Here is a 144,179-nt window from a genome sequence, read left to right on the forward strand (position 1 = left end):
CCAACTCTCAGGTCTCTGGAACAGAGGCTTCCATGTGATCAGTGGTCTTTTGCACTGGACCTCTGGGTCGCCAGTTGGTTTAGATCACTATGCAACATCAGAACTTGAGGGTGTGAGTGGAAGAGCAGTTGACTCCTTCTTCCCCAACCCCCCAGACAGGGTTTCTCTGTGTAACAGCTCTGGTTGTTCTGGAACTCAGCTTTGTGGACCAGGCTGTCCTTGAACAGATCTGCCTGTCTCTGCCTCCTGGAGTGCTAGGATTAAAGGTGTTCACCACCACCCAGCTTTCTTAATTTCCATTTGAGTAATTACAAAGTTTTTTTAAAAATTTATTTTTATTTTATATGCATTGGTGTTTTGCCTGCATGTGTGTCTGTGTGATGGTGTTAGAACCTGGAGTTACAGACAGCTGTGAGCTGTGAGATTAGAACCCGGGTCCTCTTAACCACAGAACCGTCTCTCCAGCCCCAAGTAATTATATAGTTTCAAGCTTATGCTGTTTTCAGGAAACTTTTGCAAGGATTAACTCTACAACAAGCACTCTTGATCATGCACACAAATGCCAGCACCTCAGTGCACTATAGCTCAGCTGGGTGACTCTACGTACCTGTGCCTACTTAGTGACAGCACACACCTGGTACATTTGATTTGGTGGGAGAACACTTATGTGATGAGCCCACAGACACCAAAGCAAAGTTCTCTGAGCATGTAACAGGCCACGGGAAACACCTATGATAACCAACCACCAGCCCCATGTTTAAGTCTCAGAAATATGTCACCCAAAGTAAGCAAAACAGGACCAAACTCAAAGGCACCTAGAACAATGAGGACATGCAAACCTTCCTTTAGGAAGCAATTTAATATAAGACCCACTAAGAACTGGGACCTGAGCTCCTCACTTCTAGTGGGTACTCCAGGGCTGATGCTGGCCCCAAATGGCTGAATGCAAGGGACCACAGGCTGTGTGGCTTTCCACAGTGGCACATGTGACCTGTCTACTACAGCAGAACACAACTGACCTGGGATAGCACTCCAACACAATCTTGGGGGAAAATATTTAATGTCAATATTCACCCATTAGGATGTACAAATAAATAAATAAGCTCAGAAGAGCAGACAGAAAAAAAAAAAACACAAATATGTAAACTGCCAATTTATCTCCAGTCTCAGATACTTCACTTCTAAAATACTAATACACAAATTAACTAATAAAAAGATATAGGACATTCAACATAAATATCCCCAAACAAAAAATAGAATCAAGGATAAATGCTATTTCTTCCTATGTATCAAGACTACAAATAGCATTTAAACACTTTATTATTCAAATTAAGAAATTATACATTTTGTCTGATAATGGTCATTGTCTTAAGAGTCATTCGGTTTGCCCACATTTAAAAGTATATTGCTAATTCTGGTCACCTAACCCAACAGCACAAAGAGCCTCCAGGCACAAAGACGCTGGACTTGGCAGAGATGCGGGGTCTGGAGTCCTCACCAGCTCCATGTTGGTCCTTGCATGCTGGCCTCCTAGATGCTTCCCGCTTCCTGTTTGCAGAGGCTGTGGTCACCTGGCAACAAGTAGGACCCTGATAAAGTGCCTAAGTGAGAATCACCTGGCCTGATGCTCTCCCCTGACACATGCCAGGGATGCTGTCTTTCATCAAAACAGCAGCAGGAAGCAGAGGTGCTAAGGCCTGGCAAGTCTCCCTAACATGATGGGCAGTACTGCCGGGCCAGGAGGGCGCGTGGATCACGGAGAGACGCAGCCCGCCACTTTGGTTCAAATGACTTTAATAAAAGCTGCAGTGCTCACATCCCCCAGTCGCCAACTCACTGCAGGAGACACAGTACCTCAGGAAGCACAGGGCCGACCCTCCTCCGCCTCCCGGAAAGCTCTCCAGGTACAAAGCAGAGACAGGAAAAGAGCAATGAGGGCGGCAGCCACCTCACACCCACACAGCCATGTCCAAACCTCATGATGCAGGTCAGTAGGAGTCTGAAGACAAGCATGCGAGTCCCACCTGGGGGACATGGCTTAAAAAGCACAAATAAAATAATACTAGCGTTATCCATTTTCCAAACCTAATCACTTTGGGAAAAGGCAGCAGGAAAAAATGCCTTCAGTTTTTACAATGAAGCTTGTAAACAATCAACCACGTGAGAAGCAGTGGCTCCGGGCTCTGTGTATCAGCCCAAGATTCGGGTCCTGACCCAGTGGGAATATGAACTGGGTCAGCAAGGCCAAAGCTTCATCTTTGGTTAATTTGACTGAGTTGCCACTAGTCTAAAATCTGTGCTCTTCTTGGCAAAATTACTAAACCAGCCACGTGGCACATAACAATGGTTAAGTTATGTGAAAAGCAATGTCCATCTATGTAAGTGACTGTTCACAATAAAATTATCTTAAAAAAAGAAAAATCAGAAAGGGAGGAATGCCAGAAAGAAGGCCTGAGGAGAGCCGCGGGTCCCGCCTGAGTGCTCTCGGGGGTCTGGCAGGTGCTGGCTGCCTCTGGGTCAGATCAAGTTCCCTGTGCTCAACTCAGCTAAGCTCAAAGCCAGCAGCACACTCGATGGCATAAAGCAGCTTGCTTCGAAGCAGGGCTTCATCATAAAACTCTGGGAGCTTCAGCAGGTTCATGCAGGTGCTGGCTGTAGGTAGCCGCTCAAGGTCCGAGCCTCCATTGTGAATGCAAAATGCAGGGTATAGCTCCTGGAAGACAGGACACAGGGCATGGTTAGAGGGATCTGGCATAGCCTGGAGCCCACTAAAGCTTGCACTGCCACAGAGGTACCATTGCTCGGGCAGTGGCCTTTCTTAAAAGTATTTTTTCTTTCTTTTAAAAAAGGTTTTATTTTAAATTATTTAATAAGTGCAAGTACCCAGAAGCCAGAAGTGTTGGGATACTCTTGAAGTTAGGGTTACAGGTGGTTATAAGCTGCTCCACGTTGAGTGCTGGGAACTTAACTTGGGTCTTCAATAAGAGCAGAATGAGCTCTTTCTTAACCATCAAGGCACCTCTTTAAACCCTTGCCTTTCTTTATGCTATTTTGTTTGGTTTTTGTCAAGACACGGTTTCTCTGTGCAGCCCTGATCATGTAGGAACTCTGTAGAGCAAGAGTTCCACCTGCCTCTGCCTCCCAAGTGCTGGGATTAAAGGTGTAAGCCACCATGTTATTTGTTTATTTTTAAAGATAGGGATTCTCTGTGTAGCCCTTGCTGTTTGTAGACCAGGGTGGTCTCAAACTCAGAGATATGCCTGCTCCTACCTCCTGAATGCTGAGTGCTGGAATTAAAGGCATATGCTACCATGCTGCCTGGCTACCCAACCCCCTTAAAAAAGATTATTTTTGTTTTTAGGTGTGTCAGCATTTTGCCTGCATGTATGTATGTGAACCTTATGTGTACCTGATACCTAAAGAGGTCAGAAGAGGGCATCAGATCATCAGAATACCATGTGGGTATTCTGTAAGAACAACCACTGTGCTTAACCAGGTATTAAGGAGCAATCTCTTCAGCCCCTGATAAACATCTCTTATCAAGTACTCAGGAAACTGAGGCAGGGCTAGTCCTGGCTTATTTTCCCACCTGGCTGGTATAGATTTCAGATGATAGCCTAGCACATCCCTTATTGTAAATGCCAACAAGACAATGGGAGTTTGGAGGTCTGCTCTTCAGGTGCTGTGACTAGAGTAAAGGCAAATTACTTAAGGCCACCTGATGGGACACTATGTTGTTCACTGGAAGTATTTCAAGCTGTGTCTGTGATCCCACCACTTGAAAAACACTAGCTAGCCTTCTGTGGTAAGTTTTATGTTAACTGACACAAAGCTAGAGTCAGAGAGGAGGGAGCCTCCGTTGAGGAAATGTGGGTTGTGACCCTTTCACAAAGTTTACCTAAGACCTTTGGAAAACATAGATATTTACATTATGATTCATAACAGTAGCAAAATTATAGTTATGATGTAGCAAGAAAAATAACTGTGGTTGGGAGTCATCTCAATATGAAGAACTATATTAAAGGGTCACAGCATTAGAAAGAGTGAGAACCACTGCTGTAGAACATTTTCTTTTCTTTTCTTTTTTTTTTTGAGACAGGGTTCCTCTGTGTGTAACCCTGGCTCTCTGGGAACTCTGTAGACCAGGCTGGCATAGAACTCACAGAGATCTACCTGCCTCTGTTTCTGGAGAGCTGGGATTAAAGGTGTGCACCTCCTGGCTTCAGAGCATTTTCTTAATTTGTGATTGATAGAGGAGGGCCCAACCAATTGCGGGTGGTGTTACCCTAGGCTGGTGGTTCTAGGTTCTATAAGAGAGCAGGCTGAGCAAGCAGTACTCCACCATAGCTTCTTCATCAGCTCCTGTTTTCAGGGTCCTGCCCAGATTGAGTACCTCTCCTGACTTCTTCATGTGAAATGTAAGCCAAAGAAACTCTTTTTCTCCCCAGTCTGCTTTTGGTCATAGCAATAGTAACCCTGACTAAGACATCTTCCTTCATTTTTTTTTTTTTTTTTTTTTTTAAAGATTTACTTATTTATTATGTATGCAGGGTTCTGTCTGTATGTATGCCTGCAGGCCAGAAGAGGGCACCAGATCTCACTACAGATGGTTGTGAGCCACCATGTGGTTGCTGGGAGTTGAACTCAGGATCTCTGGAAGACCAGCTAGTGTTCTTAACCACTGAGCCATTTCTCTAGCCCCTCCCCCCTCCACCTCCAAATTAAAAGAATCTTTAACTCATGAGAAAGAAATGGTCCTGATTTTTATTATTTTATTTTTTTTGGAGGTGGTACTTGGAATTTAAGTCAGTCAGGGCTTGGACATGCTAAGCAAGTACCTTACATGTAAACTGTATCACCAGCCTAAGATAATGCTGGGGTGGGGGGGGGAGCAGCTTTGTTGTTGTCTTTCTTTCCTTCTTTTTTTCTTTGTTCTGAGACAGGGTTTCTCGGTAGTTTTGGAGCCTGCTCTGGAACTTGCTCTGTAAACCATGCTAGACTCTAATTCACAGAGATCTGCCTGTCTCTGCCTCCCCAGTGTTGGGATTAAAGGTGTGTGCCACCATCATCTGCAAAAGGAGCAGCTTTTGACAGTGAACAAAAATAAGATTCAACAGTGGCCCAAATGGGAAGGAACAAATGTTTTTTCTTCTACCTAATCAGTGCTTCCCATTTGCTATGTTGGAAACAGGTTTTGTTAGAAGGGAAAGCAAATCCAACAATGTAAGAAATGTAGTTACCTCACAGCTATTGCAGCAGAATAGAGAACAAAATCTAAACAAGATCCCCAATGTAACAGTGTCCTCTGCAGGAACCTGACACAAGGCATGCCACACTAGCTGTCTGGAACTGCCACTTCAGCAGACTGCTGGATGTGCCTTTTGAACTCAGCAAGTGTTTCATGTTTTCCTCACTGAGTAAGAACACAACCTGGAAAGGGGTAGGCGTGGTGGTACATTCTTTACTCCAAATATTTGGGAGGCTGAGTTACATAATAGAGACTCTGTTTCAAACAAACAAGACCTAGATGAACTATGTTGGGCATATAATGTGCTAAAACTCTTACTGGGCTCTGAGTGTGGGGTTGCACACCTGCAAACTCCAGTACTTGGGAGGCTGAGGCAGAAGGTCTATTGTGAATCTCAGGCCAGTCTTGACAATTTGAAGTTCATTTTCAGTAAAACAGAAGCTGGCTGAAATACCGTGTCTCAAAACAAAACCGCAAACAAGAACAAAGCATTCTCTTTTTATCCCTAATTACAACATACTGTGTCACTACGAATCTCTCATAAAGAACCAAGCAGCATTCCATTCCATATGCAGTTCTGAGTACACAAGGGCAGGCGCCTCCTCACACACTCAAAGGAACAAAAATAAAAGCACCACAAACCCGTGGCTAGTGTACACCTTAAATCCCAGGACTCTGGAGGCAGAGGCAGGCAGATCTTTGTGAGTTTGAGGTCAGCCTGATCTACAGAGACGAGTTCCAGGACAGTGAGGGCTACACAAAGAACCTGTGTCTCGGAAGGACAAAAAAAAAAAAAAAAAAAGATCGAAAAACAAAAACCACAAAACTACCACAAACGAGTTAGAAATATTTGATGGCAGGGTCAACAGTTCCTTTGTAAATAAATAGAAAGCTCCAGATACGCTTCATGGTGAAACACCAGGACACCATATTTGTTCTCTCTCCCCCACTCATTTCTGGAGACAGGGTTTCTCTGTGTAGCCCTGGCTGACCTGGACATCACTAAGTAGCCAGGCTGGCCTCAAACTGATCTGTATACTTCTGTCTCCTTAGTGCTGGGATTAAAGGTGTATGCCACCACGGACTGGCAAATGCCACCATATTTTATTATTTCTTTCATAATGCTAATTGAGTTTCCTAATGGAGTCCTGAAAGTGAAAAGATGAAGTTCTTTATTGAAATCTGAGTCAAGGGCACCACTTTATACATAATTAAATACAATACAATGGAAATTTGCATTAATGCAGAGAGGAAAAAAAAGATCAATGTACTGTGTGGCCTGATGGTAACAATTTTTCTACAGCATTTAATGATTTTTTTTTTTTTTTTGGCCTGCAACAATCCCACTATAAACACACCAAGTTCTAATTAGCTTTAGCAGATGCTGTTCTTCCCTAATATCTGGACAGAGGTGCTCTGTGAGTTTCTTGCTATCTGTAGCACATTAGATCTATGACTGGCTGCCTGCCCTCTCTCCCTCCCTGCTTTGCAGCACTCACAGGCACCACCGAGAGCCACAAGGTCAACATGCTTTTTTATTTTTTAGCTCTGATGTCTGACATGACAACTGTAAGAACTAATATGGAACTCTTCTTTTTTGGAAGACTGGGTCTTGTTATGTATTATGGGATGGCTTGGAACTACTAGTCCTCCTGCCTCAGCCCCACACAAGTTCTGGATTACAGGAATGTGTTACCAAATAGTTTTTCCTTTTTTTTTTTTTTTTTTTTTTTTTTTTTTGGAGACAGGGTCTTTCTGTGTAGCTTTGGAGCCTTTTCTGACACATGCTCTGTAGGCCAGGTTGGTCTCAAACTCAGAGATCTACCTGCCTCTGTCTCTGCCTCCGAGTGCTGGGATTAAGACAAATAGTTCTTTCTTATAACTCACTGTTCCCAAACTCAGCAGTATGGACAGCTACTTCCTATAAAAAAATGAGCTCCTGGCAGATCCTTCTACAATTTTCATCTGAGTACTGAGATTCTTTATGTCAATTAAAAAGAAACAAAAAACAGCTTAAGTAAACTATAATTGGTCTATGTTAGGATTTGGTCATTAAATTTCTGATTTAGTAATCCATTGCATTGCTAGATTCGTGGCACTAGCTCCACTACCCAGGTTTGGAACATTTTTACACCCTCAATGAGTTTTTCCTTCTGCTTTTGCCCTACAACTATAGCTTTGCCTTTAGGTAGAAGTCACAGCAAGATGTCAATGCTCATACTTTCTGATTCATGCTACAGTAATTTACATCTTTTAAATTTCTGAGTATCTCCAGATCATGGTGTCCTACCAGATGACTTGGTCTTCTTCTAGGTTGAGCCATCATAACAAATGCTATCATCTGTCCAGAGCACACTTCTTAAGATGACATCCCAAAACACTCTCAATGAATCTGCTTATACCTACCTAAACTGTCCAGGACACATAGTTGGAAAAAACTAAAGGTATACTTAACCTGGTAAGGTAACATAGACCCCAAATCCCAGCACTCAAGAGACCAAAGTGGAAGAATTAAAGAGTTTGAGGCCAGTCTGGGCTGAATAGTGAGTTGAAGAGTAGCCTGAATTACAGAGCCACAGAGCAATGCTGTCTCAAAACAAAACAAAAAGCAAGCAGAGGAGTCAAGACCAGGCTGGGGAAACCCATAGAAACAGCTGACCTGAGCAAGTGGGAGTTCATAGACCCCAGTCTGACAGCAGAGGTAACAGCACAGGTTGAACGTGAGTCTCAGTTGGGAGGCCTGGGAGGTCTATGGGACCTCTGGCAAAGGAACCAATATTTATCCCTAGTGAACAAATGGGCTTTGGAAGCCCAACCATTCCATATGGAGGGATACTGTCTCAGCCTAGATACATGAAGGAGGGCCTAGGTCCTGCCCCTGGGGAGTGAATGGGGGGGGGGGATGGAGGGAGGCATGGGAAGATGGGAGGGAGAGAGAACTGGGATTGGTATGTAAAATAAGATTGTTTTCAATTTAAATAAAAATTTATTTTAAAAACAAAACAAAAAAACCCAAAAGGTAAAAACCATGCCCATGCATGCCCTGTATGGTAGCACACTGGATTCTTACCTAGAAGGCAAATTCCATAGGAGACTAAAGGTCAAGTGGCATCACTTCACCAAGCCTCAGATACTTGGAACAGGTTAAAATCATGGCTTCCTAGCTCCACACAGTAGTATGAGGCAGGTGGTCCCAAGGGCCTACAAATGTCTGTTTCTAAGAAGCTCTCCAATGTTGTTAGAGCTGTATAGACTGAACAGCCAGATTCTAAACCATGGTGCCAATACACAATGAGAAAATTCCTCTATTGTTGATTATTGAATTGTGGTGACTTACAGGAATATCTGTTTTATGGAAATATGAACTAAATTATACAAGAGGGAAAAAGAAATGTCCCTACCCTGACTCAGAACTATAGAGCAAACATGGCCAGGTCAGTGGTTAAAGTGGGTAAAGAGGGTCTCTTTTCCAGTTTTGCCACAACACATATATGAGGGCAGACGACAGCCTTGGGTGTTCTTGCCTTCTACCTTATTTGAAATCAAGGTCTGTCTTTTTTGCTTGTTTTTTTTTTTTTTTTTTTGAGGCAGGGTTTCTCTGTAGCTCTGGAGGCTGTCCTGGAACTCACAGAGACCCATCCACCTGTTTCTGCCTCCTGAGTGCTGGGATTAAAAGTGTGTGCTACCACCACCTGGCTTGGGGGGGGGGTCTCTCTTTTGTTCAGTAAGTATATTATTTTTTAAAATTAACTCACTCATTCACATTCAGGGTCTGAGAACCATCTGTGGGAGTTGGCTTTCCTTCCTCCACGTGGGTCGCAGGGACTGAACTCAGTCTGCCAGGCTTAGCAGTAGTTTAACTACGGAGTAATTATGCTGGTTCCACATGTCTATGTACATGTACACACACACACACTTGAGCCATTTTTGTTTGTTTTTGTTGACACAGGATCTCACGATATAACTGGCAGGAACTGGCTGGCAGGAAATCATAGATATCTACCTGTTTCTGCCTCCCAAGTGCTGTGATTAAAGGTATACACCACTATGTCTATCTTGAATTTGTATTATATTTATTTAGTGTGGTTTTTTTTTTTTTTTTTTTTGCATGATATATGTGTGAGAGAAAGTTGTAGAGGTCAGAGGTTAACTTTCGGGAGTTTGTTCTTTCCCTTCATCACATGGGCTTTGGGGATTGAACATAGGTTGTCAGTTTTGGCAGCAAGTGCTTTTCTCAGTGGGCTATCTCATCAACCCTGATAGGACATCTTGCTGGCTCCACTATGTATATTCTTTAAGTATGAATGCTGCTTCATTTTGTTTTATAATGAACATAGGAAATATCATTAAATGTCTCTCAAGCAACCTTTTTTGTGTGTGGATGCCTGTGTGGGTGGGCCTTAGCATCTATGTGGAAGCAAGAGGTTGGACAACTTCCTTAATAGCCCTCCCCCTGGTTTCTAAAAATATACTGTGTGTGGCACAGTGTATGTTGAGGACAGAGGACAACTTTAAGGAGTGTATTTTCTCCTTCCACTTGCCTGGGAGCTTCCAGTCTCCAATTCCCAACGTACTGTGGGAGTACTGGCATTACCAATGTACAGTATTGAACCAGGATTAGATTCAAGTAGTCAATCTTGCTGGCCCTTCACTCATGTTTTTAGGCAGGTCTTTCACTGAATTTCAAGCTTGCTAATTCAGCTTGACTGGCTGGCTAGCAGGTTCCAAGGATTCTCCATCTCCACTTTTCTAGTGCTGGGATTACAGGCCCAGCAATTTTCAATTGAGTACTGGGTATCTGTTTGTTTTGGAGACAGTGGGGTCTCACTAGCTCTGACTGGCTTGAAACTCACTATGTAGACAGTCTGGCCAACCCACAGTTATCAAGAGTCCTGGCCACCTGAGTGCTGGGATTAAAAGCATGCACCATCTTGCCTGGTATGTACTAAGAAATGAATTTAGGTCTTCCTTCTTGTATGGCAAGTATTTACTAATTAACTGAACTATTTCCCCAAAATCCCCAATAACTTTAATTACTAAAAGTGATAGGTAGGCCAAGATATAGGAGATTAACACTAATTTTCAGGAGTAACCAAACAAGGCTAGGATAATGTAAGGCAAGTGAATAATAACAACCATTACCAAAAATCTACTTCTGTTCATCTTCATTATACCAACATTTTTAGCCGTGTTTTCTTCAGTTTATAATGGAAAAGTAATACCATGGTGATTTCAACTCCAGGCAGCTTATCTGAACACAGGCTCTCTAGTTAACACAAGTCTAGATACAATTACCATAGCACTTAGTACTCAGAATGGGACAAGAAGAAACAAACATATAGTGGGCAGGCCTGTATGATTTAAAATAAATGGTATGAAAGATGCATACCTTGAACCCCAGGAGAGGGGGGCGAGAGCAACTTGTTACAAACTTGAGTAACTTGCGCTTTTCTTCATCAGTGAAACCTTCTACAACTCTCCAAAAGATTTTAATAACAGGATGATCGGCAGAATAGCCCCCTATGACAAAATGAACACACTATGCATTAAAAATAAAACCAATGCAGAGCAGGAGCAACAAACTTGGAAGTACAACACCCATGTTTTGAGGGGCCTGTCAGAGAAGAGAGTGGGTTTTCTAAAAGCCAAACTGGAAGATACTTGCTGTGGTAGTTTGAATGTAATTGACCCCCATAATTTCACAGGGAGTGGCACTATTAGGAAGTATGGCTTTGTTGGAGGAGGTGTGTCACTGTGGGGGGGGGGGTGGGCTTTGAGGTTTCCTATGCTAGGAATACCATCCACTGTGTCAGTTCCTTTCCTGTTTCCTGAAAGCCAAGATGTAGGCAGCAGCACATCTGCCTACACGCTGCCATGCTCCCTAACATGATGATAAAGGACTGAACCAATTAAATGTTTCCTTGATAAGAGGTGTCATGGTGTCTCTTCACAGCAATAGAAATCCAAACTAAGACACTTGCCTCTGGTCTTTGGCAGAGGGAAGATGTGAACATACATGACAGAGCTACTCTGAGCCAGAATAGGCATGATGAGGGCATTTAATGATGCCTAGCAAATGCTAGAAATCAACAACAGGTGGAGTAGACCCTTCTTGAGTAGGAACTGATACTTAGCTACACATCTAGAATGGCAGACACATCTTATTTTTCAGAGAGCTAGGCATTTGGCCAATGTGATCTCCATGTCTTGATAATTTTATTGTGTTTCCTTCTGATAATAAGGTTTAGCCTATGGCTGACGACCAGCCCTGCCTGTGATTAGACACAGTTCTAAAATGTACTATCTGCTACTTATAGCTTTTAATCTCATTAAGTGCTTCCTAAAACTAAAATAATTGCTATATATTGTTCTCTCATTGTTAATCCACTACAGAAATAACATCAATAAGATATCTTAAGTGCATTAATTGGCACCAAAATGACTATAGTAATATTTAAGTCTATTTACTGGAATAGCTGGGATCCTTAAAGGTATAAGCTCTCAGTGCAAGTCAAGGAAGGTCAAGCAACCCAGGGCATATTCGGTCGGAACAATGGCATTTTTTAAAACATATGACTTGAGAGTGCAGAAACCATGACTTTTGGCATTATTTGCTTTTATATAAGATTAGAATTCAGGTTTAAAGCAACAGCAAGTACAGAAGAAAAATGCACACACATAAACAAACATGCAAATTTAAGTGATTTTTAGTATATTTAGAATCACCAATACATCTAGATTTAGAACATTTCCATTTCCTCACAAAAATCCTACAGCCACCTCTGACCTCTGTCTCTCATTCCACAGATGCTGTATATAAAATGCCATTTAACACAGCACAGTTGAGTTTTTCTCCTTTCCTTTCTCTTCCCTTTGAGCCAGCCAATTTCTGTTTTTTGAGACAGAGTCTCACTTTGTAGCCCAGATTTGCTTTGAACACAGAAATCTTGTGCCTCAGTCTCCTGAGGACTACCCTACCTTGAATTTATTTTCTTAATTTAAGTTACATACTTATTTATAAAAAGATTTATTTACTATGTATAGTATTCTGCCTGGATGTATGCCTGTACACCAGAAGAGGGAATCAGATCTCATTGTAGATGGTTGTTAGTCACCATGTGGTTGCTGGGAATTGAACCTTTGGACCTCTGGAAAGAAGAGCTGTGCTGTTAACCTGTGAGCCATCTCTCTAGCCCCCCTGTATATTTATTAGTGTGTGTCTGTTGTTCTCTGTTTCTATTACCATGTGGGTCCCTGATGATGAGTTTGATTCCTGGGTCTCACATATTAGAAGAACAGAACTCACTTCCACAAGTTGTTCTCTGACTACCACAAAAAATGCTGTTGTACTGTGTATGTGTGTACAAATGAGTGTGTGTGTGCGCGCACACACACACACACACACACACACACACACACACGCACGCACGCACGCACGCAGACACATAAAAATTGTTGAAAAGGGGACTGGAGAGATGGTGCAGCAATTAAAAGGCATTAGCTACTCCTCCAGAGGACCTCGGTTGGATTCTTAGCATCCTTCTTGGCTTTTTATAACTGCCTATAACTCCAGAGTTCCAGAGGACATAATACTAAGAGGTGCACATAAAACAGGGTTTCTCTGTGTAGGCCAGGCTGACCTCAAACTCAGAGATCCTGCCTCTGGCTCCCAAGTGCTGGGATTAAAGGCATGCACCACTACTGCCTAGTTACTTTATTTTCTTAATGGCATCTTTTGTAATGCCAAAAATTGCAACTTAGTTCAATCTATCCAGTTTCTTTTGTGTGGTAACTGAAACTTTGACTAGCCTAAAGACATGAAAACCTTCGTCCTTGATCACTTTAAATTTCACACATTTTACTCATGCCAGTAGGACATTCCATTCTGTGTTACTGGGAAATGGTGTAAAATCAGTTTATTCACTCTCATGACAAGATAGCTCCCAAGCCTTGCAAATGACTAGAAGAGTTCTTAACAGTAAGGTGGACAGATAGAGATGGGGGCAGTGTCCTGTGTCTCACAGCACACAGTCCATATGAGAGGTTACAGTGACAACGGACCTATGGGGAAGGTACACACAGATGTGGGCCCACATACCTGAATAGTTTGTAAAGGATTTTAGGTCCTCCAGACTTACAGGAACTTGTGCACCAGAAATTAATACCTGGGAGGAAAAAAGGTTAAATTGTAAACCTGAAGGGAGATTTTTCAGAAAATATTTTATTTCCTGAGATAATCAATGCTCTTTCAAAGTAGCAGCCACGGTACCTGAATTTCCTGCTGGTCAAACATTCGGAGCCACTCTAGGCTCACAACGTTGGCCAAACCCTGACGGAAGGCTAGGCAGTGTGGTCGGATCTGCTTGTTTAGCCGGTAGTCAGCCACCAGGTGGATGTAGGCAATGCGGTTGGCCCCAGTTACTGGGATGTCTTTCCCACCAAATTTTAGTTCAACCACCTGTGAACATAGAGCACAGGGTTCTAGAGGTATGAAAACGAGAAACAAAAGATTCAGAAACAAGAATCCAATCCAACATACAACAGCAGCACAAGCTCACAGGACAGCCATGGCAAGAGGCAACACCTTCTGTCTTTCCCTTCATTAAGCATCCTGTCCTCTTCCCAGCACTAAGGAATCATGCAGTAATGGAATTATGACAACTTCATTTTTAAAAAGTAGAGTCATTAAGGGCAAACTTATGAATCAGAGGATCATTTTAGTTCCAGAGAGAACAAGGTACTCATTCTGGAGAATAAGCACTTATCATATTTCCCTTCACATTTTTAGAATGTTGTCTCTACTGTAAAATGTTTGATTTAAAAGACAGTGGTAAATGATTTTTGAGAGGGACAAGAGTAAGATACTGACACACCTATAATCCCATCACTTGGAAGGCTGAGGTAGGGAGATTTCTGGTCAATCCTGAGTTATAGAGTGAAAACTCTGTTAAAACTAAAATTCAAAACAAACTAAAAAAATAAAGAAAAAGAGAAGACAAAATAAAATACGCCCCACTCCTAATATAGTTACACCATGATTCTAAGTTTAGAATGAATCTAAGGAATAGCTCTGTAATTGTCATGGCAGGGCCAGTATGAAAGTAGTGCAGTAAAAACACAGCTCTCACCTTAAAGTGAGTTCTTGCCTCAGTAGTAGGTGCTGTGACCGTGTGAACTTTCACATATAGAGAAGACCACTACAGGTCACCAGAGATGCAGTACCATCAGCTACAAGAGCATGCTTTGAAATGCCTTGTTTATAACAATGTAAAAGAAATGCATTTCTGGGGTTAGTGGAGGTTACCTCTTCTGTGGATAAAGAACATACAATAATCAAGTGTAGGACTGCACACTTACAATCTCAGCACTTAGAAAGCAAAGGGAGAGTTAATTCAAGGCCATCCGGGACCACATACTGGCAGCACAAGTATGGAGGCACACAATAAGAAGGAAAAACATTTTTGTGTATTCACATAAACAAGGGCACTACTGTTAGCAAACTAAGAGCGATGGTCTGAAATGGGCTCAGTGTCTGGGGAAGCAGGAGGCAAGCTTTGGCTATAGGGTGCTTATAATGTAGATCACAAAACTTCTGGCACCACCACCATCCCAGCCCTTCTTTTTTTCACAGCTCCTTTAAATCTCCAGCATAACAAGAACATACTTTAAGCTGAGTAGTGGCTTTTATATTCCCAAGTTTACCACTTTATATAAAGGGTGTTTCAATGTGAGATGAATAACGTTACTTAAGTCAATCTGCATCTGGGTCTGGAGGGCAAGGCAGTCTGCTAATTCCCATTTCATGAAAGTTATGCAGCTTTAAACTTGAGCGTTTAACTCAGCTGATTCCTTCCTGTAGTATTTTACATTTTAGACATTCAATCTTTCTTACTAATTTGCTTTCTTAGTTTGGGACCCATCAAATATCACAATGGGCTTTCAACCCATTGTCTCTGGGCTGAGTGAGGACTGTTCATTACCTTAATTCCTCTGCTTGTATGTAGCTGACAGATCATCTGTTAAACAGGCCTCTTGAGGCTGGCTATTATATTTCCATATATAAAAACACTGCTTCCTCTAAATGGATTAAGGGAGGTAACAGATGATGTGATTGTATGATGTGAAGACAAAGAAACAATCAAGTTTTCAGTTAAAAGGACCACCAATTATCCTGACTAATAAAATGGTGGAATTTCTAGTAACTTAACAAAATGATATACTACCTTAAATTTAAAATCCCCTAGACTAAATCTAAACATCTATTTTTATTTAAAAGTCACCCAAGTGTGCCAAAATTGTAGGTCTGATAGGTGCACTAAGATTCCCTTTGAAGGCAGAAGAGAAGGTTGTGGGCATAGCTTAGCAATAGAGGAAATGAGCAGCACCATGAGGCCCTGAGTGTCACCCCTAGCAGTGCAATGAAAAGGCAGCACAAGGAAGCTCTCCTTGTAGATATTTTCCTCTGGCACTTCTGAAGGTCAGCTGTGCCAACACCATAGCTCCTCCTGCAAGAGGGAAGGCCCCGTGACTTGTCTAAGGCCAAATAGCCAAGAAGAAAATTGAGGATTTCAATCAAGGTCTTATGACTCCAGACAGTTCATAATTACTTATGGTCTGGTTACACCCTTGGCTTTTTCCTTCAGTAAACATGTATAAATTAGCATCTAAAATTTAAGTTTATTATTGAACTAACAAACAGGCATATTGCTCACAATAGGGAGATACTCTGGGAACAGAACTGCTACTTTACAGAGGAAGAGTAGTGAGTAGCTCACGGCACAGAGGACTGTTTGCTTCTATCTACTTCTGCAGAAGTCCCTTAAACCTGTACTTCTGTATTTTCCTAATCAAATCATTGGCATAGTAATTCCTACATTACCATTTACCACCCCCACCCTTGACAGGGTTTCTCTGTGTAGCTTTGGCTGTCCTGGAACTCACTTTGTAGACCAGGCTGGTCTTGAAGTCACAGAGATCCTCCTGCCTCTGCTTCCTGAGTGCTGGGATTAAAGGTATGCACCACCACCCGGCAATTACTTCTTAACTCAGTGGAAAATTCTATGCCACCAACAGCTGCCTCACAGGGAGCACCTCACAGTACTAATCAAGTGTGACAACTAGTTTTTATATCAGCTTGACATATGATAGAGTTACTTGGAGGGAACCTCAATAGGAAAACTGTTCCCACCAGAGGGCTCAGACCATTGTTGATGGGATCAATGGGATCATCCCTGGGCTAGTGGTCCTGGGTTCTATAAGAATGCAGGTTGAGCAAACCACAAGAAACAACTCAGTAAGCAGCTCTCCTCTATTGCCTCTACATCAGTTCCTGCCTCCAGGTTCTTTCCCTGAGTTCCTACTCTGATTTCCCTGGATGACAGACTACAAGCTGTAAGATGAATAAACCCTTTTCTCCCCAGGTTGCTTTTGGTCAGTGTTTCATAGCAACAGAAACTTTAGCTAAGAAATCATGCTACCAAAATACAGGGCAGCAGTAGTATACACACTGGCTATACAATGAAAATATCCCTATGGTGATGGTACAAACCTCACCTTCCAGCCAGTCCTGGTCCCTGCTCTCTTCATGTTGGGATAACAGCTTATTCCCTAGGAGTGACTGGTTGGTGAATTCTGGAACCCTGGCACAGAACAAACCCAGGATGTTTCCAGGTCAGGACACTTGGTCTTCTACCTGGGCAGTCCTCATGATTGAGCAGCAAATATTTTACAAATGTTTTAGGAAATTTCTCCCCAACCCCCTAAATTAATTTTTTATCTGATACATAAAAACAAAATACATTCATGGGTTATGTGATGTCCTGATGTATATACTGCATTATATTTAAATCCGGTTAAACACACATCCACAAACATTTATCATTTTTTCAATGATAAAAGTAACCAAATTCCTTTCTTCTAGATGTTTGAAATATACAGTGACTTACTCTCTATAGTTACTTTACTATGTGAATATACACCAGAACTTTACTTGTATCTCATGCACTGAGGACCTTTGAAAGATCTACATTAGAAACAAGAAACAATCTAACTTTAAAAAATTTTGTTGGATGTAGTAGCACAGGCCTTTGATCCCAGTACTTGGGAGGCAGAGGAAGGTGGATGGATCTCTGCAATTGAGGCCAGCCTGGTCTACATAGTGAGTTCCAGGACTACTAGTGAGATCTTGTCCAGAAAAATCAAAAAACAAACAAGCAAAAATCAAAATTTAAAGCGACTACTAACCCAATTATTGAACTCAGAAAAAGACTCTATACCAAGGACTAACAATGCTGCCTGGAGGCACAGTGTCCGCCTAGCACACGCCTGGGTTACAGCTCCAACTTTTCCACCTACAAATTTTAAGTCATGCTTGTTAATACTTTACATCTTATAGTCTGTGCTTTCTTAGCTCACAGTTGGTTTGGTAGGCTAGTAATGAGCTATTCATGAGGATGAAGTATGTTTTCTGCTCTTTGTTGGGACAAATTCTGTAGAGCTCAACTTGACTTAGAAGGTGTGATTCTGCTGCCTCAGCTTCTCAGGTGCTAGCATTCTGCATTCATCAACATGGACAGCTCTGTAAGCATTTTAAGGAGTTTTCTAAGTTTTGGGAACACAACACATCCTATAAAAGACAGAATAGTATGCTGTTGTGCCAAAGTAGGGCAGAAAACAACTGTGTTTCTTCCTCAGACAAACAATATTCTGTAATTGGCTAAAGAGATGCCTATCAATTCCGAATCTACTTCCTCTAAGAGGGTGAATTTCATGAAATGTGACTTCTATAATGATAAAGCTGATATCAAGAAAACTAGCTTGGATGCCAGCTGGTGGTGGCGGCTCATGTTTTTAATTCCAACATTTGGGAGGCAGAGGCAGGTAGACCTGAGTTTAATGCCAGCCTGGTCTACATAATGATCTCTAGGACACCCAGAGCTACACGGTGAGTTCCAGGATAGCCAGGGCTAGGGATACACAGATAAATCCTGTCTTGAAAAATTACCAAACCAAACCAAAAACTAGTTTAGAGCTAGGTGTGGTGTTTACAACTTCAATCCTAGCACCAGACAGACAGACAGAAACAGGTAGATCCTGCAGTTAGAGGCCACCTAGAGCTATAACAGTGAGACTCCATCTCACCACCACCCTCCCAAAAGAAGAAAGCAAAAAGAAAAAAAAAAAAAAAAAAAAAAAAAAAAAGTGAATTTGGGCCAGGCATGAGGTGGCACATGTCTTTAATCCCAGCACTTAGGAGACAAAAGTAGGCAAACCTGTGTGTTTGGGATCAACCCGTTTCATCTACACAGTGAAACCCTGTCTCACAAAAAATACATATACACAAATGTGCACACACACCCAACGACGAAGCCCAACAAACCAAAAACAACATCAAAACCTAGTCTGACCCTAATACAGGTCCCTGTCCCCAGCAAATACGGTGAAAGCAGCAGGAGAGAACGGGAAGATGTGAGGGAAGGAAGATTTGGCAGTCCCTGCCCAGGATGGACATGAAAGAAGCTCCAGCTTCAGTTAAGAGGTACAATCAGAGTGGCAGGGACTGTTGGGCAGGGCATGCTGTCCCTGCAAAGATGTTGACAACAGGAGTGACCCGGAAGGCTTGAGCCCTTTTCCAATTGCGCACTGCCATGGTGGAGTGGTAGGAGGAGCACCTCCCACTGACGACAGGGTGAAATGAGGGCCACTCACCTGTGCTTCCCCCAGGTCATTGTTCACAACAGTAAAGTTCAGACCCAGCTCTTCCACATCCTCCTCATAGCTCTTGAGGAAAAGCAGGTTCTTGTAGACTTCGGGGTCCAGTGAGGCCAGATGGTGTATATCCACATCTGCACTAGTTCCCAGTAGCTTGGACAGGAAAAAACCAGCAAAGGGTAGCTCCACCAGCATGTTTTCATACAGAGCCTTCAGACAGACCACAGGGCAGACGGGGATTAACATTCAGTGTTACCCTCATGCTTCTTATAACCAGAACACAGACAGAGTCTTGAGAAGTAGACTCCAGCTCCAAGATAATGAGATAATTTAAGTGAGACCAATGATTTACCATGTGCCAGGCCAGGGCTGAAACCACAGTGCTAATACCAAATGAGACTTGTAAGAGCAAAGTTCTTTATGCCACAATAGATCAGCAAATGTTTTTCATAAAGAGTCAGACACGAGTGTTTTTAGGGGTTGTAGTATGTTAGGCACTAAATGATCACAAACAGGAAACTCAAACACACCAGAGTATGGTCTCATAACTCTACAGATGGATCCTTCAAGTTCCTGGAAGCTCTGGACACCTCTACCATTCATGGTTTCAGCTGCATCCCTCTGTTTCCTGCCTCTGTACCTGCTGTCTTCACTATGTCACATCTTTATCTTTGAAAGACCCTGGTCATTGAATTTTTGAGACCTCTTCTAATTCAGTATGACTTCAAAGTTTAACTTGATGACATTTCCAAATGAGAGCATGTTCACAGGTGCACTAAAACTTTAACACAGCTCTCTGGAGGTTACAGACCTGGTCACATCAGCAAAAGTTGCTCACTCTATTTCTGTAGTTCAGAAGACTGCTGTTTTCCCAGAGGACCTGAGTTCAATTCCCAGCACCCACACCAGATGGCTCACAACTACCTGTAACTCTGGCTTCAGAAGATATAATGTACTCTTCTGGTCTCTGTGAGCTCTTGAATACAAAAGGCATATATACCCAGAGATACACACATATACAAACATATGCCTAAAAAAGAAAAAAGAAGAAATGTATTCACTACACGTCATTCCTACCTTTATCTCTAACATTTCTGTAATTATTTGCACTGCAGTATAATTGATAGACAAACCTTGTATGACTGTTTGATAAATTTCTTACTTGGTTATAACTTCAGGGAGCCCCCTCCATAGATACCCTTAGTCTGCTCTCTCCAACAGTAGGTTTCACCATTCCTAAGACGTCTTAGAAGATAGCACACATCAGGTTTTGGAGATTCTTTCATTTACTGAGGTGTGATACATTTACCTATCTACCTGGTGATGGACATGTGTGATGTTTTCACTTCTGAACTTTCATGAACATATACTAAGGAGCAGAAAGCAGAGCACAGAGGTAGCTAGCACAAGGAAGACGTTGCCCCAAAAGTTCTAAAATGCTAGCACTCTTCCCCTACCAGTGGCAAGTGTGAGGACCCTTGCTGGCCCTCACGCTCTCACCTACCATTTTTCTAATCTTGGCCCTGGTGGTTGGGGCAATGGAACATCTCACTGTACCTGGAAGCTGAACTTCCTGACACCTATTGGATTAATTATTGTTAGTGAGTTACTGTGTAGAGAGTCAGAGATTCCCTAGCAGAGATGGAAAGTAAAATTATGTAAAGATTTCCAACATCAGGTCAGAGATTCATGCCATGAGGTAAATATTCCAATGGCCCACAGTTGTAAAATGCAATACTGGCTCATCAGAAATTGGTGAGATTTAAAAAAAACATTTCTAGAGTCAGGGGCAAGGTAGCTCAGAGGGTGAAAGCTCTTGCTGCCAAGCCTGATTTTTGGGACTGCAAGGTAGAACGAGAAAACTTTACCTTTACCTCCACACGCGTACCATGGTAGATGAACACATACAAAAGCACATAAATAAAATTACAAACAAAACAAAACAAAACAAAAAACCAACCACCCCCATATTCTTAGTGTCTTATCCTGACAGGCAAACTTGGAAGCTGTAACCAATCATTGTCAAGTTTTCTAGTAAACAGCTTGGACGTTGATCTTGAACACTCTTTAAACATAAGCATCACACTGAGCAGGCCATGACCAACTCATTTCTCCAAGACCTAACTTGCTAAGAAACTGACTCTTATGGATTACAGAAACTTGAGTTCCTTCACTAGTGTTTTTCCTATTGAGATATGTCTAACCCAAAGAATGTTCATGGTGAGTCCATGTTCCTTCCCCCCTTCCCAGAGCAGTTGCATGTCCAGGCAATGTCCAAATAAAAAACAATTTCCTCCATGGGCAATTAACTCTCACCAGCAATCCCTTACCCAGCTCTCCTAGGCAAGGGGCCATCGCCAGTCACATCACATACTTCTATGAGACCCAATGGTAAGACATTAAGAGGTAACTCATTCTTCAAACACTCTCAGTTCCGAATATAGTCAAGTTCTCATTCACCTGCTTCATACTGGATCTATGATGTCATTAGTTCTCAAACATATATTGTGAAGCCTAGATACAGAGGGTGCTCAGATACCAGGAGAGGACCACAATTTGAAACTCACCCAGCTCAGAAGGGCACTAGAAAATAGTTGGGAACATCTCCCACAAAGTAAACACTTTATATGTCACTGGTGTTTTGCTTCAGAGGGCAACCACCACACACTCTAAAATGCACCTCTCCAGAGGTTACCTTCTAGGAAGACCTTGTCAAACTTAGCTAGGGAAAATAAGGTGCATGTTCTTGTGATTTATAGCTGATCTGAAGATGAATCATTTCCCAATCAATTTTTAAAAAGCTGACAGTACTGAACATGAGAGAATAGATAATAAAACTACAACTACCCACATAGTAGATAGTATAAACAAGTTGTTCCAAAAAGTCACAGTTCACTCAAGAATGGTTAATACACAGGCAGTGGTGGTACACGCCTTTAATCCCAGCACTTGGGAGGCAGAGGCAGCTGGATCTCTGACAGGCCAGCCTGGTCAGGGCTACACAGAGAAATCCCGTCTCAGAAAAAAGAAAACAACAAAAACAAAAAACCCCAACAAAATCTTTGTCAGTTTAAGGCCAATCTGACGTACCTAGTGAGTTCCAGGACATTCAGAGCTACATAGTGAAACCCTGTCTCAAACAAACAAACAAATAAACAAACACCCCCAACAAAATACAACAACAAAAGACCCCAACCAACAAACAAAAATGGTTAATACTATTAACATGGAGTACTTATAAACACCATTACTTCTAAATGAAAGATGAATTCAAAGCCAAGGAGAGCATTCTGCATAAAGCTGCATGATTGATCCCAGGTGTTGAAAAAAAGCCCTCATTTACACAGTGAACTTTGAAAGTAAGCTGGAGTGTAAATCATTGGATGTTCAATATGGAAGGTCATTGTTTGCCATTTCTGCATTAGTAACAATAAACCAGAGAAATTCGTTAAATATATCAGGGCTACCTGAATTTTAAGCAGAAATCCCACTGTGACTCATAAAATGTAAATGCATAGGTATAATTTTTTACATAAGGCAGGTTTAAACCTTTAGAGCATTTAATATACAAGCACTAATAAATGATAGCACTGAAAACTATGACTGCATCAGCTAAATGGATTATAAATTAAATTTCCATAATGTATGCAACTGAGATACAGATGCAAGCATAAATCAAGGTATTTTTTAAATACAGGTTAGTTATACAACTCTAAAACTGTCTATTTTTTTATGCAAAATAATCCACTTAGCATTTTCCAGCCCATTGCACCACACTTGTTCCTAGAAACATATCAATAACTACCTGTCACAGGAAAAAAAGATAGGTATAAAGAAACCCTGTGCTGTGTTTTCCAGCTATCTGTCCTTTATGAGTGTTTATAGCCAGAAATTGTGCCAAAATGGTTTGAAATGAAAAGGATTAATTATAGTAGAAGCCTTTTAATATAAGTGAGTGCAGTCTCAATGTAATTAATGCAAATTGTGGCTCTATCAGGAGAAAAAATGTGAGCCACAGCCCAGGCCACTTCTGTTTGCTGCCAAATAACTTTGGTAATTTACTACATTAAGAATCAATAAAAAAATAATGCTTTTCAAATGCATCTCTATCAATCTTCAGGTAGTTCTAAAGTGAACATTTATAACTTAATCTAAAAACTATAGGAGATGATGTCTTGTTTTAAAGACATCCTAAACGAGCAAGCAGATAATAATTTTAATTACTTCCAATCATGCTAACCACATAGCTTGAAAAACAAAACAGAGGTCTGAGATAAATATGTATATCCAGGGTAACACATTAGAACTGAGCTTCAGATGTAGGAACTGGACTGGCCCATGAGGATCTGGAGCCATAAGCTTCTACTCTACAGGACACATACCTCATCTTTGATATAGAGGCCCAAGTAGAACCAATAGTACCATCCACTTAAAACATTTAGTTGCCAACTATTGTCAGGCAACATTTTACAGACAGGGCTATTTTCATGAGTTTGTTTGTAAAACCACTTGTCCTTTCTTGACCCTTTTAGGTTACCATCAAGACTCATTTAAGCCAGCAGTGGTGGCATACGCCTTCGATCCCAGCTCTCAGGAGGCAGAGGCAGGTAAATCTCTGTTGTCCAAGGCATCTGGTCTACAGAGAGAAATATAGGACAGCCAAGGATACACAAAGAAACCTGATCTCAAACAACAACAACAAGACTCATTTAATTAAAATCTTTGGTTTTCAGTCACAGCCAACTCCAGTAGTATTTAGGCCCAAACAGTTACCTGACACTAAATTAGAGCTGGGGTCGGGCCTCCAACCATGCCTAATCCACCAGATGCAGAGTCCTGTTTTGTTGCCTGTAGGTGTGTTAGTGTCAGTGAGTGTGCAATTGCTCACTAGTGACTCAGTGGATGTATAACCAAAGAAGAAACTGAACACAACCTGGCTGTTCTGTTACTTAAAGAGGAACAGCCTGGGGGTGTCTGAGTGTGTGTCTCAAACTGTTACTGGTATTCTTATAGGTACAACTGCTTTAAGTTTTGATTAAATCAATTGATTTGCTTTTTTAAAAAATTTAACCCATTCAGTTTTGAGTCTGTGAGAGTGAGTTTTGTGTGAGTTCAGTGCCCTTGCAGGCCTGAAGAGGGCACAAACCCTCCTACCCCAATAGCTACAGGTGCTGGTCAGCTACCTGATATGTGTGCTGGTAACTCCTGTATGCTCTTAACCACTGCACTGCCTCTTCAGGCCTCTTTTTTTTTTTTTTTCTTTCTTTCTTTCGCGGACTGTTCTGGTTTCATATCTAAGATTTAGGGGTCACTGGGGACTTCTTAGCAGTGCTGGTCTTCTTAGCAGTGAACAGCTTGGGCTACACTGTGATGTGCCTGCCAAAAAGATACCTAGTGCCAGAGCTGAGACAGTAACTTTGGCACCAATACTTCCAGAGCACACATTCTCCTTGTAATGTCTATACTGGGCCAGGCCCATGACATCTTGTGCCCTGTTTAATTCAGTATTTTTCACTCCTGGGCTCAGCAGGAAGAGTGAATGCCATGCAAGCCTGAGAACCTGAGATCCATTTCTAAAACCCATAGTGGAAAGAACTGACTTTCACAGTTGACCTCTGACCTGCAAAAGTACATTGTGGCACATGCCCACTTTCATATCATGTACATAATAACAAGGATGATAAAATTAAAAAGCAAAAGCTTTTTATTCCAACAGTCTTATGACAACTTTTGGTGACTTCAGAGATCCAGATGGCCATGATCTAACATTCTAGCTATTCAGTTCTTGCCACCTTCACTAGCTCACCATGACACCTGGTCTTTAAGTCTATTCCACGGTGTACCAACTCTATCTACCCAGAGCCTCTTCACCCTCTGGGTTTGACAGCCTATGTAATCCCTGTCCAACTCCCTATGTTACCCTGACTCCAGTCCTTTTCTCCTTTTCACTTGTCTTTCCCTTTTGATCACAGACTGATCTCCCTCCCTCCCTCTCTGGTGCTCTTAGGGGTCAGAAGAAGGAGATCCAAAACAACTGGAGTTAGGATAGTTGTGAGCCACCATGTAGGTCCTCTGTAAGAACAGTATATGCTCTTAACTATTGAACCATCTCTCCAGCTTCCTGTTTCCTCTCTAAACAGATTTTAGGATGGGATCCTGTAATCACTGTCTGTGCTTTTAATTTGTTTGTACCCAGTTCATTTCTTTTTTCTTAAGTTTCTTAATATAAGGTCTCATATGGACCAGGCTGCCTTGAATTCCTGCTCAAGTGCTTGGGTTATAGGTGATGCCACATCTGGCCCAGCTCATCTTTTCTTGCCTCTCTCTAGTAAGTGGACACTTTGGCTAACTCTAATTCAGACATTGGTCAACTGACAACACATGTTTCTCTGGGGAGTTACTCTCATGATCATCCCAGAAAAGGTTGTGAGGACTGGCAGAATGCAGACTATAGCTGGCTAGTTAGCTAGCCCAAGGGACACATAGTTTTCTATCAATTCTCAGGCAAAGCTGCTATTCCTGAGTGATCCTTGGAGAACATCAACCTTCTTCCCACAGAGGCTCTATTCACCCATCTCAGTACCCTTTGAAGCATACCTCCCATGTCTTATTGAGGTCTTTCTGCTTGTGTATGTGAACACACTCTGGGAGAAACACTGAGAATCATTAGCAGCCTGACTGCCCTTCTGTCTTCTTCCCATCACAGACCTCCAGTCACGCTCTCAAATACCACTTAGCTCTACCTGAACTAAATACACTCCAATGGCATCCTGTGGAGAACACACTTTCCTCAAAGCATCAGGTCTGTGCTTCAGGTAAAGGGTGAGCGCAGCAGTTTGCTTGTCTATTGCTAATGAAAATGTCTTTCATCCTTCTTTTCCTTCAAGACAGTTCTTATGAGGTTTCTGAGACTGCACTCTCCTTGCTCTCTCTTTCCTTTGTGGAATTCTGCTGCTCCATGGAACTTGGCTCCCAAGCTCCATCCTCTATATACATCCCCTCCAGCCTGCAGCTCAGTTCACACCTTGTTCTTGAATACAGTGTTTGCCTAAAGTACGTAGGCATGTCTCAGGTATCTAAACTGAATAACTGGTCATCCTTACCCAACCTTCCCTAGCTTCCTTCTGTTCTCAGAGTAAACTAGGCAGTCCCCTCCTACCCTCTTCTTTTCACCCCTGACTCATCAACAATGCCCTTGCTCACAACTCCTTTTCAGCTCTTCACTACCAGGGCTGAGGTTCTACTGTTACCAATTTCTATCAAGGTTTCCTATTTGAGTGCTTTCTCTACCTACTTGTAACATCAAAGTTAAAGACTTTTCAGGTCATGCAATCAAGACCAGGAATTCCTTACTTGGTCTAATTCACATCAGAGATTGGGCTCATTTACTACTTATCACTGCCTTTCCAAACTGATCTTGTTTAAGAACAAAACACATGTGCATCTAGTCATATTCATGAAGTTGTTGTTCTTGTTTTTCAGACAGAATCTCACTATTTAGTCCTGGCTGTTCTGGAACTTGCTTATGTAGATTAGACTAGCCTTAATCTCACAGAGATTCTCCTGCCTCTGCCTCCCCAGTTAAAGCTGTGCATAACCATGTCTGGCACCATTACTAAATTAAAGTGAATTTGTGTAAAAGGCTCTGTCTCAGTTGTAGAAAGCCTGTGCTATTGCCAAGACCTAAGGAAAACAAGAACCTTGGTCTGATGGCAATGGGTGAGGCAGGGGAACCATATACTAAGCTTAGGGCTCAAAGATGACTGACTGCAGAGGAGAGGAGCTGTGTCATGTGAAGGATGAGGCAAACAAAGGTCCTAATGCTCACCTCAAGCTTTACAGATTTAAACCTTGGAACCCAGACAGCATTTTCTAAAGGGACACTAATGACAATATAAGAATAAATTCTTTCAGCTTCCAGAAAGGTCAAGATCAACTGCTAACTGTCAACATCACACTTTATGATACATTAACTGCATACTTACTCTACTGAAATACACAATTATAAAGCATGCTGAAGTTATACAATCTGCTAATTAAAATTTTCAAATATATGACCATGGTATTACCAAATAATCTGATTTACAGGCATTCTGTTCCAATTAAATCAATATTCTGAATCAAGGGGAAAAATTTTCAAGTAGAATTCAAATACGATAAAGGATTTGTTCCAATAAATATTCTGAACTTAATTGGCTTAAATGGACTAAGGTGCTTCTGTCTGTAAAAAAGTCCAACATGACATGACCACATCCCAGGCTGTTTACTTATCCCTGTCTAGAGCCTGATTTACAGGCAACAAAGTGCAGCCATGACCCACAGCCCTGGCAGGAACCATCTGCTAATGGAACTTTTAACTGAGAAGTGACCAGTGACGGGAGGTAATTCTTCCTGTGCAAAGCTGCTCTGAAGACCTTTGTGCACTTTATCACAGTAAACAATCACTAACATATGCATTAAGAAAATTTAAATATATTATGACCCAATAAATACCATAATCAATCAATAGATAGTTTTCTTCTCTTACAGATTTAATGTTCAGGTGCACACTATTAGTGCTGTATGGGTGCATTCATTTGGATGCAGACATGCTGATGCAAACTTAACCTCTTACAATCAGATGATAAACAAATATTTCAGAAACCCCTTAGGAATTCCCATGCAGAAAACTCTGTGGAACTAAATCAATCACTATTCTCAAGGAGCTAGTTTTAAAAATAATTAAATTAATTCACATCTATTTTTATTCTGTAGTATGGGGGTTAAAAAGTGTGTACAACTACTCTATCACGGAGCTACTTGCCCAGTCTTTGCTTTTTGAGTCAAGGTCTTGTTCAGGTTGGCCTTGAACTCACAATCTTCTTGCTTTAGCCTCCTAGGTGCTGAAATTAAAGCATGTGCCATCACACTTTAAGATGAATGGGGTTCACAGTGTGATCATTTCTACACATGCACGCAGTGCTCACTGATCAAACCCAGCCTTCCTTATCTACTCTTTTCTTCTCAATTCCTATTTATCATTATTCTACATTTAGGACAAACCAAATTTAGCTTTCACAAAAGTTTCACCAAAGTGTGGTACTTGCCTTTCTGTGTCTGAACTACTTCACTCAATACAATGTTGTTGAGTCCCATTTTTTTCCCCCTTCTGAGACAGAATTTCTTTTTGTAGCCCTGGCTGTCCTGGAACTTGCTCTGTAGATCTGGTGGGCCTTGAACTCACAAATGGGTGCCTCTGCCTCCCAAATGTTGGAATTAAAGGAGTTCCATTTATTTTGCTGCAAATGGCAAGACTTTATTCTTTATAGCTGAATATTATTCCATCATGTACATTTACTACTACAATTTCTTTATCTGTTCCACTGTTGAGCACCTAGGTAAATTTCACACCTTAGCTATTATGATTAGTGTAGCAATTGAATATGGGCAACGAGGAGCTGACATGCTGACTTCATTTTCAGGGAACATAGTAGGCATTATAAGAATGAGCTTCCAGACTGGAGATCTCTATTTGCTCTTTGAGGAATTACGCTAGAGTCTATATATACATACTCACTAACTGTGCATCAAAATTCTTTTCCTCCTTTTCTCATAAGCATTTCACCCACCCATAGCCCAGGCTAGTATAGAACTTAAAATAATCATCATGCAGTCTGAATATTAAGATTATAGGCATGAGCCACCATGCCTGCCTATGTCTTTCAATAGTAGCTATTCTAATTGGAAAGGATGGTATCTCAAAACAAAACAAAACAAAAAACCTTTTTTTTAAATTTGCATCTGACAGCTAAAGATACTAAGTTTTACACCCCCCATTACATTTATTTATTTAAGGAAGAGGCATACACCATGGCATGCATACAAAAGCTAGGGGACAATTTGTGGGAGTTGGTTTTTTTTTACCACTCTGAATACAGAGATCAAACTCAGGTCATCAGGCTTGGTAATAAGTGTCATTAGTGGGTATGTTGTGTGTACACTACAATGCTACTTTATATTACCAAATATGCTACATCTTTCTTCTATATTTTAAAACCATAACTCAGGCTGGGTACGGTAGCTCATGCATGTAATCCCAGCACTCAGGAGGTAAAAGCAGATGGATCTCTGTGACTTTGAGGCCAAGCCTGATCTACATAGTGAGCTCCAGGACACCAGGACTATACAGAGAGACCCTGTCTCCAAAAAAGGAAAATCCTTGGGGGCATAATTGAAATTGAAAGTAGGCCAGGAGAAGAAGGGAGGGCAGATGAGCCACCTTTTCCCTCTGCTATGTTGAAACTTCAGCTGCACTGCTACAACTGGCTGGGTACTCTTTATCTCAGCTACAAGGACTCAAAACGGGTTTCTGAGTCAGAGGGTGGTGTAAAAATCTTTCCTGTATCATACTAATAAGAACTGGGTAGTTAAGTGCTTGGAGGCAGGGCTGGAGAGATGGCTCAGTGGTAAAGAGCAGCATGCTGTTTTTCCAGAACACCTGAGTTCAGTTCACAGTCCTTACGTCAGTCAGCTCATAAATGCCCGTAACTCCAGCTTCAGAGTGATTCAATGCCTCTGGCCTCCAAGTGTACCTGCACTCACATACACATATCCACACACAAACACATAATTAAAAATAAAAATAAATCTTTAAAAAAGTATTGAGCCTGATAGCAGAAATCCACTGCTTCCCTTTGTCTCCCCAGGAAGGGAGATGGGATTGCAGGGCTGGTCAGGCCATGGGCCAAGAGGAGGTCACACCTCACTGTCCCTTTGGCCTGACATCTGAGGGGAGCAGGTGCATGGTTTTCCCACATCTCCTTGGCCCCCCCCACAATTCCCAAGCCAAAGTATGGCGGCCCCAGGAGGAGCTCCCAGAAGCCCAAGTGACCACCAGGAAATCTCTCTGAGGAGCGTTCCTTACGCCATCACCACCACCACTACCCTACTCCCTGCCCCTCCAGGTCAGACCCGGGGCTGTGTGCTTTATTCAAAGGTTGGCCTTTGCTCTGGAAAACCCCAAGTACCCAGGCTTATAATCTACCTTGCAAAGACCAGATCTGCTGAGTCACTCCTAGCTGGTACTTGAGGGTGATTTCAGGGAGCATGTCTGAGTGAGGACTTTCTGGGTTACAGAGAGCAGAGTTTCCTCCAAGGGCAGTTGGCTGACCCAAACCCTGAGACTCACAGTGAGCCCTTTGACACCAAAGCTACTCTCTAGTCTTTCTCCACACTTTAACTAATCCTCAATCCTTTCCCCTCTAGACCAGACTGAGAAACAAGCTGTATGCTGCTGCTTGATGAGAATTTTTAATCCTTTTCATTCAAAACTTCTATTGTCTACGTTATCAAGAGAACTTTTAATTTCATTCAATTGGTATTGAATAAGCTATTAAGAGCCAGGGTTTCAGAGTTCAAAAGGAAACGGAAGACACTTGCTAACAGTGAGAGGCACATGCCACAGTATGAGGGCTAAGCACTGATAGATGTGAAGAAGTAAGCAGCCCCCTTAGAGGCCTGGGACAGCAGAGACTGCTGAGCACAAGAACTGAATGAAGATGGTTGGAGTGTGTGGCTCAAGTGCCGGCAACAGGAGAAGGTGGGTCATCAGACCACATCGGCCTTAAAGGTCCCATTAACTGACTTTGCTGTCTTGGATATTGTGTGTGTGTGTGTGTGTGTGTGTGTGTGTGTGTGTGTGTGTGTGTGTGAGAGAGAGAGAGAGAGAGAGAGAGAGAGAGAGAGAGAGAGAGAGACTTCCTCTACAAAACTGCTTATGTCCCCTGGGATCAAATTAGAACACAAACACATATTCATTTAAGACACAATACAAATGAATTTTAGCTGATTTTTACTGGAACAGCCTGATAGACATATTCTTCCATAATTAGTAGTAACCAACATTTTTACTTAAAATGCAAATAAGCAAACAAAATAATCTAGAAACATATGCTTGGATGTAAAAGCACCACATTTAAAAACATTAGCATCCAGTAAATATAACAACCATATTTTGTTGGTTATTTTTGGGGAACAATTACAATGCTGATCCCTCAGGGCCAAGTGTACCCTTGTCTTGTTTCTGACTTGAATAAGAGGGAACACTGCATATTTCACCATTTATTTCTTTAAAATTTCATTTGCATTGGTGTTTTTCAGGCATGTATGTCTGTGTGAGGGTGTCAGACTTGTAGTTACAGCAGTTGTTAGCTGTCACATGGGTGCTGGAAACTGAACCTGGGTCTTCTGGAAGAACAGTCAGTGGTCTTACCACTGAGCCATCTCTCCAGCCCCTGCATATTTCATCATTAAACCTGAAGTTTGCATTCAATTCTATACTCCCTTTTCATGTGACATGTCTAAACCACATTGAACAAAGTTAAAATAGTACTTTTGGGGCTGGGTGATGGCTAAACAGGTAAAGTGCTTGCCAGGCAAACAGGAGGAGTTCCATTTCTATCACTCACACACATTAACAAACAAAAATCACAGCTAGGCAGGGCAGCATGCACCTGTATTTCCAGTGCTAGGGAGGTGGGGGAAAGCTGAGGCTTGGTCAGTTAACTGAATCAACTAGCTCCAGGTTCAGTGAGAGAGCCTATCTCAAAGAATAAGGAAGGTAGGGAGCAACAGTGGGAGGCACCCAATGTCAAACTATGGCTACGCACACACAGAAATCAAACAAAAATAAATATAGGTAGCTACTTCCTGTTTTGTAATATATCAGTTATTTTTTTAGTCTAATTACTGCCCATGCAATGCATTATGATGAACTGTAGTTGCTATATAAATAAGTACTAGCTAGGGATCACCAAAACGACTTTTAACAATTTTGAATAATAATAATGATGAAATTTAGACCACAACTCCATATAAATAAACAGTGAAGTGACATTTTGTTTCGAGCAATTTTTATACAAAGATTACCTTTCCAAGCATTCTGCCAAGGAAGTAGTAATGCCTTGCAAAAGAATCTCCCACAAGCATCTGAGCAGCTGGGTTGGGGTATAGAAGCCCTTCATTAGTAGTTTTAAAGAATCCCTGGTTGGGGTTAAATCCAGATTTCAGTAGTTCATTTAAAAACTCTCTGAAAATACCACCACCATCAATGCCAGCTTCATCCAGGCCATGGGCATTAAGCAAGTGCACACGAATCCGTTTTTTCAAATCAGGTTCTATTTAAAAAAAAAAAAAAAAAAAAAAAAAAGAGCAATAAATCAAACAGTATTACAGAAGCATTACGTAAAGGCATTGAGACTATTAATCAGGGACATTTAACATTTATGATTCAACAGAGCAGCAATATTAAAGAGACAATGACATCAAAGTTACTTAAAATGCAAATAAACAAAATAAACATAATCTAGAAATACCAACTTTTATATAGACGGTCCCATTAAAAATATTGGCAACCAATAAAACTGATGGGAATTTTCCCAGGACCTACATGGAAAGCCTTTTCCCATGGATATATCACATAGGAGATGGTTGGTTAGTTTGAGCAAGTGGGAGAAAGATTCTGTGGAAGAACAACCCATCATCTCTGAAGAGGAAAGTCAGGCAACTGAACTGGGTGCCTAAGAGACTTTTTCTAAAAAGATACAGGTTTGGGGACGACAAGAATAATAGGTAATAGTGAACAGTCCTAACAACCTTGTCATAGAGTTCATCATTGGAATGATTCACAAAGCAGTTCCAATCAAAGACAAGCTTGAATATAAGCTAAAGATACTGTCATCTTCCAATTTTCTAGAGTTCAAGATTTACTATGAATGAAGATTCACAGCAAGCTAGGAAAGTGTCTGAGAAGGAAACAAACTATTGACATCTTTTGTGCCACCTTTTTTCATTGCATGTGGTGGAAATACATACATAGCTGTTTATTTTCTACACCAATATCCTGACTTCTAGACATGTAAATGAAAAAATGAGGAAACTTTTTACTTCCACACTTTCAATCTGAGAATGAGTTGAGTGTAATGGGAGACTTTCTCAGTATAGTTGAGCCTTTCACTGCCCACGTTTAGCTGGGCTTTAGTCCCCATAAGGACATAATAGTGCACACCAGGTAGTTCTGTGAATCCAACTGTGTCTATGACTCTGGCAGCTGAAACATGCACTTTATGAAGGTTGCAGGAAATAGTAACCTGAGAGATTGTTTAAGGAGTAAACTGGTTTGTGACATATCACATTTTGTTTAAGGATTTAATACTCTGAGATGACAAGTGTCTCTTTTCAAAAGAACTAAATTTCATGTCACTGCTTCTGTGTTAAAAGGTTTTTTTAATTAAAAAAAAATTTACTTGTTGCTGAGTGTAGTGATACATGTCATTAATTCCAGAACTCAGGAGACAGAGGTAGGATGATCTCAGTGAGTTCAAGGCCAGCTTGTTCTACATTGAGTTCCAGGGCAGCCAGAGCTACATAAAGAGACCCTGTCTCAAAAAACAGGAAACAAACAAAAAATTATTTGTTAAGTTCAGGACACCTCATTGTTCCAGATCAAAATGTCTAAAAAACAAGTGGGACATGGTGGCACACAGCTTTAATCCCAGCTCGAGGAGGTAGAACAGATGGATCTCTGTGATTTGGAGGCCAGCCTGCTCTACACACTACTCAGTAAATTCTAGGACACCCAGGTAGGTAGGTAGGTAGGTAGGTGTGTATGTTCCCTTTGGGGGGGTAGGGAGGTGAGATGGAGGGGGTAAAGGGGTGAGAGGGAGAAAAAGAATAAGCAATTAATGGGTCATTTTAAAGGTATACTGGTCTTCTTAATGCCATTTATTAACTATATAACTATAAATCAAATTTGGAAAAAATACTACTGTTGACTAGAATCTGAAAAATTAATGGGGGTGGAGGGTGGCATGATGGACAACTGTTCCCTATCCCCAAAAAAGAATGGAGCTTAGGGAAGAGTGTTTAGAAAGAGTTAAATACTTCCCAGAAGAGGGGCATGGGAGACTAACATGTCTGAAAACTAGGAAAGGAATCAGTGATATCATATGATACAGAACTAATCACCAAGAAATGCCACTTCTGCCACCCACAGAGCAGGCAAAAAGGAGGGTATATCCTGGACCAACAGCAGGGACACACGCATATTTTCAGTGGGACACTGGTGAACAAACCCACCTTACCAGGACTACAGCTTGCTCTTCATTTTGTCTAGGAATAACAGTAGCTTCCATTTGTCATTTACCCAAAGCAGAAGGTATGCTGGGAAGTCTGTACATGGACAGTAGTGCACACCTTTAATCCCAGCACTTGGGAGGCAGAAACAGGTGGATCTCTGTGAGTTCAAGACCAGCCTGATCTACAGAGTAAGTTCCAGGACAAGTTCCAAAACTACAGAGAAACCCTGTCTTAAAAAGGGGGTGGGGGAGGGACAGAAGGGGCAATACACGAAGGAAAGAAGAATATTTATTTACTACTACACGTGAGATCTTGTACTCACTGCTAAGGGCTAGTAGTGCAAAAAACATTCTAACTGAGAAATTGTTGCCCTTAGTCATCTTTGAATCTCTCCCTAAACCTTGGGACCAAGGCATTGAAGGCTCTGACATTGAGGGTTCCCAGGGCTATTCTCAAAATGTAGCCTGTTAAGGACTGTAGACTTTCTGGAAGCTTACCTATGAGAATGTACAGTATAAATTTGAATGAATAAATTTTCAGCATAAAATCTAGCCTTTAGAGATCTTGAAACAATTTGTTTCTAAGAACAAATTAGAAATAATCTGATTTCATTTTAAGATTTCAGTGTGGGAGGGAACCTAAGAAAAACACCAATTTGATTTTATCCTTAATTAATGTAATGAATTCTGCCATTAAATGAAATAAAACCAACTTCCTGAAGAAGGTAGTCTCAGGAAATGACATAGCTGAGGCTGCTGGGAGCATGGGAGGAGCACAAGTACCAGGATTGTGGTAAGACAGTCCCACAGTTCTCAAAGCACTTCTGGGCGAAGACTACTCCACCTTCTCTCTGTGGTAGAGTCCTGTAACACTGCAACACAAAACTGCAAGGAGCACATGGTTTCCATGGGTCCAGGCCGGCAAATATGTTCCCAGTTTTCTCCATCTCCACATGACTGACTTCGTAAAGGGCTAACTCACACTGTTTAGAAAGCCTCTGAGATGAAATGAGATCATGCACACCAATAAAGGATTGGCTTTAATGACTAGATAATAAATGAAATAATTACATTAACTGGTTGTATGTAAATTAAGTTAATATAGCATTCCTATTATTTTCTTTTAAGGAAATTAAAAGTTCTGAGATAATCTGTCTAGCAAAATTTCAAACAACTTTTATCCATGGTTTAAAAATCCTTACTCCTAAAAACTAAACTCTACCTGAAATTCTTAAAGTTCAATTAAAATTGCCTACAGAACAAAGTCTGTCTTTGGCTGAAAAGTTCACATACACTCCAACATTACAGAGGCCTCAGAGAGGAGTATGGAGTTAGACACAGGCCCCGTATCCTATGTGTCAGCCTTTCCCAAAAATCCTGGTTTCAGTTCCACCTCTTCAGCGAAACCTCCAGCCTTCCTGCCAAGACAATCATCCACACTTCTCATGATAATTATACTTTTTCCAGGTTCAGCTACAACTTCAACAGGCACTGCCTGAACATCTGCTGAGTGCATTTAGCAAAGGGTACATTTAAATAAGGTAAAGGGGAGAGACAAGCACCGAACTGGATAATAAAGTAAGAATGAGGGTTGACTTATGAGCTGCAACAGGATTCCAAAGAGACACGTGGGTTTTGGAGAGCATGCTTCCCTAAACCCCAGGTACCTGTGTCCATCTCCCTAATCCACAATATGTGGAAACAAATCCTGAAGACAAGAGAAACCTGGCCTGGTTGGGATTCCACAGTCTTACCTCAGACCTGAACTGAAAGAGTTTACCACGCAGGGCTTGAGAAAGCATTGCACAGCTCAAATGACAAATAAATTATGTAAAACCTTATCTCCCAGAGAACAGAAAGGAACTGCTGGCACTAGTTTTCTTCTACTATCACCACACTGACAACATTTACTCTTTAATTGGGCAGTGAAAATAATTACAAGCTAAAGGCTTAGTTTTCCTTAAAAATAAAATGAAATGGTTCTCTCAAAGGGAAGCAAATATGATTTCCCATCTAACTTTTTACAATGGACCAAAGGTGACAGAGCTTTTATTCTGAGTACTTTGCACTGATCAAACACTGATTATATGCAGGACCACAGATAATGATATACTGGAGTTTAAATTGTTCCTATTACAGTACTTAGCACTGAATGTTAAGTATTAAAACAAGATAAATCATGTATCACTGTCTTTCAGATTTTTGAAGTGCAATTTTCTTTACAGTACTGTTACTGAAGTACTATTTTTTAAAATAATACAGATTGCAGCAGCGTTTACTTAATGACTTACAATTGGTCACACATTTATAACAAAATATAAAATGTAAAGCAATTGCTGCAGCACTCAGGAAGCTGAAGCAGGAGGATTATGGATTAACAATAGGACCGACTACATAGGGAGATCCTGTCTCAAGAACAAACATAATGAAATGAGTGCCGCCTACAGTTTTGGAATTATAGGCAGCAATAGGAACAAGACATACCATGGTAATGAGGGCAAAAGGTTGTCTTTAAAACAAAAAACTGGCAATCTAAAATGCTTGTGGGTACCTATCAATTTTAGTACTATGCTTTGGTAGTTCAAATTCACTAAATTTTATCTACTACATGTCAGTTTTAAAACTGTCATACAGAGGGCTGGGAGTTCAGTTCGTGGTTAAAACACTTACCCAGGATCCCTCCTTAGTATAAAATGAACAAAGTCTTAATAGAACAAATTATGTACAGGGGAAAAAAAAAAAAAAAAAAAAAAAACCAACCAAAACAAAACCTTTCCTCCCAGGGAACTGAAACTAGTCTCTCTCCCATGCTAGTCAGTCAAGTAGTCTACTACTGGTTATATCTGTGTATATATTCCTATGCAGAGTTAAAGGCATGTACCATCAAACCCAGCACCAGTGCAACAGAACTTTTTTTTTTTTTTTTATTTACTATTTTCTTTTATTTGTGGTGTTTTATTTTGTTTCGTTTCGTTTTGTTTTGTTTTGTTTTTTGAGACAGGGTTTCTCTGTATTGCTTTGGAAACTGTCCTGGAACTTGCTTTGTACAACAGGCTGGCCTCGAACTCACAGAGATCCGCCTGCCTCTACCTCCCAAGTGCTGGGATTAAAGGCACCGGGCACCAATGCCCAGCTCTTGTATGTATGTATTTATTTGAGAGGGTCTCACTTTATATCCCTGGCTGTCCTGAAACTCAGCATGTAGACCAGAGTGGCCTCAAATTAACTAAGTTCCACCTGCCTCTGCCATCTAAGTAATAGGACTAAAGGTGTGCACCACTATGCCCAACAACAACTACCATTTTCTATAGTAATTCTCACTTCCCCCTGATATATGTAGGCACACAAAGTACTATATGTATATACCATTTTCTGGAGAAAGTTTGTCATAAGCATCTTCATAAATATAATTTCTTCTTATTGTGACATTGATCCCATCCAGAAATGGACCATCTCCTTGAACTTCTTGTTTATCTGCATAAATCAACCTTTGAAAGATCTAGCGAAAAGGTAAAGTTGTTATTAGAAACAATACACTTGTGGTTATAAGGCACAGTCTTCTCTGTATCATTCTAATTTTAATATATGTGCTGCCAAAGTGAGCACAAGCACAATCTAAGCAAAACTGTTACATGTTTTAACTTTGTATCTCTATAAACTATAGCATCAATTTTTATATACAAGGCAGCAAATATTAACTTTTTCAAGAAATGAGTATTTTTAAAGTATTTCCCCTGTATTTATAGTGTTTTGAAAGGCCTATGCCACAGTACGTGTTCACTTATCAAGTACTTCTTAAAATTTAGACAGGTAGGGGGTACTGAGATGACCTGGAAGGTAAGATACTTTCTGTCAAGAGTTATGACCTGAGTTTGATCTGGGACATGATCAAAGGAGATAACAGATTCCTAAAGTTGTTCTCCAACCTCTGCATGAACTCTGTAGAACTCACAGATACAGATATACACAACCCACTGCTGAAAATATTATTTATGAAGGAAGTGAAGCTTTTAAAGCAATATGCTAATCTTAGAGTATTTCCCCCAAGAATAAAATTCAAATGTCTATGAGGCAGAAATACCATTAGAGGGAACACTGTGCTGGGTATTTATTTATTTATTTGTTTGTTTTTAGAGGCAGGGTTTTTTTTTTTTTTGTTGCTTTGAAGCCTGTCCTGGAACTCACTCTGTAGACAAGGCTGGCACTGAACTCAACAGAAATCTGCCTGACTCTGCTTCCTGAGTGCTGGGATTAAAGGCATGTGCCACCAAACCCCAGCATATATTGGCATTTTTATGAACATCTAGAACAGCAGCTCTCAACCTGTGGAGTTGTGACCCCTTTGGCAAACCTTTATCTCCAAAAATATTTACATTATGATTTGTAACAGTAGCAAAATTATAGTTATGAAGTAGTAATGAAATAATTTTATGTTTGAGGATCAACACAACATGAGGAACTGTATTAAAGGGTTGCAGCATTAGGAAGGTTGAGAACCACTGACCTAGAGCCTTTAGGATGGTCAGTCCATTCTTTTGTTTGCCCTGGACAAAGAATGTAAGTAGGCCTGAAAAAATAGAGGCCAGTACCTGAGAGGAAAACTTAGCAAATTAAACTGGAAACATATATAATCTTTTATACATCTGTCAAAATCATCTGGCAAGGAGCTAAGATATCTGTCCATTTTTCAAAGCAGAGATGGTCATAACTTTTTAATGAAGGTACACAAAGAAATTTTACAAAAAAAAAAAAAAAAGGCATTTTCAGTAAAACTTTGACAGTTTAAACAACATTCCATAGGCCTCACTATCAGAAATCTCTAGTCTAATTGGCTACTCAGCTAACTACAAGGGAAAGCATTGTTTTAACTTGTACAGAGAAGTATCTGGCTGGATTTTAAGTATGAAATTGGAGATATTTTACTCAGTGTGTTAAGTTAGCATCACAGGGTCTGAAAGGCATACCTTTACTCGCTCCTCAAATGGAACCACAAAAGGCAGTTCTGTCAGAATGGCAAGCTGTCGTTCCTCAGACACAGACAGGGGTGGGGACTCCAGACCCACTGCAACACATGTTAAAACTCATTTAGTTTGTCTTGTATTTTCCTTTCCTTTCCATTCACTGCCAGCTACTAAAATCAGGATTTATAAAATCATTTTAAGAATCTAAAATAACCTAGTGATTCTATCTATTTCTAGTTTCATGAACACACCCTCCAGGTCAAGTCTGAAAACTGAGTCATTCCAGCCAGGTGAGTGATACCCAGGATGTCAGAGCTAAATTGCTAGGTCTCTGTATAGCTGCTTTTTCCTCTGGGACAGATACACATGCATGTCAAGAGTTGCCTAGGAGAAGGCTGTGTGAATCCAGTTGACCTATACTGGTAAGAAAACAGCTTAGTACAACGAAACCCTTTCAAACTCATTTGAATGAGTTAGTAACCAGGCACACCTTGGTCCCTCCCCTTGGGGACCTGTCGAAGTGCATCACCTCTCCTTTCATGCAAAGTAGTAACCTGGTTCTGTATGTAGACACCTTGGTGCAAGCCAAGGGTTTCCCGCTAAGGTCCCACCCAGGCTTTATCAGAACAGAAAGAATCTGGACAACTTTTTTAACAATTTAAGATTTCCTTTTAGGGCTGGAGAGGGGGCCCAGCAGCTAAGCACACTGACTGCTCTTCCAGAGGATCTGGGTTCAAGTCCCAGCACCTACATGGCAGCTCACAACTGTGATTACAATTCCAGGGGACCTGACACCCTTATACAGGTAAAACAACAATGTATAATAAATAAATAAAAATCCCCTTTAGCTAGGTAGAAGTGGCTCACACTATTAAACCCAGCACTTAGGCAAACACAAGCATCTCTATGAGTTGTAGACCAGCCTGGACAGCCAGGACTACATAGAAAGATCCTGCTTCCCTGTCCCCCACAAAAAAAAAAAAAAGACAAACAGAAATATAAATTATATCTATAACATATTTTAAACCCTCCAAATGCAATAATTAAAAAAAAAAGCACATGAAAATACACTCAATATCATTAGTCAGTTGGGGAATGCAGAGTAAAAAATTACAACGAGATATCTCATTTACTCTTTGGTGGAGCTAGGGATGAAATGCAGGGTTTGTCAAGGTTAAGCAAGTGTTCTACCACTGTGCTACATATCTAGTCTGCCATATACTTTTAAATGGCTAAATTTTTAAAAATAGTTTTGACAATTTCATACATGTACACAATATACGATGCTCATATACATAGCTCTATATACATATCTTCTCTTATCCTCCTCCTGTTCTTGCTGACCACTTTCCTCACAACTAGTCTCCTAACTCTCATCTTTTCTGTGATCTACTGGAGCATAGGCAACCTATCACAGGCTGTTACTAAAGAAAATGACTTCTACTTCCTTACCAAACATTAAGTGCTCATAGCTTCTCAGAAGTTGTGAAGCCCCATGAATTCCTTCCTCATCAATGCCAGTATGTTGAAGGGCCAGGCAACCATAGCTACTATTCATTACTGAAAAGGCCGTGTCATATCCGTAAGATTGTCTTTTTAAAATGATAATCCCAGGAGGACATGGTGGAGAGCATATCTTTAATCCCAGTATTTGGGAGGCAGAGTTAGCCAGAACTCCAGACCAGCTAGGGCTACACAGTGAGACTCTGTGTCAAAGAAGCAAAAACCAACCAACCAAAACAAAACATGACAGTTCCAAGTACTGACTGGGATACAAAGTACCAGTGCATAAATCATACATCGATGGTCTGAATGCAAGGTCATATACCTACTTCAGAAAACAGTTCTGTACTTTTTTTTTTTAATGTATTAATTTTATGTGCATTTGTGTTTTGCCTGCATGTATGTTTATGTGAGGGCGTCAGATCTTGGAATTATAAACAAACAGTTTTGAGCTGCCACATGGGTGCTTGGATTTAAACTCAGGTCTTCTGGAAGAGCAGTCAGTGCTCTTAACCACTAAACAATCTCTTTAGCCCCAGTTATGCAGTTTTTTTTTTTTTTTTTAAATAATTAAGCACTTTGATGGGAGATGTCATTCTGTATATGTTTCTCATACTGGTTAATGAATAAAGCACTGTTGGTCAATAGGAAAGTTAGGTAGGCGGGACTAGGAGATGAGGAGGAAAGAGGAAGTAGTAAGGAGGAGTCAAGATGGAGAGACTGGGGAGATGAGATGCTGGCCCCTTTCCCCGGTAAGAAGACCACGTGAAAATATTAGATTAACAGAAATGGGTTAATACTTAAGACAGAGCTAGCCGATAAGAAACAAGCAACGGGCCAACAGAATTGTATCTAATATAGAGTCTCTGTGCATTATTTGGGGCTGGCGCGGTGGCGGGACAAGACCAGGCGGCGGGAGGAAAAACCATATGCCTTACAGCACTTGTTTGCAGTGACTTAAGATTCTTTCAGTATTTATATTCACACAAATACCTGTATTCTGATAATAATAGCAGCTACATTAATAACATCCAAAGACTGACAAAATAACCAATTATCTTCTTTATGGTGTAACTACTCAATGAAATTCTGTGGAGTTATCAAAAGAAACAGTTATGATCCACAGAACCCTACTGCCTCATGATGCTTGGCCTGCAGTTCTACCTTTCAGAAAAGGTGAGATAACAATCATTTTGTATCTATTTACCAGGGTACACAACCTGATTTTTATTGGAACAATGAAAATGCTGTATGGTATTCAGCAAAAATCACAAGAGCTAATAGTAGAAAGGGGGAATGTTGCAGAGTATTTTGCCCTTGTGAAAAGAAGTTCCAATTAAGGAGAACTTACCCTCCAGGGTGGACTGCAGAGGACCAATCCTGCCCATCCTCCGGAACCGCCACACATGTCTAGATGCAGGTACATAGAGCTGGGTTACCTGTGGAAACCAAGAGCTGTCAGCATTTTCTTCTACCCTTGGTGGCATCTGAACAGATAGATGCATGGCCTAAAATTCCTTAAGGAGCTGGCTGTCTATCCCTGTCCAGTGCAGGGTACCTCTTATGTCCTCATAGTCTAGTCTTGAATACTTTAAAGCGAAATGGTGAGTGTCTGTGCAAAGTAAATGATTATAATAATTACAAAACAAAGCATATCACAACTTTTTAAAAAAATCTATTAAACTTACCTTCTTCCTCTAAAGTTTTTTTTTTTCTTTTCTTTTCTAATTTGGTTGAATTAGTACTCAAGTAAGATAAGCAGAGGGTATTTTCTCATAAGTTTTGCTTTATTCTATATGTTCTTTTTCATCCCTTAGTTTTTTTTTTTTAATGAAGATATAAGTTTCTGCTTATAGTCTGGATCATACTCACTATTTACAGAGGTACCTGAAGAGGCTTTAGAGCAGCAGGCCCAATAAGTGTGGTGGCATGTTACATTCTTCCCTGAGCCCACAAGATAGGACACCCGCTATCTAGAAGACATACAACAGGAAGGCATCAATGCTATCTAAATAGTCTTAGAGAGGCAGGTCAAATGTTTACTACTTCTCTCTTTTCAGAACAGTCTTCAAAATAATGACATGGTCCCTTTACACTTTATAAAATTAATGGATGAAGGTCTTTTTCTCTAGTGCCATTGAGAATTTGTGGAGTTTCCTTCATCTTCCCTCACAACCAGCAGCCTCTACTTTGACAGTCACCACACCTCAAACTTAGAACTACCAAGGTGCTAAAGACCTTTTATGTTGGTGGGGAAAGTACCTGATCCTGTAGCTGTTCACTCTGACACACTCTGCCTCGGGCTCAATTTGAAGATGGCTTTTCCCCCAAAGACCCAGTCACACCTCCACCGTCCTGCCACACTCCTGTGTTGGTTTCTGCTGCACCTGGATCCCTGTTTCCCTTATATTTCTCTACTATCAAAGATTCTAAAATTTGACAATGGAGACTTTCTCTGTCTGGAAAATTTGGCCTGCTTTAGGTTTGAATCTTAGCCATATTCTATTGTGTCTGCACCCTCAGACAATCTAGGATAAAGCCTATCTCTTTTAACTAATGAAAATACTTTTACTGGTAATATTACTAAAAGTGAAATTGTTTTCAACTCTAATAGATAATTGCTAGGCTTCAATCTAACCTGAGGGAAAACAAAACAAAACAAAACAAAAAACCCATCAGGATGTTGTCTAGGCCAATGCTGTTGCTACATATCTTGCCCATTGACCATTCCAAACAACATTGATACATACTCAAAAGTTAAGTGAAGAGTTAAACAATTTTGAAAGACTTACTCTCCCAGAAATACAAAAGCTGAGAAACCATCTTTAATGAAAACTATTAGGGAGATTTTTTTTCCACTAACTTTATCTGCTTTGATATCCTCTTGTTCTGACAGCCAGTGGTTTGGAGGACAGAAATTTCTCCTCGTATCTCTAGACTTCAGCATTTTCACTAGGTTGGTGATAACCTAAAAAGGAAGAATAATGTCACACAAACAATTCAATGACTAACAGCTCACAGAGCAGGCAGCATCACCAACCAGATGCCAGAAGACACTGACTTTCAACCTGATAAAATGGATGTGGACTTTCCTAACTTACAAAAAGCCTTCTTCAGGGACAAAACACACTAGAGGAATAAACCAGTTGTCTGCCAACAGAAACAGAAAAGCAACACAAATGCACATATAATGTGGTCTTTAAAAATGAGGCCAGAGGACTGGAGAGATGGCTCGATTATTAAGAATGACTTCCTTCTCTTGTAAAGGATCCAAGTTCAGTTCATAGCACTAATATCAGGTGGCTCACAAACCCTTGTAATTCTAGTTCCAGGGGATCTAGATACTCTTCTGGTCTCTAGGAGTACCTACACCCATCACACATATTCAAATACCCCTCCCCCCCAAAGTATGAAGTGTGTAAAATTGCAAAAAAGGTCTCTTACAGTTCAGTATCCATCCTCTTGAATTCCAAATCCTCCTGCTTCTAATTCCCAAGTGCCAATGATTACAGACATGCACCACATCTTGTTTGGAATTCTTGGCTAGAATTTTGTTGCTATTGTTTTTGAGACAGGGTTTCTCTGTGTAGCCCTGGCTATCCTGGAACTCAACTCTGTAGACCAGGCTGGCCTCAAACTCACAGAGATTCACCTGCCTTTGCCTCCTGAGTGCTGGGATTAAATCATGTGTCATCTCTTAGTTAGAATTTCCCTTCACCCCCCTTCCTCCCCACTCCCCAGACAGTGTTTCTCTCTGTAACAACACTAGCTGCCCTGGAACTCAAACTGTAGACCAGGCTGGCCTTGAACTTACAGAGATCCACCTGCCTTTGCTTCTGAGTTCAAGAGTGCAACAGCCATATCATGCCTGGAAGTCAGTATTCCCCACCTATTCATTTCCTCTAATTCTTGCATTCTTTCTGTGGCACTATTAGGAGGTGTAGCCTTATTGTAGGAAGTGTGTCACTCTTTTCCTGCTGCCTTCAGATCTGGATGTATAACTCTCACCTGCCTCTCTAGCACTAAGTTGGCTTGCATGCTACCATGCTTCCCACTGTGATGATAATGGACTGATTAAACCTCTGAACTGTAAGCCAGCTCCCAATTAAATGATTTCCTTTATAACAGGTAGGTGCCATGGTTATAGTGTCTCCTCACAGCAATAGAAACCTTAAGGCAGATATGGATGCCCCACTTATGGGTTGTTTATTCTCAGTAATTTGTCTAGTTATGAATCTTTGCAAAGAGAAGCTTTTTCTGACCAAAGCTGACAGCAGCACTATCCTAAAGGCATATATTTAGACAGTAACATGGTAGGTACACCATGTTCAGTTAGCAAAGAACATCATTAGCTTCTCCACTATGGCATAAGACTTCCTTAAACATGGGCTTTTGACTGGGTGTACAGTTTGAGGGCTAGTCAGCAGAAAGGAAGCTAATAGCCAAGTTTCAGCTTTGTTTTTCTATGTTCCGTGAGCAAGCCAGCCTTCTCTCCCGAGTGCTAAGATACATCAGGTTCACCTGCATACTTTTTTCTTTCAAATGGAAAATACAAACCAACAATTGAGAGAGCAAGAACCATCTACCACAGCATTTGTGGCTCTCTATGTAGCAACACACATAGATGTGCCTGCCTCCCTGACACACTGCCTTTGATAAGGCCCATTAAATGTGATAGCCAGATACAAAGACATATCAAGCAGGATTTACCGCCTATTCACAGGGTTAAAGTGATTATAGCTATAAATTACACTTAAAAAAAGAAGTTTATAAAGTTGATAAATGCATGATCTGTTTTAATGATGTGACCCAGAACTTAGGAACCAACCTCAATTCCTACAGTGACAAGTAAAGATGACTCTAAGCACTTAAATTCTAAGTTCTATGACCAGCCAACAGAGCCTCTCACACAAATTAATTCAAAAGGATCATCTCTGACTGAAAAATGAAAATGGTTGCACTGAAGGACAAAGCCCAGTCTCAATGCTTGCAATTGTCAGTCAACAGAAAGCCAGAAATCAATGGTAAATGCTTTCACCTCCTTTGGCTTTATCACAAATATTTCAACTTTAATTTGGTACTGTAATACACATAAATGGTGTTGGCATTTTATTGTGGTACTTTCAGGAGAACATGGCTGGCTCTGTACAGTGACAGCATTTAACATCTCCCACACAGAGTCACTACCATATGAGCAGATAGGCAATGCTTGCTTTTAGGACAAAAATGATATTGCCCTATTGTTTCTGTTATTTGATAATAAAGGTCATTTTCTTCTCTAAGAAAAGCTAATAGCAGCTAATCACTCATGGATCATACTAGTTTGTATAATTTCTAGGAATCAACTCGTAGCAAGTGGTATAAAACAGGTTGGGGATATGTACTTTAAACAATTCTGTTGAAGGCCAAAGGTCTTTGTTAAAATACAATTTCAAACCTAAACCAAGCCCATATCAAAAAGAAAGCAAACTATTAAGATTTTGTGTGTAGCTCAGTGGTAGAATGCTTACCTAGCATGTACAAGCCCTGGGTTCAATCTCTTTCTTTCACTTACACACACACACACACACACACACACACACACACACACACACACACACACACATCAAAAGAGCAAGAATCATCTACTACAGCACTCTCGGCTCTCTATGTGGCAACACACATAGATGTGCCTGCCTCCCTGACACACTGCCTTTGATATGGCCTACTAAATGTGATAGCCAGATACAAAGACATATCAAGTAGGATTTCCTTTTTCTTCATGAGGTTAGCTCAAAGTACACACAGAGTGACCAGTGACCTAAAATTGAGAGGAAAATGTTTGAGACAGGGTCTTGATTAATTCACCTTTTAACTCAATACAGCCCAGGCTGGCTACATGCTTGTAATCATTCTGCCTCAGCAACCTGAGAGCTGGGATTACTAGCATGGATCACTACACTTGGCTCCACAAAAAAAAATTTAAAAAAAAAATATTTAAGTAAAACAAAATAGGATCAGGGTGAAAAATATTTTATGGATCATTATTAAATCCAGACATCCCTAAGCCCCAAAGATAAGGTATGAATTTTTAAAACACCCAGTAGGAACTATAACACAGTGAAGTTATCTTCCAGTGTATACAAAACCTGGTGTCCCACAGAAGGGAAGTGTTACTACAAAGATCCCAGAGCTTAATTACACATAGACAAGAAAACACACATGCTACCCATATGGCCCAAATCCACAAACGCTCCCACAAGCATTCCAACTCTGAAGTAGGCGAGATAGCTTATTTGTAACCTAGAAAAGGTACAAAATAGTCTCCTTCAAGGAAGGGCTCAGCAAGCAACTTTTATAGTTTACTTATAAATGTACAAAGGGGCGATTAAAATAAATTGTGCAAACATGTATTACATCAATCTGCACAAATTATGAATTCAATGATGCATTAGCCCTGTATTCACGCAATCAAAACATTATCAGTTACTTTCACTGCTGCTAATGCTTATGCTTCTAAGTGAAATGTGTTGTAAAATCAGGCAGAATGGGTTGCAGAGAGTCTCTCATGGACTTGTAGGATGAATAAGCAGTCCTTAATTAGCCCATCAGGTTAAGTGCAAGCATTAATGGGTCTTTCCTAAAGTCTAGCTTGACATCTTTCTCCAAACATGGCCAAGAAGAAAGTTCCATTAGCAATATTAATACAAGCTTAGTTGATCATTTTCATTCAATTAACTTCTTTCAATTAAATAGATAGCTTGACAAAAGCGGTGATAAAAGACCTGAAGGGACAGCTGATGACTCTCATGGAACATTAGTGTGCGAGAGGTCGCTGGTACTAAACGGCCTGTAAATCTAGCATTCAATTTGGAAGATGCATTTCTTTTGCTCTCACTCCTTTAACGAGCAATTTTAGCTGACTAGATGTGTTTGCAGCAGAAATTGCATGGGGGTCAGAGTCAAGTACCTTTTTCCTGCTCTTTTTTTCCATTCCAAGTCAGTAGTGGTCTTTTGCCAACATGCCAGCCACAGTACCCCATAACTTCTTTTTCTCCATGGTTAGAAATGAACACATTCTAGAGTAATTCATATATAGCATGCATTGAAAACTATGACTACCTTTATGATTCCATTTTTAAAAAGATTCAAAAATACTTTCTTTTAGTGAAAAATAAAAATGGAAACACTTAATTTTTTTTTTTATTTCTACTTCAGCCTGTCAAAGGAAGTCTTAAGACATTTTACACATGTATTAACTGTGAAAGCAAAGTTTTTACTTTTCACCTTGTGCTGTAGTACTTATGTGAAAGGTAGAAGCCAATGTTTGGGAGTCAGCTTTCTTTTTAATGTGTGTGATTCCTGACTCAGCTCAGGTCTCTAGGTTTGGCAGAAAGAGCCTTTACCTACTGAGCTACTTCACCAGCCCAATAGCAAAGTCTTAAAAATGAAGCAGATATAAAATAAAGATGTGGCTTTTCCTTAAAAGTTTTGTATATTAAAATTATGCCTCACATCAACCTCCACATTGCTATTCTTCCGAAAGGAACTAAGAAGAAACAAGTCTGTGCTAGACTCATTCTCCCACATGCCACATACCTTGAACAACTGAACCCATCGCTTCTGCTCCATCTGTATGCACTGCTGCATCTCAGAATTGGTGGTGACCCCAATACTCTGAAATGCAGTGACATACTCTTCCCGAACTTCTGGCTTTGTTTCCGGATATGCTAGCTTTATGATCCCCAAGCAGGCATCCCGAAGGCATCGAGACAGCAGGATTAGTTCCTCCAGAGTGAAAGGCATCATGGATGATTGTCTCTGACCTACAACTGAAACAATCCAATTTTCCACCAATTTTTTCTTTTAAATCAATATATACAGCAAGTTTAAATAAATAATAAAAAGAACCTCTTTCAAACTGACAGGCCATGATACCAGCAGCAAAACCATTTTTCAAAATTCTCACCTTCTATGGGATCACCAAAAAATTCATTGTCATGTATGGAAATCAGCGAATGGCTGAACAAGGAACTGAAGAGGTAAAAGAGCGGGATGATTCGACTAGAATCTTCAAAAGACATAGGTGAACCCCTTGATATAACCTGAAGCAATGGCACCATAGACCTAAAGTAGGGGAAAGGAGAAACAAAATGACCATTTTAAGTTGAGTTTTAGCTTAGGAATTAAGATACCATATAAATATATTCAGTGAAAATAAATTACATCAACAATGAAACTACTTAAAGGAAGGAAAGGTCCCTCCCTGAGACGACACAAGTTAGTAGCTGCCACCAGAGAAGACAAGAGACTCCACCAGCTCAATCAGATTGAAGGGTCCCTGTTCCTGCCACACAAAGGAAGAGGCAGCTACTAAGAGCAGACTTGTCCCAAGTCAAAGTCCTGGAGAGTTTTAGATGAAGATTGGGTTCTTACATGGAAAACTATTCCTTCTCTCTAGAATTCCATTTAACAAAGACCAAGTTTTGTCACAGCACAGAACATTTTTTCTAGCTCCCTACTTTCAGGAAGGGTTATAACTGTTCTACATTGAAGCTAAATTAGAACCTTTAGGAATTGCAGCTTCCACTCCTCTCCAGGCCTTGTTTTTCCTGTTCTCCTCTTCATGTTTGTAAGTAGCTCCTTTGACTGCCACATGGATGGGTGTACAGAAAACTTTGTGTCTCTACTACCTACCACAGCTGTGATCTGTTTCTTTCTCATGGAAGTCTGCCATATGGAACACATGGCTAGTTCTTTTAAAACAAGGGAAGCATCATGTCCCTTTTGCAATGGAGACCTGTGTGTAACTTCATGGGTATATATTATACCCTCTTGCCTCTGTAGGGATTTTCCACAAAAGTTCTTTTTGTTTGTTTTTCCAGACAGGGGTTCTCTGTATGATAGAACTCACTCTGTAGACCAGGCTGGCCTCAAACTCACTGAGAGCCACCTGCCTCTGCCTCCTGAATGCTGGGATCAAAGGTGTGCGCCACCATACCCAGCTCCCATAAGTTACATTTTGGAGACAGGAGCAGAAGTGAAGACCAAGAAGCCAACACCACTATGCAGATGGCAGAGTAGAAGCCTTCTAGTTCTTTCCAGGGGGTGTGGTGTAGGGGTATATGTCTTGGTGAGTGAGGAAGATGAAGATAGAAATCTAAATATGCATGGTATTACTTTCAGGGAAGGGTCTAAAATGAGAACAGGAACTCTATGCAGCTCACAACAATCTGTTATTTCTAGTCACAGAGGATGTGATGCCCTCTTCCAGCCTCCTTGGGAACTGTACCCATGCAGACAGACATACTGTCCTACTTCACTACTAAAGTCAGGAAAGCTGAGGGCTGAGTTAAGCATGCACAACAGTGGTTTCTTCACCTGCCCAGCCCCATGAGAATAGGACCTAGCCTCCACTTCCTGAGAGAGTCCTAACTGTGCCACAAGGCCACCCACGAAATTTTCCCCGACACACACAAAAGTTATTAGTTCACTGCTATATATTTTGTTGATATTAGTAAAGATAATAGCCAGTATCCTTCACTTACTAGCCCATCAATGTAGAACCACAAAAAACACATAAAACCGAGGAACATATAATATTTAAGGGAACAAGGCCTAGCCGTTGCTGAGTGGCCAGTATTTCCTACATTTAAGCAGTGCTGAGCCAGCACTGAAGAATCCCTCCCATTGTGTATCCTGGTCCTTATATTACCATAAACCATTGCAGGATCACTCAGGCAGACAACCAAGACTTAAACAACATTAACTTATTCCTTCTCTCCTTAATTCCATGAGGTAAGCAAAAGAAGTAAGTCATTCTTACTTGAATGATAAAAAATGGAACTTGGAAGAGAGTCACCAGTGCACCAGTGGACTCTGAGGCTAGGGACAAATGAACATAGGCCATTCTTACCATTTGTTCTAAACACAGACTCAAACATCCTTCTAAAATCAGATCAATCTCAAGAGATATGGAAGCAAATAAAAAGTCTATAAATTAATGTGCCAGGTAGGACATCAAAAGCTGGTTGGATTAAAGACTTCAGATGAATCCCTGCCATCAGTATTTACCCTCAGAATAAGGATTTGCACCTGTCCATGGAAACTACTCCCTCCACCCATTTTAGAGTTCTCAGCTTCTCTGGATGAATGGGCTCCTGTCTAAGGATGCCCTGGGGTTGGGGGGGGGGGGGGCTGTGGACAGTGAAGTGACCACAAGAAGAGTAGCCTTTGGTAGAGTTGCCTGTTTTGCTGGCTGTTGGTTGCTTCAGCTTCAGTTAAGTCAGAAGAAACTACACTGTCTCATGTCAATGGGAAAGTATACTGGAAAGTACATACTTGAATAAAACAAGCCTTTTGCTGAGTGGTGGTGACTCATGCCTTTAATCCCAGGCAGGTGGATCTCTATGTATTCCACACAAGCCTGATCTACAGAGTTCCAGGATAGCCAGGGCTACATAGAGAAATCCTGTCTGGAAAAAACAAAACACCCAACCTTGAAAAACATCAGCCCACTCCCACTCCTAGACTTGTTGGGGTGAGGGACAGGTTGCATCTCAGCTGAGTATGGAACCTCTTAGGTACCTGATAGACAAAGAGGCAGTCTCCCAGGTCTGACTCAGGTCTCCCTGCTGAGCTAGACTTGCTGTAAAACTACTCTCAAATTAAATTCACTGTCATTTTCAGAAAAATCAGATGTTTCATTTTGGATTTTATTCCCAAAAGTAGTATGATGAGATGTTAAGTAGGAATATACTAATACATTGTTTATGTTCCTGGAATTTATTTAATAAAGTAAACAAGTAACAAGAAACTCCAAATTCTTAACTGCCTTTAAAATTGCTTTTAAAAACCTATATAACTTTATCCATTGTAAAATAGTATTAATAATTTAACATAATTAACATTATCATTTTTTCTTTCACACATCATGACTCCATTTCCTCACCAAAAGACAAATGTCATAAACAAACAGGCAATTATCAGGCAGACCATAGCAGTATCTCTGTTGCTAAGCTGGGATACTTATAGGTCAATAGTAATTTCCTGTCCTAATGATCTCCAATCTCCTCTTGCCCTAAGTAAACTGTTGTTCATGAAAGTCAAGGTCATGTCAGAAGGATTAAAATGCACCCAAGTCTTTTATTTTAAATTTTCTAAGTATGAATCTAATCTAGGTGTCTCTAATCTCTACCAATTCCAGATAAACCACTTGGCCTTCATGAGTATCACCAACCACAGTAGTCTGAGAAAAACTCTTATTCGTGTAAGGATCATTAAGATTCAATGAAAAGCATCCAAGTAATTCAGAGTAATGCTATACATGAAAGGAATTTCCCTGCCACTATGTAGAGGTTTTCTAGATATGACAGTGCACGCCCATATTCCTAGTACTTCAGAAGCTGAGGCAGGACTATAAGTTCCAAGCCAAGCTAGTTGCACAGTGAGACCTGTTAGTTTTTTTTCTTTATCATATATAGATGGAGGAATGGAGCAGGACAGGAATTGAAGAGATGGTTCAACAGCTACAATTCCAGAGGACTGGGGTTTGATTCCTAGCACCCACATGGCAGCTCCCAATCACCAATCCAGTTTTAGGGGATTCGACACCCTCTTCTGATTTCCACAGGCACCATCCACATAATGTATTACACAGATATACATGCAGATAAAACACCCACACATATAAAATGAAATAAAGTTTTCAAAGAGAAAAACCCCAATGTCTGAGATTTTAAAAACAAATTTCCCTTCAGATAGAACTATATTTTAATAAAGTTTACAAATAAGTTAATTGTATAATTAGGCACTAATTTCTCTCTCTCTCTCTCTCTCTCTCTGTGTTTGTGTGTATGTGTGTGTGTGTGAGAGAGAGAGAAACTGAGGCCATTCAAAATACAATTTTCTAACATGACAGAACAAGTGGAAGCAGTAATTAAAAATGTCCTTACAATACTTTCCTAAGCTACTACTTCCCATGCCCTTAGGCTCAATCTGTAAGCCTGTTTTAGCACATACCCTGTGATCATCTGTGTTGTCATCGAAGAGATGAGAAACCAAAGGTGCCTCAAAAATCTGGCGTTAAAGGCTAAACTGTAGAGAAGCCTGAAGAGAAACAGAAAAAAAGAATAAGAAACTATTCACTCAAATCATAACTTACAAAACAAAGCTATACAACTATACAGTGAAGACAGTCACACTTTAGAACACTCACATTAATACCACAAAAGATCACATCTGACACAGGCCCCTTGGTAAAGAAACTGAAAAAAGCCATGTGACCCAGCTGCAAGAAGGCCTGGCTCTCATCTGTTGTTACTGCCCTGAGATTTGACAGCCCCGAGGATTCATGGCTGCTTTCACTTAAGTTTAGGCTATTCTCTCCACAATATGGCTTACTAAAATATAATAATATTAATTTAAATTTGCTTAGTACAGTTATTGCGGTAAATAAGGATCAGGATAAACAAATAGGCCGAATAGATGTTTATTCAGGGAGAAATAACTTACAACCTAGACAGATGAACACCAGGAAATTCAACCCGATCCTCTCCTGTCCGAGTCACGCCAGAAAGAGAGAGCGCCTTCCTGGCCCCCTCCGACCTCCTTCCTCAGGTCACCTCCGCCCATCGCTCCACCCCCCAATGGGCATGGTCAGTGCCACAGAAGGACTATCTCACTACAGTACAGTGGCAAACACTTTTATCCCAGCAGTTAGGAAACAGAAGAAGGAAAACCAAATGTTTAAGGCCAGTTTTGTGTTCAAGACCAGGCTAGGTTATATGAGACCTTGCCTCAGAAATAAGATAAAATTTAAATCTAAAAAAAAAAAAAAATCAAACCCCTGTATGTGAGATGAAACCAACAAAAAACACAGGCTAATAATGATGAAAAAACATATTTATAAAACAGGATATGATTTACTAGACACATTTTAAAATAAAGTGGGAAAACAACAATTGGTTAAGTAAACACAACTGAACAATTTTCACAATGAAATAGATACATTAGGAATGTCCATGAGATAAAAATTAAAGTCAGTGCCACCACAAGAAAAGGCTATATATCTTAAATTCCAACACAGCAACCTCATAAGCATAACATGCAAAACAAGGGGCAGAGAATCCATATAACTGGCATATAAGTCAGCTTGTGGCAGAGCATGCCCAGAGCTAATTCTGCCTGGAATGTCTCAGAACCAAACCACTGGCCCACAGACTTTTTCAGATGCCTCTTGTTCTTCTCAAGGAAACAGCAGTGAAGGTGATTAAAAACACTAGGTAGTGTGTACCACAACTTACAGTATGGAAAGATGTTTTAATTGATTATATTCAATTGACTAAATTGTGCAAGAAGATTGTTAATTTAAAAGCCCAAGAGGAAGCCTGGGGGTGGTGGCGCACATCTTTAATCACAGCACTCAGGAGACAGAGGCAGGCAGATTTCTGTGAGTTCTCTGAATAAGGACTGGCCCTAAGAGGGGCAGGAGAGCTATCTCAGCAATTAAGAGCATTTGGCTGTTCTTGCAGAGGACTAATGTTCAATTCCCAGCAACCACATGGCAGCTCACAGCCACCTGTAATTCCAGTTCCAGGAGATCCAATACTTTCTTCTGTCCTCAGGCATCGGTCATATATGTATGTGGTGCACATACATTATCCATACAGGCATTCACACAGAATTGATGGAGGGGGGGTTTTAAGGGAATAATCATTAAGAAATATCAAGGGCAGAATCAACTAACCTAGGCTCATAGCAGAGTCTCAAGAGTTTGAACTGACAACCAGGGAGCCTACATGAGCCTGACCTAGGCCCTCTGCATATATGTTAGTTATGTAGCTTGATTTTCTTGCGGGACTTCTAATAGTAGGAGCTGGGACTGCCACTGTTGCCTGCTTTTGGGACCCTTTCCTCCTACCCAGTTGCCTTGCCCAGCCCTAATAGGTGAGGAGGTGCCTAGTCTCACTGCAATTTGATATACGATGGCAGATTAATATCTATGGGAGGAGAGGAAGGAAGGGAAACTGCAATCAGGATGTAAATACAAAAACAAAAACAAAGAAAAGAAAAAGAACCAGTGAAACTGGGGTCAGTTGTGGTAGCACAAGCATTTAATTCCAGTATTTGGGAGGCAAAGGCAAGCAGTTCTCCCTGACTTCAAGGCTAACCTGGTTTACAGAGCAAGTTTTAGATCAGACTAGGCTACAAAGTAAGAACCTAGCTAAAAACAAACAAACAAACAAAACACCCGACACCAGAGCTGGCTAGATGGCTCAGTGGCTAAATGTGCTTGTTGTGCAAGTCTGGCAACCTAAGCCCACTCTCTATAATTTTATTATAAAGAGAAGGGAGAAAAAAAGTTTCTCCACAGAATTGTCTTCTGGTATCCACACTCTACTGTGGTATATGTACTCTACATATACAACACACACACACACACACACATACAGTCAAAAATACAATTTCATTTAAAAACTCAATAGTACAATCTGGGATGCAGAGGCAGTTGAATCTCTTCAGTTTGAGGCCAGCCTAATTTACACACCATGTTTGTGGCCAGCCTGGATTATATGAGATAATAAAGTGAAATCAAGGGAAAGTTTCAGAAACATACAATCTTAATTTGTTTGTTTTGATGCAGGTTAACAATAGTCTAGCCTGGGATTAAGAACTCATGATCTCCCACATCAGCTGCCTGAGAATCACACAGAGCAATCATAAAATCCGGCTCTATTAAGATTATTTTGTGGGCTGGAGGGATGACTCAGCAATTAAGAGCACCAGCTGTTCTTCCAGAGGACCTGGGTTCAATTCCCAGCACCCACATGGTGAATCACAATCATCTATAACTGTAGTCCCATGGATTCTGATGTCCTCTTCTGGTATGGGAATGCACATGTAGATAAAACATCCATGTGTATCATGAAAAATAAAAAAAACAGTGACAGATATTGGGGAGGTTCAAGCTTCAAGCTGAAGATCACAAAAGGAAAGCAGCCAGTTACCAGCTCTAACCTCTACCTCAGCTTGAAAGGGTTGATCCTGCCTCCACAAGCTCTCTTCCAAGCTCAGATTGCTGCCTCTCCTCAACATGGCTGGAGACTAAATCTCAGAATGCAACCTGAGACACTTTATATACCTCTCTGGGGTTGGGATTAAAGGTGTGACCTCTAATTCTATTTTAAAGTGATTCAGTCTTGTGTAGATCAGGGTGGCCTTGAACTCTGAGAGATCCATCTGCTTTTGTCTCCTGAATCCTGGGATTAAAGTTGTATGGCACCACTGCCTGACCTCTATAGCTTATAGCTGGTTTTGCAACCTGAACCCTTAAGCAAGCTTTATTAAATCATAATTAACAGATGACCACCCACCCACCCACAACCCCCCCCCGCATATGTATATGTATATATGTATATATCTAGTACATAAATAAATCTTTAAAAAATGATTATTTTGCACAACTGCCCTTCACAATCTGCTCGTATGAGAAAGGGAACTCTTACCCATCTCAAGAGTATTATAAACCTATAAAAATGCCTGTAAAAGGTTCATGATGAAGTGGTATCAAAATTGAAACTCCACATTGAAACACAACTGGGTGAGACTCAAAATTACACTAGGAACTTTTAAAGAATCATGTGGAAGCAATGAAAAATATTAAAAATATATGTTGCCAGGCACAGCAGGGCATGCCTTTAATCCAGAATTTGAGATGCAGAAACAAGTGGGTCTCTGTAAGTTTGAGGGCAGCTTGGTCTACAGAGTTCTAGACTAGCCAGAGCTACATAATGAGAAATTGTCTCAAAAAAAAAAAAAAAAAAAAAAAAATTTGAAAAACCCCACGAGATCAATTAAGCCTTTAAGCATATGTCTCCTGGCATTATTATCCACAAAAAACAAACAAACAAAAACCTACTTCAAAAAAAATCTACACTAAATACAAAAAAGACAAAGTTTCAGCAGGTCAAAGAACTTGCCAACCAAGCCTGACAACATGAGTTTAAACCACATGGTGGAAGGAGAGATCTGACTGTTTGCCAAGGTTTTCTGTCTTTTGACTTCCACAAGCTCCATGGTACACAGATGTCACTTTCCCCCAAATAAATAAATAAATAAGCAAAGCAAAACAAAACAAACAAACAAACAAAAAAAAACCCCACAAATTTTCTACATGAAAACATCCTAATAGGCCATATTTGCTTGTTTTAGTTCTTGTCAATCAAAAAATTAAATATTAAAAAGTATAGTGATTTTATATGCTTTCAAAATGCATGTTTCTTCTGAGCTTTAATCTGAAAATAACAACAAAAAGTCAAAACAGAAAAAAGGATGAAGCAGTATTTCACTGTATTCACTCAGAAATAATCATAGCTAATAATCCTGTACTATTATATACCCCTTGGGTATACTTTATACTAGATGTTATTCCTAAATAACATCTTATGGAAATTCTACTAAGATTAACATGTTTCTGAAACTTTTTTTCTTCTTGGTTTTTCAAGACAGGGTTTCTTTGTGTAACTCTGGCTGGCCTCAAACGCAGAGAGATAGCCTTAAAGGTGTGGGCCACCACACCCAGAACTGAAACACCATCTTAATGACTACATACTTCAAGTTATATTTAAGGCTAATTTTGAAATACTTGTATTTATTCAATGGGCAATAATAAAAAAATTTATTAGACCTTTTAATTAAACTACTAAAGGTAATTTAGTTTGGGGCTCTATTTCCAAGAGGTAAAGAAATGACTTATTCTTTCCATGTACTGAGATAGATTAAAAGCACTCATACTTTATTCACCGTAATAACCCTGTAAGTTCATTAGGGAAGAGATTCTGGGGCATATGCTTCTGAAGCATATGAAGCCAAAGATGAACACAGTGAAGACATGGGTCAAACCAAGACATGGGTCGAACCCAAGACATCCCTGGCTGTAAGGAGTATGGGTTTTTCCGCCCGTCGCCGCTGGTCTTGTCCTGCTGCCGCGCCAGCCCCAAATAATGCACAGAGACTCTGTATTTGATATTATACTGTTGGCCACGTACTAGTTTCTTATTGGCTAGCTCTATCTTAAGTAGTAACCCATTTCTGCTGATCTATGTATTTTCACATGGCCTTCTCTTACCGGGGAGGCGGCTGGCATCCAGCTCTCCAGACTCTCCATCTTGACTCCTCCTTCCTACTTCCTATTTCCTCCTTGTCTCCTAGTCCCTCCTATCTTCCTTTCCTATTGGCCAACAGTGCTTTATTATTAACCAGTATGAGAAACATATATACATAATGGCATCTCCCATCACCTGGCCGCTTGAGATCTGTGGATAGCCTCACAGGTTTTAGAAACATAGCAAGACATCTGCATTCCTTCCAGCATACGCACAGAAATGCCACACTCTGCATTTTGTTGCTGACAGTATCACTTCTTGGCAAGGAAGTATTAAAATAAGATGTGTAACAATTCACTTCTGAGATATGCAAGATTAAAGATAAATCCAAATGGCCTCAGAGAATAAAAAAAAATTTAAAACATAGTTGATGATGAATAAGCTACTGAAAACCTTCACAGATAAACTAGAAGTATAGAAGAAAATATTTTTTTAGAGACAGGGTTTCTCTGTGAAACAATCCTGGCTGTACAGGAACTTAGTATGTAGACCAGGCTGGCCTGGAACTCACAGAGATCCGCCTGCCTCCATTCCAAGAGCTGGGATTAAAGGTATACACCACCAGCACCTGGTGAAGTAAATCTTTAAATACACAGCTGTGTTAAGTTGACCACTCAATACCAAAACTACAACCAGTTTGTTCAGACAGTTCCCATTCTAAACTAATTGGCTTTCCTTTCCTTTTTTTTTTTTTTTCTAAATAAGAGCAGACTCTTCTCTAAAATCACACTTTCCCAGTACTTAGGAAGCTGAGAAAAAGAATATTATTGTGAGTTCCAGGCCAATCTGGGCTACATGGGAACCTGCAAGCATGTGTTGAGAGCAAAACCCTCAGGGCTGGAAAGATGGCTCAGAGGTTAAGAGCATTTGCAGAGGACCTAAATTCAGATCTTAGAAGCTATACTGGTGGCCAATAACCACTACTAACTCCAGGGGATCTGACCCTTTTATGGCTTCCATGGGCCACATAATTAAAAAAAAAAAAAGGGGGGGGGGAGGCGGAGGCAATAAAAAAAACACCATCTCAAACAACAAATCACAATACAATACACATCCAGCCCCAGCACATTTTAGGCTGTGTTCACCACTCAGGATGCTGTCTGATACTGCTATTCTTTACTAATCCTTAACATTACTAAATAAAAACTTTAAAAGGGATTGGATTCTAAAATGACTTTGGTGCACATTTCTTCCAAATTTACATATGTCTTCTCCCCTTCTTTTTATATTGAAAGCAGGGTCTCATATAGCCAAAATGGTCTTGAATTCTTAATCTTCCTGCCTTTACCTCTCCAGGGCTACCACTATATGTGTATGCTACCACATCAGCAGTAAATTATGTCTTGAGAATTAATTATCACAAATATTTAAAGAATACTTAGTAGAGCCTGGCAATGGTGGCTCATGCTTTTAATCCCAGCACTTGGGAGGCAGAGACAGGTAATATCTGTGAGTTTGAGGCCAGCCTAGTCTACAGAGTTAGTTCCAGGGCAGCCTCCAAAGCTACAAAGAAATCCTATTTTGAAAAGCAAACAAACAAAAAAGAATACTTAGTAGTTTTCAAAACTCACAATACATTACTGTAGTGCTAACCTTAACAAAACAGTCCTACTTCTATTGTGCCTAACAAACTATGCGACATTAGCTTAAATGTGGTAAGAATCCAAAATAGAATTGTTAAAATGTTTAAAAGTTTATTAGTTTTATATGATCCTAACTCATGAAGTAGAATGCAAATTTTAAATAGTTTACTAAATCTATTGATATATTCTGACAATATAAGTTAAAAGACAACAAAATCATAGGCAAAGAAATGAAATTTGTCTCCAATTATGACCTTACTGTTTTCTTTAAAGCATTACAGAAATACTTACAAACTACACACATTATATAAAAGGTAATATCTAACACAAGCTAACACAAACTGTAGTTACCAGTATAATCATTTACCCTAAATAATAAAAGGACAAGACACGAACCTGTAATCCAAGAGCTAAAGAGTAGTCATTACCACTGCATGTTAACAGTGCTTAGAAGACACATGGCATACAGTTGTTGGAATTTCAGTGATTAATAAACAAAATATATAATTAAGTTGGCTCATTCTATTAGTTTTTAGAAGAAAAAAAGATCAAGCTTATACTGAGACAGAACTAACCTGGATGCCTCATAAACACTTTACAACTGCAGGCAACCTTACTGACTACTACACACATCCAAAACTTTACTCAAAGCTTTTGAGCTCAGTCAAGAGAGCGAAGAGCCAAGTTATCAAAGAGCATGAAGAATATGCCAGCCCCACTTAAGGCAGAATGGAAGAAAGGAGAGGCAGTCAGAGATCAGGAGCAGGATCAAAAAAGAAATCAAGTGATTAAAGGTGCTTAGGCAAAAGCATTCTGCAGCCAAAAGTAAAGTTAGGAAGCTAACTGATAAGGCTTAAAGAGATGACCCTGTAAAGCAACAATACAAAGAATTTTGGAAACTGTCTTAAAAGCAAAGGGGATCCACAGTTGAGCCTTACACCATATTATAAAACTATTTCTGGTTTTGATAACTCATCTATCTGGCAAAAACATGGCTTGAAGAATGAAGTTCTGACAAAGTATGTTGAATCAACATGCATGGGGCTCACTAAGGAAGATAGATCCAGCTTAAACCTTAGGATAGTGTGTTCAGTGGGGTTCCTATGAGGAAGGGCTTATTGTAATCTGCCACCTGTGTAGTGCTCCCTAACCACACTAATGTGACTGAGAATTTGAGTATAATTATGTACTTCAATGTTGGGGCACAGAGAAGTAAATAAAGAGCCCATTTTTACTGGGATGAAGAAGGAAACAAGATTCTGGGATATGGGGGACTCCTGGTAGACAACATGGACATGTGTCCCAATCAATTTCTCTGTGTACCCTTGTTTGTCCTGGAACTTGGCTCTGTAGACCAGGTTGGCCTCAAACTTAAGAGATCTCCCTGCCTCTGCCTCCCAAATGCTGGGATTAAAAGTGTGTACCATCATCTCCTGGTTAAAAGTTTCTTTCATAGCTTACATTTATTTATTTATGCTGACTACAGTAATTTGCATGTTACTACAGTAACATGACTAAAAGGCACCATGAAGAAACCTAAAAAGAAATTCAGCATACTGGCACATACCTATGAGTCCAAACTTTACAAATGGATAATGAGGTCTAACCACTCATATGCAAGACACTACTGCATGCGAAGCTAGCTGAATGAATTTGCTACTATACCACACTCAGGGCCAGGAAGGATATATAACAATAAATGGTTCCAAAATGGAAAACAGACTCTCATTTTAATGAAGGGTTTGGCGAGTCCAGTATCCCTTTTCCTCTTTTATCAGAAAACAGACAAACAAATCACAGTTTACACTCCATGATTCCCAGGGAGATGGCACACTCCCCGGCCTATGCACACCGACCCCAAGAGACCTGCCTGACTTTGGGCACCATCATCCGGTGCTGCACCATCAGTGTGTGGCAGATGGAAGCCATCCTCGTGAAGACCTCCTCACTGGCCGAGTCCCTCCACACCAAGTTCAACAGGGTGTTAGTCTGCTGCTTTGTGTCCAGCTTTCTCAGACACTCTTCAGTTATGTATGGGGCTGAGACCCTGCCATCCTCCTAAGTACAACAGAGAAATAAGTCTGAGTGAGTGAAGTGCTACTGGAACTTGACCACCCACCAATCACTTTCACGTTACATTTTTTTTTTGAAGAGAAAACACAAAGCCTTACCTAAAAATTAACCAAATCCCATTACTTCCCAATATCGTTCCTAACATACCCACTAACTCTTGTAGTAACACAGTCACCATCAGCCATCAACTCTGTCCACCACAGTAGCACAGCCAAGTATGAATGCTCAGATTTTGCCCACAATTCATCATGTATTTTAGCATTCATATCTTAAGAAAAATTCATTCCATATATCAATGATATGAGTTGTACTGAGACACCAAACCCAGTAAAATTCTTATCTGATGACATGTCTACTTTAGATTATGAGACAACAAAAAAATTCAAAGGATATGCAAAATATCTTAATTTCTCCCATCAAAGTACTAACCAGGCCTGACTCTGCTTAGCTTTTGAGATCAGATGAGATTGGATACGTTGAGGGTGGTATGGCTGTAGGTGTTAGCTTAATTTCTCTAGGTTTAATTTACTGAATAAAACCTATGCCATGTGGTTTACTCATTTAGAGTATTAATTAAAGATATATGTTTTTTTCTAATATATATGTATGAAAAAATGTATTTAAGAGTATCTATGACAATACTGCCAGATACCTGAAAACTTGAACATTCAATCTGTAGTAATTTAACAAATTCAACATCCCTTTTGAGTAAAAGTCTTAAATTCTAGCTGTTAAACTTGAACCCTGAGAATGCTATGCTAGTACTGCAGTTTTTGATACATATAAATTTACAATCTACTATACATAAGTGAAAAAAACTGTACTGAAATCTAGAGGTCAAAAAGAATTGAGGGTGAACATTTTTTGGTAGGGTAGGTTTGAGACATGGTCTTGCTACATAGTTGATGCTGCCCTCAAACTCACTAGATAGTGATCCTCCTGCCTCAGCTTCCCATGATTATAATAGTGAGCTATGACACCTGCCTTATAGATCAACTTTGACCTTGGAAAGGTCTCTACAATCACATTAAGTTCTACTTAATTAGATCAGAGGAAAAGAAAAGGTAAAAATGTAAACATAAATATATCAGATCTGGCCCAACAGGATTAGTGACAAATTGTCCTAAGTTATCACTTCTGTAAAATAATGACAGTGTATGTATTCCTACTCTAGGACACTGCTAGGAATGTAACTGTGCCATTACTACCTAGCTCATCAGGTAATTCTTAAGAGCCAACAAAATATACTTAAATTCTTAAGAATTAAAAAGGAGTCATGTGAGCTAGGGATGTAGTTCAAGAGGCAGAACACTTATCTAGCATACTCAAAGCCATGAGTTTAATCTCCAATCCTATAAAACAAATGTTAAAGTCCAGCTTTAGCAGGTGTATTATGGTGCATATCTTTAATCCCAGCACTCGGGAGGCAGAATCAAGGGGATCTCTATGAGTTTGGAGACAACCAGGGTATGTGGTTGTCCCCACCTATCATCCTAGCACTTAGGAGGCAGAGGTATAAGGATGGCTGTAAATGGAGGTCAGCATGGGGTCAGTCAGAGCTACACAAGATCCTGTCTTTAAAAGAATCTGAAAAGGGAGACTGGAGAGATGGCTCAGTTGTTAAGAGCATAGGCTACTCTTTCAGAGGACCTGGGTTCAATTACCAGCACCCACATAGTGTATGTAAGTATTTATCTCTAGTCCCCAGAGTATGTAACACCCTCTTCTGACCTCTGACAGTACTGCATGCAGGCAAGGCAACCCATACACATATAAGGAAAAAAAGAAGGGTAAAACAAAAGATCTGGCCCAGAAATGGTAGTTCTTGGTATATTTATAATTGGATGATTAGTTATCAACCGAAAAAGGAAAGAATAATCTCAAGTATAGGAGAAAGACAAGAGGAGCCAAAACATAAACCTGTGTAAGAGGTCTCCTAAAATCATCATGTACTATGGGGAGGGAATGACTTAAAGTGGAGTAACATTTTCCAAAGATAGAAATAGCAACAAAATGCAATCAGGCAGGGGGTTTATACATTCTGTTCCCAAATCAGCATCTGCTCACAGGGAAGAAGCTTATTTCTATAACAAAGCCTAGAGAAGAAACAGACTGTATAGAACTTTATTTCCCCAGCCTCTCTCAGAGGGAGCTGATGGTGGTCATGCAAGGCTGAGGATTACTTGAGTAGCTTGAGAAGCTAAAAGAATACTTCTAGTATGGTGGCTTACAGGGCTGGTAGGCTGGTCAGTTTCCTCATTATCGTCCTCAGAGTCACTGGTGGAATCAGGGCAGCCTGTACTGGTAGGTGAAGCAGGTAGCTGAGAGAGGAAGGTCTGGAGCACTCGTAGATAAATCAGCAGACCATCCTCAGAGAGTGCTCCTTTGAGAGACAACCAGCACATGAGTTACTCAGAGTTACTTCAGATACTTGGGCATCACTTTCCTCATCTAGAGAGGTACTTTGGAACGGGCCTTAGTGTTTTAATTAAATTCAAACTACCACATACTATGCAGTGTATTTGGTCTTTGTCTCAGGGAACCTAAAACCTGAGCACCAGCAGGGTCTCTGGTCACTCCTGCAAGCCCCTTCTGGCCACACCCATTGTGGCTAGAAATTGAAGACTTACATAATCTAAAGGTGTGCTACTACCTAGACAGGTAGAGTGCTAGAGTTTTAATTTTAAGCCCAATCACAGCTTCTAAGGAGAGGAGATCAGGATAAGTTTCTAATGAAACTGGAATAAGGTTCTGAGCCCCTGAAAATACCAGGTTAGTGTTCAGTCCCCATAACCTCCCCACAGACCTTGACCAGTCTATCGCCAATATTTGATGATCAGTTATAACTGTTATAACACAATAGTCAACAGGCTTCTCAGACTCTAGTAAACTATCAGGGTTCAAGGAAGGGGTTGCAGAATACCAGTTTTTATTACTTGGTCAGAGGCCCAGGTAACAACCCATGTTATTATACAATAGGATGTGAAGTACAGGCAGTTTCATAGGACTAAGCCTTCAACTTGTGAGGTCTGACTCTCTCTTCAAGTAGTTTAGGGTTGAGGTGAGGGGAAAGCCAGCATCTTGCATCTTGGTCACAAAAAAAAAAAAAAAGTAGTGGCAAGTAAACTAGGAAAATAGCCTGAATTTCAAGATTTCTAGCAAAATGTGAAATTTATGCTAAAATGTCACTGTAGTCTTCTACTGACTCATCTATTCAGCTATCTATACAGGAGTTAGGAAAAATACATCTTGCATTTCATACCCAAATAGTTCTCGCCAACAGTTAAAACAAAATAGAAGAGCCATGGCACTTCGCTACTCCGTTTTGAACTTCGACTCTCTAGTAACAATAATGCAGTCAGAAAGGGCTCATAAGGGAACACAGTTTGTGCATCTGCTAACGCCGGAATGACGAAATGAAAAATTTGATCAGTAAAAGGTGCTGCCAGAAACTCCTCTGTGAAGGCTGAGAAAACTTGATGTCTGGAAAGGAAAAGGGATTTAAAGAGAATCAAAACATCCCACCCATCAAATCACAGATTAAAATCACTTCCCCAAATGTCCTTCTACATAAATAATCTATATTCTAAAGTAGAGAGTAGAATTTGGCTTTATCTCTTTTCTATTAAGATAATTTTGTACTTCCTGATGGGTACTAAACAGCAGGGAATAAATAGCCAGGTCATTAGACTACAAATTTATGTCAGGTGCAGACAAGACAGAGAAAAGTGCACATCTCCCTGCGAACCCTGACATACTAATAAAGAAAACACGTGAGACTGCCCAGTCTCAACTCACCCACCTTGCACCTTCAGGACAAGAGCTGTACGTAAAGTGCAATGGTTTTAGGACATTCTCCAGCAAAATTTTTGCTATAGGAACTCGAGACAAATCAGAATATTCAATACTTGATGGAAGCTTGCTATTAATCAACAAGTAGAGAGATCTATAATACCCTAAAAAAAAAAAAATGGGGGGAAAAGACATTTATATTTAAGTGTCTGTTTTTACTACAATGGAGAAGTACTTTAAATTTTTTTTAAATACATTTATTTTGGGAAGCTTCAGAGGACAACTTGAAGGAACCTATTCTTTTCTTCTACTTCAATGAACCCAGGAACTGAACTCAGATCATCAAGTTTTTGGTAGAAAGTACTTTTATTTACTGACCTATCTCAACTGCCATCACTAAGTTTTAAATGTCTTTATAAATCTATATGGGTGAAATGGGAAGAGAAAGTCTCATTCTATAGTTCAGTCTGGCACCAAACTCACAGCAATCCTCCTTCCATAGTCTCCCAAGTGCTATGGTATTGGGTGAGCCACTGCATCCAGCTACATTCATTTTGGAAAGAGTTGAAAGGCACACAGATTCTCACATTTACTGCTTAGTCAGCATCAACAATGCCTACAAGGCCAGTTCTTTTTTGTGTATGTGGGGGGGGGGGGGGTTGAGACAGGGTTTCCCTGAAGCTTGGGAACCTGACCTGGAACTCAATCTGTAGACCAGGCTGGCCTCAAACTCACAGAGTTCCGCTTGACTCTGCCTCCTGAGTGCTGGGGCTAAAGGTGTCCACTACTACAACATGGCTTTTTCAATGTCAGTCCTGACCTACTGTTACTCCCTCATTCAGAAGCAAATCTAAGACACAATTACTTCAGTATACCATGAAAAGATAAAGACTTTTTTTTTTTCAAGACAAGGTTTCTTTGTGTAACAGCTCTGGCTGGCCTGGAACTTGATTTGTAGACCAGGCTGGCCTTGAACTCAAGAGTTCTGCCTGTCTCTAACTCCACATGCTGGGACTACAGGTGAAAGCCATCATGGATTGGCAAGATTAAATATTTTAAGAGGACCATTACCATAGCTAAAAGTGAATCAGTACTTCTTAATATCACAAATAACTACTAAGTAATCAAGTCACCAACTGTCTGGTATTTTATTTAATCAACATGATTGACTAATAATCCCATAATCCCAATAAGGTCAATAATGTGACCTTCTGATTCCTCTCCCAAATACCTCAGTATGTAATTAATGTTGTGGGCTCCCTTAGTGCTACAATGAATTCATGGGTCAGACACATTAATATGCTTCAGTCTACAATAGTTGTTATCCTCAAGTCATTCATGCTACTCAGTGGCTGCTGGTGGCAGTTTGCTCTGATGGAGAGAATGTCTGTCTCACCTTGCTAGTCTGACCATGTCCTACCTTCTTGTCTGTAGAGTCTTCCAAGTTTCTTTTGGAGGAAACATCATACTTAAAGACCACAACCTGGACTCAGTGACTTAAAGATAGGTTATGCATACAATAACACCACAGAATAATTCATTAAAACAACTGAAAAACAGCCATGCCACTGCACAACACAACAGAAGCAACAATTTTGATGGAAGATTTTCAATCATTTTTTATTTTTAGAAAACATCTCATAGAAGGCACAGCTCATGATTATCTTCCTAATAGTTTTAGAAAACAGGAAAAATAAAATTCTCATCAAATGCTTAGCCTGAGTTGGATGTATACAGTACATAAGTTCACTCAAGTTCATTGCCATCATGAATCTATTTCTTAGAAGACCAAACTCTATAAATTTCACTATAATTTTTACTAAGTCAGTATTTTGTAGAGATTTTGAACAAAACAAGTTTAGAGTTTATACTTACTAAGCTCTACAAACATTAAAAATGCGTACGATATTAATTTTTGTGGTTTTAATCTATATCGGCTAAAATTAATCTACATAGGTTTATACTTCAATAAAACAAGTTATTTACACTCTCTAACACTAACTTAACACTTTCAAGAACAGCCAACAACCAGCTCCCTTTTTTTTTTTGTTTTGTTTGAAGACAGGGTTTCTCTTAACAATCCTGGTTGTCCTGGATCTCTTTGTAGACCAGGCTGGCCTCAAACTCACAGAAATCTGCCTGCCTCTGCCTCTCAAGTGCTAGGATTAAAGGTGTGAGCCACCACATCCAGCCTCAAACCAGCGCCTTTTATGATTAGCCAGAGAAATTTGTTTACAAAACAAGGAATAAACAGTGAAAAGGCTTCTGCATTTTCAGAGGCTAGGAGCAACACTAGACTCAGAGGCTGCTGTCATTCTCCCAGAAGTCACACACAGCTTCTGTTGCAAAGATCACAGTGTGTTATTCATAGTAGTACCATCCCTCTGCAGCACACAAGCCAATGCATGCCTCCACAATAATGTCCACCGCCACAGGTTTGGCCCAGCCACTTACCATTGTGAACCATGTAGTGCAAAATTTGTTCAATCACTGACACCACATAGCTAGAATCTTGTAAAACCGGCAAGTATGTATTCTCAGATGAAAACACCTCAAGCATTCGCATTGGAAGTGCAACATTTAAACTGTCATCACTGCAGTTTTGCAGTAACCTATAAAAACAAATTCACACACTTACTAGAAAGCCAGGGCTGTCAGTTTCCCTGACCCTTCCAGTTCCTGTGATGAGCATGTGAGCCACTGCAGTACTGCCAGGGTCTCAGAAAACAGGCAGGGCTCAAGCAACAATGTCAGACTTCCTGAGTCTTTCATTACTAGTCAACAGTATCCCTTTAGTAGATAGAAATGAAAAATAAACAATCTCAGAGGGAGATAGCAGAGGACAACCAAAGATCGCAAACAGAGACAGAAAACCATAAACCATGGATTATTACAAGAAAAGTTGCATATTTCAACTGGGTAAGGCTTTTTGGGAAAAATGGCTCTGCAAACAGTGACATCAAATCTGTCCAGACCTGCCGGTTCCCACACTACAGACCATAGCATGACCTCTTTGGTTTTGAATTAAATTGACTGAACCCTCCCCTCTTACTAGGAGGACGGCTACAGGAAAAAATATTCTTAACTACCACTGTCTGATTTTAAAACGGCCTCCAGCCAGGTGTAGCCACACAGGCCTTTAATCCTAGTCCTCATAAGGCAGAGGCAGGCAGAGTTCTTTGAATTCCAGGCCAGTTGGGGCTATTTATGGAGACCCAGTCTCAACAAGTCCAAATAAATAAACAAGCAAATAAATAAAGATTAAAAATAAAATAAAAATCGACTCTATGCCCTTAAATTTTTTTAACGTGTGTGTGTGTGTGTGTGTGTGTGTGTGTGTGTGTGTGTGTGTGTGTATACACATGAGTACAGGTGCCTGTGGAAAGCCAGAGAGGGATGTCAGATCCCTTGGAGCTACAGTAACAGATGGTTTTGTGTTAGGGATTGAATGCCAGTCCTCAGCAAAAGCAGCAAGCATTCTTAACCACTGAGCCATCTCTCCAGCTCCTCCATGTCTTTTCTTTAAAAAGACTCAGTAGAGGCATGATTATACACTGTTCTATATCTCATAAGTGGGATGTACAACCTTGAAAAGGAAGCTGTTTTTAGGTATCTCCAGTCAATCATCTTTCCATGTCCCACCCTACCACTCTGCAGCTGTGGATAAGACTGTACTTCTTGTTTTTTTTTTTTTTTTTTTTTTTTTTAAATACAGAAGAAGCTGTACAGTGTAGTGTGCTCAGAGTATTGTCTGAGACTCATCACATAATACACCTGCAAACCTCAATCCTTAACACATTGAACTATAGTCTCCCATGTAAAAATATTACATCTGGGGTTGGGAAATTGTGTCTCAATGAGAGGCTGATAGGTGCCTTTAAGGATAAGGTCCAGTGTGTATATGCCTCATCTCTTTTGGGTATTTCCTACATATAGAACTACTGGATCCCAAATGGGTCCAAATTGCATGTGAATCCCCCAGGTTCCCATAGACACTGTTAGAGGGAGTCTCCATTGCATCACATCCTAGCACATGGTAGGAAGCATTAGAATTCAGCAGCTCTGAGTATATAAGTAAATATGTATCACAACATGGATTTCTACTTCTCTAATTAATACTGATAGCATGTTCAAGTATGTACTGATCCAGTTCAGAAAGAGCTGTTGCCTATTTTTTCACTGTCTGCCTCTTGACAGTATGGATAAACTGCCTTTCTACCTTTCCAAGGCCGCATTCATGATCCTGAAGCTGTATCACATTCTTTTTTTCTTAATTTGGTAATTCTTCCTCCTGTACCATCAAGGCTAACTCCTCAAACAACCAGGTATGGTTTTTTCCCAACTGCTATCCTCAATGTGTTCCTCATCTTTCTCTCATGGATGCATCTGCCACTCCACATTCCACTGCTACATCAGACCATGGGTATTACTGAGGGAAAAAGGAATAACTGGGATAGCTCCAAACAGGCTTCTGAGTACCCTGCTCAACTCATACAGGTAGATGCCTGACAGCAAAGCCATGGCTCCCACCAAGCACTAAAGAGGCTGTAAAAAGATTTCATTCAGGAAGAGGAAGCAGATTTGCATCAGCTACAGCATCCAACTAACCTTACACTGAAACACTAAGACCTGCATACTCATATGAGACTCTGGCTTTAACTGAATTAAGGCTTAGATGAAAGTATTCCATTCTGACCTAACCCTCCTCTCCACCTCAGTTTTAATGAGCTGGTTCCTTCTGCTCTTTTCAGCAACCCCCAAAGGGTCAGTCTTTTGTTATCTTTCACACAATCCACTGAATCCTATCCAGGTTGAAGTTCTCATAGTCTCTCTCTAAAACCCTTCACTTCAAGTGGCTCCACTGAAAATTCACAGGTATCTTGAACTCACCTTCATCAGAGTCCCAGGCTTTACTACTGCCTGTTTTGGCAATCCTGTAGTCCAAACATGTCAGATTCAGCAATTACTACTCTCTAGTCATTTCCAACACATTCTTAAAGCACACACTGGAAGAATGTGTTGGATGGTACTGGTCCAGATACAGCTATCAATGGTACTCTGTAATTACAGATTCTGTCTGTGATGATAACTCAACCTGACAATGGACTGAGCCTTTCACCCAATGCCTACTGCTGAGTTACACTGGATCTGTCAACACAGGTGCCTGTCCTCTCTGCATTCAGGCAACATCAATCTTAATCGTTTTCAGGCTGATCATGATATTGGTGTTTGTAGATGGACCCTTCTTTCTAGAACTGGATGTGAAAGTATCTGGGGAGTAGAATGCCACCGTAAGACAAAAATTACACTGGTTCAGCAAAACATTCACCTGTTTGACAGCAATAAGTACTGACTCTATGTTGGATGTGGTGGTGCACACCTTGATTAATCAATCCCAAGGACATCCTGGTCTACATAGTTTCAAAACACACAAACAAGCAAACAAAAAGGAACTGTTGACTCAAGACAGTAATGAACACCAGGTGCAGCTTTTTTTTTTTTTTTTTTCAATTTTTATGTTGTAATTTTTAGGAGAAAATTCAGGATATGTGACCTTGCTCAAAACTTTCCTTTGGCTCCTTACTTGGTCACACAAAGCCAAGATGCTTAAAAACATGCACTGGCTCTCCCCTAATATCTTCCTGACCTAGCATATAAAGAACCATCCCTATCTCCAACTGATCTCATAACAAAGATTTTCCCACTAGGATACTTCATATCCTGTCTTTTCCTTTTTAACTCCCCCAGTACTTATTAACATCTATGTCTTCCTATAAAAGTATCTATATTTTACTACAGCACTCGAGAGGCCAAAGCAGGGAGGACTGCTTTGAATTCAAGGCCAGCCTGGGCTGAAAAAGAAGATCTAAAAACAGGAAAATCAGAAAACCACAGGGCTAGAGAGATGACTCAGTGGTTAAGAGTGCTGGCTGCTCTTTCGGAGGACTTGGCCTCAGTTCCAAGCACCCACAAGGTAGTTCACCTCTATAAATTCAGCTCCAGGGAATCTCACACCCTTTTCAAGTCTCTGTGCACCAGGCATGTATGTGATACATAGACATACATAGCAAACATACACACACACAAACACACACACACACACACACACACACACGAAACCAATAAAACAAAACAAAGCTGCTTCCCAAAGCATTTAAACTCTAAAGGTATCTCACACATTTCCTAAGTTTCCAACTATGACAAACTTACCTGCAACAGAGACTCATCAACCTCTTTATTTGAAATAAGCATGTTAGTCTCTCTGATCCATCCAACTGCTTGACAAACAGAGAGCTGTGTTTAATTAAGTTCTGATACAGCCATATCTATGAGTAAAACATAAAAATACAATATTTAACCCATAAAATTTGTTTGCTTATTTAGATACTAAAAATGTCTTTACATGGTTTCCACACTTAAATCTAATGAAAACTTGATAAAGAATAAGGTTTCTCAGTCAGGATTTTCTTAGCAAGACTTGTATTCTCCATCTTAGTAAAATTAATGTTAATTGATATTACTACACTAGTCTCTAAACAAAGAATATATTCTACTTGAAACAACAATGGTTTAAAAGCAAAAGGAAGCAATCCACCAATTAGCAGCACCTCTTCATGGCCTCTGCATTAGCTCATGCTTCTAGGTTCCTACAGAATGCCTGACCTGACTTCCTTTAATGATGAACTGTGATACGGAAGTGTAATCGAAATAAATTTTTTCCTTCTAAGATGTTTCTCATGTTTTGTCAGAATAATAGAAACCCTAAGACAGGATGGTCTCACACATTTGAGATAAGCACTCTACTACTGAGCTCAGTGATGAATGACTATCACTAACATTTAAAAAAGAAAAAAGAAAGAAAGTAGAAAGACAGAGAAATCAGGAAAAGCAAAACAAATCTTTCCCAGGATATAACGGCCTAGAGAGTGCTAGGAAGAATAGCATGAAGACAGGGACAGCCCAAGTCTTATGAAAAGTTGCACCAAGAAGAGATTAAGAGATTCAAAGAAAACCAATTAATTAAAAAGTGAGGCAAGTATTAACTTCAGAAAAGTTCAAAGTAAGCTACATACTTACTTTGCAGTAACAGCACATACTGTCTTGGCAGAGGACCATATTAAAGTCATAGCAAGAAATATAGTCATGCTTTGGTGGTGGTTCACACCTTTAATCCCAGTGCTTAGGAGGCAGAGGCAGGTGGATCTCAGTGAGCTCAAGGCCAGCCTGGTCTACAGACCAAGTTCAGGTGTCAGGTACCCTGGAACTGGAATTATTGACAGTTATGAGCCACCTGTGAGTGCTGAGAATTGAACTCAGGTCTTCTGGAATAGCAGTCAATGCTCTTAACCATTGAGCCATCTCTCCAGCCCCTAAACTCCCTTTTTGAATATGAACTGTGTTTCACAATATTTTGCTCGACTTAGGATTTCACAATCTGCACATGAATTATTTGCTTTGCATGTGCCCGTGGCTGGGGTCAAAACCTGCACTTCACTCCAAGGTTTGACATCCAGCTTCTGATGCCTCTAAAGAACCAGATCACAGATGAGCTCTCACACACCAAGGTGCTCTGGAGAACATTCGCAACACCATGTTTTCTGTTCCTTGGCATTGGTTCATATCCAGAAATAGGGAGCCCTAAGGTGAGACCAGTCTGTTGAGAGGGAATCAGACGACAGTCTGCTACTGTGGCTTTTATTCCTTTTCACCTGACTTCAGACAGGATTCCAGACAGCTGCCCAGAAACAAAGTCCAGAAAGGTGGGCAGATTAACTGTTATGTCCCTCCTGATTTTATTTATTTATTTTTATGGATATGGGCCTTCTGTCTACATATGTGTCTGGTATCACATGGGTCTCTGGTGCCCTTGTTAGATCCCCTTGGACTGGAGTTACAGACATTTGTGAGTCAACGTATGGGTTCTGAGAACTGAATTCAGGTTCTCTGGAAGAGCATTTAGTGCTCTCAACCACTGACTAAGCCATCTCTCCAGACCATTGTACCTCTCTTGATCAGCTTCAGTTATACAAAGTTCTTTTTAAATTTTTAAATAATTTTTTATTGAAATTTGAAACAAGCTTACATGTCAACCCCAGCTCTCTCACCGTCCCCTCCTCCCCTGTTCCCCACAACAACTCCTATACAAAGTTCTTTCAGGCCCCAGTTTAGCTCAGGTTCTGGCTGCAGAGGTAGGACTATAGCCAAGCTCCAGATAAATAGCAAAGCACTGCTTTGCCTTGTAGGTGCATATGGGGCTCTGTCTAGGGCAGTTTTCATTGTATATTCTCTTTTAATGTAATTTGGAAATTTCAATTAGAGATAAATAAAAATATCTAACCTAATAAATATATATAAATCTCAAATATTTCTTGGGGAAGAGGAACATTAGGGATTTTTTACTTTTTTGTTTTTTGAGAAAATATCTAATGTGGTCCAACCTAACCTCGAACTCCTGATCTTTCCACCACCCAAGTGCTGTAATTATAAGTATGAGCCCATGCTCTACCCCGCCCCCCACAACCAATCCCACCTCAGATAGGGTCTCTCTCTATAGTCCTGGCTGTTCCACTTTTTAAGAACACAGTTCATGACAGGTGGTGTTGGCAGTGGTGGCAGTAGCATCAGTGCACGCCTTTAATCCCAGTGCTTGGGAGGCAGAGGTAGGCAGATATTTGTGAGTTCAAAGCCAGCCTGGTCTATTGAGCTAGTTCCAGGACAGCCAGGGACACACAAAAAAACCCTGTCTTGAAAAACCAAACAAACAAAAAAACATAGTTCACTGACACAATGTTCCCTATCCCTCATTAGCAATAGCAAAATCCTAATGTATTTTAGGGAAATAGGTTATAATGTTTTTAAAGAGATCCTATATTTGAAGGCAGATAGTAAAGTATTACTATATTATTACTATATATGCACAGTCAATATTGAGGGTGTGCCTCACAGCAGCTAAACAAAGAGGCTAATGTACAGAGAATGGACCACACTGATGGAGTGTCTGCATACCATTATAATATTTAAAATACTATAATAAAGAAATCAATTAAAACATACATTGACTTTTAAAAGAATACATCAACACAGAGGTGGCCTGTTACAGCCGGATTAAAAAAAAAAAAAAAAAAAAAAAAAAAAGGGGTAAAATCAGGGAGGAGTTATCTGGTTTCCTGATCAGACACTATTTCCATGCCTCCTTCCCCCCCCCCAAAAGGAGATGGAAAATAATAGGTAAAGAAAGCTAAGTGAAAATATGTCTATACTTACCAAACGTTTGGAGTCTTCACTCTGTTTGTAAAAAAACAGAAGCTGCCTTACCAAGAGGGTAAGGTTGGGACCATCAGCAAGGCAGAAGCTGCCACCAGGCTGAGCTGAGTCTGCACATCTGTCAAATGCACTTCTCTGGATGGAATACTGTACACACAGGAAGCCATGTGTTAATATACTGCATCATAAGTTCTCATGATGGAAATAAGCACTGAGTGTTTGATAGGTATAGTGACCAACAACTAAGAAGTGATTACTAGACCATTAGTTAAAGATTAAAAAACAACTAGTAACAAAAATTCCTAACTTGGGATGTAGTGATGATCCAAAATGTCTAACAGAACTACCCACTCCTTTCTTCTTTGTAATTACCAGTTGTCTTACTTAGAATTTCCCCCAAATTTACCTATTTATAAATCTTTTATTAGGGAAAATACTATTTATTAACACTACATTTTATAAAGCAGGCATGCAAAATTCATACAAGACAGATACTACTTATACAAACAATAGTATATCTAAAATAACTTCTCATAGAGCTATTTCCCTCAGTTTTATTCTCCCCCCCCCAACAAATCTTGCTGTATTTTTATTCTTCTGTTTGTTTTGTTGTTTTTAAGACGGGGTCACTCTATATAGCCCTGGTTGTCCTGAAACTTACTATGTATGCCAGGATAGCCTTGAACTCACAGAGATCTGATTGCCTATGCCTCCCCAATGTTGAGACTAGAGGTGTACACCACACCTGGTTCATTTTTCTTTCTTTCCTGAGTTTTTAAAAATTTTATTTATTATTTTAATTGAGCTATGCATTTCTCCCCATTCCCCTTCCATCCTTCCATTTCCCATTTCACCCTCCCTCCCTGGCCCCCACACTCCTAATACACTCAGGAGATCCTGTCTTTTTTCTCTTCCAAGGTGGATCCATGTGTTTCTTGTAGGGTCCTCTTTGTTACCCAGGTTCTCTGGGGTTGTGTCCTATAGACTGGTTGTCTTTTGCTTTATGTACACATATCCACTTATGAGTGAGTACATATTATATTTGTCTTTTTGGGTCTGGGTTACCTTACCCTCGCTTTTTTTATTTTTTTTTTTTCTTAAGGGTTGATTGTATACATTTGTATGTTTCACTTTTTAAAAATATATACATATAATATACATACATACAAGCACACACATATACACACACACACACTATATATGTATATATAAAATGCTCTGCCTGTATGTCTGCCTGCATGCCAGAAAAGGACACTAAATCCCCTTAATAGGTGGTTGTGAGCCACCATGTGGTTGTTGGGAACTGAACTTAAGACCTCTGGAAGAGCAGCTATCTCTCCAGCCCTGGTTCATTTTTCTTAATTTTTATATTACATTTATTTATTTTGTGCATGTGTACGCTCTTGTGATGACATGCTATGTGGAGGTCAAAGGAGTTGGTTGTCTTCTACCATGTGAGCTGTGGAGATTGAACTCAGGTTGTCAAACTTGACCACAAGTGCCTACCTCTCATTTTAAAGGACAAACTTACTTGTTGTTTTCTGTCTCTATAGCCTCGAATAAATGACTGGATTATTACTGCATTTTTCAATCTTCGCCTTTCTTCCTGAATAATGGAGGAAGGAAAGAAGTAACAATCAATTAGGAATTTTTTTTTTTTTTTTTTGTAATTAGCTATATGGTCCAAAACTCATAAAATTCATTCTTTTAAGTGTATTACTATCTGAAAATATATTTTAATAACTGATTTTTATTATTGTTGTTGTTTTGTTTTTTTGATACAGGGTTTTTCTGTATAGCTTTGGAGCCTGCCTTGGAACTCACTCTGTAGACCAGGCTGGCCTTGAACTCAGATTCTCCTGCCTCTGCTGCCGGAGTGCTGGGACTAAAGGCGTGCGCCACCACCACACGGCAAATACGCAGCATTTTCATTACTTTAAATTACTGTCTGTACCTGTGTATGGGTATATGCATGTGAGTCCAGGTGAGGCCAGAAGCATTGGATCCCTTGGAACTGTGGTTCCAAGTGGTTAAGTTGCCCAACATGGCTACTGAGAATTGAACTTGGGTCCTCTGCAAGAGTACTATGTGGTATTGAACACTGAGCCATCATTCCAATCCCATCACTAAACATATTTCTAATGTTATGTAGCCATTACCACTATCTTTTTTTTTTTTTTTCCCAATTTGTTTTTTTGTGATTGGTTTCTCTGTGTATCCTTGGCTGTTCTTGAACTCAAGAGATCCTCCAGCCCCTGCCTCCCTAGTGGTGGGACTAAAGGCACGTGCCATCATCTAATTTGAGATCATTTTATCATCTCCAAAAAGAAACCCCTTACCTATTTTAGGGGGCACCCCCTCATTCCTTGCCAGAGCCTCCAAGACATTACTCATATACCTTTCTCAATGGATTTTCCTAGCTTGAGCGGCTAATACAATGAAATCACTCAATCTGTAGTCTTCTCTGGGGCCTTTTTCACTTGGCATGTGTTTCCAAGGTGCATGCACACTGTAGCATGCATTGGTACATTATTCCCTTTTATGGCCAAATCATAATTCATCATAGACACACATATATCATATTCTGTTTATCTGTACATCAGCTGGTTGGCAATTGTCCTGTTTCCACTGTGGACTATTATGAACAATCCTGCTATAAAAACCTATATCCAGCCGGGTGTTGGTGGCGCACATCTTTTGTCCCAGCACTCGGGAGGCAGAGACAGGTGGATCTCTGTGAGTTCAAGGCCAGCCTGGTCTACAGAGTGAGTTCCAGGACAGGCTCCAAAGCTATACAGAGAAACCCTGTCTCAAAAAGCAAAACAACAACAAGAAAAAACCCAACAGGAAAAAAAAAAAAAAAAAAAAAAAAAAAAAACAGAAAACAAAAACAAAACCTTCTATCCACCTTTTTTGAAGGATGTAAGCTTGCATTTTTTGAGTACAAACCTAGGAGTAAATTAACATTTCTATGACAATGTTTTCTAAAAGGGTTATAACCATTTATAACCCATCATAGATAATGAAAGAATAAACACAAAGAAAAGGACACACTACAAAACTTCCTCAGAGAGTGGAGAACACCAACAAGTAAGCACCTTTCCTGGTTTAGCATTTGAATCTCAACTGAAGGCTACTTTACCTGTGCAACTGGTGTTATGTCCTAATGGAGCGAAGAAACGCTGCTGTAAGGGCAGTCCTCACAGTTCAATGTCCTTGCCAAAAATGTCAAAAGCGATGAGGCTGGAAATTAGTTTCTGCTATTGTTATGTCCACTTACTACGAATGCACATAAAATGTTTATCTTTTAAAAATGCTAGGAGTTACAACAACAACAAAAAAAAGTTGGGCAGTGGTGGTAGTGCACACCTTTGGGAGGCAGAGGCAGGTGGATCTCAGTGAGTTTGAGGCCAGCCTGGTCTACCAAGTGAGTCCCAGGACAGCCAGGACTGTTGTTACAGAGAAGCCTTGTCTTAAAAAAAAAAAAAAAAAAAAAAAAAAAAAAGCAATAAATAAATCTAGGAGTTTCCCTAAAATTTTAAGCTAAACCAGTTCTAGTAATTTAATTGACCAAAATGGTATTAGTTCATGTGCTAGCTAATTTTAACTGTCAACTTGACATAACTAGAAACATCTGGGAAAAGTCTTAATTGATGAATTACATAGATCACGTTGGCCTATGGTTATGTTGTGGGGAATGGTCTTGTTAATTGATATAGACTCATTCCATATTGGTGACACCATTCCCTAGGCAAAGGATCCTGACTAGCTGCAACCTCTAGACCTTCAGTATCACCCATTCTGACCTTTACTGAGACCCTACTTCCAGTGCCCATCTGTCAGCCTCCTCAGTGAGTAGGCATGATTCTACTGTCTTAACAGCTCTCAATACCATCTTAGACCACTAATGAGCGGGGCCCTTATCGATCTTATTACTATGTGTATCTCCAGCAAAGACAACAGTACCTGACAAATCACAAGCTCCCAGACATCTATTAAATGCAGCAATGAGTTGTTGAAATAACAAGACCCAGGGCACTGGTGTAGACAGGCAGACCTAGGAGTTTGAAACTAGCATGTCTACAGAGCAAGTTCCAAGACAGCCTTGTTTCACAGAAATAACAAGACCCATGCCAGGACTACATAGAAAAACCCTGTTTCAAAAAACTAAAATAAGCAAATAAGTAAAATAGCATGACTTATTTAGACTTATCTAGAAAATAACAAGATGTTTCTTATCTAGGAAAGCATGCCTTATAATATGTTATGATTAACCACCAAATTTTTTTGAAGTAACTATCCCCAAAAGATGTAACATCAAAGCCAGATACAATAGCACATAACTGGGATTCCAGCAATCCAGGAGGTAGGAAAAGGGAGTTTGAAACCAGCTTGGCATAGCTAGGCTGGCAGGAAACAGGCATTAAAAAACAAAACAAAAAAAACAAATAAACCAGAATGACATTAGCTCCTTTTTTCTTTTTCATAAACAGCTAAGACAAGTTGAGTGTTTTCTCCTTATATGGAGAAATATGAATACTGTACATTAAGCCTTTTTACATCTTCTGGAAATCTTATAAGCAAAAAAGGCAACTAAAACCCCCACATTCCTCTCCAGCCACAACTCATCCTCTAAACCCATCTTATATTTTTGGTTTCCCGAAACAGAGTTTCTTTGTAGCTTTGGAGGCTGTCCTAGAAATCACTCAGTAGATCAGGCTGGCCTCGAACTCACAGAAATCCACCTGCCTCTGCCTCTAGAGTGCTAGAATTAAAGGTGTGTGCCACCACCACCAGGCTTCTTTTCCTACAAAGGTTACAGACTGAAAAGCTTACTGTAAAATTTAACAGAATCCAAAAGAGTTGCACACATATATAATGCACTTGTAAGGCAAAGCTTTAAAAAATGCTGCAGAAAAGGGTTTATAAAGAGTAATCTATAAACTAGTCAAAACCATTACCTCTCTCTTCCGCCTTTCTTCCTGAGTTCGGTGTAAAAGAGAAGCCTTTTCTTCCTAAATCCAAAGAGAGACAAGATTAGGATTATAATTTCAAGCCTGAAAGCACTATTATACAAAGATTACAGAATGTTTTGGCCCAAAAGAATTCCCAAAGATCTACTTCAAGTTAACACCCCCAGTTTTTTCTGACATATGAAGAATCATGTATACAAATGAGTAGAGTGGGCCTGGAGAGATGACTCAGAGGTGAAGAGCACTGGTTGTTTTTCCAGAGGTCCTGAGTTCAATTCCAAGCAACCACATGGTGGTTCACAACCATCTGGTGCCCTCTTCTGGCCTGCAGGGAAATGATGCAGGCAGAACACTATACATAATAAATAAATCTTAAAAAAAAATGAGTACAGTGAAATCAGCATATACATTGATATGAAACATATAATATAATCAAGCTTCCCCATTATGGAAAGCTAAAGAAAACCTATAGTTTTGTCACAGAAAACTTCAAATAAAAGTCGTTATCTACCACATGTCCAAAGGCCACACAATTTGCTTTAAACTTATTAAAGGATGTTCTTATTAAAGTTGTTCTTGAATTTGGCCCTTTAAACTCTTTAGACAAAGCTACAAAAATAATCTCTACCAGATACTGTCCTTTTTCAAGTTGAGCCTCCCTTTTTGTTATGCCTTTTCTACTTCCCTATACAACCATACTAACCAACAGGAAACTAACACAGGCACAACATTAACTACAAAAGCTTTCTACTAGTGTGATGGGAGATGTCATTCTGTAAATATGTTTCTCATACTTGTTAATGAATTAAGCACTGTTGGCCAATAGGAAAGCAAGACAGGTGGGACTAGGAGACAAGGAGGATTTGAGGAAGTAGTGAGGAGGAGTCAGCATGTAGAGACTGGGGAGAGCAGATGCCAGCCCTACTCTCTGGTAAGATGAGACCATGTGGAAACACTTAGATTAATAGAAATGGGTTAATAATTAAGACAGAGCTAGCTGATAAGAAACAAGTAATTGGCCAACACCATTTATATCTAATATAATGTCTCTGTGTATTATTTGGGGCTGGCGCAGCGGTGGGTCCAGGCCGGCAGGAAAAACAAACTCATAACCAGACTAGTGGACTCTACCTTATCCCAAAGCCCACTCCAGCATCCCACTAAGTACTTAATTGCCTCCCACCAACACTTATCCATAACAGTTCCTGTCTTGAATTTATGTCTTGACCCTATCTACCAGCTTTGGTTTCCAACATTCTCTCATGATTCAAGTGATTACACAGTAACAGTAGTTATTATGTTTTAATCCATAGGACAGGTCTATCTCCATGACACAAATAAACTGAGTAAATAGGGGGGGGATCTCATCCTTGCCAGGCAGAGGTGACACATACCTTTAATCCCAGCACTCGTGAGGCAGAGGCAGGTGGATCTCTGTGAGTGAGGCCAGCCTGGTCTACCCAAAGCTTAAGAATAATGGTTTTCCTGGCTTCAGTCTCATGATATTCATAATTACTAAGGGAAAGATGGCAAATCACAATTTTTAAAAAACCCTTGTAAACATGAACCCAGGTATCAGAGAAACACTACAGAAATAAAACCTCAGGGGTCATCAACTCCAGCTTACAACAACACAGAGAACACAATCTGACTATTCTGACAATCTTATCAAAGACCAAGTACATCGCTACAGCACTTGTAGTAAACACATAAATAAAATACATTACCACTAAAATTACATTTTAAACCAGACAAAAGCCTGGAACCCTAACTATTTAGGAGAGTAAATTCAAGGGCAGCCGGGGGGGTAACTTAGTAAGATCTTAAAAAAAAGAAAAGTTTGGTGGGGGCACTGGAGATACATATATCTCAGTGCCTTTTTTTTTTTTGTTAACATGTATGAAGCCTCCAGTGCGCGCGCGCACACACACACAAACACACACACACACACACAAACACACACACACACACACACACACACACACGAGCACGCTTTTAAAGGCAGGGTTTCCCTCTATGTAGCCCTGGCTGACCTCAGACTCAGAGATCCACCTGATTCTTCCTCCTGAGTACCGGGATCAAAGGTACACAACACCACATTTTGCAAAATAATTTAAATTATTATTGGGGGGGGTTCAAGACAAGGCCTCTCTCTATATATATCCTTGGTAGTCGTGGAACTTGCTCTGTAAACAAAGCTGGCCTCAAAATCACAGATCCACCTGCCTCTGCCTCCCAAGTGCTAGGATAAAAGGCATGTATACCACAGCCCAGCAATTCTTAAATTTAATTTTAAGGGCTGTAGGAAATGTCATTCTGCAAGAGCTGTCTACTTTGGGGGTTTTGTCTGCTAGTTTTCTTTATTAGTTTTGAGACAGGGTCTCACTATGTAGATCAGGATAGCCTTGAATTCACAGTGATCTACCCGTCTCTGTAAAGATCTCCCACTAAGACCTGGAGCTCCTTGATTTGGGTAAACTGTTTGGCCAGCAGGTCCTAGGGATCTACCAATATCTACCTCCCCAGCACTAGGATTGCAAATTCATTCATTGCCACCATGACTGAGGATTAAATCCAGTTTTATTCTTACATGAGAAGCACTTTACAAACTAATCTGTTATATCCCACTCCAGCACCTAAATAATTTTTAAAAATAAAGACTATAATACCAGCACTTAGGAGACAGAACAATGATTAGGAATAAAACTAAAACAAACCCCAAAACAAACAAAAACAATACAAATCAAACAAGCCCTACACTCCAGAAATGTGGCATCTTCCTGGACAAAGAAGGGCTCTGACCGCTTCTAGTGTGAGAGAGAAGCAGGGGCCTGCCTGCCTGCCTGCCTGCCTAAGTCTGGAGCTGTCATTGTATTTAACCGGAGTGGACACTCCATGCGCTGACACTGTTAAAATGTTCCTGCATCAGGAATGTTGCCTGCAGAGGGAAGCAGATCTGTTTTGGATAGTTTTCCAGTACTGGAGCACATCATGTTTAGCCAACACACAGCATGCTTTGGTCATGAGTCTTCAACAGACTGAAAAGGATTTCTTCTAGTTTAGGGATTAGAAAAGTCTTCGAAGCCATGGATATTTTCGAAGCCGTGGTTATTAAGTAAAGGAGTCATTGATCACAGGTTTCTCCTTCCCAGAGAACAAATTAACTGTCTGCCTTGGAGAACAGTGGCTCCACAGTTTGGTCCTGTCTATACGTAGACTGCAGCAGCTGTGTCGTCAGAGAGGAGGAGATCTAGTAGACGAACTTATTTGCATTATCACTATTCATCTATGCCAACCCTAATTTAGGCAGCAGGCTACCCACTTAGCAATTTTGGAGTCATAATCTTTATAGCTCAACAGGATCAAATAGAGATTTTGAAATGGCTACAAGGTAAACCTATGAAGGTAGCTTACCCTGGAATTGAGGTATATAATAGGACATGTTCATTCTCTCAGCCACTACATTTAAAGAAAAAACAAAAACTCAAAAAGCTACATCTACCTGTTGTCTTTTGTTTTTCTTTTGTAGATAGCAAATTTACAACAAAGACTTTATAAAAAATACCTTCAAAGAGTCAGAAATTTGAGAGATACACAATCATCCTAGTCATAATCAATACCTGTGTTTACATAACCATCTTCACCTTCAAACTTTAAAAAAGTTCCATTTTCCTTTAATATCTAATCAGTATCAGGTTCAGCATTCAATGGGAATGAAAAGCACAGGCATGACCCAAATTTCCAATGTGACTCATATTAGTAAAAGTGCAGTTTCACCATGCTGCTGAAAATGAACCAGCCTGCAGCAAGGTAGACAGAAATTCCAATCAGAATCCACAAAATTATATGGGCTATACAACTCCATCCTGTAGCTGCATCACCAAACCACTGCTATTGAATATTAAAAATCTCAATGTGGAGGATGACATTCCCTAAAACATCCACAAAGCTTAGCTCTGAATAGTAACTTTGATCACAGAATTCAAAATTTTTACAACCATAACCAAGAGTCAAGACAAGTGACAAAGTGGGAACAAATATTTGTAACAGCATAAACATGACTTGTTATAGCACTCAGAAATAATACAAAAAGCAATAACCAAAGTGAAAAACCAACAAAAGTATATGCACCAAATAGAAAATAAACCTCTCTCTCTTTCAAACAGTATTTCTCTGTGTAACAGCACCTGCTGTCCTCATTCTCACAGATTTGACTGCCTGACTCCCCAGTTCCAGGATTAAGGTGTGCGTCACCATGCTCAGCAAAAATAAATCTTTTAAGCACATGAATTTCAACTTTACTTATTTTAAGAAAAAAAATGAAAAATTATAAGTAAATGGGATTTTTTAACCTATATGTGGTAGAACTACCAAATATGAATCTTTTCTAATACTATAAACCTTGTATGGCTTTGTTGGTGCACACCTTTAGTCCCACACTTGAGGGCAGAGGCAAGGGGATCTCTGAAAATTCAAGGCCAAATATTTTAATCCTCCCCATCCAGTAAAACCTACTATGTATATGGTGTTCTGATCTACACATCAGAAGAGGGCACCAGATCTCATTATAAATGGTTGTGCGTCACCAGGTGGTTGCTGAGAATTGAACTCAGGACCTCTGGAAGGACAGCCAGTGCTCTTAACCTCTAAGTCATCTCTCCAGCCTAGTGGACTCTTTCTTTGCAATCCTGAACTTATTTCTAACATGTGTTTGGGATATATAAAGTTAACTAATGCAACATGCAGGACAGATAAGGACAGGCTATTTCATACACTGACATAAATTCCTCAGAGATAACTTAGAAACATTTAATCAATCCAAAACCTTGCACTTAGAAATTCCACTTCCAGGAATTTAGTCTACAGACAGTAATGACAGTCAACAAGAATATTCTTTGAAGTGTTATTTGAAGTGAAGGATTCTGCCAGGTATGGCAGTACACACTAATATGCCAGCATTTAAAAAACAGTGACAGAAGGGTGGCTACAAATTTCTGAGGATCTGGGTCTATATACGGCAAGTTTCAAAGTTTCAGACTAGCCAATAATTAAAACGCACACACACACACATACACACACACTCTCTCTCTCTCTTAAAACTAATCAATCTTGAAAGCAACTTTAATGGCCATTTAAACCATCAGCAGTGGAAACATTATCTGCAGCCAGTCCCAGAACCACTCAGAAGAGTGCAGTGGGCCTGCCAGCCTTGCCCTTCTCCCAGCTGAATAGGGGGAAGAGACAGGCAGAGGGGCTCGAGGAGCTTCAAGACTGCTGTAAACGAGGGGAGGAGTGTAAATGCCTACATGATTAAACACACAGGACAGCACCGGGAGGCTGAGGGAAGTATTAAAGTCAAGTCTAAAATAAAGAAATAGCTGGGAGGGAAGGGCAGGACACTGAAAAGATAAGCAGGCTATTTTATTTCCCACTATTTGAATTACTGTTCATGCAAACTAGTTATTTTATGGCTTTTTAATTTTTTCAAACTTATTTATTTATCTGATCCGATCCCCACTCCCAAAGATAGGGTTTCTCTGTGTAATCGTAGCTGTCCTGGAACTTGCTCTGTAGACCAACCTGGCCTCAAACTCAGAGATCTGCCTGCCATTTGTTATTTTAACCCACAGAGATAACTCTTTGCATCTACCTCCCAAGTGCTGTCACATACCACCATAACTAGCCTTTACTACTATTAGTATTTAGGCATCTGTACTGGCCTGTCTTTGTGCGTCTGACAGTATGTCCTCAGCTGCAGCTAAAAGCACCCCCTGTGCACATTCACTGTATTCCCTTTTAAAAGGGCTCTGCATATCTCCCACCCCATCTCTTTCCTCTCAACTGCTGCTTCTGTCCCTGGAGGTCAGTCTCCCAGTCACTCACTCCCCTTTACCCCTTTTATGATCCCTTTCCCAAATAAAGATCCCTCCACTTGACCTCTACTGCAAGGCATCTTTCTCTCGAGTCGATTTTTTTTTTTAATTACAACTACTCTCTTGAATTTGTTATTCATTTCCAATAGAACTACTTCCCAAAAGATGTCCTCTGAATTCCACAAGAATACCACAACAACATGTATACACTCACATACTTCAAAGACCATTAACTAGAAATTGGAAATAAACACAAGCTGTGGAGGCAGATCAACTTTGGATATCTTCCTCTACTTCTATTATTTTTTTTCTTTTCATTCTTTCTTTTTTTTTTTTTTTTTTTTTTCTTCTTTTGGTTTTTATTTTTTGAGGAAGAGCCTATCACTGCGCACAGAGCTCCCTGCTTTGAAAGACTGGCTAGCCAACAAGTTCTGTGAATTCACCTGTCCCTTCTCCCCCTATTATTAGTATAGGCATGCTGTAAGGGACATAACTTAAAAGCCACATTGTGTGAGTTGGTAACGGTCTCTAGCCTTACTCATGAGACACAGTTTCTCTAGCCTCTATACTGATACCCATAAGCAAGAGGACTTACGACTCCATGAGTGGCCCTGGCTTCAGTGACTGTTGAACTTCTGGCATTGTGGCTAGGTCCACACAGGACCTCCACCAATGTGCCACCTTTCCAACTTGCTACAGCTGAAGGACTTTAACAGAGGAAGTGGGTCAACCCTGCAAGTTTGCAAGCATTCTCACCAGAGAATATTCCTTAGTAGAGCCCTGCAGCAGCCCAAACAACTGTCCCCACTTGATGAGACGCCTGTTTAACTTTTATTATTAGTATGATAGTATAAGGAATGTTAGTATGAATAAACTGACCATATTCAAAGACAAATCTGTGTGGACATCCCAATTGTTGAGTGTTTTAGAGCTAGCTATAGGACCATTTCTCCAGACATGTACCACCACACCCAATTTTTACAATGGTTCTGGGGATCCAAACTCAGGTTTTCACATTTGCGCAGCAGGTACTTTACCTACCACTACCTGAGCCACAACACATAGATGGCACTAGCACCAAGCTACTTGTGAGACACTAGAACTTACTTACATAACTAAAAGAATTAAAAAGCTACATCATAAGGAAAACAAATTCAGACAGATTTAGAGCAAATGCCCCTTTCTTATGTCCTGAGTATCCAACCACAGGTACGTCAGTGCTCAAAGCAAGGAGGCTGCATAGTGCTATCCAATATTGGACTGAGAGCAGACCAAGGCTCAAGCTTTCTGGTTTAGTGGGTTCTGTTTAATTACCCTTAATTGCTTCCTCTACAAGGAACTAACAGCTTTGCTACACAGAAGAGTCAATGAAAGAGAGCATCTTCTAGAGGGAACAACTGAGGGCAACCGTTGTCTAGTGCAATACAAGGAAACAAAGCAAGCATTCCCCCAAAGAAAAAGCCCTGAGGTTCTACCAATACAAAGTGGTCCAATACCCTCTTCTGGCTTTGCAAGCACTAAGCATGCACATAATGCACAAACACACATGCAGGCAAAACATACATATAACAAAATAAATAAAAATTAAAAATACAAAAAGAAACAATAGTCCTTATAAGAATGGATGCTGGGGTTGGAAAAGATACTCAGTGGTTAAGAACATTTATTCTTAGCAGGTGGCTCTCTAAATTCCAGTTTGAGGCCAGCCTGGCCTACAGAGTAAGTTCCAGGACAGCCAGGACTACATAGAGAAACCTTGTCTTGGGGGGGGAAAAAAAGCATTTGTTCTTGAAGAGGACCCAGGTTTGGTTCTCATTCTCAGCACCTTCATGTTTCACAGCCATCCATAACTCCAGTGTCATTGGATCCGAAGCCTTTTTCTAACCCCCACAGGCACGAAGCACATACATAATGCACATACAACATACATGCAGGAAACATTTATATGCATACATTTTTTAAAGTTAAAAAAAATAGTGGACACACAGGATTATGTAAAACTAAACAAGGGGGCTAGAATACACAGCCAAACAACAGAAACAAGAGAGACCCTGCCTCAAACTAAGGTAGATATCTTTGACTTTCACACATCCACTGTGGTATACTCAACTATCCTCCTAAATACACACTCTGTTGTGTGACTTTCCCTGGAGAGACTGAACAAATAAATGCCTATTCACTGCAGACTGGGCACCAACAATAGTTCAATGAAACAATTTCACCAAAGTCTAACTTGATGAACTGGATTACTTACAGAGTATGGACAGCTCATAGACAGCCACATCACTAAAAACCTCATCAAATCATGGACCCTCACAAAAAGTGGCATCCTGGGAGCTCTCTGCAGCACTGTAGACCACTCAACAAGTTTGGGAAGTCTCCTTACTGTTTATATAAACTTATTTTCCGTGACTTATTGGCCCTCCCTCTAGAATGGAAATTTTATTTAGGATACTGCTATACAACCCCACACATACACCCAAGATAAACTTTTGTTTTGAGACAGGGTTTCTCTGTGTAGCCCTGGCTGTCCTGGAACTTGCTCTGTAGACCAGGCTGGCCTGGAAACCACAAAGATTCCACTGCCTCTGCCTCCTAACAAAGACAAACAAGCAAAACAAACAAAAACATATAAATGGCAGCCAGGTGTGGTGGTGCACATTTAGCACATTTACAATCCCTAGTGCTTGCATTTCCAGCACTGAGGAATCAGAAGTTCAAGGTCATCTTGAAATATATGGAGAAACTATTTAAAAAAAAAAAAAAAAAACAGGGGCTGGGGATATGGCTCAGTTGAACTGTCTATAAAGCACAAGCCTCTGGGTTCAGTCCCAACATTGCAAACAACAGTAATATTTTTAGGGTACTCACTGCCAGTTGGTGGTGGCACACTCTTATTCCCAGCACTCAGGAGTAGAGGCAGGCAGATCTCTGTGAGTTTGAGGTCACCCTGGGTTACAGAGTGAGTTCCAGGACAGGTTCCAAAGTTACACAAAGAAACCCTGCCTCGAAAAACAAAAACAAAACAAAACAAAAAGGGTACTCACTGGTATTTACTCCTATTCACAACTTATATACACACAACTATTTATAGTGGCTTTATTCATAACTACCCAAAATTTGGAAGTGATCATGAGTCATTCAATACAGCTAAGACAAACTGGTACATACCATGAAATATTATTAAATAGAAGAGTTACCAAGCCACTAAAGACAAGCAGATTGTTAAGCTCTACAAGTGAATTTGCAGCCAGGTGGTGGTGGTGGTGGTGGTGGTGGTGGTGGTGGTGGTGGTGGTGGTGCACACCTTTAATCCCAGCACTCGGGAGGCAGAGGCAGGCAGATCTCTGTGAGTTTGAGGCCAGCCTGGTCTACAAAAGCTAGTTCTAGGACAGCTTCCAAAGCTACAGAGAAACCCTGTCTCAAAAAAACACAACAACAACAAAAGAAGTCAATTTGCATCGCCAGGTTGGTGGCTCACATGAGAAGCTTAAAGCAAGAGAATTGCTCCAAGTTTTAAGTGAGCCTAGGCTACATAAAGAAAGCTTGTCTTAAAAAACAAAACAAAACAAACAAAAAACTCCAGACAATATGTAAAAATCAAACCACAGAAAATGTTTAATACCAATAACAGAAACAAAAAGCTGTAGTAAATAGTAAGAAGTGAGGACAGATATTTGAGAACTTTATGCTCATACCCATTTTTCAAAAATAATTTACTTTTATTTCATTGCATTGATGGCTTAGTGCGTAAAGATACTTGCAGCCAAACTTACCACCCTGAGTTTTATCCCTGGGACTTACATAGTAGAAGGAAAGAAATAATTTCCACAAGATGTCTTCTAACGCACACAGAAGTGCTATGGTGCTCACATGCCCACACAAATGCACATATACATAAAATAATTTAAACATTAAAATAAAATAGCTAGCAAGACATAAAAAGATATGAAGTAAACTTAAAACACATATAAATGTGAAAGAAGTCATTCTGAAAGGCTGTGTTTTATACGATTCCAACACTGACATTCTGGAAAAAGCAACACTATGTAGACAGGAAAAGATCAGCAGTTGCCAGCAGTAAGAAGAGGGAGGGCAGTGGCTAGGCAGAGAACAAAGGGGTTCAAAGGCAATGGGAAATATTCTGTATGATGCTGGGTTAGGGTTAGGTCATTATGAGTCATTTGTCAGATACACAGTGCTCAGAGCACTGTGGACTTCAGCTGACAATACTACACAGGAAAAAATTCATCAACACATAGGAACTCTACCACCTGCTTCACTGTCTGTAGCCTAAGGCTTCTCTGAAGGATATAGCAATGAACAAACATTGAAGAGATTATAATTTTACTACCACTATTAGATTAAGTAGCTATGGAAATTTGCAAATGTAATGTTAAAGTTATTCCTCCTACCTATAACTTTTCTAAATCCACATCCATTTTCACTTTCAATCCAAAAAGTTAGTTCTCAACTGTATCCATCTGAGTTTTACAGGCTCTTCCCTGTGTTTTTGCAACCAGCCACCTCTCTCTTTGTTTCATCCCATTCTGTAAAAAGCTGGTGGAATCACTGTATCTCCCAAACCTTCCTTAGATTTCAAATTCTTTTTTCCTGTCATCTACTCTTCTGGTGTTTTACAGACATGGACTGTACCCCTCCCTCTATTTTTCACCAAACTGCGAGCGAGTCTTGACTTCAGCTCCTGTTACCCTAAGAGGCACACTCCCTAGTCATTCAGCACCTCTGGCCCACTCTCCAGACATCTGTCTCCTTAGATGTCCAAGGTGTATCTGGAATCCTTCCTGTCTCAAACTTGAATCAGCAACTAAGCCACCAGTTCACTGACATCCCCCATACCTTCACACCTACCCAGATTCCTCTGGTTGCACACATGCCTGAACCCTATAGGAACTTCCTCAAACCCTGTTCTGTAGTCGTCTCTTAGCTTGGGCAGATACTAGAATAATCTGTGCCAAAAAACTCTCTTCATTCCTCAGAAGTTGGGACTTAGCTCACAAATGGAAAACATGGCCCAGCCAAGCTGATTACCTCTCTAGAGATTCAGGAATGGAGATCAAGGCATTAAACCAGAAAGTCATACATGGCCACTGGCTGGCTACAATAAAATAAATTGACAGAGCCTATATATAGAGTCAAGATGCAGCTCAAGGAGAATGACTAAGCTAAACTACCTTGGTACTGGTAACATGGAAACTAGCCAGTTTTTGACTTGTACATTCTATGAAATATGACCATGCCTCTCATGGATTTGTTTGCTTGCTTGCTTGCTTTTCTGCACTTAATTTCAGTGTACTTGCAATCCAACAACAGCTAAGATAGTCTTACACACACACACAATACACACATACACAGCTGCCAAATAAAGTGTGTCATCAGGATGTATCTTGATTTCAGAAACACTGATTTGTAGCTGGGTGTGTTGCTACATTCCTGTCTGTGATTCCAGCACTTGGAAGGCAGAGGTAGGATTGTACATAAGCTTTAGGCCAGCTTGGGCTACACAATGAGTCCCTGGCCAGTCAGGGTTACAGGATGAGGCTCTGTCTCCAATATAACAAAATATAAGTAGAAGATTGCAGAACTGAAGCAGTGGAACCCAGCACTGTCCCCTTCAGAACCCTCCTCCTTCTTCCCACCCTTCTAGACAAAGGCAACCAATTCTGCATTTCTGTATCAGCCTGAGGGAAATTAAAAAAAAAAAAGTCATTTATTACACTATTCTTTGGACTGGAGAGATGGCTCAACGGTTGGGAGCACTTGCTGATTCCCAGCACCCACATGGCAACTCACAACTATCTAACTCCAGTTCCAGGGGAACCAACACCCTCACACAAATGCACATAAAATTTAAAAAAAAATTAGTCACCATACTTTTCAAGGTAGAAGCCTTATCTCCCCAACAAGATTATTATAAACTTATCAAGTCTTGGACTTTTCCAGCATTGACCTTTTAAAGATAATAAACATAGAAATATTCATTTAACTTTTAAAAAAGGAAACAATCTATTAAAATTTTTTTTAAAAAAAGCCAATTAAGCTCAAGAAGGAGATTTCAAATAAAAATTTTACATGAAGAAAGTACACCCAACAAGAAAGACCAAAATTCCAAAGACTCTCAATAGCACATGTTGTCAAGGAGCCACTTGCCATCAGACTTTGGTGACTGCAGAGTTGAGCACACCAGCAGAAAACATGTCTAAGGCATGACCCAGCTCACCAGCAACATTTACCAAGACACATGCAACAAGCACCCATGAAACCAGAATGGGTTAACTGTGTTGTCCTGGACCAGTGTGGACACAGTGGGATAGAGGATCTATCAAAGAAAATGCCTAGCTGAAGACACAAGGCTGATTAAGCTGCACCCACTTCATCTGACCTCATCTGCACTGAGTTCAACAGCTAAAACTGACCTGTAGTTAACACAGGTCAGAAAAGCAGTCACTTCAGTAAGAACTATGGATAGGAATGCTAGGTATAGTCTTTATCAGAAACGGGCAGGGCGGTGGTGGCACACGCCTTTAATTCCAGTACTCCGAGGTAGAGGCAGCAGGGTCTCTGAGTTTGAGGCCAGCCTGGTCTACGGAGTTCCAGGACAGCCAAGGCTACACAGAGAAACCGGACCTCAAAGTTAAGAGAGAAAGGGATGTGTGTGTGTGTGTGTGATCATTTACATATATATGGATGTGTCCTTTGAGCTGGAGCAATGGTCTGACACTGCTCATACACAATAATAAATTCTGAGAAAATAATTTACATTAAAGGGAGATGGTTGAGCAGTTAAGATCATTTTTGCTTTGGACTCCGTTCCTAGAACCCGCATGATGGTCCACAACTGTTCTTAACTTCAGTTCTAGGGACTCTGAAGCCCTCTTCTGACCTCTACTGGAACTAAGCAAGCATGTGGTGCACATACACGCAGGCAAACATACATATAAAAAATTTAAATAACACTTTAAAAACTTGTTTAAAATTAAAATTTCGTTGAACTCTAGGGATCCTGTCTGGATTCCGGATTCCGCCTAGAGCATCGCGGCTGGCTGCCCTCCTCTTTCAGTGTCATTCCTCCTTCACCAGGGGACGTCCAGATGGGACCCGGCCCCAGGTCTCAGGCAGGCACAACTCTCTAAGCCCTTCGTGGGCTAGGCTAAAGCCAGACGCTGGCTACAAAGACTTTGTCCCACCTGCCCCGTCCCCCTCCACAGGCATGAGGGACTCCTCCCGAGGCTGTTTTAGGGGACGGGACGCTCAGAGCTGCTGATGAGCGGTATGCTGATGAGTGGGTATGTCAAGTGTATAGCTCGTAAAGAGTTCTTTCTTAGACGACGGAGGCGGGGAGGACCTGTCTCGTACAGCCGGAGAGCTAACCGTGTAACGCCCAGGCCGGAGCCTGCCGGTGCACGGTTATTTCCAGGTCAAAGCAGCGGCCCCCGACAGTCGGGGCGAGGCCACGACAGATGACCTGGTCGCTGTCTGCACGGCTCGGGAGCCGGCGCTCCTCGGGAGCCGGCTCACAGACCTGTCAGGGCTGCGCCCCCGCAGCGCCCCGGCCCGAGCTCGCTCCGCAGCGGCCCGCCGAGCAGCACCGCCCGGGCGCTGACAGGCCGGCGTTCGCCTCAGGCCCGGGTTCGGTTAACACCTCGGGCCGCACCCGCCTCACCTTCCTGCTCGCGCCACCGAGAGACACCTTGGGCCTCGTCTTGAAGTCGCCTTCGAAGCTGAACATCTTCGCCGCCTATCCCATCTGCGCGGCCCGGCAGGCGGCGGAGCGGCCGGGGGCGGGCCCGGCGGGCTGGGCGGGGCCCGGCAGGGTCGCGGCCTCGCTGTCCCGCGCCGCCCCGCCTGCGGCTCTGCGCTCTCCGCCCTGCCCGCGGGCGCGAGCGCGGCGACGCTGGAGGCCGGCCCGTCCGCGATGCTTCATCCACGGCGCGCCACCGCCGAGCGAGGAGCGCCCCAACTCGCGCCTGCACCGTGTTGCCGTCGGAACCAAGATGGTGACCGTCCGCGCTGCGCGCGCGGCCCTGTGAACGTGCGCGGCCCTGTCATCGACAGCGCGGCGCTCCTCCCGGCAGCCCCTGCGAGCACGAGCGCCGGCGCTGGCCATCAATAGCACGGCGCTCCTCCCGGCAGCCCCTGGGCTTGCCTGCGTGCGCGGCTCCGCGGAGCGCACCACCCTTCCGTGCGTGCGTCATGCCGCCAGCCGAGCTCCCGGGCGACAACGACGGGGTCGCGCACGTTCCTGGAGACCGAAAGCCCGGTGAAGGAGCCCTTACCCGCCCTCTAGCTACATATGAGGGAACATGTTACTAACGCAGAGAATCTGCACCGTGACCCAGACAGAGACGAATAGTATATGACAAAAAACAAAAGTATGCGTGAACGCACACCTGACACAAATGTACACCATACACATACAGATACACATAAATGCACACCAACGTAAACAAGTTATACCACACCTCATATGCATGAATATATAGCTAATATACAGGTACACATGTTTAAGATATCATAGTCTCATACAGACACACAAATATACACCAACATATATACCACGCTATACATATGAACATACAATATACATAAATGCACGTATAGCCATCATAGATACATACTTAACACACAAATATACCCTAACATATAGCCATACATTTATATACATGTATGTATAGCTAATATATGCATGCACAAGTATAAAAACACTATAGGCTACTACATATACACAAACATAAATATACACAAAGTAAGATAGATAAATCTACACCATATACAACATAAATATACACATACACATATGTCATGCAAAGCATCATAAATACATACCATGTACACAAGCATATATGTACATATGTATATACATATACGTAAGCATGAAACAATATGCACATGCATAGAGTTTGATAAACATACAGATACATAAACATATGCCATGCATACATGAGATATGTATAGTATTCACATAGATGTCCTATACATGCATAATATAAATATCATATAGTATATGTTCTGTGTGCTACAAATGTGTGTGTATTGTGTATGCATGACCAATATATAGAATATACACATACATAAATATATCTCATATAATGTATGTGCCATATGCACATGATTGAGAACATTATCTTTTGGATTTTGTTTTTTTCTTCAAAAGATTTATTTATGCTTTGTGTATGAGTATTTTGTTTGCGTATCTGTATACTACCTGTGTGCCTGGTGCCAGAAGAGGGCATTGAATCTCCTGGGACTGGAGTTACTATGTGGGTGTTGGGAACTGAACCCAGGTCCTCTGCAACAAGTGCTCTTAACTGATAAGCTATCTCTCCAGTCTAGGGTTTTGTTTGCTTGTTTTTTAAATAAGGTCTTGCCCCAGCCCAAGGGGGGTCAGTCGACAGGGACCCTGAGGGAGGGAGTGAGAATGAGGGGACAAGGGACTTGAGAGATGGAGACAAGACAGTATTCTGACCAAGTCTCGTTTAATGAATATAACCACAGGGTTTAAGCAGTGCAGAAATGAGGGAATGGGCCAAAGGGAGGATGTGAGAGAGGCAGAATGTCCTTCCAAGCCGAATGCAGGTGTTCTACTATAAAACAAGTTGCTGTAGGATAAGCCTGCAGCTGGGACTCTTTCAGGGTCAGGCTGCATCATATGCTTAACAGGAGAACAGTCACAGGGGAATTGAACATGATCAGTATGTTAGTATCTAAGAGAGTAGTAGGAAAGATGGCTGTTAAGATGCTAACTTTGCTCTGGGTTCCCCACAAGGTCTCACTGTACAGTACTGGCTAGCCTGGAACTCACAAGAGATCCTCCTTCCACTGCCTGCCAAGGCAAGCCCTCTTTTATTTAAAAAGTGTTACATTTTTATGATTTAGTGCCCATGGGGGACAGAGGCCTTGGTGTGCATATGGAGGTCAGAATACTGTCAACGTTGGTTTTCTCTGCCCACCATACTGGTACCAGGATCAAACTCAGGTCTTCACTCCTTGGTAACAAGTAGCAAGTGTCTTTACCTTTCCCCTACTGAATCATTTCACAAGCTATATTTTCTTTATTCCCCCCCCTCTGTGTGTGTGTGTGTGTGTGTGTGTGTACATATGTAAAAGTCAAAGGACAACTTGCAAGAGATTGTTTTCTACTTCTACCATGAGGAATCAAGAGGTTGATCTGAGTTCAACTATTGGGTTTGATGGCAACACTTTTCTCACTAAACCATCTGCCAGCCTCAAAGCTTAGTGCTGTACCGGCAACTTCATTAAGTAACAGGGCCCCAAATATTGTTTAAATAAATATGTAATGACTCAAAGACCATAGAGAGAGGTAGGTCAAAATCCTATAGATACATGCTCCTATTAACCAGACGAAGAGTCACACTACAACACATACCTTACATATGAGGCCATAGAAACAAACCTCTTATTCTATTGAGAATGCACAATGAATGCAGAACTGCCTACAAAATGCTTTGGCAGTTTCTCTAATAAAAATTTAAATACACACTCTCACTCTATGAATAGTAATTGCTCTCTGATGCATTTGTTCAAGGAGAACTATCACTTAAACCACATCTGAATATGACACGGCCAGCAGCTTTATAATTGCCCAAATCTGGAAACAAACAAAACATAAAAAATAAACTAACTATTGCACAACACCTTGGATGACCCTTGAGGACAGTGTGTCACATTGACCAAAACACCAGTCCACAAAGGTCACACCAGTACTATGAGATTCCATTTAGAGCCATAGTGTAAAAATTGGGGACAGGGCAGGAAAGAACTCAATGATCTCTAGTGGCAGGAAAATATCTGGATGTGATAGTGGTTGCATAAAAGTATATAAGTATGGCTAGGAGGTGGTGGCTTACACCTTTTATCCCAGCATTCGAGAGGCAGAGTTGGTGGATTTCCATGAGTTCAAGCACAGCCTGGTCTACAGAGCAAGTTCCAGAACAACAGCTACACAGAGAGACCCTGTCTCAAAAACAAAACAAAACAAAACAAACAACAACAAAACAAACTAACAGAAATACTTATGTGACAAGATTACCCAAGTCTAGTCAGGTGACACACAACTATTTGGGGGAAGCATTGCATGTGTTATTATCTTGGTTGTGATGGTGATGTCATGCAGTTTACGTTCAAAATAAGAAGTGGGATACATTAAACACAGACACTTCCCTTTGTCCTTCATTTCAGTTACCATCAGCCAGTTATGATTTTTAAAAAAATATTAAATGGAACATTCCAGATATAAATAACTCACAAGTTTTAAATTGTGCATTCTTCTAAGAAATGGGATGGAATCTTGCTGTTCCTCCTATAATCTGAATGATGCTCTCATGTAATATACACATTGTATTTGGTACCTTCCCATTAGATACTTAGTAACCATCTTTGTTACCATATCAGTTTTCATAGTATCTTAGTTCTTGGGAACTTGCCAAGTTCCTCCTTCAAGAGAAACAGTGCAAGCCTATCGAGTATGTATGGGGAAAACACTATCAGGTTCAGTACTATCCACTAAGGAGCTGAGTACATAGCCTTATGGATTCAGGGACCACAGAGTGAGAAGTTTATACATGAATTGTACAGAAAACAACCAATGACTATATCAACACAATGTCACCCAGATTTGGATATTGGGTTATGCTGATTTAAAATATAATCACAGTCAGAAACTAGATGCAGCATTTCCAAAACACATCTGTAACATTTCTGAGTATGTGCGTGTGCATATGTGTGAATGTGGTGTGTGTGTGTGTGTGTGTGTGTGCATGTATGTGTGTGTCTAGAACAAGCTTGGCTGTTGTTCCTCAGGCACCTAGACCTTGTCTTTTGAGACAGGATCTCCCACCAGCCTGAAACTAGACCGGCTGCATCCTTACTCTTCCTCCCCAGAACTGAGATTATAGACTCATCTCACTCAGGTCCTTACTGTTGTAATCCAGGCAAATCTGTCTCCGCCTGTCACCCACCTGCACATGGCAGATGTATGTAACTTGGATCTTTAAAAGAAAGACCCCACCCTCTTCCATTCTCTCCTGCTGTTTCCCTGGAGGGACATACAGGACTTTTCCTGTCTCCCTCTTCCGTCCTGTCTCTGTTTCTTTACCACCACCACCACCCCCAACTTCCTTTTCTAATGAAAGTTCTTACTTAAGCTTCTCATATGTCTGTCTGGAATGTTTGGTCCTCACCCGCCATGGAATCTACCAAGGTCCCACACGTGTGTATGGGAATAAAGTGTTTTATTCCTAACACTCACGCTTAGATAGCAAGCAATGTTATAGGAATTTGCTGTGGAGGCATATAGCTGACTTAAAAAAAAACAAATTTTTAATGCAGCCTAAAATAGTAACAACTATCCTACATGGCAGGTGGTGCATGTATAGGTTATGGGGATGGTTCATTTTATGTGTCCAGAAGCTAAGGGATGTCCAGATGGCTGGGGAAACATTATTTTTGGCTGCGTCTGTGAGGGCGTTTCCAGGAAAGATTAGCATTTGAACAGGACTGATTAAAGATCTGCTCACTTCTGTGGGCTACTGGCATCCTCCAGCTACCGAAGGTCTGACAAAGGGCACATCCTGTTCATTCTCAAACCAGGAGGCCATCTCCGGTCATCCCGTCATCCATCTCTTGGAACTCCAGATACATGGGTATGGGGGCTGCATCAGCTCCTAGCCTCCGGCCTAGGCTGAATCACACCAGCTGCTCTTCCAGGGTCTCTGGATTACAGACACCACAGGCGATCTTTACCAGTATCCATGACATAATCACTTTCCTGAGATCAGGTTGTGCCCTCCTCTAAGTTACTCCATACTGTGTGAAAGTGGTTTTGTTTCATTGTTCAGATGTGCTCTGCCTTTTTACAAGCAGCTTTTGACTTCAGATTGAGGGTGGAAGATGGTTGTGCCTGACACCTCCCATGTAGCACAGACCGATAACGAATTATTCCTAGGAGTAGAAAAAATGTCCTATAAATTTATGGGGATAAGTTGAGACCATAGGGGCACATGGGTACCTTAAAATCATATCAGAGAAATCAGGCCTAAGAACTTACCCAATATGCCAGACTGCTTGCTGGTCCACCTGCTCCCTCGCCTGGACCCGAACCCACTGTTCTTGCTCTGGATCTGCTTTAGCCCTTCCGTCTCAGCCGCCGGTTGTACCTTTACTCTCAACCCTGGCTCTCCTGTAGGCTGATTTCTACAGCAACACCTTCTTTCTGCATTGATTTAGGTTCCGTATTCTACCAGTGCAGATTGTATTGTATTTCTCTCAGCCCACTTTAAACAACACATTTTAAACTAGTGTGGGCTTTTTCTTTTTCAGTTCTGAAATGCCAGATAAGGGGCCTATTACAAACCGGGTTTAGTGGTCATTCAGGTGGTCTCTGTGAGTTTGAAGCCAGTCTAGTCTACATAATGAATTTCAAGACAGCTGAGGTTACAGAGAGACATTGTCTCAAAGCAAAATAAAATTTAAAAAAAGGGACCTATCACAGAGCTAAAGTCCCAGCTTTTATGATGCATGGATGTCTGTGACACTGGGTGGTTTGAATGGTATTTGAGCACTTGAGTGTTTTGCCTACATATATGCCTGTGTTAAGCTGGCTAGCTAGCACCAGCTGTGCACTCAGTTGGTAGCACTGTCTGAGGAGTTTTAGGATCCGGGGCCCTCAAAGGAGGAAGCAAATCACTGGAGGTGGGCTTTGAAAGTGTATATAGCTTCACCCTACTTCTGCTCAGCCTTTTTGGTTTTTCAAGGCAGGGTTTCTCTGTGTAGCTTTGGAACCTGTCCTGGAACTCTCTCTGTGAAGCAGGCTGGCCTTGAACTCACAGAGATCCACTTGCCTCTGCCTCCCAAATACTGGGACTAAAGACGTGCACCACCAACGCCCGGCTTGCTCAACCTTTTTTTCTTTCTTTCTTTCTTTCTTTCTTTCTTTCTTTCTTTCTTTCTTTCTTTTTTCTTTTAAAGAAATACCTCCACTCCCATGATCATTGAAACATTTTACAAGCAATTTAGAGAAATTTAGTGCTCATCAGTAGATGAGTTAATTAAGATAATAGTCAACCCTTTTTGTTTGCTTTGTTGTTTTTGTTTTGTTTTGAGACAGGGTTTCTATGTGTAGCTCTGTCTGTCCTGGAACTTGCTCTGTAGATCAAGCTGGCCTCAAATTCACAGAAATCTGCCTGTCTCTGCCTCCCAAGATCTGGGATTAAAGGTGTGCACCACCATCACCCAGCACCATTTAACCTTCAAAAAGAGAAAATCCAGCTGGGCAGTGCACACCTTTAGTCCCAGCACTCGGGAGGCAGAGGCAGGCGGATCTCTGTGAGTTCAAGGCCAGGACAGCCAGCATATACAGAGAAATCCCATCTCAGAGAAACCAAAGGAGAGAAAGAGAGAAAGAGAGAGAGAGAGAGAGAGAGAGAGAGAGAGAGAGAGAGAGCCCTTCCATTTGCAGCATCATGAGTGAACCTAGAGGACACTACCTGATGCAAAGTAGGTCAAACACACAGAGAGAAATACTACATGCACTCTCTGCCATCAATCAGCCAGATGGGTTTCTTTTTCTCCTTTTTCTCCTCTAGATGGAAGTCGTAGATAGCCAAGGGGAAGCTCTTATTTCCTCCTCTTACTGACATCAGTGAACAGTGGCAGTAAGTCACACAGTAGCAACAGCAAGGGGAATCCCAAGTGTCCCTGCTCTGGCCTCAGGGACCTCGGCTAGAGGTGAGAGACTGAGACCCTTAGTCTGAAAAGTTGACAATATTCTTGAACCTTTTTGGTGATTGCGCCTACAAGTCCTCTTCCTCCAGCCTCTCAGCTTTCTTTAGTAGACTCACTGCTCTGGCTGCTGCCCACTGTTCTGCGGTTCCCTTAGCTGACATCTCCAACTCAATGGCTGCTGCTGGTATGATTGAACACACTCTCCTCTGCATTTGGAAAACAGTGCCAGCCAAAACTCCCACTGCTGCTCAGGAACAAGGTACCAGGATCATAAGGATCACTCAGGCCTGGGTAGCCATGGCTGGACCACCACCAGCTGGGTTCAGACTCCCAGCCAGCAGTGGATAGTATCAGACCCACAGGTGGTGCCAATTGGCATCAAGTTTCTGTGTTGGGGTCCTGGTCACACCTGCAGGGTTTTCGGGTGCCATGCTATTGTGGAGGTCACCACATTTTAGCAGGTGTCATCATGGTCTTTGCCACCACAGCTTTCTGTTGCTTCTTTCCTCTTGGTCCCAAGCCAGCCCATACTACTGAAAGTTCACAAGAAAAGAGCACTGGAGAGGACTTCATTGGAGCTGGTGTTGCAAAACCATGGGGGTAGCATGAGAGAGTGTCTCCCAGCCAACTCATGGATGAGCATAATCGCCTGCTTCTATAGGGTGTTTGTACCGATCATAGCCTTGCCTGTTAGCACCAACCACAGCAATTTCTCCTCTGGGGAAGTGCACCCCTTCAGGCACAGTAGAAATGGTTCACTGGGGCTTATGGTTGTAAAGCTTGGTACCAACTTTATCCACCAGCCCTGACTGAGGCTGGGTCTTCAGAAGCCAGGGCAACCAGTGACATCTTTGTATACTTGCCTTGAGGTGTCTGTGGAATGTTCCAGATGGTTACTCCTGAGTTGGCTTTTCCCTTCCAGGGGAATTCAGGCTGTCAGTCTGGCAGCAAGCACCTACCTGTATCAGCTGGCCCATTTTAGCAGTTCACCTCCTGTCTTAAGAAGCCACCCTTCAGGGTGGAATGCTTCAATTGAGAAGTTTCTGAGCCTTAAGGAACCTCCATCCAGGGTGCAATGCTTCAACTCTGAGGAAATTACTACACAGTAGCCAGTCAAATTGTGCCCAAACACCTGTCCCCTAGATCTGTCAAAAAAGTCACACAAGGATATGAAAGATTTTAGTTTGCAGAGCAAGGATATAGGAAAGGGGCAGAAGAATAATTCTTGCAAGCAGAATATAGAAAATCATAAAGCATGGACATTGACATGGGAGGATAAGACAGAAATTATGAGGACAAGAAAGGTTACTGTGGTGATGGGGCTAGTGGTTATGCTAGGCTGATTCTGTTAAATAGAGCTAGTAACTGAATCATCAATCTTTTGTGGAATAACTGAAGGCTCTAAATGTACAGCCAAGAGAAAGCCAGAGTATGAAAAAAGTTTCTCACAGGTCTTGGCCCACAACAAGGAAATAGGCCCCCAACCCTGTAACAAATGATTCCAGATGAGCAGCCCTGTCTGGGTCACTCCTGGCCAATGGACAGTCTGGGGACTTCCCAAGTCATTCTATGGTTTATCCCTTGAATAAGAACAAGTCATACCTGGGTGATCTCTCAAACATGAGACCGTACTTTGTAATCAATCACCTTGTGCCCCCTGCATGTATGCGGATTGTGGTCTTCTCTATAGAAAGAACCTGGACCCTTTGGAGGGGGGTGTGCAGCTTTCCCCGAGATTGCTGTCACCTGAGTGCACTCGTTCAATAAACACCTCTTGCTTGTTGCATCTCCTGGTTTTGGTGTTTGTGTCTCGGGGCTCTCCCATCGGCCCATCAGGACCCCAGAATTAGGGTTCAACAGAGATCAGCGGTTGTGGTTGTTGAATGAGAATGGCCTCCATAGGCTTGTGTGTTTGGAGGCTTGCTCCCAAGTTAGTGGAACTGTTTGGTAAGGATTAGGAAGTTTGGTCATGTTAGAAGAGCTGTGTCACTAGAGGCTGGCTTTGAGATTTCAAAAGCTCCATACCATTCCCTGTTGCCTTTCTGCCTCCTACTTATGGATCTGAATGTGAGCTCTCAACTTTTGCTCCAATCACTTGTTCCTATGACTTCATTCAACCCTCTAACCTTCTGGAACCTTAAGCCCAATTAAACCCTCTTTTATGAGTTTCCTTGGTCATGGTGTTTTATCACATCAATAGAAAGTACCTAATACACAAGTTGCTGCCTCAAATGGGCCATTGCTGTGACGGACCTGTGTGGGTTTTGTTTTGTCTGTTTGTTTGGCAGGTGTGGGGAGTGGGGAGTGTGGAAGATTTTGAGACTTTGTACTAAAAAAGCAATTGAGCTTAATGGGCCACTCAGTAGGAACTTGGAGGACAGAAGTGCTGAGAGCCAAAAGGACTGACAAGGCCCAGCTCAAAGGCTTCAGAGAGCAGCAAGGACTAGACAGCAACAGGGCTGCAGACCACTCCTGTGATATTTTGTCTCCCTTCTTGCCCTGGTTTAAGAATTTGCCAGCAGCTAAATTAAAAAGTAATGGACTAATTCCTTTTTGTTTTCTTTTTCTTTTTTTCGAGACAGGGTTTCTCTGTGTAACAGCTCTGGAAGCCCTGGAACTCATTCTGTAGACCAGGCTGACCTCAAAGTTCACAGAGATCTGAGATCCACCTGCTTCTGCCTCCTGGGTGTTTGGATTAAAGGTGTGTGCCATTACCATTTCCTGGCTAATGCCCTAATTTCTTTAGTGGAGAAGGCTTCAAACAGTGTAGTATTGGCTCTGCTGCATGGTTGTTAGTGATCACTCTTACACGGGTCTATAATTAAAAAAAAAAGAGCAAGTGAGGCGAAAAGCACAAGGGCTGGAGTGATGGCACAGTGGTCAAGAGCACTGGCTGCTCCTCAGAGGACCAGGGTTCCATTCCCAGCACCCACTTGTTGGCTTGAAAACGTCTGCAACTCCAGTGCCAGGGGATCCAGTGCCCTCTTCTGGTCTCTTCGAGCACTGCATGAATGTGATACACTGACATAACAAGCAAAACATCCAATACAAAATGTACAGTTTGAAGAGCCATAGAGTACCAGGAAATTTAATGTCGGAGCCTAAGCCTGTGCTATAAGAGATCCAGAGATTAAGGTGAGCCCTGATCTACTTGGGAATAAAAGGAAGGGTGCCCTCAGGGCAAGACCCCACACAGCTAAGTTTCCAAATTGTAAAATGAAAAGGGCTGGGGAGTTTTCTGCTCCTAAAAAGCAACAACAACAAAAATTAAAGCTGCTACAAATGTGATTCAAGGGTGCCAGGTGGTTCACCCAATCTGGTGGTTGAACTTGGCAGTGTCATCCTTGTGGTTCTGTGTTTATGAAAGTTTTCTCTCCCGCTAGGGTCCCCCTGCCCTTGAGCCTCAAATAAGCACACAGACGCTATATTAATTGGAAAGTGCTGGCCAATGTTTAGGGCTTCTTACTGGCTAGCTCTGTCTTAATTATTAACTCATTTCTATTAATCTATGTATTACCACAAGGCTGTGGCTTACCCTGTAATGTCCTGGCATGTTGTTATTCCTTCAGCAGCATGGGGATTACAACTAGGAAGAAACACTGGACTTTGGACTTTTAAACAAAATTGAGACTGAAAGACTATGGGAACTTTTGAAGTTGGACTACATGCATTTTACATGATGATATGGCCACAATGGAATGTGGTGGTTTGGATAAGAATGGCCCCCATAGGTTCACATATTTAAATGCCTGGTCTGTAGTTGACAGTACTGTTTGGGGAGGGCTAGGAGGTACAGCCATCATGGTAGAGAAGAGTGGCAGCAGCCGGGCATGTCGAGCTGAGAGCTCACATCCTGAATTGAAAGCAGGAAACAGAGACAAGTCAAATTGAGAATGTTGCATGGCTTTTGAAACCTCAGAGTCAGCCCCCAGTGACATAATTCTTCCAGCAAGGCCACACTTCCTCAGCTTACCCAAACAGCACCACCAACTGGCAGCCGAGTATTCATATGCATGAGATTATCTCATTCAAAATACCAGTCTACTGATACTATTTTTATGTTTTGTCTTCAACATCATTTTAATCATTTAAAGAGCCTAGCTACCTAAGAGTGTGTTTCGCAGCCGTCCCATATGTGGGGACAGACAGCCAGAGCACAAGTGCCCCACACTACCTCATCTTTGGGCTTCAGGACCGACAAGGAACAAGGTGCTGCATTAAACTTCAGAGCACACAGCACCCTGGAAAGCTGTGCACAGGCTTCCACTCAGGGTCACCCAGAAGTAATTGGTACTGCAGTGTACAAACAGCAGGCGAGGATCAGAGCCACTACAGGAGATCTGCAGTGGGGTTAGGGCCCACTAATGCTATGCAGACTCTTTCTTGCTTCTCCCTATTGGCAACACTAGACGGTAAATAGGACCACCACCTTTTACAAAGAACCAAGGCTCAGAAAAAGTCAAGCAAGAGGCTTCCTAGCTGGGAAGTACAGCACTCAGGACTGGGACCCAGTTCCTCTGTAGCTCTGGAGCCTGGCATTTCCCTCAAGATACAACTCTGTGAGCCCACCAGAATCCTGGGTTCAGTTTCTAGTGATGGAGATGAGGCTTTGCCTCAAAGATGCCCATAAAATTTTTTTTTTGTTTACTCGTAGGTGGGGAAGCTATAAAACATACTGATTGTCTTTATACAATATTGAAAATAGCACTCCACTTAAGTACTCTCTGATAGTTAAACATCGGGTGGCAGAGTCTGCCAAAGAATGAGGACATTTTATTTAAAATTACACTGGCGTAAGACCATCAAAGTATCCTTAACATTTTCATTAAATTGAGATACCGAAGAGTTAGGGCAGTAAATCTCTTCTGATACAAGGAGTTCATGTGAAAGCCAAGGCTAGCGGCAGCAGCTAAAATAGTCCCCAGCTGAAGAAGTGAAATATCTAAGACTTTGGGGAGAGTGTTTTGTGTATACCCAGGCCATGTGGTGGGTGTCCAAGCCATGTGGTGGGCTGGTGGTGACTGAGCAAGGTCTCAGTGGCCCAGGTCTCCTGAGGTCTGGTTATGCATGTGTGAGGTGAACAGAGCCAGGCATGACACTCTTTGAAATTTGATTTAAGGGAAAGTAGGTTAGTGACTCAGACAATGACCACTAGTAAAGAGAGTGTTGTTCACTGTGTCCAGAGGCCACATTAGCACAGGGCAGTGCGGCAATGGGCTGGGTGGCAAAAAGCAAAGGAGACAAACTGCTTCTCATTGTGGGTTCTTTTTGTTTGTTTGTTTTCTTTTTTCTTTTTTCTTTTTTTGACACAGGGTCTCTCTGTAGCTTTGGAACCTGTCCTGGAACTTGCTTTATAGACAAGGCTGGCCTTGAACTCATGGAGATCCACCTGTCTTTGCTTCCTGAGCACTGGGATTAAAGGCATGCACTACCACCAGCATTCATTGTGGTTTCTTAGGAACGAATGTGACACACTGGCCAGTTCTGGTGTCTTGAATCTGATGCAGATGTGTGAACAGTGACCCTGAAAATGAGATCCAGTGGAAGATTCTGGCTCAGTGGTAGTTTAGTAACAGCCTAGAAACTGGCTAAGTCTGAAGAAGATGGGACCCATCAGGGTCATCATACCCACTGGCTAGAGCATTAAACCCAGAAAAGAAAGACTGAGGATAATACAGCATCAAAGCTGTGGGGTTGTCTTAGTCAGGTTACTATTGCTGTGATAATACACCATGACCGAAAGCAAGTCAAGGAGGGCAGGGTTTATTTGATTTACAATTCCATATCATAGTCCATCACTGAAGGAAGTAAGGGCATGAATGCAAACAGGGCAGGAACTGGTGCAGAGACCACGGAGGGTGCTGTTTACTGGCTTGCTTCTCATGGTTTGCTCAGCCTGCTTTCTAATGGAATCCAGGCCCATCAGCCCAGCAATGGGCTGGGCCCCCCTCCATCAATCACTAATTAAGAAAACACCTTACAGGCTTGTCTATCTACAACCTGATCTTCTAGAGGCATTTTCCCAATTGAGTTTCCCTTCTCTTGGATGACTATAGGTTGTTCCAAGTTGACATAAAATTAGCCAGTACCGGGGTCAAGCCTCAGGCACCAGATGTGAGTGTGTCAGGTGCCATTGGGCCCTGCCTTTTGGGTGTTATTCAAGATGATAACCTATTCTTAGTTTGTTAAAGATTCTAGCTTAATGCTTGACAGTCTATATGATGGTTAAATCTTAAGTATGTAGATCTGGTAGACATTTAAAATATACCCACAGATTCTCTACCCCCAAGGATGTGGCCCAGAGCTTTCCTGAAGTGGGGATTCAATTTAGGAACCTGTATCCAAGAAACAGAAGAACCATAGATTCAATAGTGCTCTGCTAAGATAATGCAGGCTACAGGATCTGCATGTCCCTTCTCTGGGTTTCTTGCCTGGAGAATATGCAGTGGTAGGAACCTGAGAACCAGCAGGTGATTCTAGGAGTTGTGCAACAGGAAACTGTCAGGACGCACTAAGTCAAGTTTAGGTATGGAGTTTCCCAGACTATGGCTATTCAGAACCATGACAGCTTATCTGATCTTCACACTGAGCCTGCTACGGGGCTTGAATGACTCTTCATGATAGCTGACTGTCGGGTGGGCACAGGAAATCCAGCTACATGGGTTTGGGGGCTCTACCACCTCCGCAGGCAACCACTGTCCACACAGGGACAAGAACACTAGTCTGGGGGCCACTGGATTTTTTGACTAGAAGCAGCATGCCAAGCTTTTGCTTTCGGTCTTTTGCCAAAGCATGTCTCAAGACCCCTAGAGTCAAATAACCATGGGAAGATAATGCAGTAAAGCCATTTGAGGGCTGGGAGGGAAGAGCAGAAGCTTCCCACCCAAGAGAACCACACGGGTTACATGCACCCACTGTGAATGTCAGAGACCCACACAGGGCTGTATGTATCCACTGTGAATGTCAGAGACACACACAGGGCTGTATGTATCCACTGTGAATGTCAAAGACACGCACAGGGCTGTGTGCACCCACTGTGAATGTTGAGCCCTGGACTGGCTACTTAACCAGGGAAGATAAACCATAACTAACAGGACCTGGAAACTTTTCAGCTAATAGGAAGGTATCCTACCAGCATTCCTGCTGCCAGATACCATTAATAAACTATCTTGAAAGTCAGGATTGATTTTTTCAAATTAATAATGAAATACTTCAGACATACAAATGATTAAAAAGATAAATTATGAAGTTCTGATGTGCCTTTCTTCAACTTGAAAACAAAGCGCTAACTTCTCCAGCTGTGACTGCCTCCCTTTCCTGCAGAAGCATTGAGGCCGCTCTGCCTGTCACTCTTGGCATGAGAACTGGCTGGGAGACATCATCTCAACTTGCATAACTGGCACTCCTGATTTGATTTTGAATTTTAAAATACTGAATTAGAGCAATCATCTTCATTTGGATAGTACTTCATAGCTTTAAAAAAAAAAAAAAAAAAAAAAAACTTAGAGAAACCCTGTCTTGAAAAACCAAAAAAGACCAAAAAGGCCTTTACTCAGAACTTCCCTTTTGTTTTCTCATTCTATCTCTGTAATACTCTATGAAGGGTTATGGTGAGACAGTGAGACGTATTACATGTCACATGCCAACCCCGACTGTCCTCACACATATTCTATCTATTCCCTACCTTTCACTTTCATCTTAAACAGCTATTCTTTAGGTGCTGGATCAACTTTATTATTTATGAATTGCATTTTTGGCTCAAATGGTGAAGTAAAAAAGATCTTCTTACCAGGGTTGAGGCTGGGGCTCAGTTGGTACAGGATTTGCCTAGCAAAAAGCTCTGGACTCTAATCTAACCCTAGAATCATACAAACTGTGTAGTGATGCATGCCTGTAACCCCAGCTCTCAGGAAGTAGATGCAGAAGAATCAGAGGTTCAAGGTCATCCTATGCTATAGAATGAGTTTGAGGTTAGCCTGGGCTACATGAGACTTTGTCTGAGAAACAGTAGGGAGGGAGGAAGAGAAAGAAAATCCTTGAGCTGGAGAGATGGCTCAGCAGTTAAGAATACTGGCTGCTCTCTGGGCAGTGGCGGTACACACCTTTAATCCCAGCACTCAGGAAGTAGAAGCAGGCTGATCTCTGTGAGTTCAAGGACAGCTTGTTCTACAGCGTGAGTACCAGGACAGACTCCAAAGGCTCACAGAGAAACCCTGTCTCAAAAAATTAAAAAATGAATGAAAGAAAGAAAGAAAAGGAAAAGAAAGAAAGAAATGAAGGAAGGAAGGGAGGGAGAAAGAAAGAAAGAAAGGAAGGAAGGAAGGAAGGAAGGAAGGAAGGAAGGAAGGAAGGAAGAAAGGTAAAACAGAATACTGGCTACTCTTCCAGAGGACTCCAGTTTAATTCCCAGCACTCACATGGCAGCTTACAACTGTCTGTAAGTGCATGTAAAACTAAGTCTTTAAAAACAACAGAGTTGTATCTATGAAAGAAAAGAAAATCCTTTATCAGTACAAACAGTAGTTTTCTCCTCCCAACAAACAAGGAGTTTGTGAGCCTACCTAATACACTGTTTCCTCCTCAAAGTAGCCATAGGAAGCTGTCTACTCTGATACTTCCTTGCAGAACTTTGTCTCCACTGAGAAATGGTTGAGATGCTTCAGTAAGACACTTGAAACTGTCTCTATGGACAGCACTCTGAGGGGGGAAAAAAAGAGGAATCACTTTCAAGTGATGCCAAGATCAGGTCAAGTGTTAGTGAGCAATGGGGCTTCCATGCTCAACCTGCTTGTCGAGAGCCCTTTGGTGTCACATAGCAGATATCCTGAGTATCAGATATTTACATTACAACTCATAACAGTAGCAAAATTACAGTTAGGAAGTAGCAATAAAATAATCCTGTGGTTGGAAGTCGCTGTTGCATAAGGCGCTATATTAAAGGATTGCAGCAGCATTAGGACAGTTGAGAACCACTGCCCTAGGAGCTCAATTGTGCTGGAGAAATTCTAGCCACCCACGTGATCACCCGGCAGGGAGCTTTCCTATGAGCCTACTGCATTGCTGGGTTTGAGACTGGAGGACCTGGGGACACAGCTGCCTTGTCTACTAGATCACATTAAAAGGGAGAATTCCTCTATGGTCCTTATTGATTTGCTATTGTAAGAACACGTTTACATAAATATAAAGTTCCTTATAAACTCCTGGAGCTTCAAGGCACCTTGCAATAATAAAAGTAAAATAATTTGCAAATTGAAAATAAAAGCAAACTACCAAACCGTTACAATTAAAATTACCCATGTTGATGTGCCATGATATGCTGATTTGGCTAAAGTAAGGTTGATGATAACACAGCAAGAGGCACCACCTGCCAATGGGCTCAGTGCCTTGACTACAGCTTTTGCCTTTTGCTTTAGGCTTCCGTTAATTTTCAAATGGAAAAGTGCAATCTTTCTTGGGAGACTCTTGCTTTGAGGCTGGCCTAAAACTCCTGGGCTCAAGTGATCTTGTGCCAGCCTCCCAGGCAGTTGGGGCAACACACTACCAAACCTGGCTGCATTTTAGCCATTTTACTCAGTAGCATCATGTGTAGTCACCATTGCCCTGTACCTGTCCCCATTATACATCATCACTAGGACAGTTTTCTCTTCCTAAACTGTAACTACCTGCCAGACACTAACTCCCAAATCTTCCCTGCAGTGACAGAAACTTCCAGTCTTTGAACTTGACCATTCTGTGTAGCCTATGAATGTGTAATGATGTAGAATTTGACCCTTATTTCTGCTTTTTAAAAAATAGCTAATATTTAATAAATAGCTGTTTCAGGTTTTGAGACAGGGTTTCATGAAGCATGGGCTGAAGCATGCGTGGTTGTATGTTTCAAAATCCCTTTCTTCACACCGAATCATTTCACAGTGTATATGGGCATGCCTCACTGCCTGCCCATCCGTCTGTTCACACTTGAATTACTGCCTGCTGTGTTTTCAATATTGTGAGTGATGCTGCTGTAGGCATCAGTGCAAGCATCTGCTGAAGTCCCATATCTCAGTTCTCTGAGACACATACTCACAAGTCAAATAAAACTAAAATATTCAGGCAAAATTCTTTTCTTATTTGGTTTTTCAAAACAAGGTTTCTCTGTGCAGCCCTGGCTATTGCTGGAACTCACTCTGTAGACCAGAGTGGCCTAAAACTCAGAGAGATCCAATTATCTCTGCCTCTTGAGTGCTGGGATTCTAGCAGCAATCTTTTGTGTTGTTAGTCATAGCTAAGAAAGCAAAACCATGCGATCTGCTATACATGTGAAAATAAAGGTTGATGTAGTTGCTTTTCTGTCCATGACAGCAACAACATCTTCTCCTCCTTCTCCTCCTTCTTTTGGTTTTTTGAGACAGGGTTTCTCTGTGTAGAGAGAACTGGCTATCCTAGAACTAATTCTGTAGACCAGGCTGGCCTGGAACTCACAGAGATCCCCCTGTCTCTGCCTCCAGATCGTTGGGACCACAGTTGTGCACCACAACCACCTGGACCATGACAACTTCTTAGTGAATAGGCATAACCAAGAAATAATGAAAATAACAAAAATTTTAAAATGCCAAGAATGGTGGGACACACCAGTAATTCCAGGAGTTGGCAGGTGGAGGCAAGAGGATCAGAAGTTCAAAATCATCTTTAGCTACATAGTAAGTTCAAGGTCAGCCCATGCTTCATGAAACCCTGCCTCAAAACAACCTTCACCCCTTGTCCCCTCCTCCCAAAAAACAAGATGTGACTGGGGAGATGGCTCAGTTGGTACAATGCTTGCAGTGCGAGTGTGAGGACCTGAGATGAATTGCCAGTACCCACAGTGTCACAAAAGTAACCTGGGGGAGGAATGGATTTGTTTGGCTTACAGGCTACAGTCCATGCATCCTTCACCAAGAGGCCAGTGAGAAACCCTGACTCAAAAAGTAAGTTGGAGAATGGTTGAGGAAGACACTTCAATCTCAGTTCTGGCTTTCACGCATACAACCACACTTGTGCACAATCAAACATGTGCACAAGCACTTGAATGCACATGTGTACACATACATGCACACATACATACCCTCAATAAGAAAAATGATCACAAGACTATCTCAGTGCAAAGTAACATAGGCTTATGTGTTAGTTATGCATTGCTACAACAAAGTACCTGAGGCAATTAACTTAAAGAGAAAAGGTTGATCAGCTCTCGAGAAGTTTAAGGATTCAAAATCTAAAATCACCCCACAATGGGGGTAGTGGGTGGGAATGGTGAGACCATGTATCAGAGTGAGTGCTCACATCTCAAGCCAGAGAGCCGAGACAGTGTCTGGGTTTCCATGGTCTACTTGAGGGCATACTCACATGACCCCGTTTCCTTCCACAGGGCCCAAGCCACCTTCCAAAAGTGGGGCCCTAGGAACTAGGCCTCAATTAATGGACCTTCCCAAAGCTGAACTACAGCAGTTTGTCTGTCTGTCTGTTTCCTCTTGAACTTGTAGATTGTGCCTTTGCCATCTGTTTAAAAGAATGATCACTGGGGATGGGAGAGGAGGGTGGTCAGGGTGCATGTGAGAGGGGAGAGAGGGTAAAAGGGAGGGAGGGGGAAGGAGAGGGAACTGGGATCGGCATGTAAAATAAAAAAAAAAAAATAAAGTTAAAAAAAAAGAGCATGATCCCTGGGGGTTGGGGGACTGCTTTGGAGGTGAAGAGTACTTGGGGATCTTCCAGAGGACCCAATTCATGTGGCTCACAACCACCTGTAACTCCAGCTCCACGAGATCCAACACCCTCTTCTGGGCTCCTCAGACAACTGCAAACACATGGTCTAGACAGACAGACAGAAAGACAGAAAGACACACACACACACACACACACACACACACACACACACACACACACAGAGAGAGAGAGAGAGAGAGAGAGAAATAAAAACTGTAAGTATAAATCTTTAAATAATTTTTAGATTTATTTTATGCATACAAGTGTTCTGCCAGCATGTGTGTCTGCACCATGTACATGCCTGGTGCCTATGGAGCCTAGAAGAAGGTGTTGGATTCCCAGGAACTGGAGTTACAGATGGCTGTGAGCTGCCATGTGGATTCTGGAAACTGAATCTGGGTCCTCTGGAAGAGCAGCCAGTGCTTTTAACCGTGGAGCCATTTCTCCAACCCCATAAAAACAAAACATTTTATAAAAAGAACATGAGCTCTGACTTGAAAATACAATATTGTATAAATGAATCTTTATATAATATTAACATTTAATATTTTTAAATGGCAACCTAATTATGCACTGGAATCTGGGTTTACAGTCTCATCTACACTGAAAGCAGTGTAACAATAAACTGGCTGCAGAGCCACAGTATACACCCAGTTGTCACATGTCACCAGACACAAGCCTCCTCATCAATCTGGAGCTCATCTCCCCAACTATATTTGGTCAGTAAGTTTGTGATCATAGTTTCCCCTACGAAATGTGATTACTTTGATCTGTTACTGAGCTACAAAGACAGACACACATATCAGTGCTGAATAGAACAAAGATTGATGACTGTGGGTCCTACACGGGCCCTCAATTTATAGATGAGAACATGTGGGCAAAAAGAAGCAGAAGCAATCACCCAGGCAGCCGAGGTTCCCACCCTCCGCCCACACAGGGAACTCCTGATGTTTTGTGCTCACAGAATCATCCCCTGTTCAGGACTAGGAGACAGATCCCGCATCCTGCCTTTGCCACTCCCCCACCCACTGCAGTCTTCCTGGTTCTCTTTCTTGTGTTGCAAGCACCCTGCTGCTAGCTAGGGTCCTAGGTCAACCCTGCTCTTTAGGAATGGTAGTGGTCCTCTTTGTGGGGGTATCTGGCCTGGGTCTTAGTTGCCCATCTGGAAGTGAGTAGAAACAGGTCACACCACTTAATATTTTTTTCCTAAATAATAATATTTCTCTGAGATTAAAATTTTAGGCTAGCAAACAAATCCATAGATTTTGTTATGATTTCTTAACACCCATACAGAAGTCTCCTTTGCTCGTATTCGCTCCCTCCCACACGGCTACCCCATCTCTTCTGGCCCTCTCTTGCGCTGTCCTTTTCCCACTGCTGGCTCCTCTCTACATGAACTCTATGATCCTCTTTCTCTGACTTGTCCCTTTTATCTTTTCTTACACCTCATGGTCCCCTTTCTACCTTCATCACATACACACTTAACTCTCAATCTCACATACTGTAAAAAACCTGAGTCTGGCTTGTTTCATTTAACACAGTACTTTATCCAGAACAGTCTACTTTCCTGTGGATGCCAAGATTTCATTTAAAAAAATGTTGAGAAACTCCATTGTGTCTGTATAACATATGTTCTTCTTCTTCTGAATGTCCATTCATGTGTGCTGGTGGACATTTAGGCTGGTTGCATTTCCTGGTCATTACAAATAGGTACAGCAGTGAATATGAATGCATGAGTAAGCGTCTCGTAGTGTGACCTAGAACCCTCCCGTGTGTGTGTGTGTGTGTGTGTGTGTGTGTGTGTGTGTGATGCCTGGTGTCCATTGAGGCCAGAAGAGGGCATCAGATCAGCAAGACTGTGGGTTGGTGGTGGGTATATACTCTCAAAGCAGCTTTAATTTTAATTTCTTTGGTGGATAAGGATATTGAACTTTTTCCCCAAATATTATTAGCTGTTTATATTTCTTCTTGTTTTGGTTTTTGTTGTTTTGTGTTGAGGCAGGGTTTCTGTGCATATCTGTGGCTGGCCTAGAACTTACTCTGTAGACCAGGCTGGCCTCATACTCACAGAGATCTGCCTGCCTCTGCTTCCTGAGTGCTGGAATTAAAGTTGTGTACCACACTGCACAAATGGATTTCTTTTTCCTTTTTTTAAGAATTTTTTTTTAATGTATACAGTGTTCTGTCTGCACACCAGAAGAGGGCACCAAATCTCATTATAGATGGTTGTGAGCCACTATGTGGTTGCTGGGAATTGAATTCAGAACCTCTGGAAAACCGTCAAAGCTATTAACCTCTGAGCCATCTTTCCATCCCCCAAGCTGCATTTCTTCTTTTGAGAACCATCTAGCCAGTTAATTGATATTTGGATGATTTTATGTTTGAATGTTGCAGTTCTTTATACATTCTGCATATTAATCCCTTCAGTGATGTGGAGTTTGCAAAGAGGAAAACTGAGGGGAGACACAACAAGATACAGGTGCAGGCAAGGACCCTGTATCTGGAAAGCTCTACAGTAGCAGAGGAAACAGTTCAGAGGACTGAGAAGTGAGAATCAAAACCGTTCTGCACAGCAAAGGGGATGACCACCATAGTGAAAAGGCAGGGAGGGGACAGACGAGGGGACGGGACGGCAGGGAAGACTGTGCCCCCAACCCCGTCACCATGAGGAACCATGGACCCAGCACCGGCATGGCAGGGGACATGACAGGAGGTTGCTCATTAGGGCCACAGCCAAGATGATGAACCCCATCTCACGTGCAGAGGGAAGCACAGGGCAAGACAGCGGCTCATGACAAAATTTGGTCTGTGGTTTGTGAAGAATCTTGCCTTTGGGGTAGGTTGGGAGAATGGGAGGAGAAGAAACTGAGGTCAGGATGTAAAATAGACGAATAAATTAAATTAATTAATTAATAATAATAATAAAGGACCTGCCTTTGTCCTCCAATCAAGAGCAAGTTTCAAAGCATGAGTTGACAAAGCCATTTTACACTATTGCTCAGGCTTAAAAAAGAAGGGATTCTGACAGATGTCTAGTGCACACCTCTGATCACAACATTTCACAGACTGGGGCAGAAGAACTGTGAATTTGAAGCTAACTCAGACTACAGAGTGAGCCCTCTCTCCAAACTAACTAACTAACTAAATAAATAAATAAAAGAATCTGGGCATGGCGATGCACACCTTTAATCCCAGCACTCAGTAGATGGATCTCTGTAAGTTTGAGGCCAGCCTGGTCTACAGAGTGAGTTCCAGAACAGCTAGGGCTACACAGAGAAACCCTGTCTTGAAAAACCAAAAAGGGAAGGGAGAGAGAGAGAGAGAGAGAGAGAGAGAGAGAGAGAGAGAGAGAGAGAGAGAGATTTCTTCCTTAAGTCCAGGGAGGTGCAAACGAACCTCCATTTCTCCGAAAAGGTCCTGGGCAGCAGCAGCACCCTTTCGTCCTTGCATCTACCCCCCTCGTATGTTACTTTCTTGGTACACGAGAATGTCCATACGGATAGGAATTCCCCAGAGCTCCTCCCTGCTGCCCTCCTGTATAGCGAGGCTTGGATGAGCAGTCCTTGACTCTTTACAATTATTGTCTAGAGAGATGTGACACTGCAGCCCCGGGGGCTTCTGAGAGCTGCTCAGAGATCTTGCCCTGCCCCTTGTGTGAGGGAGGGCCTTATAAAGATAGAAGGCTGTTGGTTGCAACCTGGTGACACCATTTTTTTTAAAAAAAAAAAAAAAAATTGGGACTCACTGTGTATCCCAGACTGGCCTTAAACAACTCTTGCCTTGGCTTCCTGAGGGGCTGTGATTACAAGTGTGAACCACCATGTCCAGCTTGGTGAGATATTTGTGCAGGTCCCTGAAATTGTATGAACAAGCATTTGTTGCCAATCTGCTATAGATGGGAAGCTCTGAGAAAAGGGGGGGGGGATGGGGTACCAATGCATAAAATCAAAAGAGGCCTGCTCGTCTTAAAGCTGTGAAAGAAGAAATGAATCTTGAAGGAAGACGAAGCCACCTGCTCATCAGCAGGACACCAGTCCTCCTGAGCGCTGAGACCATGTCACTGACCCTAAAAAGAAATTCATTTTCAGAAATTATTTTTAAAAGCTTGAGCCTTTCTAGCAGTCTTGTAGCATAAATCATGCCTTTCATGAAGGCCCATAAAATACTCCGTCTGTAGATGAGATGAAATCAAGACAGGTTCAGTCTGCAGCTCAGCCTGGAGATGGGCCTCAGCAGGGTCCCTCAACCCAGAGAAGAGATTCTCAAAGCAGATGCTCATCTGCTTGTCACCCTCTCTAACCCCTGGGTCAGTGGCATGGGCCTCTCTCTGTTCACCCTTCCACTGTGGCACACCTTCTGCTAGAGCGGGTCTCCCCTCACTCTGACCGACACCGCAGGCCTGTGTAGACAGAGCCTGTCTACAACTAATGTATTCATAGGAGCAGCCTCACTTGAGATTCTTTCATGTTGTCTGGTCAAGCTCACATGACCTAGTGCTGGCCATAATTTCACACAATCCAGGCCCCATGTTACAGTTCCCAAACAGTAGCCTGATATACCTGACAGGACCCATATGGACACGAGCTACCATGTGAGTTCTGGGAACTGAAGCTGGGTCCTCTGGAAGAGTGGCCAGTGCTCTTAACTGCTGAGCCATCTCTCCAGCTCCCAAAGATATGGCCTCATAAATAAAAGTTGCTTAAGAAACCCTTAGCTGGATGGTGGTGGTGCATGCATTTAATCCCAGCACATGGAAAGCAGAGACAGGTAGATCTCTGTGAGTTCAAGGCCAGCCTGGTCTACAGGACAGCCAGTGCTGTTACACAGGGAAAGCCTATATTGAAAAAACTAGAAGAAAAGGAAAAAAAGGAAGGGAGGGAGGGAGGGAGGGAGGAAGGGAGGGGGGAGGGAGGAAGGAAGAATCCCTTAGCTCCAGTGGACACTTAGAAAAGTAGATCACAAAATCAGCACGCAGAATTGTCAGTCTTTTTGATATCAATAGTGCACTTGTCAAGAAAGAAACCAGGGAACTCCCACTCAAAATATCTTTAAAAATAAATAAAATGTTTAGAAAGTAACCTTACCAGGGAGACAAGACTTCAGCATTGAGCACTTGAAGACACTGGAAACGGAGACAGAAACTCTAGAAGATGGAAAGCCGCCATGCTCATGTCAAATCCAAAGTGACCGTCATACTCAACACAACCCCATCACAATTCCAGTGATATTCTTCACAGAAGACCCACAAACACCCAAAGCATCCATCATAAGCAACGAGAGCAGTGCCAGTGGCGTCAGACACCCTGTCTGACATCACATAGCAGAGCCAAAGTAACAAAACAACACAGCGCGGACACAGACACCTCGTGGACACAGACACCTCACGGAGGCTGATGGGACAAAACAAAATACCCAGAAACAGACCCACACCCCTAGAGCCACCGACGGCTGTCAAAAGCATACATTGAAATTGGGATGGTGGCATACACAGGCAGGCAGATCTCTGTGAGCTCAGGAACGGCCTGATCTCCATAGTGAGTCCAGGAGAGCCAGGGATTAGACTAGAGAGATCCTGTCTCAGACAGAAACAGAACACATTGTCTCTACAACAAATGGTGTTGGGGAAATGGAATATATACATGTAGAAAAATGATACTAGATCTAAATCTCCCACTCTGCACAAAAATCAATTCAAAGTACATTAAAGATCTTAATGTAAGATCTGAAACTTTCAAATTGCTAGAGGAAAACTGAGGGAAGACACAATAAGATACACGTACAGGCAAGGACCCTCTGAAAAGCTCTACAGCAGCAGAGGAAATATTCCCTAGAACTGAGAACTGAGATAACATAAAATCAAAACCATTCTGCACAGCAAAGGAAGCAACCCCTGTTGTGAGAAGTCAGCCCACAGAATGGGAGGAAAATCTCTGCAAACTCCACATCAAAGGGGGGGTTAATATACTGAAAAATTCAAACATAAAATCATCCATTTAGTAAATTAACCAAATAGATGGCTCTCAAAAGAAGAAACACAGCTTGGCAGTGGTGGCGCGTGCCTTTGACCCCAACACTCAGGAGACAGAGGCAGGTGGATCTCTGTGAGTTGGAGGCAGCCTGATCTACAGAGCAAGTGCCAGGACAGGCTCCAAAGCTACGGAGAGAAACCCTGTCTTGAAAAAACAACAACAACAAAATTCAGTCTTTTAATTGTGGGTTCCTGTAAAAAAAGAAAAACAAAGTTACTTCTTTTTTGAAGAACAAGGGTACAAACATAACACAATAAAAGAAAAACCCAAGTCCTGAAGTGTAAACAACTCATACTCTGATGTCCCAGACTCAGTCTCCTAGTCTCCAAATGGCCTAGGCAACTCCACCCCTGACTCTGCCTTCCACAGCTCATACACAACTTGTCCCTTGGGCTGAGACTGGCTCCACTCCACAGTCCTTGGTGCTCATCCCACGGTCCTGGCATCTCCACTATGCTGGGGTCTCCAGAGCAACTGGACTATCTTCAGGGCCCCTGACCCTGCCATGGTGCCAAAATTCAGCTATTCTCCATGACCCCTCCATGCTTTTAAAAACCAGTACCACTTGGGAATCTTTTACACATCACCAAGTTCAGCTGTCAGCCTGAAGTGCAGCCTTGGCCACCCTGGACCACACCTCCCATGTGCTGATCTCCAGGAAATACTCCCAGACCTCAGTGATGCTGTTCTCTTCTTCATCAGGGATTGCTCAGCTCTCACCCACCAGTATCCATTGTCTCAATAAAGCAAAGGTTCAGTGGTACTGGTCTCTTGTTAATCACGGCTGATTCTTAGCCCCAGCTGACCAGAACCATAGATTCCTAATTCAAAATATCACACAAATGTCCCTGAGAGAGTACTTTCCTCCGACACTTCACAAGCCAGGCCTTCATAGTCTGCATCTCTTTTAGTATTCCTGTCTCCCAAGCTCCCACAACAGACCATTAAGCTATAAGTACTTGATGGGTTTCCCAGCGCAAAGTTCAAAGTCCTACAATCTTCCCCAAAACAACATACTCAGGTCTGTCACAGCAGTATCTTAAGAACCTGGTACCAATTTCTGTGTTAGCAATTTATGGGAGAAAACTTATTTATTTGGATTACATATCCTGGGTGACATACATTGAGAGAAGCTAAGACAGGCACTCAAGACAGGAACCTGGAGTCAGGAGCTAAAGCAGAAGCCATGGAGGAATGCTGCTTACAAGCTTTCTCCTCTTGGCTTGTTCTGTTTTCTTTCTTATACCTCCCAGTACCACCTGCATAGAGATGGCACCACCCACAGTGGATTAGGCTGTCCCATATCGATCATTAATTAAGAAAGTGCCCTGTAGACTTGCCTTCTGGCAATCTGCTGGAGTCAATTTCTTGAACAAGGCTCCTATTCCCAGATACGTCTATGTTTGTATCAAGTTGGTGACATCTGACCAGCAAGCACAAGGAGGAATGGGTTTATTTTAGCTTATAGCTCTGAGTCACAGTCTGTCATTGAGGAAAGTCATGGCAGGAACCTAAAGATGGGCATGATGGCCATTCCACATTGCGTTGTCTTTGACCAAGGAACACAGCAGGATCCATGGAGGATACTGCTTGCTGGACCACAGGCAGGCTTATACTCTAGGCTTCTTTTATAATTCATAACCACCTGTCTAGGGATAGCACTACCCACAAGGAGGAGGTATGTCACTGGAGGTTTCAAGGTCCCCTCCCAGTGACACACCTCCTCGAACAAGGCCACACTTCCTAATCCTAAATAATCCTGCCAATTAGGGATCAAACACAAACATGTGAGCCTTGTGGGGGCCATTCTCATTCAAATCATCACATGCATGTACATAGCATGGAGTATAGTGTGAAACAAAAGAATGACATGAATGGGTACATGCTGATATCATAGAACTCCTAAGATACACCGCTCAGCATAAAAGGGAATTACAGACCAAAACACAGTGTGATTTAATTGATGTAAATTTTAAAAAAATTTAGATTTAATTTTATGTGTATAAGTGTTTGCCTATGGATATGTATCTCATGTGTGTCTGGTGCTCAAAGAGGACAGAAAAGGACATCAGATCCCCTGGAACTGGAGAATTACAGATGATTGTGAGTCACCAGATGGGTACTGGGTACCAAGTCTGGATCCTCAGGAAGAGCAGCCTGTGCTCTTAATTGCCTAGCCATCTTTCTGGTTCTTTAGTGTAAATTCCTTTAGCAAAGTTTATTTATTATTACTGTATAGGTGTGGTGAGAAAGGTATGTATGGAGGCCAGAGCAGAACTTTGTGGAGCCAGTTCTTTCCTTCCCCTTGTGTGTGGATTCCCGGGACTGAATTCAGGTCTCCAGGCTTGTGAGGGAAGTGCTGTTACCTGCTGAGCCACCTCACCAGCACTAAAAAATTCTTTTTTTCTGTTTTTGGTTTTTTTCAAGATAGGGTTTCTCTGTGTAGCCCTGACTGTCCTGGAACTCTCTCCATAGACCAGGCTGGCCTAGAACTCACAGAGACCTACTTGACTCTGCCTCCTGAGTACTGGGATTAAAGGCATGAGCCACCACTGTCCAGCTTTTAAAAATTCTTGTAACATCCTTATGAGGGTGTGATGATGAATCTTCACTGATAACTTGACCAGATTTAGAGCCATCTAGGAAACATACCTCTAGGCATGTCTACCAGGGTGTTACTGAGGAATGAAGACCCACACTAAATGTGAGCATCCCATTTTATGGGGCTGGGGTCCCAGACAGAATACAAAAGAAGGGGTGTGTGTGAGATAATTCAGTGAATAAAGGCACTTGATGCCAAGCCTAATGACATGAGTCTGATCCCCAGGACCCACATGGTGGTGGAGGGAGAGATTCCCATGAAAGCTATCCTGTAGGCCAGGTGGTGGTGGCACATATATATCTTTAATCCCAGCATTCGGGAGGCAGAGGCAGGAGGATCTCTGTGAGTTTGAGGTCAGCCTAGTCTACAGTGCCAGTGCCAGGGCCACACACACACACACACACACACACACACACACACACACACACACACCTGTTTAAAAACAAAAACAAGAAACAAAATCAAGCAAATAAAAACAAAGGTCAGGTGTCCCTTTACCTCCACAGTGTGTTATGGCACACCTCACACATACACACCTCCTACCCTCACTAAATCAAAAAGGGGGGGGGGAGGAGAAGGCCTAGACTACCTACACTCATCTGCCTCTTGACTGTGGATACAGTGTGACCAGCTCCTGTTGTCATGACTTTCCCACCATTTCGGACTGTATCCTCCAACTGTTGAGCCAAAATTAACCCCACCTTCCTCCTTAAGTTCCTTCTCATTAGGCATTCAGTCATAGCAAGGAAAACAACTAGCATAGAGGGTTAGCATACGGAAGCAGGCTAGAAATGCAGAGGGAAAACAACAGCTCCTCTGGGAGGCACAGCAAATGGAGGCCTCTATTCCCCACCCCACCCCACACACCCTTGATTCAGATGAGACTCAGAGCCATCCCAGCAAGTGGGTCTTCCCACAGTTCCCTCCTGCTGATCTCCTTGACCTCTGGGATACCCAACTTGCATCCACATAGCACATACATGCCACACCCACCCAACACTGCCAAGTCCTCTGCCCCTCTCTTCTCCATGCTGTCTGTCTCCCCCAGTTCCTTAGACCCATTAAGTCCATGTTCTTTCTCTTCTCCCTGGGGAGAGGAGCCACATGCCCATCAATGGGATTTGGCTTCTGTTTACCTCTCCTGCCCTGGATTGTCTTCTGAGCCCAGGAGTCAGCTCCCACCCAGCCCTGGCAGGGACAGCACACCTCTTCCATGATTGCCTCTTTCCCTTGCCTTTGATCCATCGCACCCTGTGGGCTCAAACCTGCCTGCCCTAGTTCAGCCCTGAGGCTGCTAGATGCAGGCCTTGTTGTTTTAAGACCCACACTATCTACAGGACTCAGTTCCGATGGCATTCTGTGACTTGAAGAATGAGATTGGCAAGCCATGTTCTTCTTGTCATGAGATCCAGAGCCCGGGACACCACTGTTTAGGCCTCCGGCCCTGTAGTTCTCAGGAAAGGACTGGACAGGATAGGACAGGCTGGCCAGTCAGGGTACCCCGTTCCTACTCAACATGTCCTCCTGACCTCCAACAGGGCCATTACCCAAGGGTGGTGAACCATGTTAGGAGTCTAAAAGTCCAAGGGGAGGCTAATTCCTGTGTCTCCCAGCAGTGCCCAGAGCCCTGAGTCAAAACCTATGAATCCAAATGACCACCACCTGGAATAATCAGGGGAAAAGCAAGTGTCATTAAATAACTTAGTTTAGTTCTGGAGAGATAGCCTAGAAGTTTAGGGGAATTTGCTGTTCTTACAGAGGACCTGGGTTCAATTCCCAGCTCCCAAGTTATAGTGGCTCCAGTTCTATAAGATCCGATACCCTTTCCTGGCCTCCTAGGGCACTGCATGGATATGGCACACAGACATACATGCAGATAAAAATACCCATACTTATAAAATAAAAATAAACTTTTAGAAAAAACCCACTTCATTTAAAATAAATATCCCCATGCAGGCACTGTTCCTCAGACTCCAGAGGCTGGATTCTAGATGCACACAGTCCCATGGCTAAGCTCCATCTGCCCCCACAAGGGTGTTCCAGACTCCAGAGACATACATACTTCACCCATGCCTCTGACTGTCTGGAAGAAGATGATTGAATGACCCTTTCTTGGTTAGAATTTGGGCATCTTCCTTCATATGAAATAAATCAGACTCCTTAATGAACAAAGGCCTCCATGATTGCCAAAGCCATGAATTAGTTTGTGCACTACCTGCAGGATCACGAAAGTACAGTCGTTACAATTAATGGATCCAATCTTAAGCACAAGGGCCTCCGCATCAGGTGCTAACACAGTCCATTCTGGCATCCTTATCACTCTTTAATGATAATTGATGTACCTGGGAAAAGTGTCAGCTGCATCATTTCCCACAGGTGCTTGCCCCTCCTGTGTCCCATCCTGCTGGCCATCCAGGATGACAAGCAACGTGGTTTTGATGAAATCCAAATTTATTAGGGTTATTAAACATCATTAATTATTTGGCACCCTCTAGATTTCATTTGCTTCATTCTTAATGAAAATTGACAGCTTTATATTTTTAGGTGTAAAAAGTTGAATTTAGCTTTAAATACTTCCTGCCCTAGTGGCAGGGCTTGGGACTCCCCTATCTTTCCCAAGTTTCTGTTATGACCTTGCTCCCTGGGTATTGATTAGAAACAAGTTCTGTTTCAGGCAAACAGGCCATTTGTCTTCCTTCCACAGCCCCTGTGGAGACTTCCCCATCAAACCCAAGGATGGTGATCTGGATCCAGAATGAGTGTTGAGGACTCTACAGAACAGACAGGGCTAGGGACCAGAAGTCTCTGCATCCTGACATGAGCCCCCCACACTCTCCTCTCCTCCCACAGGTGGGGAGGACCTGGACGATCATCTGGGCTCAGCCAGGGGAAGGAGCCTTGTGTGCGGCCACTTCACCCAGGCTTGGCAAGTGAAGGTGTGAGTATTCTTAGCAGGGGGCCTGGCTGAACACTACTCCTTCAAACACAAAAACACAGGTTGGGGATCTCACTTCCCTGCAGAGCCAGAGTGGGACAGAACTTCAGCAGGGGCCCTTTCCAGAGGACGGGCGGGCACAGGCCGACAGAGGCAGGCACAGGTGGGTACTGCTTTCCTGCTCTGCAAACCCATCCTGGCCCAAAGACGCCATTGCACCCCCGTGCTCTTGGTGTTTTGTTCTGGAAAGAGGGCTAATAACTGAAGACATCCAACACCAGCAGGATGGCATGTTACCCCAGGGCAGTGGCTCGGTTTCTGTGAGGTTCACCTGCCATCCGGGAGAGGCCAGCACAGCTCCACCCACCTCCACTCTGCTTGCTTCTCACTTAGGCAGAAAGTTTAGGCGCAGCACGAATTATGGGGGGGGGGGGATGTCACTACATCCGTCATCCTCCCTCAGGAGCAGTGGCAATTTGAAGAGTTTTAGCACTCTGAAGGTCAAGATTAAGAACCGAGTAATTAATTACCACTGATTTAGAGATAACATTTTGCCAATTAATCAATTGCTCAATGGGAAGAATTGACAATTAATTGACGGTTCTGTTCCAGCCTGGCAGTGCTTTTGGAGTCCCACTGAGAATGAGACGAGAGCTCGAAATTGAAAGGTTATGAGGGTCTCTTCCTAGCTCAAAGTGGAAATAAAATAAAATAGAGCCATTCACAAGACACCATCTTGGGACATACCTGCCACATGGTCTTACCTATGAGCAAATCAGTTCTACTGGGTGGCCAAACTTACACACCGTGGAAATGAAATGGACTCTGAAGGACTGACCATACATGCCTATTTTATTCTTTAAGCAACACTGGCTCTCTGGACAAGTCCCCTAGGGATTGTGAACCCCCTCATCTTGCAGAGGGTGAAGTTGCTCTGAGGAGCAGCTAAAACGGCATCTACAGTTACGTCTTTTCTGAAGGACTCAAAAGCAATCATGTTTCTTCATCCTGTCTGAACAGTACTGAGGGTGCTCACTGTTCAAAGGGCCAAACCCAGGTTCAGGAGGACAACTGCCAGCTGTTGAGCTAAGATGATACACCCTCCAGTTCCTCCTAGGGAGGCAGAGTGTAAAGGCCAACCAGGGAGGACGATACTGGAGGACTCAACCAGGTCACAAGCAAGGGACAAAGCCACAGTCTAGAATACCAACAGACACCTTGAGTCTCTACAGAGGGCAAAGGGCATTCCAGAAAGCCTGTGCGATTTGGTGAATGAGGAAAAGCTTAAGGGGTGGGGGAAGATCTTGGCTACTCCTTCAACCCCTAGAGTTACTTCCGTCATTGATGCCTCTGTTCCCAGCTTGTCCAGTATCACCTGTGACCTCTATGTCCCTGACCTCGGCTGTGCTGGATGCTCCTCTGTTCCAAGCCTCTCTGGTCCTTCCATCTTAGTCCACACATTTCTGTCCTTGGTCCATGCTGAGGAAGAGAGGTGCAGTACAGCTCTGGACCTCAGGAGGCTTTCCAAAGGATCTTTCCAGAAGAAGTGGCAGTTGGCAAGGCTCTAACCCCCAAGACCACACTGGACCCACTACCACCATGGTACCAATGTCTAGGAAGTCCACAAGAGATAGTCAGGGAAGGAGTTGTTCCCTCCCCTGCCAGGTCAATAAAACTAGAAGGGAAATGAAACTGAACAGGAAGATTCTAACTGCCCCTTAGCTAACAGACTTCCTCCAGTCCTCAGAGAATTTCTCTGGGCCCTAAATGAATCTTGCCACCTGGCTCCAGCAGCCAATTTTTCCCAAAGCCGTTCTCATATGAATTCTTGCTCATTTCCTTTGATTAGTGCAGATAACCTAGCCAAATTACTCAGGAAAGAGAAGGAGGAAAAGCAAAGAAGACACTAACGTTCCTGTTGCTGGTGCAGTCACAGAAAGGTGCCACTGTCCCTCTCTGGGGTCTCTCTTCTTACTCAGGTCCTCAGCCACTAGGAGGGCAGCAAGGGCTAAGCCTCTCTTGCCTACAGTGGGACCAAAAGGGGAGGCCAGGAGGTCACATCCAGCCAAGCTGAAGCCAGGAACCCAGAGGTCAGCATCATTGTGAAGGAAGGTCAGCACATGGTGTGCAGGACGAGAGGTGCTGGTGCATCTACATGGGAAGCTGGGTGGTAAAAGAATGCAAAGAAGGACTGTCTTGGACTGTGACCATGACCAGTCCTTGGTCCCCTACAGGCTCCTAGAGTGACCACTGGGCACAGAGCCTGGAGATCTGCCATCCCTGGTGAGGGATAGCTAGGCATCTATGAGGACGCAGGCTGCTACACATTACACCAAAAGTCCAAGAAGGTGACCTAGGGCAGGTGCAGCATCTCAAAAGTGTGCCAGAGATGCAGGCCCTACCCATCTCTGTCACTTTCTAATGGAAGTGTCAGGCTGGCGGAGCTTTTTGAACCTTGTCTCATTGGTTGGAACCTGAATTTCTCCAGAAGTCATCCTTGTGCTGTGGGCATTCATTGTTTTGAGTGAGTTTTGAACTGAGTTACACAGCCTGAACTTTTAGACATCACGCTTATCTCATTGGACAGATAGAGTCACATGACCACTTGAACTTTTCCCACATCATTACAGGTGAGCTTCGAGAGCACTGGTGTTAAATTTGGCCATTTCCCAACTAATACACAAGGCATAGGCCCACATGTGATATATGTCTAGCATAAAAGTGGTTGGGTAGGAAAGGGGGACCAACATGGTCTGAGCCTGTCATCCCAAGCAGGAAGTACCTCAGCTATGCTCATGAGGAAGGGTGACCTGGAAATCAGGATTCTCCACAGGGACACTCAGTTTCTAGACCGAAATGTTCTTTAAGTACATTGCAGATGGACGCCATTGCATCATTTCGCTTAATTAGCAAACCAATTTATTTCAGAGCTGGGAATCCAAAAGTGAAATCTGTCATTGTTAAGTTCTCAGCCCAGTCTCCCAAGCCAGGCAGGGGGTGGAGGTGGCAGGTGCTGCCCCTCCCCCCACTGAGGGTGCTTGAGCTCCCTAGGGGAGCTCTGTCTAAGACGCCCAGCAGCATCTTTGAGCCCATGCAGTGGCAGCCCTGTAATAGAGTAGCTCTTCAAATGCTGCTGGAGCCTGTCCATAAGGAGGCAATAATGAAAAGGACTGCCCAAATGGGCAAGGATAATACAGTTAATGCATTACTGCTTTTATTATTTTATCATCTTTCATTAATTGCTGGCAGTGTGCCTGCAGGAGTTGGTTCTATGGAAAGGGCTTTTAGTTAAATGTCTAAGTGAAACGACCACTTAGAACCTGGGAACAAGGTTGAACCAAGGTTCACTCGACTTCAGTAAATCTTGTCTAAAGGGGTACAGGGAGGCGAGAAGTGGCATTTTTCAGGGACAACGAGCCCTGTAAAGTTTGGACACCCCTAGCTGTTCAGAACCCACAATCTCAAAAGTCTGAAGTGCAACAGTAAGATTCAAAATTTTAAAAGCCTCCTCCATCATCAATGGCTGTGTTATCTCGGCGTGTGACCTTGAATGGGTGACTTGCCATTTCAGCTTAGGGTCCTTCAGCTGCACCTGACTCAGCAAACACTTCCCCTGGCCCCAAGCTAATTACCTGGCGATTTAAGGGTCACCAATCATTGTTAATAGATGGAGGAGGGGTGTGAACAGGCTGTAGGCTGCTAGGGACAGCTCCAGCCCCTCGGGTTCCATTCAGCCCCTCCCTGATGCCTCAAGCTGCCATTCACTTCGCTTTTCATCCTCTCTATAGACTGCACAGTGCCTTGGAATGCCGGTGGGATATGGACATTCTCCTGGCATTTTGACTGGCTCCCGACACTGGCTCACAAAGAATACAGAGAACATGTCACCTACTTAGTACTTCACATTAGCTCTTCACACTTCTCCAAGCAATCCCAATTTATTCACAGCTAGCTGGCCCCTGCTGTGCCCTGCTGAGCCCATGCTGTGTCCCTGCTGAGCCCATGCTGTGTCCCTGCTGAGCCCATGCTGTGCCCCGCTGTGCCCATGCTGTGCCCCGCTGTGCCCATGCTGTGCCCCGCTGTGCCCATGCTGTGCCCCGCTGTGCCCATGCTGTGCCCCGCTGTGCCCATGCTGTGCCCCGCTGAGCCCATGCTGTGCCCTGCTGAGCCCATCCTGTGCCCCGCTGTGCCCATGCTGTGCCTGTGGACTTCAAAGGACAGCATGCAGGACTTGGGTTTCTCCTTCTACCATGTAAGTGCCCTCACCCTTGCCCCAGCAAACATCAGGCTTGGCAACAAGCACCTTTCCTCATGGAGCCTTCTTGCCAGCCCCCATTTTTAATTTAAAAAGAACTGCCAAACACTTAGGAGGCTAAGGAAGAAAACTTGTGAGTTAGAGGCCAGCCTGGGCTATGTAACAAGAACAAATCTCAAACATACAAAACAAAACCCTAAAGAATTTAAAACAAAACAAAAGCCTTTAAAGCACCACCATACTTACTCCACCACAGTTTTACCCCACCAGCTACCTATGAATGAATTTATTTCTTTGCATTCTCACCATCTTTTGCCATTATTGTAGCCCCCACCCCCACCCCCAGACAGAGTTTCTCTGTGTAGCTTTGGAGCCTGTCCTGGAACTCACTCTGTAGACCAGACTGGACTCGAACTCACAGAGATCCACCTGTCTCTGCCTCCCAAGTGCGGGGGATTAAAAGCGTGTGCCACCACCACCTGGCTATTGCAGATTTTTTAAACCATTCTAAAAAGTGCTCATCTCTGAGAAGCAAAGTGTCATTCTTGTGCATCTGCAATTCAGAGAGCGTGGACTGGAAACACGCACATCACTGGGCAGCTCTGACCCTCCTCTGCCTTCAGGGCCTGACCCCCAGGGGACTAGAGGCTTCTGGAGAAATTGAATCAAAGTAGTTTCCTTCTTGGGGACATACATACAAGGCGGAGGGGGGGGCTCTCAGAATGCAGGCAGCCATGGCCTGTGTCACCCTCCAGCCAGCACTTGGGAAGGAGGTGGAGGTGTCTGGGTATCTTTGTATCCGGGAGCTCCCCTGGTCATCACAGAGGGGGGCAGAAACTGAAGGTGCCACCACACACCTATTGTCTAGTGGTGTGTGATAGGTCACTACAATGTGTACTGATAACAAAACAAAGGGCCATCCTCCTTACTGCTTCGCACTGCCTCGTGTGTGGTTTGCCTGGGGCAGCGCAATGCAGGGCTGTTGTCTGGGACCAGTTAACCAGGCAGTTAGTTAACCTCTCAGGCTGCCCGGGCTTCCCCACAGCAGGATGCTGCACACTGGCAAGAGAGTAGAAGCTACTAGCTGACAAAAAACAGTTGAAGGGGGAGAGGGTCTGCTTTGCCTCACAGGCTGAGGACACAGTGCACCCCCAGAAGGAAGGTTTGGTGGCAGGAGTGTGAGGCTGCCTGCTCACATCAGGGCAGACCAGGAAGCGGAGCAGAGATGGCTCTGGTTTCTAAGGTTTAAGGACTCTCTCTGAGCTGAGGACTCAGCCCCTTCACTGGTTCCCAGAGACCACTGTGGAGAGAATTTCCTCTGAGGCTTGTGAGATTAGTGGGGGACTCAGAATGTCCAAATAATCAAAGTGCTTTGATTGCTCCCCAGGAGGGTTTCTGCCCCCCCACCATTATGTATGCAGAGGTGGACATGTGAATTTGTGTGTGTGTGTGTGTGTGTGTGTGTGTGTGTGTGTGCCTCGTGCACGCACATGCTCATCCAAGAGTACATGGAGGCTAAAATACAAACTCAGGTGTCCTTGGGTACCATCCAGCTTTTCCTTGGGGGTGGAGCATAGGGTGTCTCACTGACTTGGAACTAGCTAGGTAGGTTGGCTGGCTGGTCAATGAGTTCCAGGGATCTGCGTATCTGTTTCCCTAGTACTAGGATAATGTGTTGCATATGGCCATTCAAGGCTTTAAAATAAACAAACAGAAAACAAAACAACCTGGGTCCTGGGGATTGAACTCATGTCCTTGTGCTTGCAAGTCAAGCACTTGCCAACTGCATCATCTTCCCAGACTCCACCCCTACTCCCAGATATTTGAATAAATACCACCAAATTACTCCTATATCTTTGCCCACATGTGAGCAGTCTACAGCCGGTCAGCCACGTCCTTTATTGAAGTCACAGGTGAAGTCCACAGCAAACACCTACTTCAAGGACCCCAAACAGGACTGAAAGAGCCTTAGGTAAGAGTCAGTACTGATGCCAAGTCAAAAACTGCAGCATTACTGGATCTTGACCCAGAAACCTGGGAGGTGATGTTCTCAAGTGTCCAGTCTTTGTAGCTGGAAACTGGGACAGTCTCATTTGTGTGTAGGATGATGATTGCCAACAGTTAATCACCAAGGGTAAGTGGAAGAAATCATTCCTGCTCATTTGCAAATGGAAATCAAATGAGGACTGTGTCGAACACCAGCACTTTCATTTCCAAATGCAGGTTTGCTGACCTTGGGTTGCCCGGCAGGCACAACTGAGTCCCAACTTCTGCTTCAGGCACATCTGAGAAAGCTTAGGGTGTTCTCAACATTCCTGCTCATCTCAGGGGCACATCTATTTAGTCCACAGAGTATGAACCAGTTTCAGATGCTGTGAATTCTTGTGCACACACAAATAGCTACATCTCCTTTCTTTATTGCTTTGCGGAAACACACTTCACCTTGCTTGAAGGGCCCCAGCAAATCATGTTGAAATCCTTCCAAGAGCCAAGCTATACAAGAAAGTTTGCATCTCTAAAGTGCTCATATACTGGGGGAGTATATACAGTGTACATAGTATATATGGGGGGTTTTCTTCCCTCCATCCCCAATTGTGGGATGTTTACCATTTACAGGGCAGTTTGTTAATACTGCATTTTATGCTCTCAAAGGCGTGAGCCCTGAGTCCTGAAGTAATAGCCCTGTGTATGCAATGTGTAATGGATTTCTCTCCTCACTGTGGGATTCATTACCATGATTTATGACTGTTTTAATGTACACAGCCTTCTCAAACAACTTAGAGTTGATTGTTCTGGAACTAGACTTGGGTCCAAGATTGCTCTGGAGCAGGGCCATGATGCAAAAAGTTATCGGTGTCCCTGAGGTAAACAACCTTGGACCAAAGGCTTCAGATTTGCCATGAATGATGACCAGTCAGCCACACATTCATGCCTAGAGTCCTTGGGGAACTGTTTCAGGCTTGGACTTCCTCTGCTAGGCTTGAGCGGCCTGGTACCACCCAGCTGGAGGGCCTGTACCCTCACTAGCTTTCTTGTACTCACTAAGTGTTGTCATAGAATATTTGCAAGTAACAGGAGAGCTGCAGGCTGACGATCCACTGTCTCAACTACAGACAGCCTTACGGTTACTTGGGGCATAGAAACAACCTTTGTGACTTTAGCATTCTACCCACCGAGCCACATCCATAGGCCCTATGGCACTGGTTTTAAGATTCTTAACTTAATTAAGAATGGTTTGTGCTGGGTGGTGGTGGCACATGCCTTTCATCAAAGCACTTGGGAGGTGGAGGCAGGCAGATTTCTGAGCTAAAGGCCAGCCTGGTCTACAGGACAGCCAGGGCTACACAGAGAAACCTTGTCTCAAAAAAAGCAAAAAACAAACAAATAAAAAAAGGATGGTTTAGTGTATTGTCACAGTGTATGACCATAATGTCACCATAAACTAAATCTATGTTCAATGAAGGCCTTTCTCAGAAGGCAGGAAGCACAGATTAGGAAAGATCGAGACAGGCTGGAGAGGCCCCTTTTGATTTATGTAAATAGGATCAGTGTGTCTGTGTGGGCTTCCGCTGGACTGCACTAGCCCAGAAGGTTCCAAAAGAAGCAGAGGGACATCAGAGCTCAGTGAAGGGAAAGAAACTCTGTGAAAGTCAGAGGAGTTTGGAGAAGGTGATCATCCTGTGACCAGGACAGCCTGGTCTCCACAGTCAGTTCCAGACTAACCAGGGCTACATAGACATCTGTCTCAACAGTAGCCAACAAGAAGTTGGTGAGATGCCTCAGTGGTTAAAGGCACTTACTGTGCCATTTTGGCAACCTGGGTTCGATTCCTAAAACTCATGTAAAGGCGAACGGAAAGAACTGACTTTACAAGTTGGTTCTGTAACCTTCTTATGCACACACATCATGGAACCCCTTCCCCTCACTTTCTGTCTTTAGAAATGTAAAGAGCTCTATCGGTTAATAAACTAACCCAGTGTCCTGAGGGCTTGGTGTATCTAGAGCGTCTCATGTCAGCATCTGGATTTCTTAAAGAGATGTCAGTTTCCAGTGCAGTGTGGGATGAAGCACAACCAGGAAATCTCCAGGCTTTCTTGCTTTGTGTGCCCCTCAGCTAGTGCTGGCAGCTGGTTGATTATGGAGTTGACTTTGCTTGGGCAACCATCTTGTTCCACTCTGGTTCCTCGTGAGAGCCAGGAGATGCTTAGTAACAGGGCCATTCTTTTCATGAATTTGTGGCTTGTTTAGCACCTGTGCAAGTGCAGCTCGCCTGAGGTTCCCTGCCAGTGAGATATCAGTCCAGAATGTTCACTACCACCCATCTGTTTAGGACAAACACAGCACCCTCCACAAGACGCGAGGGGCAAATATTGCCTATTGCCCATGTCAAAGGGCTGGAACAAAGGCCCTGTGGCAGGATGGCTGCTGGGTAGCTGGGTCTAAGTACAATTGGTGCCACAGGCCATCTTTCAGTATCTGCTTCTCCATGAGCAGACTCTCCTCTGAAAAACTGAGGTTCACTAGTGCTGCACTCACCTCTAAGAGCAATCACTGCTCAAGAAGAACCCAGCACAGAACCAGGGGCCTTGGGATTCCTGGGTATGGAGAATGTAATCCCAAGAGTAACAGGTCATCTGGATTCAACTTCAGACTCACGTCTTCATGTTTAATGTGAAGATGTCGCACACATTCTTGACCCTCAAGAGACAGAATCCCTCTCCAGGATCTTTGCATGCAGGAAGTTGTGTCAAGTGTACACGTCCTGGGGATGCTGGGTCTGTGGACCTGTAGAGACCACTCTGAGTAGAAGAGACTGAAGGAATGCCACAGAAATGGAAAGATCTGGGTTTCCAGAGTGCACTGAGTCCTGTGGATCTTGGCCAGAATCTCCGCTAATGACCCTGTGTCCTCATTCACCCACAATCCTCATCAGGCAATACATAGGGACTTCTGGACACTGGCAAAGTGATGGAGGAGGAAAAGACAATGGAGACACTGTCCCCAAAGAGGACTGAGCAAAGCCAGAGATGGGGCGGTGGTGGAGCACACCTGTAATCCCAGCACTCTGGGAGGCAAAAGCAGGTGGATCTCTGTGAGTTGGAGGCCAGCCTGGTCTACAAAGCAGGTTCCAGGACAGCCAGGGCTACACACAGAGAACCCCTGTCTTGAAAAGACAAAACAAAAGCAAAAGCAAAAGCAAGACCCCCCAGAAAAGAGAAAACAAAAGCAGAAATGAAGGGCACGCCTGCAGAAATTACGTCTTCAGCCCCACGCACCTGGTACTGAGCTGAATGAAGAGCATATGAAACCCCGTTCCCTAGACAGGGCAGAACAGCAAACACTGGAACCTGAAGACTTACAAACCACGTGGGCCACCTATCTAATAATGGATCTGCAGAAGGGAAGAAAACACCAGAGACCTCATGCAAGACTCTCCCAGAATGCCGAATGGTGTTCTTCTGGATGACAAGTGCTTCAGACAGTGTCAGAACTAATGAGAGTGACCCCATGTCCCCAGGCTTTCTTGTGAAATTGCAGAGTTCCCCCAATAGTGAAAATACTAAAAGTGTCTCTTTAGAAATTTTCCTACAGTGTAGTGAGGCTTCTCGAATCTCTGTTTAAATGCTTGTTTACTTTTAAATTATGTGTGTATGTGTGTGCTTGTGTGAGTGTATGTCCATCATGTATGTGCAGGAATCTGCAGAGTCCGGAAGAAGGTGTCAGATCTCCTGGAACTGGAGTTTTAGACCATTGTGAACCAACATGTGGGTGCTGGGAACCAAGCCTGGGTCCTTTGGAAGAGCAGTAAGAGCCCTTATCCACTGTGCCACCTCTCCAGACCCATCAAACTTCTTACTAGAAAGAATACACAATAATGCTAATGATTTAAAGCTTTCAAAACTGAGAGGCTGTTTTCAGTTCTAGAATTCTCCAATATATGAACAATTAGCTACAGGTGAGGGTTAAAGACAACAGATAGTTAAGTTAGACATGGTGTTGCATGGTTGAAATCCTGCACTCAGCTGAGAGAAAAACCTCAGCTGAGGTTCTTGTGTTCAAGGCCAGCCTGGGATATTAGTGAGATCCTATCTCCAGTATGTGTGTGTGTGGGGGGGGTGCCATATAACACCTGAGAACATTACTTAAGGAGGTACTTCAGAAAATTTAAAAGGAAAATGGAATAAGAAAGATGCAAGAGAAAAGTGTTTGGGCCTTCAGTCCTTCTCATAGGTGGATGAGTCCAGGGATGCCCACTGATGGCCTGTGGGCCTCATTCAGTCATTGATAGCTGTGGAGTGAGTTCTAATGAAGATAGTAAACTTATTTATAACACTATGAGATTTTCGTTTTGCAAATTAAAGACTTGTTTTTAAATTATGTGTATGTGTTTGGATGAGTCTTTGTGCAAAAGCCCACAGAAGCTAGACAAAGGCATTGGATCCCTTGGAACTGGAGTTACAGACACTTTGATCATCGAGTTATAAAGGAGGAGAGTCCCTGCTCCCAAGTCCAGCCATACTGCTTGGCTCCAAGGGCAGTGCTGTTCATGCATCCCCAACAGTCTTAGGAACTAGAGAGATGGTTTTGCAGTTAAGAGTGCTTTCTGCCAGCTGGGTGATGGTGGCTCATGCCTTTAATTCCAGCGCTCGGGAGGGAGGCAGAGGCAGGCAGATCTCTGTGAGATTGAGACTATCCTGATCTACAAAATTACATAGAGAAACCTTGTCGTGAAACGTCAAGAAAAAAAAGTACTTTCTGCCATTTCAGAGGACCTGACTTGGGTTCCCTGCACCTAGGTTGGACCCAACTGCCTGTAGCTCCAGTTCTAGAGTACCTGACATCCTCTTCTGGCCACTGAGTGTACTGCATACACATGGCATCACACACACACACGCACACACACACACACACATTTAAAAAAGTTTTCTTGGTGTGTACTTCACAAACCATACTACCCATGGTTTGAAACATGCTGTCCGGTGGCTTTTAGTATATTCACACTTGTGGAGCTAACTTTGGATGCTTTTACCCCAAGGAGACCCCCAGGTCATTGGCAGTTCACCCCGCTTCTGCCAACACGCTCACTCCTCCCACAGCCCCATTAAATCATGAGTCTATTTTCTGTGTCAAGGCTTGCTTTGGGGGGCATTTCTCATACCTGGAGTCACACACTACAGTGTCTTCTGTGACTGGTGTCCTCTGCCTACCATAATGCTTTCAAGCCCCCTGTGTGAAGGGCACGGTCTTTTCACAGCTGTGTGGAGGGGCCACACTTGGGTCTGTGTGTCACGCGACACCTGAGGACATTATTTGAGGAGGCATTTCAGTTGCTGGACAGTTGAGCTACCTCTTCTTGTGCTTATGGTATGAGTTTCACGCGTTTCCTTGCTCTCGGATGACCCTTGGTAGTGGGCTCCCTGGATTATATGGTTTGTTGGACTTTCTGAGAAATTGACAAACCAGCTCTCAACACAGCTGTACATTTCACATCCCTATGTCACTGTACAAGGAGCCTGGTCCACCTCCCCTAGCATCTTTAGGCAGCCTGGCAGGTAAGGGGTGGTGTACGGTGTGGTTCTGACTTGCGTTTCCCTGTAGACTCAAGCGCCAAGGGCTGCATTTTCAGATTAGAACTGTTCTGCAGGCAAATCAGGGGGCTTGGTTATAATTATAAAAGAGAACGTAAACTTAAAACTGGTGTTTGTTATAAGGAAAACTAGACGATAAAGAAGAGGGATGTGAAAAGACAACTAAGCACATTAAAGTCCTCCCTACCTCCCCAGGGAGAGGAGAATGAAATACCAGAAACACAGAGAGAAGTGGGGAGAGGCACAAGCAGGCCTGAGGTTCATGCTGCATTTTGTGTGTGGAAGCATATTTCCAGTACATATGGCTTATATCATCATACTGCAGTGTAAGTTATATGTAATACACATAGTATGTTTTATACTTTATTTTACATTTGAGAATGTATTTCACTAGGAAGCTCTGGCTGGTCTCAGATTTGCTATATAGATCAGGCTGACCTCAAACTCACAGCAATCCTCTTAACTCGGCTTTCTTATGTAGTTGCATGGTCTCATATTACTTATAACATGGGGAAAACTAAAACCATAGGCTGTTAAGAGTGGAGTGGATCAGGAAGGGAAATTTTTATTTCACTAAGAATGTACACAATTTACTACTGTGTATTGAGCTACTGTATTCACATACCAACTTGTAAAATACAAATGGATGTCTCTTCTCTATCCCGTGTGTGTGTGTGTGTGTGTGTGTGTGTGTGTGTGTGTGTGTGTGTGTGAGAGAGAGAGAGAGAGAGAGAGAGAGAGAGAGGGACCTGGAAGAATGTACAAGAGTTGGGTGGGGAGCGCGCAGGGTGTGATGTAGGGAAGATCTTGGCTCATTATAGATCACAAAACTACTTAGCAATGTGCTCATAGTTTTGGTTTCCTTTCTATTTGTTTCTGTTGTGTTGGGACAGGGCCTTGTTCTATGGCCCAGGCTGATCTGAGTCTTGTGATCCTTAGCCTCCCAAGTGCAATAATCATACATGCTCTCCAACACCCTGCTTGTCTACTTTGTGTGTTCATACGTGTATGAAGGTGTGCATGCTTGTGGAGGCCAGAGGTCAACACTGAGTGTCTCCCTCAGTTCTCCCCTGAACATGGAACTTGCCACTGTCTAGATTAGCTGGTCAGCAAACCAGGAGTCTTCCTATTGTTCTTAGATTGCAAGCATGCAGCCCACACTTGACCTTTCTCAAGAGTGCAGGGGACTAAACTCAGGTCCTTCTACTTGTGTGGCAAGCGCTTTACCAACTGGTCCATTTCTTCATCTTCACTTTTAAATGAGAAATCAGTTCTATATTCATAAAAATGCCCCCTCAAAGATGGAAATTCTCTTGTTTCCCCCCCCCCCTTTGGTTTTTCCAGCTGTCCTAGAATTTACTCTGTAGACTAGGCTGGGCTTGAACTCACAGAGATCCAACTGCCTTTGCCTCCCCAGTACTGGGATTAAAGGCGTGCTCCACCACCAGCTCTCCTGGTTTTTTATATTTGTAGGCAAGGCTCCTTTCTGAATGTTCTTTCCACTGTCTCTGAGCACATGACTACATGTCTTCTACAGTGTTATCCTACTGTGGAACAGTGAGACTCTGACCATGTTCCCTGGACTTTGTAAGAGCCCCAGTGTCTTAAACAAAACAAAAAAACAAAAAACAAAAAACAAAAACAAAACAGTGATTGCTCAAGATATAAACAGTGATGCTCAAGATTGCTCAAGTGGCCTGGGCTAGAGACAAGGGGAAAGTCTCAAAGAGCATGCAGCTGCCAGGCAGGAACACTGCCTGACCAGCTATGAGTGAGTGAGCCAAACAAACTGTGATGGTGTTTACCAATCCTACAGTGGCAAAGACATTCTTATCACAGCAGAAAGTCCAGGAGCAACAAAAGAAAAAAAAAACTGACACATTTTGATTAAATAAAAGCATAACATTTTGCAAAGAAAATGCTCAAATCTAGCCAACAGACCAGAAACAAATTGAAAATGGATATTCATAACATATACAGAATGCTGAAAGCTAATCTTCTCAATTTGCAAAGAGCTCCTAAAAATCAATAGGAAAATACCCAATAATCCAAGAGGAAAAATCGAGCCAATGACATAAATAAATGAAACTGAGGAAAGGAAATACCAATGAGCTTTTGTTTTTATTTTGTTTTCTTTTCAGGCAGAGTCTTGCTATACAGCCCTAGCTAGCCTAGAACTTGCTATGTAGTACAAACCTATTAGGAGTAGGTTTTTCCCTGCCGACCTGGGCCCAGAGACACACCAGCCCCAAATAACACACAGAGATGCTGTATTAGATATAATTCTGTTGGCTCTCCTCCTCGTCTCCTAGTCCTGACTATTTTGCTTTCCTATTAGCCAACAGTGCTTTATTCATTAACCAATACGAGAAACATTTTTACAGAATGACATCTCCCATCACAAACCGGCTTTTAACTTTTAGCAATCAGCCTTGTAAGTGTGCACCTAGATGTTGTCATAGGGCTGAGTGGAGCTGCCTGATACCTCCACTATTCTGGGATGTCCATTTTCACTATGTTATCCCCCCTAAGATAGCATACATGGGAAAGCAGCCTTTGGACAGGCTGCGTGATGTGGCCATCGTGGGAGATGCAGGTTCCCTCCCCTTCATGCTCAGGTTTGCAATAGGGACTTTGCAGGCAGCACCAAACACCTACTACAGCATTGGGACTCATGTGTCCCCTCAGTCAGTAGTCAGGCACTGAGCACCAGGACAGAACTGTCCTCCCCAACCCTCCTAAGAGAAGTGGCCCTGGCCCCAACTCTAGCCCTTTGTCTTTGAAACTATGCCTTGACATTCTTCCTATAGCTAACTACAACAAGAATGAACTCATAACCAGAGAAGAAACCTCAGCCTTTTCTGCTGTGGCCCAAGAGACCAAGAATTATCAGCTAACAGGGATCCTTGAGTACAAGGTCAAGATGCCAAGGCAGAGTTTATGCAGAGGCTAGTCAAAGGCATGTATGCACATTTGTGTGTGTGTGTGTGTGTTTAAACATATGTGAGCACAATCCATCTGTCTCCACAAAATTGGGAGAAGCCTTGTCTTCCATAGCTCATTGTGTCTGGGACACACACAGCCCTCCTCTGTTTGGCTCCTGTCTGCATGCAGTGTTGATAATGTGGCCAGGTTTCCCTTCAGCAAGCCTGTGCAATCCAAGCAGAGCTGAGGGGGTCTGTGTTCCTTGTAAATTGAAAATAGTTATTAAGAAGACACCTTCTACATGCAAGCACAACTTCAGGGCAAGGGGGTTGTAGGCTAAGCTGACACCTCTCATCCCTCTGTACATATAGGATGGAAGACCACAGATGGGTCTGAGGCCCGAAAGCATTTCTCTAGTGCAGCACCTCACTGAACAGATGAGTATAGAGGCCAGGTTGGATAAAGATGCTTGTCTCAGCCAAAGGCAGGGCTGGGCCCTGTGTGCAGTTCTCCAGCTGAGCACTTCCTACCCTGTCTGATAGAGGGTGGTGGACTGAACCCACTAAATTCAGGCTTTGCTCCCTGCATTCAGCTGCCCCTGCACCCTTCACATGAGGCCTAACCTAAGTCTCCCAGACCAACAAGGAGATCCTAAGTCCTTTGTTGCCACTTTTCATGTGCAAATAGACACCTCTATTATTACAGGGCAACATTGTGATATGTTTGAACTCCAGCTGACAGGTATTAATCAACTGGACACCATGATAAACAGCTCTGCCTGACACATTGTCAGTGCAAGTTCTTCTGGTTTATAGCTCACTGACTTGATGGAGGGAATTCGAAACACCAGGAGAAAAGCAAGCCAGCACCAACATATGCTGGAGAAGAAGGGTCCATCAGCCTCTACCACACAGCAGCCAGTCCACCCAGACAAGAGGAAGAGCAGGAGTCTGGGTAAATTAGGCTCTGTGCTATTTACTAAATTCTGCCAGGCCTCTGAGACAAGAGAACTGGAAACATTGCTTCTACTCAGATTAAGCTTCCCACTTCATAAGAGATGATAGGCACAGGGGTTATGCCCCCCCAAAATTCTCAGGCTGGAGGCCTAATAACCCCCAGGGCCTATGAACCTAAAAACAAGGGTTTTTAAAATGTAATCAAATGAGGATTAAGTCATTAGGATGGGCCCTAATCCAGTGTGAAGGTGACATAACAGAAAGAAAGTGGACACACAGACAGGCACACAAGCACAGGGATGCCATGCGAATAGGCAAGTAGAAACTGGGTGATGCATTTACAAAATAAGGACCACTAAGAATCACTCGCAACCAGGAGAAGCCAAGACGGGCTGGGACAGAACCTTGATCACAGGGCCATAGGGAACCAGTCCTGAGGACACCCTGACCTTGACTACCAGCCTTTGGAACTAAGACCATATATTGCAGCTGTTTAAGGTGACCAGTGATATACTTGTTACAGGATTCTTAGAGGCTAATAATATAAGTCACTGTAGAAGGCTGGCTCCTTGACCCCATGAGTAATATAGCCAACACCAGGTCCATAGACACAAGTCGCAGGAATAAATGTGCCCCTTGCCAGTTAATTTAATTACAAGGTAAAATAAGAAAATTTTATTGAGCAATTGCTATAATCGAGTCTTTTCATTTTTCCCTTAGTTTGCCAACAGACTTCTCTCTTTTGCAACAAGGTCTTATGTAGACCACGCTGGCCCAGAACTCACTCTGCATCACAGAGTGGCCTTGAACTTCTGATCCTCCAGCCTTTACCTGCCCAGACCTGGAATTACAGGTGTGTACCATGACTGCAGCTTTATGTGGTGCTGGGGTGGAACCAGGGCTGTGTGCATGTTAGGCAAGCGCTCTATCAACTGAGCCATATTCCTGGCACCCCAACTTGAGGTTCTATTTCTGTTCCATGGTCCTGGGGTCAGGGTGAAGTGTTCCTTCCAGAGAGGTACAAGCTGGCTGGCTGGCTGGCTGGCTGCTCTGTGCTGCAGCTGCCCAGGGATAGCAACTCTGTGACCCAGTTAAGGAATACAGCAAGGCCAAAGACACAAGCCCGTGACTGCATTAGTGAAGGGGGTGGCCCATGCCACTACTGACTAATGGTTTGTTTGGGGCCAGGAAACTGTCTCCCATGAGAAAATATATTATTCTATAATTTCCTTAAAATATTAAAAGTGGAGTCTTGCTGTGAGAGCCCAACCTACACGTATTGGCACTATCTGCAGGAGGACATGGCTGAAGGGCTTTGGAGCTAGAGCCGGGCTCTGGGAGTTAGAGTCTGGTTTGCAGAGCTCTAGTTCACCTTTTGACTCCAGAATGCTGGGGGAGGGGGCGGCTCTGTTCCTCCACCCAGCAGGGCCCTGAATACACTCAACCTCCACTACCAAAGGACTTTGCTCTGGTGTGCACACATATGAGGATGGAGAAAAATGAGTCACTTAAAACTCTGGTCCTCACAGAGCAGTGATGTGTCAGGGAAGCTTGATGGAGACCTTAACCTGACAGTACACAGAATGCCTCAGTTTCCTTCAGCCAGATTTTCACTCTGGATATTAGAGATCATCAAGGGGTCTATGGCTCAGCACTGACTGCTCTCCAGAAGACCCAGGTTCAATTCCCAGCACCTACACAACAATTCATAACTATCTTTAGCTCCAGTTTTAGATCTGGATAGAAGTATTACAGAAGTTGGCTATGGACTGACTGCATGTTTCAGGAAGAGGGAGGGGATCTCAAGTCCCAGGAAGATGTGGAAATTGGGGAGAGAACCATATCAGATATTAAGAATAGTGCACTTCCTTTAAGCACCCAGCCAATGAGGGAATAGAGAGGGCATGGAATTGTGGTCAGGATCATAAAAGCTACTGTTTCCCATCAAATCAGCATGTGAGTCATTTTTGCTTTTTGTTTAAAATGAAAACAAGTACTGTCTCACTTTCACTATTTTCAGGGGAAGTGTCTTGTTTCTTACACCCACAAAAAGAAATCAAAGCTATCTGTGGCACAAATCCCAGTCTCTCATCTGGGGTGGGGATTTGTCATTGGAGTATGTACACGGGGCTCATCACTGGAGCGTGTAAACAGGAGTAATCACTGGAGTGTGCACACAGAACTCATCACTGGTCTGTGCACACGGGGCTCATCACTGGACTGTGCACACAGGGCTCATCACTGGAGCGTGTAAATAGGAGTAACTACTGGAGTGTGCACACAGAACTCATCACTGGACTGTGCACACGGGGCTCATCACTGGAGTGTGCACACAGGGCTCATCACTGGAGCGTGTAAATAGGAGTAATCACTGGAGTGTGCACACAGAACTCATCACTGGACTGTGCACACGGGGCTCATCACTGGAGCATGTAAATAGGAGTAATCACTGGAGTGTGCACACAGAACTCATCACTGGAGTGTGCACACAGAACTCATCACTGGACTGTGCACACGGGGCTCATCACTGGACTGTGCACACTGGGCTCATCACTGGACTGTGCACACTGGGCTCATCACTGGAGCGTGTAAATAGGAGTAACCACTGGAGTGTGCACACAGAACTCATCACTGGAGCGTGTAAATAAGAGTAATCACTGGAGTGTGCACACAGGACTCATCACTGGACTGTGCACACAGAACTCATCACTGGAGTGTGCACACAGAACTCATCACTGGACTGTGCACACGGGGTTCATCACTGGACTGTGCACACAGGGCTCATCACTGGAGTGTGCACACAGGACTCATCACTGGAGTGTGCACACAGGGCTCATCACTGGAGTGTGCACACAGGGCTCATCACTGGAGTGTGCACACGGGACTCATCACTGGAATGTGCACACGGAGCAGCAGGAGACAGGTGAAGGAATTAAAATGGGGAGAGCTGCTGTCTTACTCAGGGTCCTGTTGCTGTGAGGAGACACCATGGCCATGGCAGCTCTTATAAAGGAAAGCATTTAATTGGCATTGGCATACAGTTCAGAAGTTTGGTCCACTGACGTGGTGCAGAGCATGGTAGCACACAGGCAGACACGGTGCTGCAGAAGTTGAGAATTCTGTATCTCCATCTGCAGGCAGCGGGGAGAAGAGACAGACACTGCACTTAACTTGAACTTTTGAAATCCCAAAACCCACCCCTGTGACTTCTCTCAAAGAGGCCACACCTCATAATCCCTCTCAAGGAGCACTAATCACTAATGACCAAGCATTCAAACACGGAGTCTATGGGGGGCCATTCTTATTCAAGCCACCCTACGGGGCTGGGCAGTAGAGTACTGACTCCTTGCACAAAGCCCTGGGGCCTGGCTCCAGTTCTTCCCCTCTTCAAAAAATGGAGGTTTGGGGTGGTGGCTGCTCAGGTCAGGTGTCAGTGGAACTGGAAAGTGACAGAAATACCTCAAAGCCTCACTGTTGTTCTCAAAGCAGACAGCACTATCAGGAGGTGAGTCTGCCGGACGGACGTCAGAGGTAGCTGGGACCATAGAGGTTCCCAGACCCCTCCTTTCATTGGGTGATCTCCTCCCTGTTCCCTGGACAGAAAGCAGCTCCCGAGGAGGCTGTAGGACTCAGCTGGGTAGGGACCAGATCGGAAAGGGAAGGGTGTGGCCAGGACCCAGGGCTGCAAGCCCACCCTAGAACCTCAGTGCTTCCTCCACAGCCTGGTCCTCCGTGGGTGTTCTCCTGAGCCACGCACTTCCAGCTTAACCATTGCAATAGTTCAGAAACTAAATTTCATGCGTCAACAGCATGTCAGCACAATGCCCACCTGACTCGGGACCGTAAAACACTCTAGGGAGCAAGTGTCCCAATGCCCAGGAGCGTCCATCCATCCATCCATCCATCACAGCCCTAGTGGCCAGGCCTGGCAGAGGCTGCTAGAGCAGCAGGGATGGTGCCCACAGGAGCAGAGCTGGCACTTCAGAATTCCAGCTCTCCCATTTGTACATCTGGAGTGACTAGCTGGCCACCTCCTGCCTGCTTATCACATCCATAATAGCAGGTCATGTTGGGCTACAGACACCACCAAGAGACACAAAATGAAATAATGGAACCCTCATATTGATTCATTCAGGAGCAGCCAAGCCGGTCTTGAAAATACAGTAAATATGGGTGGTGCCTGCATGAACCGAAACAATCACTGGCTTATTAGCTCTTGGCACCCGGAATAGGGATGGGATTGATGCCTGGGATTCCCTCTAATCTTATCTATTTTACAAGTGAGCCTGTCTTCCCACTTCTGTGTAAGAATTGCAGTTTTACATCAATTACATTTCAATTAGCATTGCAGATCTCCCTTTCCCTTCCACTAGCAGGCTGCACACATACTGAATGTCAATATTTTCTCTCATTTTATTATGCTAATCCCATGAGAAGCGGAGCGGGGAGGGGGGATGTTGGGTTCTTGCTGGAGTCTGAGCTGTCCACTTGACCCAGAAGCACCATTTACAAGCAGCTTGCTTTCCCGGGCAGGCGCTTCCCACATCCACAGACATGCAAAGCTAATGCGCTGAAGTAAAGAATGTGTCTGCCTAAGTGACCTCCTCATCAGCGAGCATCTGAATATCGAGAAGTCATGCAGCAACTCCTCATCTATACATCTGCCCTCAGCTGCTGTCAGCCAACAGATGCAGAAGTGACCAAAGCCGAAGGAGAGACAGGATCAGCCTGGGAGCTGAGCACTGCTTGTGTCCCGTGCTTGATCTGCTCATCCTGAGGCTTTGTCTTGTGGTTCTAGCCAGTTGGATATGTGAATACCGTCGTGACAATGACCATGCCACAAAAGAGCAAATAACATGTATTTGATCTCTCTGACAGTCCCCACTGAAGGAGGACTTCTGTGGAAGCAAAGGTTGTAACATACAAATGAGGGCAGGTTTTCAAGGAAGTGCTCTGGAGCTAAGTCCCTGCACCAGAGGGTGTCAGGTCCAGCTTTTTATGAGCCCTGGGACAGTGCTTCAGAGGTGCCCTGCGCTGATGGAAGAGACAGCCATTTGGCCACCTGCTTCAGGGCTTCTACTTGTCAATCCTCCCAACTGCTCGGTAGGCCAGGACAGGCCCAGGACCTGGGTTCCCTCCTGGTCCAATGACCTACTCTAATTTTCTC

General features: G+C 42.5%; 1 protein-coding gene across 2 annotated transcripts; it reads right to left on the minus strand.

Annotated features, from left to right (window-relative positions):
• Positions 1–1,302: 1,302 nt before the first annotated feature.
• Positions 1,303–93,238, minus strand: Ube3c (ubiquitin protein ligase E3C). Of its 2 annotated transcripts, none has more exons than XM_051203087.1 (23): positions 92,922–93,238; positions 79,353–79,406; positions 75,923–75,997; positions 74,392–74,538; positions 71,338–71,453; positions 67,582–67,739; positions 65,138–65,291; positions 64,598–64,818; positions 63,567–63,718; positions 61,133–61,320; positions 52,536–52,622; positions 48,484–48,641; positions 48,114–48,340; positions 43,399–43,503; positions 41,887–41,974; positions 39,036–39,133; positions 37,438–37,570; positions 31,865–32,112; positions 18,956–19,168; positions 13,518–13,706; positions 13,347–13,413; positions 10,638–10,768; positions 1,303–2,713 (listed from the first exon to the last, which is right to left on the minus strand). In XM_051203087.1, exons 1-23 carry the CDS (start codon positions 92,985–92,987, stop codon positions 2,543–2,545), a joined length of 3,246 nt encoding a protein of 1,081 aa, XP_051059044.1. In that variant the 5' UTR covers positions 92,988–93,238; the 3' UTR covers positions 1,303–2,542. The 2 variants fall into 2 exon arrangements, with proteins under 2 accessions (XP_051059044.1, XP_051059043.1); XM_051203086.1 differs by having other exon boundaries at positions 48,114–48,346.
• Positions 93,239–144,179: the final 50,941 nt, after the last annotated feature.

This window comes from Phodopus roborovskii, unplaced genomic scaffold (genome assembly GCF_943737965.1).
Source record: "Phodopus roborovskii unplaced genomic scaffold, PHOROB, whole genome shotgun sequence".
NCBI classification, from domain to species: Eukaryota; Metazoa; Chordata; class Mammalia; order Rodentia; family Cricetidae; genus Phodopus; species Phodopus roborovskii.

What these genes read in the sequence shown, in the direction of transcription:
- Ube3c (XM_051203086.1), bottom strand. Translation starts at nt 92,987, where the DNA reads ATGTTCAGCTTCGAAGGCGACTTCAAGACGAGGCCCAAGGTGTCTCTC. An exon ending in ATAGAGACAGAAAACAACAA is followed by an intron (nt 74,539 to 75,922) that starts GTAAGTTTGTCC and finishes CTGTGTGTACAG; the next exon opens with TATTCCATCCAGAGAAGTGC. An exon ending in TGTTGGCGAGAACTATTTGG is followed by an intron (nt 63,719 to 64,597) that starts GTATGAAATGCA and finishes TGTCTCTCAAAG; the next exon opens with GAGCACTCTCTGAGGATGGT.